Source organism: Leuciscus leuciscus (assembly GCF_965113295.1).
Source record: "Leuciscus leuciscus genome assembly, chromosome: 2".
NCBI classification, from domain to species: Eukaryota; Metazoa; Chordata; class Actinopteri; order Cypriniformes; family Leuciscidae; genus Leuciscus; species Leuciscus leuciscus.
This window is the reverse complement of record NC_138726.1, coordinates 32,472,115-32,600,679: the sequence shown is the minus strand read 5'-3', so window position 1 is coordinate 32,600,679 and position 128,565 is coordinate 32,472,115. Positions and strand designations below refer to the sequence as shown.

The window sequence follows — 128,565 nt, the reverse complement described above, 5'->3', positions numbered from 1 at the left end:
TTTAAAAAATATTTGGATTAACAATGTCTCTTTACAATTTCAGGGTGCATTTGTGAACAATGATATTAATAATATAAACGTCCAAGCAAACACCCAAAAAACATGCCTATAGTATGGAGTAGTGCCATAGCAAGCACCTCTCACATTTTCTTCAGAAAATGTACATGTCTAATGTCTTATTTCTATTGTTGTTGTTGTTAATGCCTAGGTCCCTAGAGGTTCAGTTTACACTTACGGCTATCCTTATGGAGGGCAGAATCTCTACACCTGTTTGCTGAAGTTGAGAAATCACTATGGTTTGGGTCTTCCGTCATCATCAGTAGTGGGTCGTAGTGATGTGTATCCATGGTAACTCCACTGCAGTCTATTCTGTGGCCTAGGCGAAGTTCTGTATTAAACAGAATATTTCTGCCAACAAAGAAAAAGAGAGCCAGAGACATAAAGGAATGGAGGTGAAGGACAGGGGAATCTGACAACGACTAGACCAAATATAAAGTGCACCATTTCATTTGATCCCTAGGTAGGAGAATTGACGTATGCCAATAATGACAAAAGAGTCAGGAATCTCATTTTATTGCCTCTGTTAATAGGATGGGAGTATTTTGTCCAAGAGTACCTAGATGAAACTGGTGTGAAAGGCAGTGCTGCATACAGTTGTTGAATAAACTGACAGAATATATTCCCCTGATACTTGTCAATACATTTCTGTGACTGTCAATACAGTTCTGTGACTTTAGGTCCATTTCATTTCTTCATTTGCATAGTTTTGGTGACATCAATAACATTAATGAATCTATTTTAGGTTATTAATTTCCTGGAGAAAATGGCGTAAGTAATTAGATTCAACGTCTGGAAAAACACACACTTTGAAAAATCCACAAGGCATTTTGAATTCTAGCTTATTTTAGTTTAGTTTATAACTAAGAATGTGAAGGTTATTCCAGGCTTAAATTCTCTAACGCTTTTGATTCACTTTATATATGACTACAATTCCTCAGCTTTGTACACTATAGGACATTTCTGCATAGTCCAAATTGAGCACATGCATTTTTTGCAAATTAGGTGTTCCAAATTAGGTGCAAAATAGACAGCCCATTCTTTCATCAAACAGTTTTAGTTCAAGCCTGCGATTTATGTTCTATATCTGGAGTAATTTTTTTCTACAACCCCAATTCCAGAAAAGTTGGGCCATTCCAAAATGCAATAAAATCAAGAATCTGTGATTTGTTCATTCTCTTTCAACTTTATTTAACTGACAAAAGATTTACAATGTTTTTACTGGAACAACTTAATTGTATTTTGTAAATATAAACAAATTTTGATTTTGATGGCTGCTACACACTCCAAAGTATGACACTTGTTGAAACTTTTCTGAAATTGGGGTTGTAAATCATTTTCAGACATCATCATCAGATGAAAATATGAAAACAACACATACGAGATTATTTCCTTATTGTATATCTTACAATGGATGGACCCGGTTGTGAAAACACATATAGCCAATACATAAAACACATACATAAAACAAATAGGTGATTAATACTAAGAGTGTGTGTGCATCCTTAAAGTTTAAACAACTTGTTTAATCTTGTCTGGGGGAGAAAAGATGATAAAACTCAGGACATGTCTATAGTCTGAAAAACATAGATGATCGAAGTGGGAGGAAGCAATCAAGCAATCATTATCACCAATACAGACATCAGCAAGTTGATTACATGGTATATCACCATTTGGCATAAATATTCTGAATAATTTTATTTTAATACTGTAATTGTATTTCTTCTGTTAGTCTGTTTCTCTTATTGCTTATCTTGCTTCTCGCATCCCTATTCAACTCTTTCCCCGCCAGAATAAAAAAGATATAAAAAAAATGCCTGCCACCACAAGCATTTTTAACCATTTTCACAAAATGTTCATGGCCCCCAGTATATTTTGTTGTATACATATCTGAACATGCAATTTATCATCATCATCAAAAAAAGCTGCTTCATGCAATCTTTTTTTTAATCAAAACTTGAATGTAGGTATAGTTTCATTAAAAAAGCAAAATTTTGAACAAAAAGCTGTTTTTTGCATGCGTTTTGATCCGGAGATGGTGAACTCTTTCAGAAATTGAGTAATAGCGCCCCCCTACCATATAACAGCGAAAACAAAAAGGGAAATGGTCTCATAAATGACGGAAAATTCCATTGATGGCGGGGCAAAGAGTTAAACACATTGCAACTCTTCCATCTCTGTCAGTGACATTAGTTTTCTCAGATTAAAGGGGTCATGAATTGAGAAATAAAATTGTCCTGATCTTTTGACATGTAAGAGGTCATTGTACTATAAAAAACGTTCTCTAAGCTTCGAAAAGCTCAGAAAACGACTTGTTTGGAATTTTGTCACATTATGACGTCATAGTGCGGCGAAAGAACGTCTCTGCAGGATCAGATCAACAACTACTTCTACATCATCACATATTTGGCCCCGCCTACTGGTGCGTTAATGAGATGAGAAGAGATACAGGATCACTGGGCTAAAAATGTTTGGAACATTTCACTGTGGATTCTTTGGTAAATCAGTCGCATTTCGGCGCATGCTTTGCAAACAGACTTTTACTGCAAGATATGGACCCGACAGTAATGTCACAAGTAACCGTGTTAATTATAATGCCCAATCTGTGATCAGTGATTTCTAATATGTAATGATTCATGTACAATCAGACGTTCTTCGTCTCAAAGTCATGTATTACTGTTTATGCGTCAGAAGCTGGGTTTCCATGAAAACATGAAGCAAATCTTTTCAAAGTAAAAAAAGAAAAGAAAAGAAAAAGTGAATTAGGTGCATTTCCATCAAGTTGTTCGAGTGGATAACAGTGGTATTGGTAACCTAGTAACCAACAGTAAATAAAACACCATCAGCGGAAACAGTATGTTGTTCGCAAATGAGTCGTTTCAATGAGCCGGTTCCGAGAGTCGGAGTGAGATGACATTACACCACTGCTATCGATTTGTCGATAGCACATACAGTAGGCCAGGCTACACATTAACATAGCATTCAGTCACTGCATGGAGTGCATGTGGTCGAGCAGTGTAGTGAAAAGATCATACTTAATATTGGGTCAGAAAACAAGATGAGTAAAAAGCGCAAACGAATAGTATTTGGATGCATTTTAATAACATAGACAACATAAAGGCAGAACGTCAAATTTGTAATGTAAAACTTTCATATCGAACAGGGACTAACAAACCTTTAACAATCTTATAAATGTGTTCTGTTTTAAGTGTGATTTGCTTGGAATGGTTTTATTTTGGATAGTTCAATATAAATAAAATGTTCAAAACACGTGTAATAGTATTTGATGGTTTTACATTAGCCTATATGTTTTTTTTTACCTCTTATTACTGAGCTGAGCGAAACGATCCGCTTCCCTAAAATGAGCCGGAATTCCCATCATGGGGAAACAGAAGATTAGTCACATGGGTTTAATGTTCGATACGTCAGAATTTATTCGGAAAATGTGTTTCCATCTCCCATTATTCGCATTAACTCTTTTTCACACAAGTCAAAAACCACCTCAGGCAAGCATAAAACTTTTTTCTCTTGAAATTTGCCGTTTCCATCACTCGTTTCTGATTGAACATTAGTCGGAATCTGCTCTATATTTTCTACTGCACAAGAGGCGTGATCAATGGGCATAGTTCAAATGACTCTGTATGCAATTGGATAGTCCTTCAACCAATCAGAGCAACGATCCAGGTGAACTTTGCAGCAAAAACTCCAGGCAGGAAACGTGTAAACAAACATGTTGGTTTGGAGCATTGATCAGCGGTTTGCAGAAGCAGGAATGACATTGAGCGATTTTTGCAGGTTGTGCAAAAAAAAAAAAACATGAAAGTGAGTGGTATTTACACCCACTCAAGCGATTTGTTTGCTAAACTAAAGAAGCCATTGAGAATCATCGAGGGGTTAAAAGGAATTGGATTGGATTAAACCCGCCAATAGCGCACCAGGTGGATAAGCCAGTTTGTGATTCGTCCCCGCAAATTTGTAACAGAAGCAGGATAGAAGATTGTACAGGACAGGTTTCCAGGCTGAGCTGCAGGGCGAAATCAAATCGCCGGCAGATCGGGCTGGACTTTGAGACGAAGAATGTCTGATTGTACATGAATCATTACATATCAGAAATCACTGATTGTCACGGGCTGGACAATTTTTTATGTAAAAATCATACTAACATTATAAGTGCACATCAGGAAAAAACTTTATTTTTATTTTTATGTAGGCTAGTTCATGACCCCTGTAATATGGCTGGATTAAGGTTAAAGAAAAAAGGTTTTTTCCATACCAGTAATTCAGTGACTGTGAGATTTTGAGTTGGTGTGCAGGTTTCCTAATCACCCAGTCTCCTGTGAACAAAGCATCAGTATGACAAATAGACTCCTAATACAATGTAAGCCATTAAATCAGTTGGCTAAGTGTGCATTATCTTCACAGTCTTGAACTGTAATGATTATCTATACTCTGATGAAAGCCATGCACCTTATATTGGAGTATTACTGGAATACTTGATAGAACATTACAGAGTGACAAGCTGTAATTGCTTTGGTAGATTGATTAATAACATTCAACTCCAGGTAAAGCATTTTGCCATGTGCAAGCATGAAATACAAAATAAGCAAGGCTGATGAAACGCAAAATGGATGTCAGAAAATTAAATCCCACCTGTGGTTTCTGTATGACTAAATTACAATATTATCTGACTGTACAAAAGATTTGTATTCTCTGAAATCATTTACAAGTTGCACATGCTCTGTCTATAGCCTATAAACATGCTTTAGACAGAGGAAAAACAACCTACAAAAGAACATTTGAACTAAACTAAAATACTGCTTAAAGAGGTCAAATAAGAAATTTCTACGAGAAAACTTGCACTGTATAAAAGTATGAAGCAGTATTGGACTATTACAGTCAACTAAATCTCGACATGTACATACAAGCAAATTTTAAAATGACCTGTTCTGAACTGAAACTTATTCTGAACCATTCTGAACGTAGTTTGTGGGAACCATTTACTTGTGCTGCTCTGACACAGGACAATGCCACACCCTAGTGGATAAAAAGTGCAATTGCAATTTATTTCTGTAATTTCAGTGACACATTTGAGAATATTGCCAAGATGTATCTGATTATCATCTGACACAGTCATAAATACAGTAATAATTAGTAATAATCTGGCGGTGTTTGGAAAAGTTTGGAAACATTAATAATTTTACTGTTTTTGAAAGCAGTCTCTTATGTTCATTAAGCCTGCCATTATTTGATAAACAAATACAGAAAAAAAAGGTTTTTTGTATCAGCTATGCATTCCGTTAATTTTGTGAAATTGTACGTTTCGTCAGGGTGTGAAGAAATATAGAGCTGCGTATCATGACAGCATTAATGCCATGCTTCCTAATGATATCTCCCAAGGGTAGCATATACAGAGTGAACAGCAACGGTCCTAGTACTGAGCCTTGTGGTACGCCATACTGAACTTTTGATAGATAAGACATATCTTCATTTACTGCTACAAACTGATAACGGTCAGATAAGTATGATTTAAACCATGCTAATGCAATTCCACTAATGCCGACATAATTTTTTTGTCCATTTAAAAGAATGTTGTGGTCAGTAGTGTCAAATGCAGCACTAAGATCGAGTAACACTAATAGAGAGATACAACCACGATCGGATGATAAGAGCAAATCATTTGTGACTCTAATGAGAGTCTAAACAGTTTAGCCACTGTTTCAAATAAATACTTAGGGTTTTGTTTATTTTCTTCTAGGGTTGAAAAATAAGCAGATCTAGCAGCTTTTAAGGCCTCTCTGTATGCAATCGAGCTCTCTTTCCATGAAATGCGAAATACCTCTAGTTTTCTTTTGTTTTTTTCCAGTTGCGCTCTATTTTTCTGGCTGCTCTCTTAAGGGCCTGAGTGTGCTCGTTGTACCACGGCGTTGGACTATTTTCTTTAATCTTCTTTAAGCGCAACAGAGCAACTGTGTCTAAAGTGCTGGAAAAGAGAGAGTTAAAAGTTTCTGTCGCAATATCGAGTTCTTCTAAGCTATCTGGGATGCTGAGATGATGAAACTGATGAGGAAGATTAGCAATGAGCAATCTTTAGTGGCAGAAGTGATAGATCTAACATATTTGTAACACGGAGTCGGCTTTGCAGCCTTTTGCAACCTTTGCATTCTTAGAATTAAGAATGTCTTTAAATGCCAAGCCTTGGCATTTGCAACCTTTGCATTTTTGCAACCTTTGCATTCTTTTGTGGCTTTTGCAACCTTTGCATTCTTAGAATTAAGAATGTCTTTAAATGCCAAGCCTTGGCTAAATTAAGTTTACAAAAGACTAGATAATGATCTGAGATGTTATCGCTCCGCTGCAGAATTTCAATGGCATCAACATTGATTCCATGTGATAATATTAGGCTAGATCTAGAGTATGATTACGACAATGAGTAGGTCCTGACATGTGTTGTCTAACTCCAATAGAATTAAGAATGTCTTTAAATGCCAATCCCAATGCATCTTTTTCGTTATCTATATGTATATTAAAATCACCAACAATTAGGACTTTATCTGCAGCCAGTACTAACTCTGATAGAAAGTCAGCAAATTCTTTGATAAAGTCTGTATGGTGCCATGGTGGCCTGTATACAGTAGCCAGGACAAATCTCAAACGTGATTTATCATTTACACTATATATTGTTACATTAAGCACCAACACTTCAAAATAATTATATTTGAAACTAGACCTTTCAGACGAGGTTCATGTTTATAACCGTAATCTTGTGGGGTGGACTCATTTAAAGTCATGTAATCGTTTGGTTTTAGCCAGGTTTCTGTCAAACACAGCATATCTAGGTTATAGTCTGTAATCATATCATTAACAATAAGTGCTTTTGAAGTAAGGGATTGAATATTCAGCAACCCAAGCTTTATCATTTGCTCATTTATATTATATCAGTTTTTTTATTTGTTAAACATCAATTACATTTTTACCCTTAGATGGGATTGGAAGTTTTTTGTATTTCCTAATTCGGGGGAACACAGACACAGTCTCTATTTGATGATATCCAGGTGAAAGAGGCTCTATGTGATGGGATTTATCTGACCTTGGTGACGTGAGATGGCTGGCAGACGGTCGGTTTAGCCAGTCTGTCTGCTTCCTGACCTGAGCCCCAGATTGTCATGTTTGAGCTCTAAGACTATGTGCCATATTACTAGAGAGAAGAGCAGCACCATCTCAGGAGGGATGAATACCATCTCTTTTCAACAGGTCAGGTCTGCCCCAAAAACTTTTCCAATTGTCTAAGAATTCTATATTATTTTGCGGACACCACTTAGACAGCCAGCTATTGAGTGAGGACAATCTACTAAGTATCTCATCACTCCGGCGAACAGGAAGGGGGCCAGAGCAAATTACCGTGCCTGACATTGTACTTGCGAGTTCGCACACCTCTTTGACGTTAATTTTGGTGATCTCCGACTGGCGGAGTCGAACATCATTAGTGCCGACGTGAATAATAATCTTAGAGAATTTACGATTAGCATTAGCCAGCACTTTTTAATTTGCTTTGAAGTCAGGCGCTCTGGCTCCCGGCAAACATGTGACTATGGTGGCTGGTGTCTCTATTTTCACGTTCCTTGTAATAGAATCGCCAATAACTAGGGCACATTCAACAGGATTCACAGTGGGTGTTTCACTGAGTGGGGAGAATCTATTTGTTATGGTAATCGGGACGGAAGAGCAGTGTTTTGTCCCAAGACTACAGCGTCTCACCGTCACCCAATTGCCCTGCTGCACGGGCTCTACTGCAGCCGGAACCCAACAATGTACAGAGTTCACTAAGCTAGTCGCATCCAAAGCAGTATCTAAAGCCCTTGCACTCTTACAATTAACCTTGATTAAAATTTGGATGCGTGTCTCTAGTTCTGAAATCTTCTCCGCCAGCCTGACTATCTCCCTGCATTTATCACATGTAAATCCTGTGATAATAAGAGGAGAAGATGACATGACTCACTGTGTTTGTTGACTGATCCTACTCACCTAAGGTTTGATGAACTCGTAAAAGACGCAAAAAAAAAAAAAAATAGCACACTATGGAGCACGCTAACAGGATAGCGAATTACTAGAGCGTTGTGCTAGCAATAACGATTTAGATTGAAGCTAGCAATGTCAGGTTAATGTGTGATGTTCAGTAAGCTATATTTAGCAGTATAAACAACAATGAATGATAGTAAATAATGATTCAAAACAGAAAGATATACAAAGCTTACAGACGCAAACCAACTAAGCAGCAGCGGCAAGGCAGACAGTGTAGGCTATATGTAGATTTAAAAATAAAATGCTTTTATTTAACTTGCTTTTTTTAATACATGTTTTTTTAACTTGTTATTCATCAAAGAATCCTGAAAAAAGTATCACAGGTTATGTAAAAACTTAAGCAGCACAACTGTTTCCAACACTTATAATAAATCAGCATGTTAGGCCCCGTCCACACTACTGAGTTTTCGTTTAAAAACGGAGACCTTTTGCTACGTTTGCACCTCCCGTCCACACTAAAAAGGCAAAAACGGAGACCCAAAACGGAGAAGTTTAGAAACGCTGCCGACCCGTTTTTCGTTTTGAATCTCCGGAGGGCGTTTTAGTGTGGACGGGTCAAAACGGAGGACTTTAGAAACGATGACGTAGTAGAGGCTCACGCTCGGCTCTATGATTGGGTGTCATCAGTCATGGCGTATATCTTTGCTAGCAGCTGTTGTGCCAAGTAAATTCTGCATTTTGCAATGCTATAACTGCCTACATGCGCCGGAGGCAAGCTATTATTCATGCGATCTGTGACAATTCCTGTGTGCAGCGGCGGTATCGACCGTACATGGAGCGTCGGTTTTGGGTTAACCCGGGAAGAACCAGCGCATGGTGGGATAATTTTATCAATGAAGTTGTGTTTACACCGGCACGTGCAAGCCCAGTGTTGGTGAATGGTCACGTGATCCGCGTTTTCAGTCGTTTTAATGTGGACGGAGATCAATTCTAATACGCAGCTAAAACGCTGGTGTGGACGGAGATCGTATTCGTTTTAATTCTCCGTTTCTAAACGAAAACGCAGTAGTGTGGACGGGGCCTTAGAGTGATTCCTGATTCCAGAAGGATCATGTGACAATGAAGACTGGAGTAATGGGTGATGAACATTTCTGTATTTTTGATCAAATAAATGCAGGCTTGATGATGCTCAAAGAAAAGAGACTTCTTTCAAAAACAAACTTTTGACCTGTAGGCTACTGTAAGCAAGACATTTTTGGGCCCGTCAGTTTTTTTCTTTTTTCGTTGGCCAAAATCTCATGTTATAAAAGATGAAGTGCTACGCACAATCTATTTAAGACAGAACTGGCTATGACTCGACGACAAATGCCAGACTAAGCAGAGCAGAGCTAGCGTTTTCAGTTCATATAAGTTTAGCTTCACGCTCACGCGCAAGCTTAAAGCTCAACTTCCATTGGAATTAGTTGAAAACACTCGCTCTGCTCCGTGCCAGTGGACATGCTAGTAGTGTAATATTATGGGCGTTGAAATGAAACGCGCGTGCTCACGCAATAGTGTGAATCTGGCTGTAGATAGCTCGTCCACAAAAATAAAAAATAAATAAATTTAGAACGTTCTGATGAAAGGGTATATGTAGGCCTAGGCTAGAAATACGTTTGAGATAATCGCTTGTTTTAATAGAGAGGGGGCGTGTTCCGGCGGGTAAGTGACTGACGTCAATCCATGACGAAATATGGAGATACAAGGTTTCTGTCCAATATTTTACATTTTGTTAATTTAGATTTGATAATTTACATTGTTTTACCATTAGAGTGAAATATTAATAATAATTTTAAAAGATATGTATTATTTCTCCTCATTGTTACTGGGCCCACCCTGGACATGCGAGAAATAGGCACGTGCATACAATAGCCACGTTTCCACTGTCGGGCCAGTGCGAGCCAGGGCTTTAAATGGGCCGTGCCGGGCTAATAGCACCGGGCCTGCGTTTCCACTGTCGGGCCAGAAGCTCCACAGCGCTTCACTAAAAAACACGCCCGTAACACGCCTCTCTGGAACAACGTCACACTAACCCATTCACCAACAAATGGAAGTTTTATCAGAAAACTAATCAGAAATCACTGGAAACAGCGTTGAAGACAAACATGATAAAAGCGGCCGTTTGCTGGCATTTTTGTTGTTTACTTGAATATTTAAAGGAGCTGTATGTAAGAAATGTATTTCAATTAATCATAAAATGGCCCTGATATATCACTAGACATTAAGAAATCATGTTCATTTCAAATACTTATATCACTGACAACAATAGTCCGGCCAGGATATTGTCATTTAAAAAGTGAAGTTGCAGCCCTCAACTGATGTTGACATCTTGTGTTTTGGCCTGAAGCTCCACCCTCCACCTATCTACCAATCACGAAGTCAGTAGTGTTTCGGCATCGGGGTTGCCAGCTCAGCTCTAGTTACCACAGCTGCAGCTACAAACATTCCTGCTGGATCCTGCAGCCTATCTGGCAACCTCGAGTCAGGGGGGAGGGGATACACCGCTCTACAGTCATCAGTGTTGCCAACTTAGCGCCTTTGTCGCTATTTTTAGCGACTTTTCAGACCCCTTTAGCGACATTTTTTCAAAAAAGCGACTAGCGACAAATCTAGCTACTTTTTGGACAAACCTCAGTAACCTCCAAATGTTGCCAGCACAGTCCTGCGAGCGCGAGGTTTGCGTTCTCTTTGCCACCACACACCTCTCTCTGCGTCTACCCTGTTCAGTGAATGGCTGAGAGAGGAGCAGCAGCACGGAACAGACGTGAATGAGCAGTGTTGTTTCCACGGACGGACTTATCACTTATCTTTTGTTTTATATTTAAAGAATTTAGTTTGACCATTTTATTTTATTACTTGTGCTTATCACTTGTAATACTCACTATCACAATGCTTTAGTTCACCCAGTTCCCAAACTCTCTCAATTCAGATTATTTTACACATATAAAAAAATAGTCATTCAACAGCTACGTTCTATTGTCTGACAAAAAAATATATAGTAAATGAGAACAGCTTTATTGGCAATTCGGCTCTATTATATTATGTTATATTATATTATAGTATGTTATATAAAAACACAGTATGTGAGCATGATTTTAACGAGAAAAAACATTAGGCAGGCAGAACGCAAAACGCCGCGATGACGTCATGAATATGCTAATTGACGTATGACGTCATCTAGCGACATTTAGCGACTTTTAGGGGAGGCGTTAGCTACTTTCCTTTGAAAATAGTTGGCAACACTGACAGTCATTTGAAAGTGATGGCAGTACCAGTTTTGGCCACAATCTTACATACGGCTCCTTTAAAACCCAAGCATCGATGTTTTACCACAGATTTACAATAAAAAGTGATACATTCATAATGAATTAATTTATGTCAAAATTGCACATTAGTCACTCAGAAATAAATTACTGTTAGGTCTATTTCACAAAAGAAAGAGGACACACTTACTTCTTTAGTCTCGTCTGTTACTGTTTATCTGGTAGTTACAGGACATATTTACATTTAGCACTCTCTCGACTCCCATACAGATATTTTCAGTCAGAGAAACAGAGGAAGCTCCCGAAAAAAAAGTTGCTTTATTTTATGATAGTCCGGTATAAAGAGACGAGACGTAGGCTACTGACAGATAAAATAAAAACATGACTGTGATAGCCTTTATGATTGGTCTGATTTCTTCAAGCGTTCACTATGTTTTTTTTACTATGCGTATCTTCAAGCGTTTACTATGTTTACTATGGTAATGGTTAGCGCGCATAGTCTTTTGCATCACAAACACAAGGCATTCAAACATGAACGCGAGTTAAATTATTTTAAAAGTCTTTAATGCTGACAGAATCATCCGGCGCTGCCGTCTCCCGACTCAGGTGAACTCCGCCTCTGTTCGTAACCACTCCTCTAGCCCGAGCTGGCCCGCTCTGGCCCAAGGTATTCGATTGGCCAGAAATCCTGGCCGTTGGCCCCGAGTAAATATTTATACTTCTGCGTCGAACTGCCGCCGTAGCTACGTCGTAGGTTGTGTGTAGCGCGCGTACCCTTCAGCCGCTTGTCCACCAGCGTCCGATCAATTTTTGTTCCGACGCGACGCCTGTGACGTTTTCGCTGCTTTTCGCGCCGGGAAAAATGTACTTTAAATATGAAACCATAGCAACGCCCATACACAAATTCTCGCCGCCGAGTTTCCATTGGCTGCTGCCCCGCGTTTTGACGCTCTCATTTGAATAAAGTATATCCTACTTTTTTGCAGGGCCGCTGTTGACCAAATCGACGCGACGCGACCCATCATGCTTTGCGGGGGCGTTTTTGCTGCCTGACGTAGTTCCATAGGAAATGAATGGGCTTTGGCGTCACGTCAGAAATCGAGACGCTGGTGGACAAGCGGCTTTCGGCGTACCCTGACGTGCAGCTCTCCAAAAATGTAACAACGCGTCAATTCTACGCGGACGCAAGCGCTGTGATTGGTCTGCCAGAACCCCTCCCTCGGGGTTTCACATGCTCCCTAGGTGCGCGTCAACGAGGGAGGGGTTCTGGCAGACCAATCACAGCGCTTGCGTCCGCGTAGAATTGACGCGTTGTTACATTTTTGGAGAGGTGCACGTCAGGGTACGCCGAAGGGTATGCGCAACACAGCCTACGACGTAGCTACGGCGGCAGTTCGACGCAGAAGTATAAATAGGCCTTTAAGCCCCCATCAAGCCCCGGAAGTGACAGTGGAAACGCGACTGGCCCTGGCACGCACTAGCACGTCCTGGCCCTGGCCCGACTAAAGGCCAATTTATACTTATGCCTATATGCATAATTACATTTAAGTCCGCACTCTCAGTGTGTTAAGTTGCTGATTAACAGTTAACATGGCTCACAATCTGAGTAACTTCAAAGAAACAGATATAGTTCAAATTCAATTTATCACTGAAAAGGTCTCATAGCGTTCAGCATTTGAGTGTGTTTGGTTTAAAATGAGGGTATCTGGCTCTTATTTTGTAAGTAATGGTGCTGCAGCAAAGATTCTCAGATGGGGTGGAGAGACACATGTTCAACTCAAGTGTGAAAATGTTTCACACAGTGGCTAATTCCCTGATCTATATAAAAAAGATAAGTATTCACTTTTCAGAGATCATAATGTACTAATGATCTCTTAATTTCATGTCTTAAAAACAATTTTAAGAACCAGATCTACAGTATAAATACTATTATTTCAAGGCCACCCTTTGTCCGATATTTGAAGGCTTTCTTATTTAAGCTAATGTAGCCTACCACTGGTATGTCAATAGAATGTAAATTTTTAATGTTTTTTAATAAAGTTTTAATTAAGATTATACAATTACAGTTTTTCACAATGAATTGCTAAGACACATTTCTTGAAACCTTCGCCCATTTCCTCAAAATTTTAAACACAAAACAAAATTTTCAAACTACTTCCCAACAATATAGTAGGCGAAAAACAGTATGTGACAAAGAAGTATGTCCGAATTCACAGTCCTCATAAAAGAGTACACAACAAGTACCCGGATAACCTACATCTTCCGCTGAGATTCTGAAGTGTGCATACGATGGACACTTTACTATCCCATGAGGCCACGGGAGAGGATTTATGAATGGCAGTGAAGCAACGTAACTGATGCTGTAAGTCATGTGATTAGGGCAACATGGCGAATAGTATGTCCAGATTACATTACACACATTCATACTATATAGAACATACTTTTTTAGAGGGCATGAAGTAATTAGCTACTTATTCAAAACAATGCGATTTCGGGCACAACCATACTCTTCCTCTCAGATTGTCACCATTCATTGTTTGTGTCAACATTCAATGCACCTGTGCACTCTGAACTGGCTAATATTTTGTACAGTTAGTTTGATCACATTATTAGAAACAATTTTGAGCCGTTGTGTGTGTAGCCTAAACGATGACAACTGTTTTGTAGTTGTGTTTAACTTCTGTCTGTTTACTGTTTTCCAACATGAAATGTGTTTTAGTGAATGAGAATGTTCAGAGTTTTGCGAAAAGAGTGATTGAGAATTGCAAATGGTGTCTAATTATCTAAACTTATTTAGGGTTTTATTTAGCCAATTTTGCCATTTATTTGCCATGTTTAGACCATTAAGCATTTGGTTCAGAGACTGGGGTTTAGTGTTTTAGCAATTGAGGAAAACTGTAATACAACACAATTTTAATTATTTTAATACTTATTAGGGCCCCGGCCACCAAGTTGAGAACTACTGTTGTAGATACTGAATTGGAGAACAAGTTACTTTTTTTTTACAGTAAAGAGTAACAATACATAATGGTGTACAATTATAGTGAACATGGCCAATAAAATAACTACAAAGCTGAAGCCACAAATCAACATTATAATTAAATGTTTTATAATAGAAACGAACAGGTGTACTTTAGCAAATGGGGAACTCTAGCAGCTTTGAAGCTTCATGGGTACTGAATTAAAAATAAATATCCGACATCAGCTCGATGGTTTCAAGTACGACCTGGGTCATGTGCCCGGTCTCAGACCTACATTCCTGTCTTACACTTCTATAAATGAAAGACTAAGGCTCCCATTATAAAACTGTAATTCATTGATTTAGCTTATTAAAGTGCCCCCTTTATCAAGTGTTTTTTTGCCTCAACATATGGATAATTTACATCAGAATCAGTTCCTTTCACAGGTGAAAGCATTTCCTATCATCAACTATGAAGAACATTTTTTTTTTTTACATATAGGCCTACATATATATATATATATATATATATATATATATAACCCAATAATGCAACAATAACACAATTGAGATTTCAAAATAAAAGCTTTTATTATAAAACTATAAGAATTAGGAAAGTTGCTACAGATTTCACCTTCTCATTTAGAAATGGCACATCTGAGAACTTCATGGTCTGGTTTGACCATGAACATCAGCATTGAAACAGAATATTAAACTTTTTCAATAGTCTTGTCCAAAGACCTCCGTTTCAACATGGTGTCATACAACATACTCGTATCAGGTTTGTAATGATGCATATTAACACACACAAATACACATTCAGCTTTAGACAAAAAAAAAAAAAAGATATTCATCTGACCAATGAAACCTTTTATGCCAAGTCACAACAGCCAAATTCATTTTTTATTTCATCAGAGAATTATTTGGTATGAACAGCACATCCACAACAGTCAGGTAATGACCTCAAAGAGCCACCATATAAAACCCCTGCAAAACAGAGACAGACAGATCCATGGGACTGATTTGCCTAGATCAGCAGCCAATAATAATTATGTAAAAAGATTTCACTGCTGGCAGAGACATGTCAGTGAGAGCACCAATTTGTAGTCACTGCATCAAAGTCTTGCAAGAGTTTCCCTTAATCGAAAGCAGCGCACGGAGAGGATGGAAAAATGTGAACACACACAGAACAGTTTCAGCTTGAACCAAAAAGCGCATTGGCAAAATCAACATGTGAAAAATAAGCACTAGTGATCATGCACTCATGTACCATACAAACGGAAAACAGCGAAGATGACAAAAAAAATTATAATATGAAATGTCTGGAGCTGAACAAAAATGAATAAAACAGCAATCACTTAAACAGCAACAGACAACTTATGGCTGGTTGACCTATGAAGATCATCTGCAGGTTCCATTTTTGCACCAACAGGATTTGGATGAAAAGAAAATCATAATACTGAGTTCCTTTTGAACGTTATTTCCTTATGATAACTGATTGACCTTTATGCTATAACCACACTCGAGCGAGGAGCATGGCTACTTAAAACAAACACACACACAAAAACATGCTAGTTCACCTGCATTTATGTTGGTTGGACATTCTCACATTCAAAGCGCGCACACACACCTGTAACAAGCATTACAATAAATCAACATTTTTTAAAACAGCTTTAAGCCTTCTCTAACAGCTGTGATCATACCTGGTGAGCTTTAAATTTCATCTCAAATGACATTTCAAGCTGCAATGGCCACATTTGAAATGGTAACAGCACCCTCTACAGTAACGAATGTTTGAGGTAATGTGAAATGATATGATATGCTCAGGTGTTTTCATGATATGTAGTGGTGATGGTGGGTAGGTACCAATGGCACTTAAAACACTCGATACCCAAAAAGTTTAAACCCAAAAACATACAGTTGACCAATGACAACAACGGACCACAAAATTTTCCCCATCTGAAAAGTAACATTTTGACCATTCAAATAATTTCTTTCCAGTAGATTTAAAGAAAAACACACATGATTAGCTTAATAAACCCAGCCAAAGAACTTCTTTTCCACTGCCAGAATGCTAAAAATGCCCCTCCTCACAAACACATACCAGCACTGCAGTGCCTCTCTTTAAGTTGAAATACTTTGAATATCTTCTGCTATACACCCAGTAAAAAACTCCAGTTGCTCCTGATACATTATTGATCAACAAGTCTGTCAAACCAGATTCACATAACCATTAAATCCCAGCTGAGGTAGGTGTCCAAAGTGTTCAGCTGCAAAATGTAAATTCTGAGATTTGAGAGATTTAAAATAAAACATAAGCAGCCAATAGTCGATGAGTCTGCGATGCCACTGAAGGAGGTGGAAATCACAGTCAATAAGTCCAACATGGAGAATCAGAGGCTATCTGAGCCCAGCCCTGGAGGTCATCCACTCTAAACCCTGACACAGCCTGAAACACACACACACACACAAAAGTGTTAAATAGGGATGCACTAAAAAGAAAATCCTGCCCAGTACAATAAAAAGATCAATATAAGACTAATATAAAAATGTTACACTATTGCCTATAAAATTCAAAACTAAAACAATTAACATAAAAATGAATAGTTAAAAATGTTACAAGTAGACATGTGCTGGTATACGGTAGTACAATATATCACGACAACGAACATACACAATACTGTTATCGTGGGGCCGTGGGCACTTCAAAATACACTGAATAATTATTTATTACGAATTATTCCGATTTTTAGAACGCATTTTGAGAATACTTTACCCATCAACTGTTTCAAATACACAACACGCTGTAAGCAGTGTCAAAGAGGCATGTATGAAGGTAATATGATGCCATAAAGAATCGCATGCGCAGGGTAAGATTTATGAAAGTGTACATAAGATTGCAAGCGTAAATTAAATTTGCATGCGCAAGAGAAGATTTGTAAAGGTGTAAATCGCCTTTCAAGTGTAAGAAAAAAATATTTGCAGCATTTAACTGTTATTCGTAAGTGTAATTCATGTATTGTGAAGCTGCAGCTTCATGCTAACGCAAAATGAATCGGTTTTTGCGCACAAATACGGCCAAAAGCATTGCAGGCCTGTGAACAGCAATTTGCAACCGAAAACAACAGAGTCAGGAACTGCAAAACAGATTCATTGCGTAAAATCTAACTTTGTAAAAAATATACTGTTGCAACTGTCTATATAACTTCTTGTGTACATGGGGCAAAAAAGTTCCCGAAATAACCCGATTTGTACAGTTGCATCTTTCTTTTACCTTCGCTTCCAGTTTTGGCACGGTTTGAGTTTTGCAAGGGTGAAGAGGAGGGCGGGTCCACCTTCTTCATGTAGCCAATCAAATCAAAAAGCTGACTCTAGGTTTACTCTTATCTGATTGATTCAATAAACACGCCAGTCACCAGAACACATCTTTATCTTCATTTGGCTCAGAAACATTCTCATTGCTGAAATGGTACTTTTAATGCACACATACATGTTAAATAAATAAACAAATAGATCATGATTGCTTAATAGCCTGTGCACCATTAGGCTGCCTATATGAGTCCATACTGAATTTCGAGCTGGTGTGTTAAAAAAGAAAATTTTGTATCTGAACTACTGCATGCATAATTTCACCTGTCTACTGACTGGGAGGATTCCAGAATTACTATTATTATTTTACTAAAATGAGTTACAATAATATTTTTTCCCTTTAACGTGTCTTTTAAGAGCATCTCTAAATTATGCACCATTTATCACCTGCAATGCCATCGTGTAACCACTAGATGGCTGTATAGCCCTATATATATATATATATATATATATATAAACATATCAAAAGATGCTGTATATTCCCTGGTTGCTGGGTTTTTATTCAGACATAATTAGTTACTTTTTGTCAAAGTTGAGTTTATGTTGATTTAGTATCAGTTTGTCATTACAGTCAAATCTGGACACAGAGAAAGCATTATGTTATTCATTCTAGCTACATAAAATAGCTTGATCAGTCACACAAAAGTAATCACTAATCAGAATCAATATTGACAGTGCGACCAAGACAATATTTCAAAATATATAATTGAGTGTTAAATACCATGAACAGAGACATGATGTGAAAAACAGAATGGTATTATTACATAAAGAATGGGTATTAAATGTTTTAATTGTAAAGTTTAACGTCTGCTCAGTGGTGTAACAGATTATATAATATATCAAATTTCAGTCCAATAACGTTAACACCAGCTTGAAATTCAGTATGAATGTTAGTCAGCCTTAATCAGCCTAATGGTGCACAGCTTATTAAGCAATCATGATTTATTTGTTTATTTATTTGTTTGTTTATCTATTTATTTAACATGTATGTGTGCATTAACATACATGTACACAAGTCATATAGACATTTGCAACAGTTAATTTTTTTTACATAAAGTTTGATTTTACGCAATGAATCTGTTTTGCTGTTCCTGACTCTGTTGCTTTCGGTTGCAAATTGCTGTTCACAGGCCTGCAATGCTTTTGGCCGTATTTGTGAACAAAAACCGTGCCAAAAGTGTAAGCTCGGAAAAATGGAAGTCAGAAGATTACAGATCCTATTTATTTTGCGTTAGCATTAAGCTGCAGTTTCACAATACATGAATTACACTTACGAATAACAGTTGAACACTTGAAAGGCGATTAACACCTTTACAAATATTCAATTGCGCATGCAAATTTAATTTACGCTTGCAATCTTACGTACACTTTCACAAATCTTACCTTGCGCATGCGATTCTTTATGGCATCATATTACCTTCATAGGCATACACGCACTCTGATGTAAACAAGCCCAACACGCATGAGCAGCGCATGGCGGAACCAGTAAAGGAGACCTGCTCCGTTTATATTCTGTCTATGGACGCGCTGAACGAAGATGCACATTCACTCTCTGACAGCAGGTGGCGCTGATGGAACAGCAGAAATGCTGCAGTTTTAAATGTTTCAAACAGCCATTCAGATTTTTGAATTCGCAATGGTGTTCATCGCAGAACCGATTACATAAAGACTTAAGGCTATTTATTTTCAAATAAAAAATTTGTTATATTTTAATCTGGACTACAACATGCCCTAGATATTGTTTGAAATAAATATGTTCTGATTCTTTATTGTTCAGTCACTTTATATTTATATTATATAATAATAATATCAACATTTAATAATACATTATTCAAATCAAAAGTTGTATTAAAAAAAGAAAAATTTAAAATGTATTATTTAACGGACCCGAGCTAACGAACAGTAGTATTTTTTAACTAACATTAACAAAGAATAAATACTTCTGTAACAAATCTAGCTATTGCTCATTGTTAATGTCAGTTAATGCATTAATGAGACCTGTGAGATTGTAAAATGATACCTATTGTTCTTTATAATTTTTTTGCACTTTATTCTGTTTGAAACATTTGTTGACTTTGAACATTTAAATACAATAAAGCAATACACAAAAATGTTTAGTTCTTTTTGTTACAAGGGAAAAAGTTATTAAATCTGTTATAGTGATAACTCTTTTTCTGCAGCTTATTTCAATATCGTGATAATACCGTATACCGTGATAAAAGCTTTGGAAATTATCGCAACATGAACATTTTTATACCGTCACATGCCTAGTTACAAGTGAACAAGCGTCACATAACTAGCGTATGAAAAATTTATATTTGCAATAGATTACATTTAACATAGTTGTTAAATTATGTTTAAAAGGATTAACGTTAAGCAATAATTAGATGATAGCAAAGCTAATCTAAATGAACAATGAAATATCGACCAATTTTGATTGAGACTGCAGATGTGAAACTGTGTATTATTAGTCAATAAAATGTAATACTGATACATCTGGAGAGAGATGATATTTTTGGAGAGAGTTAGGACATGATTCATTTAATCTGCTAGCAGAATTGTCTGGCAAAGCAAGGAACAAAGAGCGTCAATAAGCGCAAACCCTGCCTTGCAGCCAATCACAGGTAACTGCATGATTGAGTTGACCAATGAAATCAGCTGTGAGGCAGGCTTTGGAAAAAATCTACTTATTAGGCTGCTGATATGATCTCCATGAAGTGTGCATCCTTTTGAAGATTTTTCTCTATGGGTAAAACATTATTTAAATTTTAACTTGCTCTGTTTTATTGCATTATTACATTTTTACATCATTAATCAAGCAATAACTGCAGGCTAGAATAGTTAATGTTCAGAGGTAGTGCAGGTCTTACCCTTCTCCAGTAAGCGCACAGCAGGATTGGATGTGCCATGGATGATCCTTGATGGAGCTGAGGGTCAGGTATTTGGAAATCTCTGCAGCAGACATACAGCCCTTCATGTCTTGCTTATTAGCAAAGATCAACACCGCAGCTTTGCGGAGATCCTATGTGAATGATGAAGAAAAAACAACAACTGAAAAACAGAATCAACATTTTGCGAGAGTGAAGCTTTATATTCATCCTCCAGAGTTTTATCGTGTGGTGTAAATGTTAAAACATTACCTCGTGTGCTAGCATTCTGTAGAGCTCTTCTTTAGAAATGGCTAGTCTCTCTCTGTCAGTACTGTCCACTACCAGTATGATGAACTACCAAAGAAAACACACACACACACACAAAGCATTATCATCAGATGTCAGGCAGCATACTGTTGCACTTGCATTCAGAGGTGGTTTCTAAGTTTAGCAAGGCCACAGAGTAGTTTGTTGCTCAGAGTACACATGACCTTGGCAGAAATGGTGTATCTATGGTCTGTAAGAGCGAGTGCTCCTGAATAAAGCTTGACAGCAGGGCCCCACCACAAATCTCATACGCACACTTTCTGAATGAAAGGCAGGGGTCTCGCTATTCAAACCTCTTTGTGCAACCCTGAACTTTGAACTGTGAATCAGACACCAGCTGCTAAGATCTGGCGGAATTACCGCTGAGCACAACTGTTGTTCAAACTATTGTTCACAGCAGACTGGACCCACAGCTGTTCATCTCACCATATTATCTTTAAAGATGCTATTAGTTTGTGCATGTGCTGTTAGATACTGGTACTAAAAATACCCATTTGAAGATGTATCTGTATGAGCACATTCTAGTCAAAAGTTGTTTTTTGATATTTAAAATAAAAGTGGGAACACTTAGGGATAGTTCACCCAAAAATGAAAATTGTCACAATTTACTCACCCTCAAGTTGTGCCAAACCTGTGTGAATTTCTTTCTTCTGCTGAACACAAAAGAAGATATTTTGCTGAATGTCAGTAACCAAACATTTGATTGGCCCCAATGACTTCCACTGTATTTTTATTCCATACAATGGAAGTCTTTGATTAATGATTACCCATATCCTTCGAAATATCTTCTTTTGTGTTCAGCAGAAGAAAGAAATTCACACAGGTTTGGCACAACTTGAGGGTGAGTAAATTATGACAATTTTCATTTTTGGGTGAACTATCCTTAACTGAAAGGTTCTATATGTTAAGACTGCATGATATAATGGACAATACATTTAATGCATCTTTTAAACTTGAATTGTTACATATTACCAATACCTTTCTGACATTTCAGATTGTATAAATTAACATAAGCATATGTATTATGAAGAAACATGAATTAAAGTACATTTATAAATGAACATTTACCTAGATTAATAAATGTACAAATTATTGTTCATTGTTAGTTCATAAAATATTTCCGAAGTCTTTTCCAATAGAGTAAGTTTGTCCACTGAAATAGGGAGTTGCAGGACCTGATATTGTTAAAGCACATACATTCTTACAGATTTAAAAAATAAGAAATCATAATTTATTCTACTAGAACGCATTCAATTCAAAAGCCTGTATAGTATATGCATTTATAATGTTGCAAAATACTTCCATTTCAAGTCTTTTGAAACTTTCAATTCATCAAAGAATCCTGAAAAAAAAAAATCTGCATATTCAGCAAATATTCAGCAGCACAACACTGTTAATAATAAGAAATGTTTCTTGAGCAGCAAATCAGAATATTAGAATGATTTCTGAAGGATCATGTGACACTGAAGACTGGAGTGATGTTTTTCCATCACAGGAATAGATTACATTTAAAAAAATATAAACGGTATATATTACAACACTTTCACGATATTGTATTTAAACTTCAAATAAATGCAGCCCCCTTAGGCATAAGAGACTTCTTTAAGAAGAGATGCGGATTCAATTCACGCGTCATGTTGCCAAGCCATTACATCTTTCTCTGCCAATGATTCCTGTCTACTCTATGAGGTCTCTGTGAATACAAAAACAGGCCTAAAACAGGACTCAGGAAATTCCTCCTCGTCTGTTTATCCTACACATTTGTTTTCTCTCTTCCAACTCGTGAAGTCCCATTTACAATTCAACAACACGGAACTGACTTCAGCTGAACAACAGCCAAAATGTATTATTTTCCTGTTATCATCGTAAAGCTGCTTTGAAACAATCTGTATTATATAAAACGCTATATAAATAAAGGTGACTTGACAGCAGCACCAATCAGAAACAGCCAGTAAAATCTCTCATGGGACCTATATCCACTTCAATTTCATCTGCAAAGCATTTAAAAAAAAAAATCAATTATGTAATCCAATCCCCTCTTGTGTGAAGTTTTCAATTCTGTTAATACAATCATCACTTATCAAAGGGGTTCAGCCTCCAGCAGTGTAGTGTATAAGTGCATTACCTCAGTGTTGGAGTAGTATGTGTTCCAAGAGGAACGGAGACTCTCCTGACCACCGATATCCCACATCAGGAAGTGGGTTTTCTTCACCACTATTTCTTCCACATTGCTGCCAATCGTAGGAGACGTGTGCACCACCTCATTCATTAAACTGCAGAACAAAACAGGTTCAGATAAAACAAACCGCAGAGCAGTTTGTATACTTCACATTAATTACCACATTGGAAACTTTACCTATCTGTCCATACAGTATCTCAATCTATTGTTTTACTGTATACTGCACATTGTATGATGAATAAATTGCCATGTTTAGTGTGTATTGAATGTCCATTCTCACCGTAACAATTTTGGCTGGCCCAGGCGTGTGGCAATAAAGACTCTATTCTATTATTCAATGAATTAGAGACTACGGATATAAATAAAGAGCAATAAAGATTCTAATCAAGTAAATAAAATATTCATTACTCACAATTGATAAAGTATAGTGGTCTTTCCAGCATTGTCCAGCCCCACAATTATCACCTTGTGTTCTGCATAACAGAAGAAAATATATTACGGATTAAAAGAATGGTCAAATTAATATTACAAGAACTTTATTTAAAATTCAAATGCAACAAATTAATCTCAATAAATAAGGATAAGAAAATATGTGAAATGCCATAAAATTTAAAATACAATGCAATCCATAATTAAAGTGGGTTCATTGCGTTAACTGTGCTCTTTCCTTCAGAGCTAGTTTGTTTCTGTTGTTCTCTCTGTTCTAACTCCCAGATAATTGGTCCAGCAATCCCATACAAACACACAACTCAGCCACATGGGAAGCACAATTGCATAACAGAGGAAGACGTGATTAGATAAACCAGTGATCCAACCTTTATCAGAGCTCAATGTGTCGAAATTCTGACAGCCTCTGTGTGTGTGTGTGTGTGTGTGTGTGTGTGTGTGTGTGTGTGTGTGTGTATATCTGAGAGAGAGGGCACATTTTTATATTTTTCACCTTTAAACTCTGATGTGAACTACAGGAAGCAGGACTGGATAACTCATATCTTTGGCAGCTCCACAAAGACTATTTCACGCCTATTACTTCCTCCAGAAGCACCGACCCCTATTTTACTCCTGTATGCCTCCAGAAAAAATGTCACAGGGGCAAACTAAAGCCATGAAGAGAGACTGTTTATTAAGACTACAGTTACACTTCCCACAGGTTTTGGTGGAACTTTTCATAACAAACTCAAGGACAAATTTAGCCTGATTCTAATGTAAGACTACTAGTGCTACTGCTCTACACTTTAGCTAAAGGATAAAACCTTTGAACATTAAAGTGAGCGGTTAATGTTTTACAAGACCAATAGGTCCTAATTTATTTAAAGGGGTCCTATTATGCCCTTTCACTGAGTCTTGATTTTGTTTTTGGGGTGTATTAGAATATGCTTTCATGCTTGATTGTTCAAAAACACATTTTTCACATATTTTACATTATTACAGCTCCTCTCTCCCCAGTCTGTCCCGAACGCGTTGTTTAGTTCTGGTTTCGATGAAGACCCTCCTTCCGAAATACAAAATGTGCTGTGATTGGTTAGCTGGCCCAGTGTGTTGTGATCGGCAGCACTTAGCACGTGTTCGGGAAATGTCCCGCCCCTCCATAACCGCGAGTTCTTCTCTAGTGTTAATATAAAGGATGGCGTCAATTTCAAACCCGATTTAGACCCTGACAATGTTAACAAACAAGAGGATCATCCAGAATGGATTTCATGCACAGACTTTGCAAGCACAGATTTCACAGGACGTTTAAGAGTGGTACGTTTTTCTTGTATAATTATAGGTATGACGTTATCCACCATTTAATCATGATATTTGTCGGAAAACTACGGTAATCAATCACAAAAACATGGATAATTTTCCTAAGGGGCGGTGAACAGTCTTACAAAAGTGAGAGCGTACAAAAGATATAGTAAACACTAGGCTATATCAACACTAATGTTGGCTGGCAGGTGAGCATAGCAACAACATAAAACTTATAATTAAAACTGTTAATAGAAAACCCAACTATAAATAAGATGTGATTCTGAAAGCTGTTCTTCGTAAAATGTGTAGCGCACAGATAAACATCTTGATTATAATGTTCAGGATCAGTGTTTAAAATAAATTTTACCCATTCTAAGTTCTCAGCCTTAGGAAGGTCAAACAAATGAGTTGTGGTCTCTTTGACATAGCAGCTAGGCTAATCCAGGCCTCGTCCGCTTTTCTGCGTATTCCGTGGGCGGGGATTATTTAAATGAGGAACATTATGACTTCGTAAAGCCCGGAAAAATCGCGTCATCATCTAAAATCGCGTCCTTTTTCTGTTAAATAAAATATCTCCCTTTAGAGTCGACTTTGAGCTTTGTAACCTAGCAGATATTTTTATGCTCAAACAGCAACATTAATAATAATAAAAATACGATACTGTTATGATATAATATGACTGCAGGAACGTTTGTGTATTAGAGAGAGCAACGCTCAATGTAATGAATTGACTGGTCCTCTTCAGGACAGTAATCCAGGGAATTAGGAAAGAGAATGGGATTACAAATCCAACAGACAGAATTCCTTCTATGTCTACAGAAGTAGGCCAAAGAGCTATCCTACTTTCTCCTGGGACCTCAAATAGGACCTAGAGCAAGACTCAGCATTTAGCCCACAGGACTGTCTAGTTCATTTGTAAGGAACAAATCTAGCACACACAAGAAATCATGTGTTAACAATAATTAACAAGTAGAAACTTCTATGAATGCAAATAAATTGGTGTCAGAAATTATTGAAATGTGCACGCAATATCAACAACGTCCATCCCAGTGTTAAAGGAACATCTGTCCAACATTACAGCAATCTGGATGTGGTTAGGAATGTTTCTCAGGGGACAAAACTGCTAAAAAAATATACACTGGAAATACTATTTGGCTGGTAAAAATTCAGTTAGAAGTGTAATTTGGAAACAATCTAGTACAGAAGTTAAAATCTCTGCAGCTTCTGTGAATTTGTCCATCATTGTGTGTCATGAAGGCTGGATCTCTTTGGGCAGGCTCAACTGACTGCTGAAATAGGCGAACAATGGGAGAGGAAAACGGTTTCCTCACGCTGCTTTTGTTTGCCAGGTGCTTGTGGCGTCTGTTTCTCTACACAAAAGCATTTTCAATTCAAATCAGTTCCTTTTATTGTCATTCCACAAGTTGGAGCTGATATCTGACCCCTCTGTCCTCTGGACCTACATCATGAGACACATCTGTCACAACAGCAGTTAAGACATACAAACATATATCAGTCAAAAAAAGAAAAAGAAAAAAAAAGCATTAATATAGCCAAGAGCTGGAGAATAGCTGGAGTTTCATCACAGGCTAGTTGTAGGCAGCAAAATCCACTATGGCAAAACCATTGCTTTTTCATGCACTGATCAAATGAGGTTTTGGGCAACCAAGAAAACACACAAAATACACATTTAAGTGTTTAATTTATTGCTGTATCAATTTGTGTCTGTAGATTTCAGATATATTTTAAAGGCCACGTTTTTTCCTCATGCACTGCACCATCTTCACTTTAAGTAACTTTGTTACTTTCTCTAAGTTTTTATGGAGTGACAAAAAGAGTTATCCAAAATCCTATCTGTAGAAATCTTTAACTCTGTGTAAACAAAATTAAACAAATTTTAAATCTGGCTTTATCAAATGTTCAGATTTCTGTTCTGGAAATGTATCCAGTGTATATTTAATAAGATAATGCATTATTTGCATATTTACACATTTCACAAAATGTAATACAAACAATTGTACTGTACTGTGATTTAATCAACAGGGGGAATTTAATGTTTGTTTTTTAGCTATTCTTCTGTGGTGTCTTGCCTTATGGTAGCCAATTCGTTAGGTACCATGGTATTTATCAAAGTACCTGATCACTGAATCACGGTACAACAACAGTGCTAGTACTTTTTTGGGGAAAAAATTGGGTAAGGTTTAACTTAAGCTTGACATTATAGCTTGCGGTTTACGTGTCTTACAACAACATACAGTCTTCAGAAAGCACGTTATCGCATCAACAAGTGGATAATACTCACTCAGTTTATGTGCAGATCATTAAGATCTGACCCATCTGTTACCTTCACCACCAGATCATCTGAAGTGTTTGAGCTACTGGGAGAAGGTAACGGACCAGGTAATGTTAACTTAGCCGACTAACGAACCATTACATGCTGAAAACACGATCTGGTCGGTATTTAAAATATAGGATAAGCACACGTTAACGTGTCAGTGAGAGACAGTGGTTTCGATAGGTTAACATTGGCACAACGCAGCGGATTTAAAACGAGCACACTAGCATTACCATTAGCTCAGTTCCGCTGGATATCTGCCCGAGGCGGACAACAGTCAAAACAACTCGCTATAGTACAAACCAGTCAGAACAACACCTCTTACCTTGATTACAAAAGAAGCTCCATAGTTTGGCGAAAATTAGACCCATGTCTCCTGGTGTGTGAGAGAGAGCGTGTCCAGTGAGTGGGAGTTTAGCGAGAGGCCTAACGTTACAGCAGCTGTCCGTGAAGCCGTTATTTCTTCATAAACCCGCTCGCGCCATGCAGATACGATAATTCAGCAGCACATGCCTCCTTCTGTCCGTGTGTGTATGTCCACGGTGTGTTCACCCAGGCGAGCAGCTCCCGAGCACTTTCTTCTTTCTTTGTGATCAGATCAAGTGTGCGACAGATGCGAGCGCGGCGGATACATCACTGTCCAAACACAAGCCTCTTCACTTCCCAGGTCGCTCTGACCTCATCCACATTTTCCTCATGGACAAAAAAACCCGCACATCAGTTCCCTTTGTCAAGCTACACACGGGTAGGTGCACAGGAGGACCTTAAGGGAGTAAAACCACGCATAATGTGCTGCTGCTGGGTAAATAACAAGATCTCACTCTCTTTTGCTGTGCTGTACACACAAAACACACACCCTCCCCCATCAGTGTTACACGTGTGAGGATCATGACGTGCACACATCCAACTATTTTTTACAGTCTATGACATCCAACCCACAAGTGTTTTCTTCTTTGGTGAGCCCTCAAATGTCACATCTATACAATGTGTTTTATATTAAATTAAAAATCCCTGTTGAACATTGAATCTACTGTATACTAGAACACGGTTGCAAACACAATTTTAATTTTCTTTTTAAATTGACATGGACATATCCTATGCAGATAGATGGGCAGGCATGCAGGTACATAGACAGGCAGTTAGTATGCAGGTAGACATGCAGGCTGTCAGATAGATAGATTCATAGATGGTGGATTGCTTGATTTAATGTATTACTCACCTGAATCAAAACTGGGTATGACCAAAAACCACATCACTCTGCATTGATTTTGACCACTGAGAGGAAACTGGTTGGTTACTCATATGTCTTTTTTTGTTTTGCCTGAACCACAAGTTCCCTCCTGCGTGCAGCAGAGCTTATTTGCACTATAATGTGAAATCTCTAAGAAATGGAGCCTGTATGCAAGTATCGTGTCTGCTAAGAATCTACCGTAATAAGAAATTATTTGCCATTTTACTGAACACTGTTTAGCAAATGGTATATGTCATAATATGACCTAAACATTTAACAACTTCTTTATCATTCATCAGAAATCTGATTGGTGTCACACTTCAAGAAATACGACTTCAGTTCAAATCTAGTTGAACTTTGATTCATTTAAATGTGGTTATGTAGCATTAGTGTGTACAGACACTTGGTAAAGGTGTTTACAGTGTTGCACGAAGAAAACTAGCAGGTGCTCTGGATGGTTTGAAGACAGAAATGTGAGAACTTAGATTTTAAATAAAAAACAAATATTTTTTCATTTAAAGGCACACTATGTAATGTTTTGCCACTAGAGGTCGTTTATTCAAAACAAAGGCGTAGCTTGATGATGCCTTGCTTTCGCGGAGTCATGGGAGTTGTTGTCTTCACCTCTACAGCCGGTGGAGAATCTGACAAGACTTGGACAGAAATCATATGGATGACCAGAAATGTAAGATTTGTTAACATAACAAAAGCCATTGGAGCGGAACAAGGCCGCTGGAGCGATTGCTAATGAGAAACAAGCACGACACACAGCTCGAAGGCAGTGGAGCTTTTATTATGACGACACACGGACGTGGTCTGTGTCCTTGTTAAAACTGCTTATTTCTCTGGATTTAAACATTCTTAGAAACATTTGGGGTAATGTAAGAACACAAATCAACAAAATATTACATTGTTCTGGGTTTTGGATATTTGAATCCAAATATCTTACATATTGTGCCTTTAAGATGTGAAGTTGTCTAAATATTCCTTTTGTAGCAAGACAACATTTCTTGGTGTAATTTCTTTAAAGGGATACTTCACCTCTGGAAAGATGAATGTGCATTTAAAATAGGTCATTTATGTAGAAGAAACGTGAAATTATTTTTGAATTTGGAGCTTTCTAGACTGAGAAAAGCCAGAAAATTTATTTTTGGCTTATGTGGATGAAAGACAACAACTCCCAGAATGCACTTGCTTCGCTGCCCTAGGAGGCCACTCCCAAGCCACGCCTACCGGTAAGAAAGCGCAGTTGAAAACAAGGCTAGGCTACTAGTGAGTCTCCGTGACGAGTTTGCCCGGGATTTCGAGATCGGCCAAAATGTCCGGGATTCGGCTTTTGCGTTCTACAGTCGCCATTCATTACGTTTACTGTGCAGAGCAGGACCAGGCTGAGGGGCGCGGGAGAATGGCGCGAGGCCAGTGGCGTGATTACTGATGAGCGACACCGGTCTCGTAGGCTATCTCTCACGGAGGAGCAGGAATTTTCTTAGCAATGTTAAAACACACATCAACCGATCACTTGTTTAGCATTCATGTAAACACTACATTCAGATTCACCAATCGAAATGAATTCAGTTAGATTGAAACAAAAGGTGTGCATGTAAACAATGAATGGCAACTGCAGAAAGCAAAAGCCGAATCCCGGACATTTTGGACGATCTCGATGTCCGGGAAAAAGAGGATGGTAACCCCTACTACTCAGCTTTCTCCTACTACTCAGCTTTCTCCACAGAACAAGAGCATTCTAGCTTAGCTTCCAAAAAAAGACGGCTGACACTATGTGTACATTCAGTGAGTGAGATCCCACCTCCTATGGGCGGGTTGAGAACATGCGGGACAGCTCCTCCTACTGGGTGTAGTCTTTAGCCTCTGGCCAAAAAATCCTCCGATCGTAATTTTGCGTCATCGGAGGATTTTTTCCAGACAAAAAATACATAAATCTCTCGTCTCAGTGGGATATGAGGGTGGAAAGCACAGTAATTCGAAAATATTACAGGTTTTCTACTAATACAAAGCTTAATGCTAAATCCTGAAGTATCCCTTTAACATAAGAGTAGGTGCAGCCATTTGTAATTTGCAATTTGTAAAACTATGTTTGATGTGAGCAGGCCACTTGTTGAATCAAATATTCAGCATGCTGGGAACAATATACAGTTTAATTCATAGTATCCAGCATGTTCTTATGCAAAAGTTAAGCAGAGAAAAATGAAGAAGTGCTTGACTTTAGTTTAAACGCATCTGTAATCTTGCCAATAAATAAGAAAGAATCTGAAAAATATAAACATTTCAATTTTGCAAACCAGACATGGTGTAAATGAATAATGGACACATGAAACTTTTATGGCATGTACAAACTTTCTATAAGAATTTTAAAAGAAATGCATACAAGAAGCCAGAGCTTTCCCTATCCCGATGTTTTTTCCCCCTCGTTCTAGTGCCGAATTTCGACCCCCTGCCAAATTATTACCCTCCTCGTTTAAGTCAGTAACTGATTGCCTAATCCTAACCCCACCCCCAATCCTAACCCCTCCCCCACAACTAATCCTAAACCTACCAATGGTAGGGGGGTAATAATTTCGCGGGGGTCGAAATTCGGCACAACACCTCAAACACGGCGTCGTCTCAAGAAATATTTGCGCACACACGAAACCACTGCAACCGACTCAAAACGATGTAGTATACATGCCAGACCAGTATGTGGCGCTGTAATTCTGCCACAGAGACACACTAAAAACAGAGAAGAAGACTTGGCGCATGGGCATAAACCTATTTTTTTACAGTCTATGGCATAAACCCATATATATGATATCTATGCATAAACCTTTGCTGCGTCCCAATTCGCCTACTTATACTACGCCCTAAAAGTATGTACTCTTTTTGTGAAGATTTTAAGTCCAACGGTCTCCATTGACTTTGCATTGTGAGAGGCTGCCTCCTTGTCATTTCTTGCTTCTAAGAAAAGACAGAATAATGCCTAAAAGCTGCTGTGTGACAAAGTGTGCAGCAAACAAGCTAAGAAACCCAGAAATAAGTTTTCATAAGCTGTCGACCCCAAAAACTCGATCCTGACACTCAGTATGCACTAAAAGTACACTACGTGTGCAGTAAGTTAAACATTTGGTCACTGGTGAGTCAAATATCCGAATGTCAGTTTTATATATTATATTTCTGTAAGATAAACTATCCTGTGTTGCCGATTACGGTCTCCTCCAGCGGGTGTACGTTAGTTCTCAGAGTAATGAGACACGTGACGCTCTGTCTCAACTGCCTGTATCCACTTTTATGTCCTAAACACTCGTTTTTTGGGGTCGAGAGCTAATAAAACTTATTTCTGGGTTTTTTAGCTTGTTTGCTGTACACCTTGTCACACAGCAGCTTTTAGGCATTTTTCTGTCTTTTGTTAGAAGCAAGAAATGACAAGGAGGCAGCCTCTCGCAATGCAAAGTCAATGGGGACGGTTGGTTTGTTTTCCCCCCGGGTGTGGGCGTGGCCTAAATGCGCTCTGTCTCTATGGGTTGTGGGCAATATTAGCCGTTATAGTGCGCATCGATCTGCACTTCGGATTCTGACCGGAAATAGTAGACCATCCGGGTAGCCATATTTTTTTTCTCCAGGATGGTAGGGGAAGACTCATTAATATTCATTAGGGAAGTCATCCCTGATTGGTCTTAACCCCAGTGACGGGTAGGTTTAGGGGCGGGGTTAGGGGTAGGTCATCAGACCCCCAGTGATGGTTAGGTTTAGGGGTGGGGTTAGGGGTAGGTCATCAGACCAATCAGGGATGACTTCCCTAATGAATATTCATGAGTCTTCCCCTACCATCCTGGGGGGGGGGGGGAAATATCGCATCCGGGTATCTTTGGAACACTCATTTCAACATACTACGATTTGGGACGTACTAATTCTATTTTCGAATACTATTTAGGACGGATAGTATGCGAATTGGGACGCACCGCTAGCCTACTGTCTATGGCATAAACCTTGCGCACTATGGAACAAAGCTTGAGATTTACAAAATGTATTTATCCTGATTTATATTATTTATTTTAAAAACAGCAATTTATTTAAATTAAATATCAGACAAACTGTAGCAGAAATGTAACAGAGATACTAAGTGGTCAACATTTTTCTATATTAGTCCATTCAGTAACTCATTGATAAACTATTTCAAATTATTTTAGATGTTGCCTAATTAAACTTTATATAATGTCAGGAGGTTGCTCTCAGGTGAACATATGAAGTTCCAGAACTTCCAAGCCTTCTAGTGCACTGGGAAGGCTTTTATAAAGGTCAAAGCAACTGCTGGCTTGTGTGTATTTTCAGGTAATTTCCAAGGCTCTGTGAGCTGCAGGAATACAGGAGTGTCAACGGGCTGCTCTGACAATGATGTATCCATCCACATGATTTATCCAAGACTGACAAGGCTTCACAAGAAAGCAAAGCATAATACTTATTTAAATACTTGTTTAACAATGGTGACATTTTACTGATTTTCCAAAAAATTCTAATTCAAAATAGGCTATACTTAGTTTTCTGGACATGATTCATAATCCTCTCCATCTGTTAGTATTTAATATATGGATGACAGCAACATTTTGTAGAACACAGAGATATAGTGTGCATACCTCCTGCTTGTTTTATTTTATTTATTGTACAATACTGGTTTGATTTTGATGCTATTTCGCTGTCAGACGCTAGGTGGCGCAGAAGGCACCATTTCAGATCAGCAAGCTCGTGCTCTGTGTCGACTAGAGCTGGGTATATATATAAACAATAGCCTACTAGTAGTAAGCACAATTATGAAAGATACAATTCTTAATAATTAACTGTGTTTTGATTATAGGTAGTAAAGTAATGGTAAATTATGACATAATTGTTGCCTTTTATTTATCATTATTTTTTACTTGACTTTAGTTGTTGTTTTGAAAGCAACATGCAATGTATTAATTTAAACACAATCCAGCTGTTTAATTTGAACAACTTTGGACTTTCACCAATACCTTTTATAATTCAGGTATTTTTACAGTTGAAAATGTTGAGTCTCTCTATACAGCCACGAGATGGCAGTGATGAGAAAGACATGAAAGAAAGAAATACCAAATTAAAGGAATAGTTCACCCATAAATGAAAATTCTGTCATCATTTACTCACCTTCATGTCAGAGAGTGAACACAGCTCTATCTGACACCTCATGATCTATCATCATGTAAGGAATAATTGACGACAGGCCGTTGAATTATTAGAAAAATAATGCACACCCGAGGTGGTAATGCGGTCACGACGCGAAGCGGAGTGGCCGTTACACCTCAGGTGTGCATTATTTTTCTAATAATTCAACGGCCTGAAGTAAATTATTCCGCTTATACTACAGTTACCACACCTCGAAACATTTTTCAGATTATGTATTTCAAGACGTTTGTAAAGTTTTTGTCATTAAAATGCTCTTGTATGTAGGACTAATTTCTTACGCATCTAATCCTCGATCCGTTGCTAATTCCAAAACGTCATTTTAGAGTTAGTAACGGAGGTTTGAGCCACTGATAGCAGGACACACTAGTCGACTAGCTGACACATTCTCTGACTGTTTTCATCGACTGCAGCAGATTTTAAACACCGTCTTTGAACACAGACTGAACGCGCTGAACACGCGTTTGGACATGATCAGTCACAAGTATCAAATTACGATTCATTATGCAGTTATTAATGCAGTTATTAGAGAGAGATGTTGCAATGATGAGACAGAAAAGCATGTGCGTCAATATTATTATTTATTTATTAATTCAGTTCGTTTTAATTAATTCGTTCATTCTTTTTTTCATTATTGACAGATGACAGTAGACTATAGCCAAATAAATGAAACACAAAGCCCTTTTAACAAGTAGGTCTATCAATAATTATTTATTTGTTATATTATCTGCAATAAAAATCCGTGCTGCAGGACTATCCATTTATTTAGCCTATATTCAGTTGAATTTTCTGTTGATTATAGATAGGACTATACTTTATTTATTAAAATTAAACTGCATGTTTCTATTGATTGTGAAGCTAGACATTGAAAATTGCAGATCAAGCGCACGGGGCTAAATGTTTTTTGTTATGAATTGTATCCTATTTTCCGTTATTACAGTTGACTACGCGAACTCGCGAAGTGATATGGAACTGTAATGCGGTCAAGACCTGCCTGGAACTACTTTAGCCGTGCGTTTCCCTGAAAATAATGCACACCTTAGAACGTTCGTCAACCAATCAGATTCAAGCATTCAACGGCCCTGTAGTATAATTAAGTTATAATCAACTAAAGATGTTACGAATCTGCCAGGAAGAGAACGTGTGTCTATTTTGTCTTAATGGACGGTGAGGATGAAAGTTTGAGTGGCCAAAGACTCTTCAATAATCACAGATGGAGAATTGCAGAGATTAGTTGAGTCTTAGGGTCAGAAAGCCTATTTAAAAAAATCAAACAACCCCTACATCTCCACATGTTGTTTGGGAGGTGCTCCTCGCTCATCCAAAAACAAACTCCAGCATATTCAGTTGTCAGACACGACTGGAACTTCAAATGGCACAGGGTTCTGTGGTCAGATCAAACTATAAAAAGAGCTTTTTGGCAGCAAACACGCTAGACGGGATGGTGCACACAAGGATAAAAAGTACCCCATGTGTACAATTTAATATACCATTGGATCTTTAATGTTGTGGGAATGTTTTTCTGCTGGAGGTCCTGGACTTCTTATTCAGATACATGATAGATACAGATACATCAGATACATCGTGGATTCTATTAAATATCAACAAATAAAAAAACCTGACGCCTTCTGCAAGAAATCTTATAATGGGCCGTGGTTGGATCTTCCATCAGGACAACGATCCAAAACAAACATCAAAATAAACACAAAAATGGGTAACTGAGCACAAAATGAAGCTTCTGCCATGACCGTCTCAGTTCCCTGACCTGATGAGTGTGAACTGAAGAGAAGCAGCACCAACATGGATCTGGGAATCTGAAGGATCTGGAGAGATTCTGTATGGAGGAATGGTCTCTGATCTCTTGTCAGGTGTTCTCCAAACTCATCAGGCATTATAGGAGAAAACTCAGAGCTGTTATCTTGGAAAAAGGAGGTTGCAAAAAGGTATTTAATAAAAGGGTATCAATAATTGTGGCCAACGTGTTTTGGAGAAAAACATTTATTTCAAAATGTGATTTCCCCCCCACTTTCAATTCTTTTACTTAAATGGAAGGTTAGGATTTAGCCAATTTTTTGAATGAAAGATCAAAAGGATAAACGGATTTATTTTTTACAGCCATTTTTGATCATATTTACCAGGGGTATGATTAATTCTGAGCACGACTGTATATATATATATATATATACACATGTTAATATATTTATCTACAGTATAAATAAAAAACAAAAATGATGTGTAATTATATCCCAAATCCCCAAATAAATGCATATTAAGTGGGACAGTGCCTTTGAAACGGTGTATTGGCTAGCTAAAAATATGTATTTCGATATGTAGGCAATTTATTTTGGGAAGTTGCTTATATTTACACATAATTATTGTTGATATTGTATTGTGACTAGTAACTTAAGAAATGCAATGTGAGTGACTCATTTGTAGATCGTTACTGGAACTGGTACTTCACTAAAGGCTAGATTTTAATAAAATACACTATAGCTCGCCTAATTTACAATCACACTACATTCATTCATTACTGTCCAGCTCTGATATCAAATGTGTTGCGATATTAGTCAGTATTTAAGTATGCAGTAAATATAGAATGTGACCTAAAATTCTTGCAAAATGTGACTAGGTAAAGTTGGGTCAGAATGTCTTGATGGCTTTAACTGTCTAGAGAGTTTTTTTCTGAGACTCGTCATCCGTTATTCAGTAATGATTGACTCAAGATCACTTGTCTTGTCCCCTAATTAGGCCACAAATGCACCTGTTGCATGTCCTGGAGGATCATTCAAAGCATTTGAAGGGCACTAGAACACAAGCACACTTGCTTTCATGTTGACCTTATGCCTATTCATAAGCACACAACAGCAAAACTACTATATGGATGTGAACTTCAATCAAGGCTACTTTTACACGTGGCCAGCTATTTTCATAAACGGACATTTCACCCTCTCCGTTTTCAAAAATAACATTGTGCTCACCTGTCATATGCCGTCAAGAGCATGCCAAACCTGTAGGTGGCAGTGTACTGGCTCTTCGTGTTTGGAGGGAGGACTGAGGAGAAGTTGTTGCAAAATTGCTGACCTCTGAGTACTCATTCGTCTCTGTTCCTCGACAGCTGTATTTGCAAATGCAAACAGACAAAAAGGGTTTGCACCATCATAAATGCAACTGCTACTCTGAATGCATCCATGATCACCATAGCCAAATGAAAATGTAAACATAGGTAGCACTTTTGACACAGGTGCCAGTTCTGTCGCATACTGTGACGTCGGCTGCCAAAAACTCAGTTTTTCTCAGTTTACATGCAAACGTGCAAATGAAGATTTCCAAAATCTCCTCTCTGCCCGGAGTTTTTTATAGAAAGAATCGTTTTCAGAGGCGAATTCTCCGTTTGCGTGTAAACGAAGGGCACAAACGAAGGGAAATGTCTCTGTTTAAAAAAAACAACATGTATGTGTAAACGGGGCCCAAGCCTTTAATGGTCATATGAGGGTAAAGTGTGCACAAGGTGAGAATTAAACATAACAGAGAGCAAAACTTCTTAAGAGTAAAGAACCGTCTGCAAGAGAATGAAGTGAAGTATGAAGTAGAGTCGAGAACCTAGAAATGACTAACATTCAGTAGGTTCAGCCCGAGCCCTCTAGTGATTCACCACTCCATTTCTCTACAACCACTCGCCACCCCTGCATGTGCAATTACCCTGCATCGCCATCTCCCCAGAAGCATGGTTGCCTATAGCTACAGCCCCTAAATGGAAATCAGTCCTTCGGCCCACATCGCTGCCAATCTCCAACACCAGCAGCGCTGACATCTCCCAAGCCAGACTGAACAAACCGACCTGGTATAGAATGGTATAGAATAACTCTATAGGCTATCAATACACACTGAGGCTTTTTGAACAAGTTTTTCATTGTATGCGCACTAAAAAATATATATAAAAGTTATTAAAAAAGAGCCCAATGTACTGTGTTAATATGAAGTAATTCAAGATTTACACTTTTCAATTAATAGCAAAATTCCATCGAATTGAATTGAATAATCCTTACATATTATATTATGAATTAAGAATTCAGTAAAAAAAATTAGAGCTTAATAAAACATTTGGTATGAATCTTAAAGGTCCCATGACATGCTACTTTTTGTAGGCTTTAATATAGGCCTTAGTGGTCCCTAGTACTGTATCTGAAATCTCTTTCCAAAAATTCAGCCTCGGTGCAGAATTATAGCCACTACAAGCCAGTCCCAGAATGAGCTTCCTTCAGACAGGCCGTTTCGGTGTCTGTAGCTTTAAATACTAATGAGGAGGAGAAAGGCGGCGCGAGGTGGAGGGTGGGTGTGGCCTTGACCATCTTGCGCAACGGGACCGTGGCGTGCATGTTTACGTTGGATATAGCAATGGCAAGAAGACACGCAGTCTTTCAAGCATTTCAGTTTGACCCAGAATCTGATCCAGATGGAGAAGCAACGGATGAAGAAGTTGCAACTCAGCGGCTCCAGCAGGACGTTTCCGAATGGTCAGTTTAAAATATTATGTCTGGATACGGTACTTTATTCGGATGGTTTAGTTATTATCATGTAGCTAACGCGAACCTACTGTTGCCTTTTCATGAGAGATCTGTAACGTCTGTATTTATCTTATTACAATATCATCAAGCTCTGCGATCTTGAAATGCGGATATCGCGCGCGCCATATAACCAACAGGAAAACGGTTATCCAAATAACAAAGACGTGTACAACACTCACGTTACAGTGTGTGTATTCACACACATAAACTGCATAGCTGCATAGCTAATGTTACAGCCACATTCTACGTGTAAAATCTAGGTAACGTTAACCATAAACAGTAAAGCAACACACTTATATATCATTAGTTGACTTACTTGTCCGAGGTGTGTAGCTGAGCCAAAGAGAGTGATCCAGACTTTAGTTTCAGACGTTCAGCAAGCCCAGCTCTGTATTGACCCTTCGGTGTTCATTTGTACATCCAATTATTGAGCAATTGTTATGCTTCGCTCGCTCAAAAGCCATGATATCTCTCGTCTCGTGGACAAACTAAAATCGCGCGCGCGCGTTCCTACTTCCTAGCGCATTTTCTCATGGGCGGAAAATCTCTGGGCGGGCAAAGCAGAGACAGGGGAGGTAACATTTCCTCCTTATGACGTCATAAGGAGGAGATTCAAGATCAGCGCGTATGAACCTCCATTTTCTCAAAGGCAGAGAAAGATAGCAAAAGCTCGATTTACACCGATTGAAATTTTTAGAAACTTGGGGACCATATACAGGCTAGGGGAACTCATATTAATGTTAAAAAACCTCAGAAAGTGAAAATTTCATGTCATGGGACCTTTAAACTTAAATTTAAACATATGTAAACAAAATGTTTTATTAAGCACTAGTTTCTTTTACTCATTTAAAATTCTTAATTCATAATATGAATAATATGTAAGGATTATTCAATTCGAAGGAATTTTGCTATTAACTGAAAAGCGTAAATCTTGAAAAGAAGCTTAAAATGTTTTTGCGTGTCGAAAGGCGAAACATTAATTTTGACAGGTTCTATGCATTCTGAATGTAATATGCATTCAAAACGTTTTGTATTTTTGTCTGTGTAAGCATATATTTTCTATCTCTTTTTGTGTAGGTCTCTTCTATTTCACTTCCATCCCAGTTGAGCATCTGACAAATAAACTTTAAGTCTATATACTTTGTATAAACTCTAGAATGAGATATTTTTTGCAAATTACTATTGTTCCTCTTAATCTTCCTCTTCTTCTTCTTGTTGTATTTAAGCAAAACTTAAAGCACGAAACAAAACTGTGTGAAAAAGAAATTCCGATAAAATCAGTATGGGTTTTTCATTTATGACAGAGCCATCTTTCCCCCTTTTGTGGGAAAGACGCCTGCTTCCTATGAAGAATGTGAAAGCAAAGAGAAACTGCTGAACAGGAAGACCAAAAACTTCAGCCTATAATTATGTGCTGCTTCCAAAACCGTCATTCATGTGATATGGCCCCCACTTCTTGCAATTAACATAAATTAGTGAGTGTTTGTGAAAGAGGTGAGCAGAGAGATAGAGAAAGAGAGTCTATGATGATGATGGTAGTGGTGGAGAGAGAACACATCTGTTACTGTTTGGCATAACACAAGCACCATGATTATGATTATCTATTTTGGTGAATTCAAGTAGGTTTTGTATACCATCTTATTCCCTTCATATCCAGATGTTTCTCAAGTATTGTCCAATAGCTGACTGCAAAAAGTCTTAACAATGTTTTGTACATGTTAAGTTTTGCATCCGATACACTGCTGCCCAAATTGTTCATTTCATTTTAGTTCATATCAGTTTCTTTTGTGTGCCATCTCTCTACACAGAAAGGTGCTTTATGCATGAATCTCTCTCTCTCTCTCATTACTCTGTCTCTGAAAGTCCACAGGGTGTTCTACAGATATGCTTTTGTGCTGTCGAAAATGACTACAATAATGGAACTACAGATCCAAAAAGGAATCTGACCAGTCACAAAAAAATGACCCAACTCTACAAATAAGATGCTCAATCTCAAAAGATGAAATGCTCTCTATTTCAGTCCAGTGGTCAGCCGGTTCATTCATCACAGACCATAATTCCTCTGTCTCTGCCTGCTAATCTCTGGCCTGTAATATGACTTCAATGCCAGGACTCAGACTAAATGATTATGCTCCATTCAAACACACACTCTGAAAAAAATAATAAAAAAAAGTTGTATTACACATGAAATAATTGATGTAATGAATATTGCATTAAAAAAGCTCAGAACTAATTAATCACATAGACAACAGTACACAGTTTCTGCTGTGTTTTGTAAAAAAGAAAGCCCACGGTTGAGCCACGCAGGGCAGCTGCGTATTACATGTTGCTCATTAGTTCTGGTGTGGTTTTCATGTCTCTTTAGTATGCTCTCAAGAGATGTGACATTTAAGTCTCCATGAATTCATTTGACCTTCCTGGGTATTCATTTTTTCTTTGCAGTTCATTGCAGGCACAGTGTTTTTAATTATGACAAAACTCAAGCTGTCAAACATCATATTTTAGGTTAGTGGTTCAGGGAGACAATAAGAATGAAAGGTCACCCGCTATTTCAGACCAGTTTAGGCAAGGGTATGTCAAGGTAATCTCCCAAAGTAAATAATGATACTGGAAGGGAAAGTTGCTGTTTACTCTGCTATTGTATTTGAAATAAGATGGTACAATTTATTACCTCCCTTTGTGTTTTGAGGATCATCTCTATGCAGTGCCACATCCATAACATAAACAGGCTTATACTATAATGACCTGTTACAATCAGTGATAATAACATCTGGCATGCTGGTCCAATATACCGTATGTGGATTTAGAGAGGTTTTTTAGTGAGGTAGGCCAGCTAGACCAAGTTAAGAACAGCGTGGCCATGCAAGGAGACAAGTTAAACCATCTGACCAGCAGGCTAGGAGACCAGCTAAACCAGCTAAGGCCAACAATCCATCTTAGGTCGGTTTGTATTGATTGTAAAGTGAGTGATCTTTCGCGCTTTCGAGCTTATCCCAGGTGAAAAAGACGTAGCCTACTATTAAATGTATTAAAAATGTACTTTTATAACCTATGTTTTTAGTACAATACAAATACAAAATGCATTTTTAATACATTTAACAGTACGTCTTTTTCACCTGGGATAGCAATAATTGCTCAATGGTGTTTTTAGCCCCCAATGGCTCCTTAGAGGCAGCTAACCCTAACCTCAACCTTAAACCTACCCATCCCCTCGCTGCCTGCAAGGCGCCGTTGGGGGCTAAAAACACCAAACACCGCAATAATTCATGAAATAAACAGTTTTTTATGCTGCTAAGAGGACCGATGGCATATTACGCACTGCAAAGTTCTGGAAGTGACATCTAATAAAATGCAGATTCACTCTCGAAATTGCAATTGACGAAGTGATACTACGTAGGCCCTAATAAAAATAGGGCATGTCAAAATAGATACATGCAATGTGGGCTAAATAAATGCAGACCAATAGATTACTAGAAAAAATATTCATATCAATAGGCCTACAGTATATTTAAAATTCCATTCCAATTATTTGTAAAATTGCTATCCTTGTTATGAGCCGTTGCTACATCTGCACAGAGAACCCTCACTAATTTCACATACTCAGTGATTTGATTCTTAATTGTCCATCTCACAGTCAAATTAAAATGTAGATTTTTAATAAACTTAGCTAAAGTTCAGGTAAATATTTAATTGTGCATCTGATTAATAGAATAAAGTCTGCAAATCCATTAAAATAATTTACAACAACTGCAAACAACTAACTGTGATTTGTATCGCAACATGTTGTTTATGATGTTGCATAAATCTAAATTTTAACAATGAAAAGTAATATAGCCTATATGCAAACAGTGATGCATGCGTGCAACAACAATAATGTGCATAGTTCTGATCTACTGTCTTAACATTATATAACTTATTCTTAATCATAATATGTTTAGTTTCTATTAATATCGAAGGCTATAGCCTGTAGCTCTTTTTAACACATTTTGTATCAGGGGTTCCTGCTCCATGTCTCTATCGCCTAATGGGCCCTTTCCTTGCCCTGAAAACGCTGAAGAACCCTGCCAAGGCTGCCATAGACGCATAATTAAACTCTACTGTGTTTCACAGTCAACATATGGCTTTTTGCCCAGGGTAAGGGTGTTACACCTTACATCAAGGCGACATAATGGATGGCACTCCGTGGAGGTGGAAAAATAAGTAATTTATGACCCGCAGGAGTTTTTTGTATAAAGATTTGAATGCAAAAGAAAAGGCATGAGATTCGGCTGTTTTTGTCAATTGTAAGTTTTAATTAAAAATGTTTGTGATTTTAACATAAGAAAAGTATACGTTTAAATGTTTTGTCACTTGCTTGAGCAACTTAATCTATCTACATAGTAGCCTAAGGCATTGAACAATAGGCTACGTTATTTAGTGTGTTTAAACGTGAATAGGTCTCTATAAAAGATTGTATAACTAGTACAAAGAGAATCGCAATAGCCTGAGCAATCCTGACAAAACATTTTCAGTAACAACTTTTGGATTGGAAATAAAAAGAATGAAGACATGTTGTGTTGACAGCCGCGGTTCAGTTGCGCATTGCAAACGCGGAATATCATATAGCCTATGTGAAAGCACGATAAGCGCGTGCTGCTCCTGCATCGCATACGTAATCCAAGACGCACCGCATACGCACTGCAAACGGAGGCGGCTATGTGTGAACCTGGCGTTAAGTAATCCTGGATGAGGCATCGACATCAGACCGCGCAGCGTTAAATAAGCAGCCAATGAACGCACGGTGCCCTATCGGTATAAAACCCCGACCGCCCGTGCCTCTCGTCTCGCCGAAGTGTGAATGAGCAGCTCAGTCACTGTCGGGCGCGCGGATGGCGCGGCAGCTTTTACGCGCCGACTGTCATGCATAATCGCTTGTTGACGGAGGAAAACGGCGGCAACACCATGCAGTCTTTATTGTCCGTGGCTCACTCTCCCGGGATACCAACAGCCGTTTCATTTATGTGGAAATCAGGAAATCCACAGTCGTCCAACTGGTCGGGGCTGGAGAGGGAAAACGCGACTAGTCTCGGCGACTTGGACACATTTGATAACCGGCGCGCACAGTTTGGCCAGTTTACTCCATCCACCTCAATATTCCTGACAGTTCTCATGACACTGCTGGTGTTCGCCACGGTTCTCGGGAACGCGCTTGTCATTTTAGCTTTTGTGGTTGAGAAAAGTTTACGCACACAAGGCAACTTTTTCTTTTTAAATTTGGCCATAGCGGACTTTCTTGTCGGTGAGTGATATTGATGAAGGTTTGCATGTCAGTTTTCGTTTGAACTCTGCAGTGTGTTGAAATGTCGCTGTGTTTTAATGGATTTTCAGGCGGGTTTTGCATCCCCGTGTATATTCCCTATGTCCTGACGGGTGAGTGGAGGCTAGGCAGAGGTCTGTGTAAACTGTGGCTGGTAGTGGATTATATGTTGTGTACCGCCTCAGTCTTCAACATCGTGCTCATCAGTTTCGACAGGTTTCAGTCCGTCACTAAAGCGGTGAGTGTATCGCAAATACACACACACACACACACACACACACACACACTTGAAAACAAGTATAGTTCCATATGTCTTTCTATTGCAGAAAAGGTAATTTATGGTAGAAAAAGGTTCTTTAGATTATTAAAATGTTCTACACACACACACACACACACACAAGTTCTTTTAAAAACTGTTCACTAAAAGGTTCTTTGAAGAACTAAAATTTTTTATTTTATTTTATGGCCCAGATTTGGTTGGCTATAGGCTACTTTATTTATGAGTGCACGGACTGTGTAGCTACAATTAGACTGTGACATTTGAGCGCTCCTAATTAGTTGATATCTGTTTTGGAGAATGGTAATTCAAACTAACGAGTCTGAACCACTTTTTATTCCCCTCAGAATTGCGAGATACAAAAAATTACCGAAATTAGCTCACCGAAAAATGAAAATTCTGTCGTAATCTCCTCTCCCGCATGTCGTTCCAAACCGTGTATGACATATTCCTGTGGAAGAGTTAAATGCACTTTTATTGTGGAAAAACACTTTGTCTTTGAACATAGATAAATCAGCTTAACAAGTAAATTATAAATAGCTACACAGACCACAATATTACAAAATAATTGCTTAATGATACATGTTTTAATGCCTTGACAAAAAAACAAAACAAATGTAAAGTAAAAATGTAAACATGGTACTGCTGAAAATAAAGAATTTCAGATTATATGTGGTTTCCACATAAAACAAGCATCACTGTGAACATTTCTATATAGACAGTTCCATTCAGCTGTTCACATAAAGATGAATCAATCCAACACGAATACGTTTTTACATCACATACATACATAAATATTTGGACAGACACAGTGAGTGCTGATCTACAAATGCCATGCACACTTTTACACTTGTCAATCATCTGTCAACATTTATTTATATCCCAGCATGCAGCAGCACACAAAAGCATGAAACCAATTGCATCTGCTTTAGAGATGAATGCACTGAGACATCCGTTTAATCATAATATTTAATTATTTAATCTGGCAACCTATCTATCTGTCTGCCCATCCGCTGTTCTTTCGTTCGCTCTGTCTGTCTAGCCCAGGGGTCACCAATCTCGGTCCTGGAGGGCCGCTGTCCTGCAGAGTTTAGCTCCAACCCCAATTAAACACACCTGAACCAGCTAATCATGATCTCACTAGGCATACTGACTTTCAAACAGGTGTGTTGGAGCTGGTTGGAGCTAAACTCTGCAGGACAGCGGCCCTCCAGGACCGAGATTGGTGACCACTGGTCTAGCCCTATGTGTAATTCATATTAATTCAGTTATAAATCTGTATTTCAGGTGAGTTACCATTGCCAGAAGGGGATCACCAGAGAGGCTGTTTTGAAGATGCTCTGCGTGTGGCTGGCAGCGTTCCTTCTTTATGGTCCGGCTATTATCAGTTGGGAACACATCGCAGGAGGAAGCGTAGTGCCAGATGGAGAGTGCTATGCCGAATTTTACTTCAACTGGTATTTTCTGATGACTGCCTCAACTGTCGAGTTCTTTACCCCTTTCATAAGTGTCACTTATTTCAACCTCAGCATTTACATCAACATCCGCAACAGATGCGCAGTGAGAGAAGAACAGCCGACTCACATTCAGCTTAGGAGCCTCAAAATGAGGCCGCTCAGAGCCGGCGATGTACAGCGTGTGTTTTTTGTGAGGCCTGTAGAGGAAAGTGGGGCCGCAAATTTGTCCTCGAGGCCACAGTGCTGTCGGTTAGCTTCTACTGCAAAGGTGTCCGCCGCCGAGTTCGCCAATGGCAGACAGACTAAACGAAGAGACAGCACTATTGCAGACTTGTCTCCTCTGCAGGTCGGAGACCGGCTCCTGCCATCCAGTGAGGCACAGTTTCATTATGTGCATCATTCGTCTGGATCACAAAGACATCGCCCTGATATGGTTGCCAGTCTAGCCAGCCGCTTTCGCCTATCTAGAGATAAGAAGGTGGCAAAGTCTTTAGCTGTAATAGTTTGTGTTTTTGGACTCTGTTGGGCACCCTACACTTTGTTGATGATCATTCGGGCAGCATGTCACGGTCAGTGCGTCCAGCACTACCTTTATGAGATCTCGTTCTGGCTGCTGTGGATAAACTCATCCATCAATCCAATCCTGTATCCTCTGTGCCACAGCAGCTTTAAAAGAGCCTTCAGCAAATTACTATGTCCAAGCAAGATAAAAATACAACCTCAGAACATTGACCAGAAGTATTAAATTTATGAGGATGACTTTGTTTACAAATGGGGCTAGTCCCACCCTACCCTGCTTAATGTGCTTGTATCTAGCAGTAATGAATAGTAGCACATTTTCATGTACATTGTGAATAAAAAGACAAACACCTTTTATCTACTTATTTAAAAATCAAAATTGTTCTATGAAATTCAATAATGAATTATTGATTTATGTATAAATGTCTAAAAGTGTCCAGTGCAGTGCCATCTTTGCCTTTGTATGTAATAAATAAATAAATAATCCCATTTCAAAATAAACTACTGGTGATGTTACAAACATAATGGAGTGATATACCTCTTGAAACCACGGTCTGATATGGTCGGATCTAGACCAGCCCATCCATAATTGTATACAGATTGTACATGACAGATGTAAAGGGATTGCTGGCGAAGCCTGTAGTTCCCCTAGCAACTGCATGACCTATAATTCCTATAATCATATCTAAGTAACCAACTAATTATGGATTATTTCAGGGTTTATAGCAAAGTCTGAACACTTGAATCAATCTAGTAAGATGTACGATGCATTGAGATTCTCCCTTTAAACTGAGTGAGAAACCAATAGACAATACTATTAATACTTGCATTCACTGCAAAAACTGGCTCCAAGGTATGCTTATTAACAATAAAAGGAACAGCTGAAGAAAGCATGAAATTAAAATGTATCTATATTTTCTAAATGCATGTTATAGATCTCATTGTGAATATTTTAATCTATTATTGTATTATTTCATTTTAAAATGTTTTTTTTTTCTGACCGTCTTATGTTTAATCAAAATGTCATAACTGGATCTTCCAGTTAAATCGATAGACTTCTCTGGTGACGCATCCCGGACTTATCTAATCATTTAGACTGCTTGAACCCAGCCTTTCCACAATCGACTGGAAGCGTCATTCATTTTTGAGTGCAACATCCACACTTCAAAACCCAGCAACAGTTGGGTAGAATAAAGTCTCCATCCTACCAATCTGTTATACTCTGGTACATGTCAAAATACGAAAGAGAAAACATCTGCATCTACTTCCGTTGTTATAGTGACTTATGAAATAGTACTTCTACAGGCCTGTGGGGTTAATATTTTTTATTTGTGCAAATGCCATGAAATCAATGATATTTTGTTGTAACTGATTTACAATTAGATTATACATACAATATATGAAGGGAGGGGGAATCATAATTCAAAAAAGTAGACAAGATGCAAGAGAAGGCTTCTGACATTGTTTCGATTCACAGCCACAGCTACTCGTCTATACACGTTCACCCATTCCACGTATTAGTCAACACACTGTCCCACTCCACCAAAGAGTCTGCCGTAAAGTAAAAGGGCGAGAAACGAGACTATTCATTAGTTACACAAATGTCTTTAATTCAGCATGGCGTTTAAAATATTAATGCTGAAAAAACGAAGTAGAATCAAGTGTAGGTCCTCTAAACAAAGACTCTGGCTCAAAGCCCTGCCTTTTTTCCCGTTTGGCCGGCGGGGCAAGGAAGTGGTGTAGCAACACTAAATTATTTTTTTATTTTTTTCACTCTCTCTTAAATGTATAGTTTTTATTCTTGCTCATTTGTATGGCAACAATAGTATCGAGAGGGAATGGTAGTCTGAAGGAAGCGCAGAGTAGGAGTGCAATGCAAACACTGTTCTCTAAGGAATTCACAAGAAAACTCCTCACGAAAGAGGAAGGAGGGAGAGAGAGTAAGACAGACAGGCAGAAGACAAAAACAACATACAGAAAGTATGAGCAGTAAGAGGAATGGGTAGAGAGGCAGGTGGGTTTGGCTTTGTTTTTCCCCTGGCTGGAATACCCTGGTGTGCACATGTGGGCATATACATATATCTCTCTATGCATGTGTACACAAATATAAATGTAGATGTGTGAGGCTCCTACAGCACCAGCCCTTCATAAGCAGGTCCTTCGGACTCAGGCGACTCTCTCTGCAGACGCAGGTGCTCCAGTGTATTGTGGAAGTGTTTGTTAATCTGCTCCGTCTCCTCGCTGGCCTCCAGGTTTGGGAGATCCTCACGGATCTTCTGGATCAGCTGATTCAGGACTTGGACCGTCACCTGTACAACAAACAGGCACACAAACAAACAGAAAATGTAAATCCAGGCTGATCTGGATTTATGCAGACAAAATTCACAGAGACAGAAAGTAATGAAGACAGTATGGAGAGCTTTTCTTAGTAACAAAGTGTAAGATCTTAATATTCCTGTTATTAGACTATGGTTACTGATTATCATCACCAGTGGCGTAACTTTGTTTTAAAAAGTGGGTGGGACAGGTGGGGTGGTGGTTGCTAATAAAATGCTAAATCAGACATGTACAATAACATTACGATGTCCAGCAATCGATTTAAATAGTAGGCTACATGGGGTTTGATTTGTCGTTTAATGAGATGTAGCCTATGTTGTCAGTGCCGAGAATTTTCGTGTGAATAAATCTACAGTCTATGGAATAAATCCATAGATCTGCCTATCAAACTAACATATTCCTTAATGGTCCAGTGGTAGAACTTTCGCCAACCGTGTCAGAGGTTCTGGGTTCTAATCAGCACTCTTATAGTTTTTTTTTTTTTTATCTCGTATATATATATTTTTCTCATCAAAACACGTTTGTGTGCATTATGTTTGTGATTTCACAAGAACGAATAGAGAGTATCCGCAACGGACTGAAGCGCGCGTCCGAGTGAAGACAGTGCGGTGTGCGCGAGCCACACAAGAAAACACAGTATCCGCGCCACTGATCGCAGTGGCAACGAGCACTTTGATCACTTGATTTAAAAAACACATTTCAGCGCTAGATCGTCTCTTATTTAAAAAACGAACGAAATGAATGCTCTGCCAGTTAACTGGAGATGTTTTATTTATTTGTAGAATTGGTACATTCGTGCCGCGAGATGTTTTAAAAAGTGGTGGGGACAATATCGACCCTGGCAAAAAGTGGTGGGGACATGTCCCACCCGTCCCACCCCCAAATTACGCTAAAATATGTTAGTACCACATGGGTTGATGTGTACCATGAAACAATGACAAGAATTGTCTTTCTGTTGAGTTGTCCTCATGGGCTGCAAGAAAAACCAATATACAATGCAACCAGTGTAGTCCAATTCAACAAATGAACAAATTAGCCTTTTGAGTTGGTTCTATTTATATTGATTTAAAAACATGCAGCGAGACCAGTGCAGTCTGACGTCTAACGAATGACTCTTGGGAATCAGTTCTTTTAATGAAGGTTAAGAGGAGTTACTGGTTTGATTCAGTCTGACAAATCATACTGAACTGAATTCATCAAAGTGGTCACTGAATCAACACATGGCTCACTAAACTGCAAGTTATAATTATTTTCAGCGATGTCATTATCGAAATGAAGACAACAATGTGCTGTGAAAGATATTTGGGGTCAGTAAGATGCTGGCCGACTTGTGAGTCTCTAATTGATTCGATACCAGTAGCTACATCACAAACAGCTGTCTCTTCAAGCGATGTTCCATCTATTATTGCGAATCATATGCAAAGGATTAATCCTACATCATTAAATAAATCAATCCTCTGAAACATATATTGATTTGGCTTTCACTAATAGACCAGAAAGAATAAAGAAATATTACAATCTGGTAACAGGATTGTCTGACCACAATATGATTATGATTGTAAAAAAGCTTACTAAAAGGAGATTTAATTTAACAATTGACAAGAGGTAGAAAATGATAAAATACCTAAAAGTCAGTTAGATCATTTTGAAAACGCAATTAAAGAAATAGAGTGGAATGATTATTTAATATTTAAATAATATTATTTAAAGTATAGATGAAAACTGTAATTCTTTCATGACTGAAATTCAAACAATTATAGACAGTTATACAAGGAAAGTGAAATATAAACCAGGACAAAGAGAATATCTACCATGGTTAAATGAAAAAATCCATCACGAAACAAAGGGATCTTGCTCTTAAAGTTAGCTCTCAGGTCTAAGATGGAACATGGCAGGCGTTTATTTACCACATTAAGAAATAAGGTTGTAAAGGAGCTTAGAAAGGCAAAAGCTAAATTTTTTCATTAAGGCTATCAGTGAAGCTAGAGGAAATACCAAAGTAATATGGCAGAATTTAAATAAATTAACTGGAAAATTTAATAATTTATTATTATACCTCCTACTACTGGCTGTAGTCTCTAGCCTCTGGCCAAAAAAGCCTCCGATGACGCAAATTTTTTTTTGCGTCATTTGAGGTTTTTTTCCAGACAAACAATACAGAAATCTCTCGTCTCAGGAGGACATGAGGGAGGGAAGCACGGTCATTCGAAAATACTACCGGGTTTCTACTGATACAAAGCTTAATGCTAATCGGTGAAGTATCCCTTTAAATGTTAGTAAAACTGTATGTTCTTATCAAAGTCTGCAAATAGAGAACCAGATTCAGATGTCATAGTATCAGGAATAAAATTATTAAGGCATAATAATAGATTCACAACTTAAATAAAAAAAAACAAGTTAAAAAAAGTTGGGAATAAAATATAATTTAATTTTAGACACATTAGAAATAATTTAACCACTGAGGCTTCAAAGTTATATGTTAATGCCATGATCTTTTCACATATTAATTATTGCCTTACCAGTTGGACGCAGACGGGGGGACTACATTACAATGTGAACTACATTACAATTAATAGAAAGACTCTATAAGCAGGCTTTGGATAAATATATATAAATATTGGATAAAAGGTCTAATTTATATCATCATTGTAAAATTTGAACTAAATATGATTTTTTAAATTGGGAAAATATGATTTAATTTGCGGATATTTTACTTGTGTATAAAATTTTGCATGGTATGGCCCCACCTCCACTTAATGAGTTTATAAGACAAAATCATAGACCTAACTCATCTACTAGAGCCACTACTAGAGGGGATTGTATAATACCATATAGAAGGAGTGCTTTTGGACAGTCAGCTTTTTCTTATAGAGCTGCACATTCCTGGAATACTATACCTACAAAATTAAGAAATATGACATCTTTGACTTCTTTTTCTAAATCCATTAAACAGTGGTTATTGGATAATCAATCATGTTTTCATAATTTTGAGTAAAGTGGCTTGTTTTTGTCTCCTTATATTTAAAGTCATTCTGTTTTTGTATTAATATGCTTTGATTATGGTTATGTTTGTTGGAATGTGTTTTTTTAATGTTTTATGGACTTGTGGATTTTACCATCACCCTGCCAGGGACTACAGATGAAAAACAGCCTGTATGGCTAAATCTGGCACATTTACATGTTGGACTTGAGTGCTCATGTTAATTAATGTGCATTGTCCCTTTTAAAATAAATAAATTCAAAGTCAAATTCCCAACGCTGTTCTCCATTATACACATTAATGACAGAACAAACACTGACAGGTAAATGTGTCAATGAAATTCAGCGTGGGAATTGTTTTTGTTTCGACTCTCCCATTTATTTCCAAATTTAAAGAGGCCCTTGTCCTTGGATGAAGCTCAGATGTCAAGAGCGACATCTGTAATAAGTCTGCTGTCTGATAGGCACACCTTGACTTTAACTGCATGTGTGTTTGTTTGTGCTTCCTCTTAGCCCTTGCCGCCCTGTGCCCTCGATGTGCTCTGGCAAGTCCTGACTCAATCTCCCCAAATTGAACACTGATACAGATGATTCCTCTCAGATGAGTGAGAGTTAGGTATAATCTAGCACTGCTTGCTCCAGACAAAAATGTGGAGCACGGAGAGGGAAATTGCAAATGAGTGAGAGACGGAGAGACAGAGCAAAGGCAACAGGTTTAAAGAGAGCAAGTATTAAAAGGTAAAAGAAAGCGAATAAGAAAAACGAGGGGGTGAATGATCAAATATGAAAAGGCATCTCTGGTCATACCGCATCATTCTCTCGCTCATAGAAGCAGATGTATCTGTTGAGGATCTCGATGAAGAGCTGAACTTGCAAGGACGGGTCCATACACTGGTTAGCGATTTTCAGAGCCTTCTTTAAGCATTCCATCACCCTCCGCCCATCACGGATCTGACAACAGAAGAAAAAAAAAATTTCAGTTCAGCCTCAAATTACTCCATTTTGTCTTGGCAAAGGCACCATGCTTCAGCGTATGGGGTTACAAATTGGATTGGGAAGCTCTGTTGTTAGGGGTAACACATACCTCCCAACAACATGCTGTGGAGCCGAGAGAAGAAAAACAGCATGATCCTATCTCTCCACATGCATGTATGAGTCACAAAAACATTCTCTATTGATCTATACTAGAAGAAAATAAGCACTGTCTGCTACATCAGGTTCCCTGCATTAAGTGTCATTTCAAGGGGGCTGATGTATTACTATTATTGAGTGCTGCAAGAATGTCAGTTATACAATTCATTTAACTCTGAAATTATACACTTGACAACCTGCTTATGTCATACAGTCATAATATACACCAGAGTGAGTCAAGGGGAGGTGAAAGGTCATACAAATGATGCTTTAATTTTTAACACTGGATGTGCAAAGAACATCACAAAAAACACACGAAAAGTCAGATTCAGTCTTAACTTTGTTACCTCTCTACAAAGTAAAATATACTTTATGCTGCATTTCCTTACACTCATTAGTTAAAGAAAGAACCGATTCTGAAATGCCTAAAACATGTTGTCAGTAATTCCAGTCTTACTTGCTGCACAAACCTACGTAAGTTTGTAACAGATCTGCATAATACCAGCCTATGATCTTCATTGGCTGCCCACAAACAACGTCTACTTTGACCAGCTCTCAAACACTGTAGTTGTAGCTGAGACTTAAACCAATCACAACAAACAGGGCCATCTGACCAATCAGAGCAGAGTAGGTTCTCTGAAAGGAGGGGTTTAGAGAGACATAAGGCTTGTTCGACGTGAACCGACGCAGCACAGACCGATCGGTGAATGACATCAAAGTACCGCGAGAGCGAATAGAAAGTAGACAGCTCCTTATACTTTTGAATTGCTCTCAAGTCGAACAAGCTTTGAATCTTTGAACGAACCGTGTCTGACACTGAGAAAAGAGGTGATGCTGCAATGTATATTATGAGAAAATGAAGAGACCTCCAGAACAAAATTAGGAACCTTTAAATAGCATAATAGATACTTTAAATGGAGAATAAATACTGCAAAGTATGAAGTTGAACGATCACATCATAGCCACCACACTGCACAGCAAAATGGCACACTGGTGCAATGCAGGAGCTAGTCACGTATAAACATGAATCACCAACCCCCCCCCTATTTTGGCCAACTGGTCTTAATTCGTATTTTCTGAACATTTTCTCATGAAACCAGGTTGGATAAATACGGTGAACATTCAAACACACACAGTTTGGGTATTAACAAGAATGACAATCTTCTATAACTGAACAGACAACCTTAAATTTCAAGGAGCTACAACTGAATTTTGAGAGTGAGCTGTGTGAACTGCGCGGATGGAGCCAGAGAGAAATGCAGAAAAATTCACACTTGTATATGAGGGATGCACAGGCAGATAGAACGTCACATTCTGAACCAACTGTGAACAGCCTACACAAAATGCTGCTTCTAAAATGAATCACTGAGTTTCACTGAAATCCCTGGCAGATTCATTTACAGTTGTGAGCAATTTACCCTTAATTATCATCTCAATACAAATGACTCAGAAGAACATCTTCCACCTACAGAGTCTTGAAAATGAAAAAACCTTCTAGAAAAGCTTTAAGCTTCAGAAATGACAGCAAATACCCAAATATCCAATCCTACTCACACTCTCATTTTCATACCTAAAATAACACGGTTCATTGTCAAAACGCCCACAATAACTTACTGAGATCACACAGATGACACCCATTGAGAAGCATCAAGACATGATCATTCTGACAGACTCAAATCTAACAGGTTATGTAAGAATAACCTCTTTCATCATGATCAGACATTGACTACTGCCACGATTATGGCACAATTGGAAAATAAACTTAAACAAGCACATGAACATAATGTGCCAATTTGCGGTGAGGTCATAACTGTTCAAGACTATTCAATGAGACTTACATAACCTGCAATCCAATTACCAACTTAAGGGCAGTTAAATTCACAGTCACAAAAGAATTACTAATATTCGAAATTACATTTTCTGAACACCAGATTTCATTGGCCCAATAAACTGTGGAAGACATGGACCAACCTCTTCTCCACCTTTGTCAGTGTTGCGTCCTGACCAGAAAAGGTGGGCACAAATGCTGACTGCACGGCACTGGTCGGGTTTCTTCAGCAGTTTGGAGGCAGCCAGAGCGCACTGGGTACGCAGGGGCTCGTGGTTCTCTTCGCTGAAGCACCGCGAGCGCTCAAACGTGCCAATGATCAGGGTGATGGCGGCCAGCTGAGCCTTTGAGTCACTGATCTCGTCTTCATACAGAGAGAACGCCTTGGGACACACGCACGCAAAAATTAAGTCACTTTTCTAGAATTAATGTTTTGAGGTGTGAGAATCAGTCAGTGAAAAACAATTATTATTTTTTTAATCTAGTCTTGCTCTCAGGGTATTACCGTATCATTGTGAATAGTAATGAACATGAGAGGGAAGGATAAAGAATCTATGCATGTTAACCATCTTGATAGTGACCTATTAGGCATTTAATCAAAATGCTTCTCTACCTGAGACATGAACTCATAGGCAACGGTTTCGTGGTTCTCGAAGCCGATCTCTCCAGCCGCCAGAGCCCCCTGGAGGAAGAGCCTCAGGGGTAACTCTGCCAGCTCTGCTTTGATCAGAGCGCTGATGGTCTGATGGGCGAATGAGAAAATCTTCTGACATTTCTTTTCCCATTTATCATCCTGTGGAAGAGAAAGATTGACATGTATATAAAAAAAATCTCTTCTATTATGAACTGTGATTCAAATGCGAGTGCATTTCATTAAGTGTGAAAATATGACAGATGAGGCTTGTGTAACCATACTTCCATGAGAAAGGAAAGGTGCGCTTTCATTTTCACACTATGGATGCCAAATGCAGTGCTTTAAAGGCTTTCATGTTAAGGCAATTAAACTGTATTGTCTTAAGTTTTTTGGATGGAAAAAGAAAACATTTTTCATGTTTCTTAAATTACTTTTTTTATGATTTCTCTCCTTGTCAGTCTCCATAAATTAGTCAATTAATTTACAGTTAAAGCTGCAGTCCGTAGTTTTTCCTCTTTTTGTCTCTGTTTGAAATCTGCAATTGCAGTTATTCGCAGAATTATCAACTTTACGTGGGTTGTGCCTCGGCTCGGCACAGCGAGGAGGAATCCAATGTTTTGAGGAGAATGTGCGGCTGTCAGTCGCCGCGCCGGTGTGGATACTGGCATTCGCAATCACAGATTCTACTTTTTGGAAGTATGACCAACATAAGATGTCATCTGAACAAGTAAGTAACATCCACTTTTGTTCTGACCAACTAAGGGGAAAAAAGCATTGCAGTAAATCGCGCTGATTAAATCTAACAATCGCTTATCATATCACGTCAAACCGTGCAAATTATACTTTGTTCTCAAGTTGTTAATGTTAACAACATCAGCATTGCGTGACTACATTTAATGCCCTTCCGATATTAATCCTTGTTTTCGCATGGGCCCGGTTGCAGTCTCTTTTTCGAAACAGCTTGCAAAAGCAAACTTTCTGGAAAAGTTTCTCAGGAATTGGTCCGTGGCGATTACGTAATAGGTAGGTGTGCTCTGAGGCTCCGCCTTCTTTGACATGGAAATCTTCTCTGGCTAATTTCTTCTTTTCAGTCCCTCAAGGTCGGACGTCCGCAAGTAAAAACATGAACATACTAGAGAGCCGCTGTATAGTAGAAAATTAAATTGTAATTCTTAATTTCTTAATTGTTGAAAAAGTGAAAGAGAGATTGACACTGTTTTTCATGTTTAATACGGTAAGTAAAGCTGCTCGCTTTAAAACAATCTATTGTATAAAGCAGTATATCAATAAACGTGACATAACTTTACTGGAGTGCCGAGTAGCAGAGTTTGTGCAAACATATTCTTGTTGCTATGATCAAATGCTTTCTTCACTATTTCATCATTGCGGTCATTTTTGTCACGCGTTTATCTTAATAAAAGAAAAGCGAGCAGCACATAATATTTACATATTCATCTAAACACCGCTCTCAGTAGACTTACTGTAGACAGTAAACTTCTTGTGTTCTTATCACGGTTAATATTGTTATACACAGTGTAAATGTGTCTTGATTCAAGAGAATATATAGCTGCCATTATATTTTATTAAGGGGGTCATCATGGGGGTCCTGAGCATCTAAAAGTTTGAAAACCCCTGCTCTACTGCAGCACTATTGTCACATGTGTATATGACCGCCAACAGAGTTGCTGCCAATTAGGAGTTTCTTAAATCATGCTTTTATGAAGTTCCTATTCAGTTAGGACACTGCCTCTTAAGGTTGCCATGTAGACAAAAGCAAGCACTTTGCTTTAGGTAATGTCATGGCAGAGTGGGATGTTCCGTGGTTGAATGTGGGACATACCGAGGAGGAGTTTTCTTTGTAACGGAAGGCCAGATGATAAGCAGCGAACACCAGTGGGGGAAGAGTGTGTCGAATTCTCTGGTTCCCCCCAGCGCCAAAGTGTTTCCTGGCAGTGTTTAAAATCTGTGGGAGGCACGAAAGAGAGTAGATGAATCGATTTGAATTATTCATTAAGCAGCAAGATGACCTCATCAACTGATTGAATGCAGAATGAAACCACTTTCACTGGGAGCTAATTAGACTAGTTCTGGCTGATGTCAAACAATCATGACATTGTCATTAATTTGCTTATGATGTTCCATCAAGGGGATTATATCTCGTTAGAATCCAGCACTGGTGAAATGATCAAAGAAACATGCAGTACTTTTTCCACAAATAAGGAGTACTTGACAGCAGTGCATTTTTATAGACTTCTTTGAATAGAGTCTAACAATGGCCTTCTCTGTCATATGATGAAAGGAGTGAGTAAAAGAGGAAAGACCGCGTACCAGATACTGCTGGTCAGGGTCGTCTGAATGCAGCAGATGAATGAAGCGGCCCACTAAACTCTGTTCCTCTGCAAAGTCCTCTGGGTCAGGATCCTCAGCAGGCTGATCTGGCTGGTCCTGGATCAGCGTAGACACCAGGCTCAGGATTGCATCAACCTGCAAGGAAAGAGCCATGAGATTATGCCTGAAAAAAACAAAGGGTGGCTCTAAAATACACAAAAAGTGACTTGGGAATTTGGAGAGAGATCTGAATTGAGGTTATACAATTTAAGCAAGTCTTTGGAGAGTTTGTTTTTCGATTTTTAAAATACTTTCTTCTCTCCATCTTAAATGCGCAAAGATAAGTAAGCTACTGACCCTGTAAAGCGCAAACACTTAGTGCACTTTAAGTTTGATTTAAGTCAGGCTAAATGAATAATTAGTCTTTTTTTTAAATGTCATGTAAATGCTATAGTCTGACTGAAGTCATACCACTCTCAATTCTGAACAGACCTGGCTAAATCAATCATAGCTTGGCTTCATCCAGTCATTTTGTTTTGTATTTTTTGCAATTTTGAGTTCTAAATCTGTTTCTAAAAACTGACTACATAATCATTTGAAGCCATTTGAATCCATGCTCTCTTTTCAACTGCTCAGCAAACAAGTGGGTGAAAATATGGTGCTTTTTTGGCACAGACCTCAGAAAACGCCAGAGCAGCTCCAACATTCTCCAACACAGGAATATCAATATATTACTACATTGGTACTATGGTCAGACCTGTCTGAGTCATAGCTGACCTTTCCCTCAGGAGTCACAGATTATAGGGAGAATAAACAAAGCACCTTTGAAAAGGTAGAGAAAGGCAGGCAGAGAAAACCCCTGGGCTAGAATGAAACGGCATTTAAAGCCAAAAGCAATCAAAAACCTCTCCAGTGCTCTAAACCCACGGTGCACAGCGTAATAACAAATGAGGAAACCGAGAATAAACCACCTGAACCTGTCAGTCACTTACTATTAGAGGAGCAAATGACTCAAATATCGGTTACATATTCTCAAAAAGAACATACAAACATTTCCTGAATAAGAATTTCCTGTTTATCTGCATAAATTTGACCAACATTAAAACTTTCTATCAGAAGATCCTTTCCACTTATTTATTGCCTAAAAAGACCCAAGAGTAAATATCTTTGTTGGAGAAGTATATAATAAAGTATCATCTGTTAATTTAAAGGTGCAGTACGTAAGATTGACAGCTAGCGGATTGGAGAGGGTAGTTTCCCCTGCCCCCTCCTGCTCAGACTCGACGTCCAGATTGAGGACAAGCAACAGGAGCGAGCGCAATTGACAACTGAAGTCGAGGAGACGCAAGTTGATGAGTTGATTTATCCGTGTTTTAATATGCTCCGGTTCATAGAGATTTTTAGAAGAGTGCCGAGGCTTTTTAGGTCGGGTAGAATCTGCGATCTCTGACCTAGTTTGTTTGCTGGCTTCCATGGCTGCAATACGCTGTGTCTTCCGGCAACTGGCAAACCAGGGTGTCGAAATATTATTGGATAAATTGTCAGTGGGCGGGATCATACAGACCAAAAACAAAAACAGACATTCTGACACAGAACGCACATTTCAAAGTAAAATAACTGACTGCAGCATTGTTTTTCAGAGAAACAAATATAGGAACTTAGCATGTTTCCTAAATCTGATAAAATCAGATGTGAGCTTAGCAGCCCTGCCCTATTGAAAGAACATAAACCTTGATCTTCTCTATCAAACTCTGGTCCGCACCATACAGTCGTGAGGTCAGCCATGGCTTGGTCATTTGTATTTCTGATCTTATTAATGCTTACCAAGCTGGAAAAGTTTTATAGTTGCGAAGAAACAGAAGTAGCGACAGGTCTTTTCTTCCCTATTGTGACATGCATCTGAGTGTAACAGAGTATCGAAAAGAAAAAAATGTAGGGAGGGGACCTGGTTCTATGCATCGGTTGTTGATTGGATTTTGTGCCGGAGTTTAAGCGGACTAAATGATTGGAGGAGTCCTGCATATGTCACCAGAGAGAAGCATGTCGTTTTCACCACCAGGTCGTTATGATATTTTGATTAAACAATACAAGGTCGAAATATTTTAAAAAAATGAAACATTCACAGATTATAGTTCACAATAAGATCTAAAACATGCATTTAGGAAATAGACAGGATGAGTTTTCATTTCATACCTACGTTAAAAGCTATTTGTAGAAAAGTTTGGGTGCACTATAAGTGTAAATGGATGAAAATTCAAGTAACTGTAACCACTGTAACATAACTGTAACAAAAATCTAAATCAAGACACATAATACTCAAGGAGGTCAATATTATCTATTCATCTTGGTATCATCTGAGGATCTACAGGCCACTCTCGCTTGGTAAGGTTAGTGTTCATGAGTCCAACATCAGACAAACACTGAACAAGAACAGGATGCACTGCAGTGCATGGAAGGAAGCCACTGCTATCCAAGAGGAACACTGCTGCCTGCCTGATTGGAAAATTGTTTTATGGACAAATGAGTCCAAAATACTTATTTTTGGTTTAAATGAGAAGAGTTAAATTTGGCAAAAACTAAACACAACATTAACCCAATAGAAATGTTCACTACAATTCAAAACTTTGGGGTCAGTAAGTTTTTTCCCCCAAGAAATTATTATTTGTATTCATCAAGAATGCATTAAATTTACCAAAAGTGACAGTAAAGACATTTACAATGTTACAAACTATATCTATTTTCAAATAAGCTGCTGTTTAAAAAATAAATAAATTCTATTCATCAATGTATCCTGAAAACCATGTATCATGGTTTCCACTAAAATAATGAGCAGCACAACTACTGCAGTTTTCAACATTGATAAAAATACAAAATGTTTCTTGAGCAGCAAATCAGCATAACGATTTCTGAAGGATCATTGCCCTGAAGACTGGAGTAATGGCTGCTAAAAATTCAGCTTTGTATCACAGAAATATATTACATTAAAAAAAGATATTAAAATAAAATATAAACAGGGTTTTTGCAGGTTTCAGTAATTCACATTTAAGACCTTTGTAAGACATTTTAAGACCATAAAGATTGAAATTTTAGACCTATACAACACATTATCCAAGTTAGATAGATAGTTACCTCGGGATCATTAGAGTATCTATCTATCTATCTAGGATTATCTGATGTGTGTGTGTGAGAGAGAGGGAGAGGTAGATCTTTTTTTATAGAAAATTGCACTTTTGTATATTATACTGTATAAACACAATTATTGTTGATTTTAGTTGATCATAGTTGATCATAACTAGAGAGGAAATGATGAGATGATTAAAGTGACCAAAATTATCACGGTTATCACAGAATCCTGTTCAAAAAGTACTAATACTACAGAATGAAGTCAATTCAACAAGTTTTATGTCGAAAAACAGCAAATAACAAATTGATTAGCATCAATATGCACTTTTTGTTTACGTAAACATTAAAATACCATTAAAAATGATGGCCAGATTTTAAAAGAGTGTCTTACAACATGTTATCTACTAACATGTACAAGTTCAAATAAAGTTTTGACAAAAAAGGTTTTATACAAAGATAAACCTCATATTTCAGCCTTTAAATATTTTTTTATAAAAAGAATGAGTCAAAAAAGATAAATTACTGACATTTACACATTAGCTTATATTTATTAGTAGTGTTTGGGTGCACCCCCATTCTTCATGTTGACTGAGCTTTCAATGTTGTTATGGAAAGGGGTGATTGGTTGGTTCCTGTCACATGACCTGCGGTGCATTTGCGGCATTCTGAAAAGTTAAGATTTTTTTCATCTCGTTGCGCCTGGTAAAAAAATGTGCGCGTCGCTTCAATTATGAGCGCGCTTGCCGCGCGCCTACATTTGAACAAACTTGAGCGCGCAAAAGACGCGATATGTGAACGGCCTCTGGCGAGCTAGCTCATATCAAGCCACGAGCTATTGGTAGCACGCGAGCGACGTGTTGGAGACCCCTGCTCTAGGGCTCCGCTTTGTAGGCTACTACAACTCGATACTTTTTTGCTACTTTGTAATAACTTTCTGCGGCCAGCATTTCTGGAAATGAACGAGGGTAAACACTTTTTTAGACCCGACTAATTATAAGACCTAGGATGAAAATCTGGCCGTTTTTAAGACTTTTTAAGGCCTTAAATTTAAAGTTCAGAATTTTAGACTTTTTAAGGAAACCGCGGAAACCCTGATAAAAATAAAATTGTAATAAAATTTCACAATATTACTGTTTTTACTGTGTTTTTGATCCAGTAAATGCAGTCTTGGTGAGCATGAGACTTCTTTTAAAAATCTTACAGACCCCAAACGTCTGTACGGCAGTGCAAGTCTATGTAATTTACTGTGGGTAAAGATAAAAAACATTCTTAGCAGGGCTCACAAACTTTATATTACCACTGTACAGGGATTTTGTTTAAAACATGCAAAAACATCAGCTTGACAGCCAACAACCACAACTGCCAAAAGTATTCAATGTGATATAAACCTGATCTTGGGCCACTATGGTGGTGTTGTAGTCCAGAATGTTGCTCAGCACGTAGCAGCTCATGCTTTTGCGTGACTCATAATCGAAGTACTCGAAGAGTGGTGGGAAGTGCTTGAGCTGGAGTACAGTGAGGATGTTGTTGTACGTGTCCACGGGGATCTTTAGGAGCCTGGTCAGCTCTTTAGACACCGCGCTGCTTGTGGCAATGCTGCACAGAAAGACATGAAATACATCAAACATTAACTCACAGAAGCAGGTACAATGATGTAGTAACGATTGACCTTACTACTGTGGTCATCTGTATTTTGAAAGGCAAGTGGTTTGTTAAAACAAAAACAAAAAAACAACATAGCTAGGCCTTTGTATAACCAAGGCAACATAGTATAGCTACCGGTATGTGCCAAAATGACACCAAGATGTTGAAGAGGGCGAAACAATTCATCCTTATAAATAAACCCAGCATTTACAAAACTTAAGTAAGATTTCAGGTATGACATTACAAACGTTGAACATTATTACCACAACTTATCAAAGATATCAGCTGAAGTGGCAGCTAGTCACAAATACCACCCTTTAGCATGATTGACCTGTGCTGGGATTGCAAACAGTGAGTCATCATGTCTATGTGGCTTCCCATCCACCCTCAAAATTGCTGGGTGTCTGATAAGATTTTGGACATCAGAAAAAAAAAAAAAAAAAAAAAGGGCATTTGCCCAAGTTATTTTTAACATATTAGAAAAAAAAGAAAATGCAAACAAAGACAGCAAAGAACATTTTTATAGCAACATTTAAATGTAATATCTGCATGTTCTTTGATCAAGGTGTTTTAACTGCTGTCCGTGATATTTTAGGAAAAAACCCTGAAGTGCTCACTATAATACTGTGTTATTGTATTATTAAAATTCTTCAAAAACCCTAATATTAAACATCTGCAATTATTTCTGGTTCAGGTTTTTGATTATTTTTTTTAACTCTTTCCCCGCCATTGACGGAAATTTCCGGCTTTCCGTGTTTTCACTGTTAGCCTATATGATAGGGGGCACTATTACACATCTCGTGAACGACTACTGAATGTCCTGATTAAAACACATCCGAAGAAGATGCAAAAAAAAAAACATATGCATATGTAAAATAACGCGATCATCAACAATAAACAGCATATAAATCAAAACTGCCTTATGTTACTGAATAAAATCTCGACCCAGGACAAGCTATAGGACTGTAAAGCATTAGGGGTGTTGATAAACTATCTTCTCATCTTTCTTGCGATCATTCGAAGATTCTTTCTGAATCTGATCTGGATGTAGTCTTTTTGTGACAAAAACAAGATTTTTTTCAGGTTTTTGCTCAAAATGTTGCTTTATTTATGAAACTTACATTGATAAAGTGTTGATAAAAAAAAAATGCATGAATCTAGAATAAAAGTTTTTTTTCATTTAAAATCAGAGGGTCTGTTCTTTCTTTTTTATGTTCAGTATGTTCAGATATTCATTCAAAAAAAATTCTGGGGGCCATGAAAATTGTGAAAATGGTGAAAAACGCTGGCAGAGGCAGGCAACTTGAAAAAAAAAAAAACGTTGGCGGGGAAAGAATGAATCTGTTATAAGTCTAAAAATGCGGTTGCTAACAAGTGGCTAAACGGGACTACTAAGGCTGTTGGCGACATTAAATGCCATCACGCCGAACAGGTGAACTCAGTCCGCTTTTACAGCATTGTTATGCTTATAACGTGCTCTTATAAACTATTCTAACTCAAACTTTCTGGGAAAATGTTTTTTAGATAAAAACTGAGAGAGTTGTTGGAAGCTTAGTGTAGGTGACGCTGAAGTTGTGGGACCGTGTTGCATTTCGTTTATAGCCTTCCTTTAGTTTTTTACTTCTGGCGACTGCATTTAGGCTTCAAAATGCATAAAAGTTGTGTTCATCTGTGATAATAATCTTGATGGACAAAATGTGTAATCTTAATTTTTGTTGATCACAGAGCTTGTTTTTTGCGATAATCCAAAAACCTATGGGGAAATCCTATTGGGTGTTTGTTGAGGGAATCTGTGTGATGCTAACTGCTGCTAGTTGCACTTAACAGTAGCATTAAGAAATTAAATAAATGTTTAAAAAAAGCACTGCATTGTCTTCACTCTATAAATTAATTTACACAGATTCTTAATAAATAGATTAAAAGTTATTCAGTAAAGCATTGGGTGACTTAATCTTTTCTTTTGTTGCTTGAGTTACATTAATCACACAGACAGCAACAGGTTTATTTGGCTGCTGTCACTTTAAGAGCTGACACACGGATCAAATACATTGGAACATACCTGATTTCTTTCTTAACTGTTTACGTTCACTTAAGACATACTCGACTGTTTTTTGCGCTGATACTCGCCAGGACGTGCATTTTAATATATTTTTCACCAGTCAAGCACAATAATCCGTGAAAGAGAACTGAATTTGTGATATCATACTGTCTGAAAGACAGCTTTCTGTGCGCACGCTTCAGGTCTGAGCCTGAGCTCTTTTTCGAGGCTTATTGATAACTCAAACACATCCCACGCTTTATATTCTCATGCGCTGCACATGTACAGTATATTATACTCCCTGCAGGGAATGGAAGCAGAGCTCTGCACACACGTGCCACACATTGACACAAATTATGAATTACGGCTCTTATTAAGAATGCTGTCAAGTACCGGTACTGATAAAATGTGAAACCGTACAATTTTTAATAGCAGGGTATCGCAATACCATTCTAGTGCCGGTATATCGTGCAACACTAACACAGACTGTTCTTTCACTAATGCAAGAGAAAATGGGTGAATAATTATTTATTTATCCTATGGAAATCCACTGGAATACAATGGATTTATTTTATGATTGATATTATTATTATTATATTGATGTTAGTATTGATAGAATCAAGAGATGGCTTTGATTTAATGGTCAAAATGTAATCTAGATAAAAACAGTAACCAAAAATGACATTGCAATATTTTCAATCTTCCTTGCATATATTTATTCATTTATTTATTACCACCAACACAGTGACTATGTGCAGGGAAGCAACAAATGAAATATAAATAAAGGATCAGCATAATTAGGTCTTATAGGCATGTCCCCAAGTAAGTTCCTTAGTTGCAAAATGGGACTAAATACAGAAACCGAGCACTACAATCATCCAGCAACACACTAGCTGTGGTAAAGAGAGTGGGTGTTACTTGGACCATGTGCTGATCTGCCAAATGGTGTGAGAAAAACAGTGTAACTAATACTCACTGTTCCAGGTTGAGTTTGTTGAAAATCTCCACAGTACTTTCCAACACTTTATCCACATAGTCCACACGCTCAGGATAGCACTTCATGGCCAGATTGATGAGAGACACTTGGAGTGAAACAACATCTTCAGATGGCATGTCCTGACGAGACTGATGGGGAAAAAATTAAAGATGGCAACATTAAACATTTATATTTGAGCTAGTGATTTTAATAAATTACTCAATATTTTAATAAAGCCAAAGCATACCTGTATGACAGTTGCCACTTGCTGTGAGAAGATATCAAACAGCTTTATTTCAGCAGGGATTCCAGGCCCATCTTCTCTGTGAGCAAACAAGGCCAACCTGTGGGATGAGGCAACAGTAAAATAAGACACTATATATGGAGGGCTCAAATAGTTTTTGTAAAGTTTAGCCATGCTAAAATGTATGAATTTCTTTGCATTGTATAACAAACCAAGTGGCATTTACTTGAAAGAACAGAGCATGTATGTCAATAATAGGCATCTGTCAGAGCTTAACAGTGAATGAGTGGAACAATACCTGTCAATAAGAGCAATGATGATGTTCTTGACGTTCACGTTTTGGTGCAGCTCGGCACAGGAGCGAAGGAAAGGGTTCAATGTCTGCAGGTGGAACTCATCTGGAAAAACCTGCAGAAAAATAAAGTGCAGACAAAATTGTGAGTGCATTAAATTTGACATGCCTGCACCTACTACTTGAAAACGAGGAGAGCATGTTCAAAGACAGACTCCCTCAGTCAAGTACAACATGATGATGAGTGATTGTGTGATATTTCTGTACCTGTATGATGCACTCCATGAGGTATTCCTGTGCTAGAGGGTCTCTACAGTTCACCACCTGCTCCAAGATCCCAGACAGCACGATCTGTGTGGAGGCGACACATATTTACTGTATGCCAAGTTAGTGCTGCCGAACTCTTTTGCAAACAAGATAACTACAAATTTCTGCCTACAGTATACAGCATTATAAAAATTTTTAATTTTAAGCTTTAATTTCACCAAGCTGATTGCTCACTAAAAATCCCTACAGTCATCATGTTTTCAGTCCATTTCAAGATTAATTTAGATGTGACAAAGTGGTGATATCAAAATGGTTGAGTTGTTTACGTTTTAATTAGTCTTCCCATTAAACGCCATCATTTTGTTCATTCGAGAGGCGGGATTTATCGCACAAACTAATCATATCCAATCATAGAGCGATGGAGGCATTGCCTCTTCTCACGTGACTTTCCCTCACTCGTCCTCAGTTACCCCCCACCAAACCCACCACGTGCTTCAGAGGGTCTTATAAATATCAAAGGGCTCAAGGGAGGCAAGAGATACACTTTAACTTTACATGCTGGTGCCGCTGTTGGACAGTGATACTTTAGAAAAACTAGTGAATTATACACTTTGTAATGTCACATTTGGTAATATTTACATTGTTTTATTTTTCTAAAATGGATTATTTTCTCATCCAATTTTTTGAGGAGGCACTGCCTCCCTTGCCTCCTTGGAGGAAACAGCCCTGCCATGCACTACTATTCAAAGTTTGGGTTTGCTATTGATTGGTCTTGTGCACAGCACTGCATACACAAATTGGTCGAGCCACATGATTTTTGTCAAAGAGCCACATGTGGCTTGCAAGCCATAGATTCCCAACCATCCATTTAAGAGAAATATGAACCAGCTACATGAGTCTGTGAGCCATTAGCAATAAGTATGAAGGTGAAATACAGAATTTTAATTTAGCCAAATCAAGCAAAAAAATTTTCATTTACCTCTGATTAAATAGCTTTAAGTACATCTAACAAACTGCTTTGCACACACAGTGATGCATATGCATGGGTGCTTGAATTTAAAATCAAATGAGACCAAATTGAGTCCATCACGTTGTTAATTCATGAACGTGAATATCAATGTGCTTTAACAAACAGCTTTCAAAAGATGCTGTAACCTCTTACGCAGTTGTCATGCCATCAATGGCTCTTTTCCCCAGTGATTATGCTAAGTGCTAGCTTGAGGTTCCCAGTGTTTGCCACAAATAAACAGGTAATCAAGATTAAATCTAATTTCGATGCACCCTTTTAAACCTTTAAAAGAGCCCTATGGGTTTTTTGTAGAAAGATCATTAATCTGCACTGGAGGACTGAAAATGAAACACACCTGTTTGTACTTTTCCACATTGACGCCTTCCAGCTGGCTCAGTCGGACCAGATTAGTCCCTACAAGGATACGCAGCTCTTGCCTCTCCTTCTCTCTCTTTTCTCGGTCCCTACTGTGTCCCTGATGCTGCATCCGCACCCACAGTTTATTCATCTCGGCAAAATTCAGCAGGACAAAGTCAATGGAGTCATTAATGTCTCCGGTCATCTCTTCCCTAAATCAAACAGGAAACCACATTGGTTAGTCATTTAAATCCTTAGCAGATAATGAGATTTTCTAATGATTCATTTTGTCAAAAGTGAATGTGGGAAAATAAGCCTTTTCTAGAAATGGATTAAATTGTAACATAGCACGTGGGATTATACTACGGTATCATTTAAATTGCTCAGTGGGAGTCACAACACTCAGGGGTACTCGAGGTGCAATCACAGCCATTAGATACGGAGTGTCGTACTCAGCCTGCTCTCCATCATCAGGCAGGATGTTGCGCGTGCACTGCAACAGGTAGTTCCTGAGGAACAAGCCCCGGAGTGGATGCTGCACTCCACGACACATTTCCACCAGATCCTTCAGTATGTCTTTACGGGATTGTGGGAAAGAACGAACGTACACCACTCCAACAGTTATCAACAGGTACCTGGGAAGAAAGACAGAGGGATTGGACAATAAGTTAATGGGCAATATGAATCACTAACTACAAAAAGTAGATAAAAAAAAAACCAAAACCCCCCCAAAAAACAGATAACAACGGTACTATATGCAGCATTTATCAGAACAGTCTTTTGCAACACAAGCGATGTAAAATTAAATAAGACATCTGCCAAGCTCCACAGTAACAAGCACACAAACACCTGTTTTTGAGGGTCTGACTGAATTCAGATGATTTAAGCATGATTTAATCAGATGATTTATTTAGCTATACTTTGGTCTTTGAATTCTGTCTGTGCAGAGTAATTACCATTTGGATGTAGTACGTTTGTAATAGTACCAGCATGTTTAGAGGAATAAATTTGTATTAAATTAATTTGTAAGTTAATACCACATCATTACATTCAGATGAACTGAATTAATGGTGATTAGGGCAGGGAAAGGTTTTCTTTTTAAATCCTGATACATTTTTAGGATTTCCTTTTGATGGCTTTCAATAGTCTCAGAAGGCTGATTTTAGCCATTAACAAACCGCAGCTGTTGCAAGGTCCGTTAAAAATGTTCAATGCAGGATATAAAATACAAAAAAAAATAGATAAAACAGATAAAATGATAATAAATTATGCTTCTTACATAGAGTTTTTTGTTAAATTCCTTCACAGAAGAATAATATATAATTAACATGTAACAATACAAATTAACAAAAAAAGCTATATTTAATGAATCGCTTTTTTAATCTGTTCATTTATATGAGCAAACCTATTAAATAAGCCTATTAATCAGGCTTTCCAATGCTACATTTCAGAGGGTGAGCTATTTAGGCTGAACTGATTTGCTGGAATGAACGTGATTTTCAGACCTTATTCATGGGTTTCATCAGGTCCCTTTCCACGGGTGTATAAAATCAAGCACCTAGATTATGAATGCATTGTGCTTGATTAATACACCTGTGGAAAGGGACCTGATGAAATCCATGAATAGAATTAACTGATTCCACCAGAATGAATGTCAGATTAGAAGAGAATGTTTGATTATCCCCATCAGCTCACACAGCTGTAAAACTGTGCACACAAAAATTAAAAACACCCACTGAACCATTTGGATGGGCTACACTGTAAGTTGGACCCCCAATCCTGGTCTATAGCAACAGCAAAACAGAATCTGAATCAGAGCATTTACCGTGAAATGGCACACGCTGAAAAGTTGATTATTGATTCTCATGCCCACTTGACAAAAACAAGCTCTGAATGACAATGACAAAGTGCCACTGATGGCATGATGTAATTTACATACATTTAGTTCTGCCCATTTACCTCAGGGCCTAATTAACCTGGCAGAGGGCATCTGTCTTTACAGAAGTCTCTTCTGTCCTTCATCAATGAATTCAAGACCCTATAAACATTTTAGACCATTTCTGTTACCTATGTTTTTACAGCTTGACTTTTTTGAAAAGATCCAGCAGGTTAAGAGACTTTAATTTAAGAGAGACCACCTCAATAGTGCAGTCCATACAGAAAGATAGCAAAGTGAAATAAGAGGAGGCAGAGAAGCACTGGGTGCTGCTTAATAATAAATTATCAACTAGATCACAATTCCTTTAATGAGTGGAGTGGGCAGAACTGATAGCGGGCACAATGCCATGAAAAGGCCGCAGTTGAGTGAGAACTTTTCACTGTACGTGAGTGTGAGCGTCCAATGCTGCCTGAAATTATGCTGCCTATACCAATGATGGCCAACTCCTGATGACAGTTATTAAAAGACACACTCAGTGGAGCAACCCAGCAATCACTTTCCCTTATTTAAAAAAAAATCTAGTAAACTGTATAAACTCGGAGTTGTTATTTGGTTGAAACTGTTGGTGGCTGTACTTATGCTCTTGCTTTCAGTGTTAAGTTTGGTGATGTATAATATGTCAGTTTTAGTCAATACATTTTTTTTCACAAAAACAAGACGATAACTAAATAAAAAACTAGTTTTTGATGAAAAAACTATAACAAAATCTATTGACTTTTTCATCAACAAATAAGAATGAGACAAAAATGTTAGGGAGGGAAGAATCAGAATGAATCTTTGTGTATTCGAGAGCAGGGCTCTACCGTGCAACTGAAAATTACTGCGTGCGACTGAAAATAAATATTAAGGAGCAACAGATTTCTTGAACGCAATGGCCAATCAGAGGTGTTTATATTAGTTAGAATCCACTCATTGCTCAATATGCAGGAGTTTTTGTCCAGTGCTGAGTTCTGCACGATAGCGAATCCTCTCAATAAAACAAACAAAGTGTAGACATGATGTAAATCCATTGTGTAGTGTAGACAACTTCATTGATTATAACTAGTGCTGTCCAATCGATTAATCGCATCTAACATAAAAGTCTTTGTTAATATGTGTGTGTAACGTATACACTGCCGTTAACAATTTTGGGATCGGTAAGATTTTTAATGTCTTCAAAATAAATCTCTTCTGCTCAACAAGGATGTATTTATTTAATTAAAAATAGAAGAAAAAAAACAGCAATATTGTGAAATATTATTACAATTTAAAATAATTGTTTTCGGTTTGAATATATTTTAAAATATGATTTATTCATGTAATATAATTAAATAATAATAAAAAACTTATTTTAAATGAAGGTGCTCCTAAATGTTTGACCCTGTAGGGAGGTTAGGTGTGCATATATGAATGCAACATACTGATCTACCCGGTGGGTTAATAGCATACACTTGCTGCATGTCTTATAAAAAAAAAAAAATTTAAAAGAGAAAAACAGACATATGGATAAATTTCACATTTGATTTAAAGGAAAACAACACCATTTGTAAACTGTGTGGAACGACAATCTAATACAGGGCTTGACAATTAGGACTGCACAATGGCCCAGGACAGTTGAAGGAATTGACAAAAAGTTGATCATGCATTTGCACGTGTTTTACCAATTTACACAACAAATACATTTCTGTAGGTAGTATTTCTTACCTAAATACTACTGTTAGACCTACATGACAAGCTTAAAGCAGGTAGTTCTGTTCTATAGTGTTTATTTGTTTTGTTTCTTATTTACTGACTGATATTAGTCGACCAAATCTAATCTAGATTTAATCTAATAAAATCGTAAGATATCAAGTCGACTAAAACTAGACTAAAACTAAAACAATTCAGATGCCAAAACTAAATCAAAATTTACTGTCAAAATGAACACTGGTTGCTTTTGCTTAAGCATTTTTTGTCTATGCGGTTTAAAATTGGCCTTTCTCTAAAGGTTTCTGTTTTTTCTTCAAACAGATGCACTCCACCAATCTGTTTCAGCACATACTTCCTCATTAAAGATAAACAGTCAATGAAGGAGCTTTCCATCTGTGCTCTCAGTCGCATCCTCATCTTATTTTTCACTCTCCCATCCACATGCTCACATGCAAACAAAGCTAAATGTACTGCTCCAGTGCAGCTGTATAACAATATTAATCCATTTTTGTCTTAGAAATAATAATTATAATAACATTAGTAATTTATTATTATTATTATTATTATATAATCCACCTCAGAGCCTGAGGAATCAAAGACAACAGAGATTCAATTGATTAAAAAAATATTCATAAGAAAAGACTGATCAAAAGTCAATTACGTTATCTTTCTAAAACAGTATCAAATATCTATATTTTTCAAGGTATTGAATCAAAGTTAGACATTTCTGTACCATCATCAACACTGAATCCTATTTTTTAAAACTAGATTAAATCTAAGACTGATTGAGCTGAGCGCATCATTAATGGGTTTCCCCAATTACAAGATGTCTTACAAGACAAGAGGCAGGTGCAATGTAAGCAATCCCACGTGGAGTCTTTAAACTACAGGACCACACGGCAAGATCATGTAATACAATATTTACACATTTATTACATAATTAACTGCACTTGTCATTACCAAAAATATCAAAGGTTTAGAACACACCATTAATTTACAGTCGGTCCTCAGTTTAAACTTTTCAGTAAAAATGAGTAGCTTTTTGAAATATGTTATAATACTATAACATTATGAGTAATTGTCCCTTCCTTTACACTGAATGAATCAGAATCCCATTCAAATCTAATCTTTAAGCTTTCTGTGCTATTAAGACAGAACACAAATGTTGCCCAGGGCACGTTCGCTGTTAATGAAAATTGACGCTGCATAATAGAACGAATGAAGGGAGTAAAGATGTTAGATTAAGTATTGACTTGCTACTAACTCAACCAGTGAAGGCACTGATAAACAGCTGGTGGTACAATTGGGCCAGCTAAAAAGGAGCGAGTGTGGGAAAGAGAGAACACGGGGGAATATGCGGGAGAAAATAGAATGAGCGGCAAATATTGAATAGCCGGTGCCTCATGACAAAGTGTACTAATTCAATTCTTAAAGGGGGGGTGAAATGCTATTTCATGCATACTGAGTTTTTTACACTGTTAAAGAGTTGGATTCCCATGCTAAACATGGACAAAGTTTCAAAAATTAAATTGTATGTTTGATGGAGTATTTCTGTGCCAAAAATACTCACTCCGGTTTGTCACAAGTTTCGGAAAGTTTTTTTCGAGTATGGGCGTGTGTGACGTCAGATGGGACGGAATTTCCTTATACGGGTCCGACAGGCACTTCTCCCGGAAGGGCGCGCGCGCACCCGTAGACCAGAGCAAGAGAGCGAAAGCAGTACGCCCATCAAAGCGCTGTGCTCGGCTTTAGGGAAGTCATCAATGGAGTTGTGCAAGTGTTCTTGGTTGTTCCCTGCATTTCGACGATGATTGTTTTATAAACAAGGACCAGTTCGACGCCGGATTTGCAGATCGTCTAATGCTTAAGGATGGAGCAGTCCCGACGATAAAGGTTCACGGTCGTGCGTTGGAACCGCAGGCGGTGAGTAAAACTGCTTCAAATGTCTGTGTGTTGTTAGCTATCGGCGCGTAAGCACAGCAAGTAAACAACATGATCACGTATAGTAAATGTATCTATGGAGCATGCAATGTATGGTGTGTGTGTGTGATTCGTGCTCGTGATTCTTTAGCTCCGCCCACACGGCACGCCTCCAGCCGCTCGTTTTTTTTCCGGAAAGACTCGGTACAGCCTATTTTTCTTTTATAAATATAATAAAACTAAAGACTTTTTGGAGATATGAAGGATGCAATACTACTCTATAGGTACTCAAGATTAACATGAGATTGACTGAAACTGAGTGTTTCACCCCCCCTTTAATAATTTCTTGATCTCATTAAAATCACCAAATGGATTCAGATTGCTCTATTGGCAATTTTATTTTAGTTACATTGTTACAATGTGACTAAAATGGCAAAATCTTGAAAATGCTCTACAGTTACACTAACTGGGGAGATTTACTAATATACTCACAGTCTAGGGATGATGTTCCCTGCATATTGAACAAGCTCATAGAGGTCAGCCACCTTGCGGCCTTTGGCGAACTCATCTGTCAAATAGACCTCCAGGTAATGCAGCTCATCTGAGATGGCCATGTCTACAAGCACAATAATCAAATGAAACCTTGATAGATAACATATAGTGTATAGCAGCTGTTAAAAAGAAATTACAAAACAGAACACCGTTCTTTAACACTCAAGAAAATTCTCACTCTTAAACTCAAGGGTGCAAATGTGTTCTGTTCGAATTAAGAACATAATGCAATGAAAAAACATACAGAGTTCGTAGTAGCTCTTGGGAGAAAGCATAGAAGTCCTCAACTCCCCCAACATATTTGAGGCATGTTTCAGTGCATCCATCAGCTTGTTCTTGTCCTGGATGAAGGAATATTAATGCTCATAAACAGAGATTAAGGGCGAAGCTTTCAAACTGCCATGAGAAACACCTTAAGGTGCCTATAAATAAAATCATGTTTTATTTTCCAATTTGTTCAAATCAAGAGACATCACACTGCTATGGCCTTGGGAAGCAGGTTAGCAGCGTGTTGTAATCTTGCATGTACTTAACTCACCAGACAGCGCTTCATTTGAAATGACTGAACCTTGACTGCCTGCACAGCTTCATCCAACAGCTTCTCCTGCTCATCCTGGGGCGACTGCTGTGTGGTCGGCTGGAATAAACAGGTGCAGTCAAACAATCAAACTAGGATGTGATGTCTCCTACCTTTAAATTATTAAAAATAGGTTTCGGCGATTTTTTTTCCAACATCAACATTTTAGCACCATTTGTATGTCTCTCCAGTCAAAAGCTTGGATACAAAATTACTACCACTGTCTACATCTCAGAATATCTCATTATTAACTTTAATAGGTGCACCCAGTATTTTTTTTTTTTTTTTAAAAAGCAGTAGTCGTCCAGATCATCTATTTAAGAAAAAATGTTGCTTTCAAAACTACTTTCAAGCACTGGAACGTTTAGATCAAAAGTGTTTTAAGATCATGAAAAACAAATTCAGTTAAGTGCGTCTAAACTTTAGATGGTAGGTATACTATATTTACATAACCATTACATTTACATTTATGTTCAGAAGGTGAACGTATTGGGAAATATTATTACAATTTAAAATAACTATTTTCTATTTTAAAATGCAATTCATTTCTGTGATGGCAGAGCTGAATTTTCAGTGTCACATGATCCTTCAGAAATCATTCCATTATGCTGATTTGGTACTCAATGATCATGTCGGTCACACTTTATATTAGGTGTCTTTAACTTTTATGTACTTGCATTTAAAAATAAATTGGTACAGTGTACTTATTGTGTTCATGTTGTATTCCAGAACCTGTTTGCTGCGGGATACGGGTAAGGTTTAAGGGTTGGTTAACAGTGTAATTACAGATGTAACTAATTACAGAAATTTTTACAGCTATAATTACATGTAGGTATATTTTTTTATTTAAGTACGATGTCAAAACATGTACACAATAAGATCATTGTATCAAATTATTAATATAAGTGTTACATTTCAGTTCAAGACACTTAATATAAAGTGTGACCAACATTTCTTATTATTGTCAATGTTGAAAACGGTTGTGCTGCTTAATATTTTAGTGGAAACCGTGATGCATTTTTTTCAAGATTCTTCGAAAGATAGAAAGTTCAAAACAGCATTTCATTGAAATAATCTGTAACATTATGCATGTCTTTCTTCAATGTCACTTTTGATCAATTTAATGTGTCTTTATTGAATTCTGAAACAAATCTTACTCTCCTGTCCCACAACTTTCGAACAGTAGTGCAATTATATATGTATAAAGGACACTTTCACTTAAACATATACACTATTGTTCTAAAGTTTAATTTCAAGTGCAGTAGCAGGTCATTTTAGGTGATTTTTAATCACATTCTAGCCTTGTATTTTTCAATTCATTTGTCCTGAAAATACAAATGTATTTTTCACGGTACAAATAGCCATTTCTAGAAATAGTCACAAAACCAGTCACAAAAAAGTGCATAAGTGTAAATTAATTGAAATCAAAAATAATGTTTAAAAATGTAGTATGTGAATTATAACAATATAATCATATGCAGAACATTGCTGTTACTGTTTTAATTGGCATGCCTAATACAGCTCAATTGTCATATGGCACATTTTTGCTAATAAAAGTTCAGAAAGTAAATGTATAACTTCAAGAATTGAAACAGTGACGATATATTAATCTGTTGATGTGTCTAATAAATGTCTGAAAATGAGATTGCCAGTGCATAAATAACCACATAATTGAAGTGTCAGTGGCCTAAGGGCTGGGAATCAACAATCTACGGTCATCTCTCCATTTCCTTTTAAACTCAAACGACCCATCGTTTGTGACAGTAACAAACAGTTACACTTGACATAAAGAGCAGTTATGATTAACAGTAAGCATAAGATATTATGATCCGGTTCGAACTGAATGAATGAACCCGTGACCAAATAGCATAAACTGAAGCTCATGTTTGTTATGCACACTAAAATCACTGCTATTATTCAAACATATGTAATGCGCATGCAAGAAAAAAAAAGCTGTATATAAACGTATCTTAGATATCTGATAACAAAAAAAAAATTAAAATGCCTATATAAACATAACTGTACTGAAGTAACAAGGCTAATGCTAGTGGATTAGCAGTTCAAATTAGCCTATTTTGTTGAAAACCTGTGGATTGTAATGACAGCAAAACATGATGGCTGCAAGTTCACTACACCTGCAGGGCGAATGTTAAACCGCTGGTGGAATAAAACAAGACAAGAAATAAACGAGAATAATTAGGTGTATGTAGGCCTCCGCATCTCAAACGCTAATGCTAACGGCTATCTTCACAGACGCAAAACAGCCAGTCAAGAGATCTCAGTGCCTCTCTGACTCTACGACAGCTATAAACAACATAACGGAGCATACAAAGAATCTAGCAGACAGTCTATGCATACGATGATCCTAATATCTTACCATGATTATCAGATATGTTAGAGGAAACACTGGATGACCCCCCTGTGAGTGTGTCGTGTCATGTGACTGCTGTTCCTGCTGTTCCGCCCCATGATGACGAGCACTGCCCGCACACAACACAACAAGCCCTGAGAGAGCTGTATTATTCATCTCTAAAGCTCAGCAGAAACAACATTAAGAATTAAAATACTTTTATTTACCATAAAATCAATAGCTGGGTCGTGTCATTACACAACTTAAGGAAATGTGTTAAGAAAAAGTTTTTTGTAAGAGATTTGCATTTAATATAAAAAATATATATTTTATACTTCTTTTAGACATAATATGGTATCATTTGTCGAATAATTAAAACTAGTTAAAATGTATCAATGTTTTACCCGAACGACGCTTTCCACGCCCATTTTCTTGATCCACCAATGGCCGGTCAGAACGTTTGTTTCTTGTGTGACACGTGTTTGTTTTCCCGCGAAATCAGCCTGTCTCTTTGCGAAGTCTGGTGAAGGATTCTGCTGTGTCGCGGTGGTGAGAGGATCGAACAACTTTACAAATGGATAAAGAGTTGTTTAGTAAGCTTGCTTCGAAGATCGGTATAACTGCTGTTAAAGTATTGAGGTAAGTGTTGCAATATATTAGCTACTCGCTTGTTTTGGGAAGACATTGGTTCAGTCTGAAGTATAACAACAGAACTAATTCGGATTCATTTTCAGCCAAGCAGAAGAGTACATGCGATTATCCCAAGTGAAATGTGTTGGACTGGGTTCTGTGACAGCCACCAGTAAGGCCCTTATTTGCCTTGAGTTGGCAGCGACTTCAATGAAATTTCCTGTAGACAAGGCAAGATCCTTTTCCCTTTATGTGTGTTGTGATGTGTAACACAAGCATACACATGATGTACAGATATGCCCACTTAAGTATGTTGTTATCTAATATGCATATGCGTGAGTATTAAGTACAGTAGACTTTTTTTTTTCGCATTCTCACACATTTATTTGTCTTTTCACTTGAATGTCTACTAACAATGTCCAACAGTGACCATGTATGCATCATAGGAAAATTGTCTTTTTTTTTATATCTCTTTCCCCCTGAAAGTCATGAAAATTACCACCAGTGTCATTCCATCTCAAATCATGTGTAATAAAGTAGCTTTCTGCATGAAAATTATAATTATGATTAATGATAATTATTATCGGAACTCATTTAGAAATATTCTGTGTTCTTCATGCGTCATGGCTCATGTAATATTAAGAATTGCTCATCCTCTGTATAACTTAAAAAAAAAAAAAATTAGAGGCAAAATAGGTGTAGTTGTAATAAAAAAAAATCAATAGTAATTTTGCACAATAAACTTTGAATGGTTTACACAATATGCTGTATATATCTAACATGTATTATATACGTTAAAAAAATTCTTGCAATAAATGTACAAAAATAATATTCTTTCAATATTCTGCTGGATAGGAGTATGCCATCAAACTATCTGGCCTGACTCCTAAGGTTTACTCCAGCAATTTGAAGTCTATGGAGTGCATGCTGGGCCTGCAGTCAAGCCTGGGTCTCAGAGATCTTGCAGTGCAGTATGGGTGTTTAGAAGCAGTTAAAGTGGCCTCTCAGATCCTTAAACGGTGAGACTTCACATTGCATCAGTGCAATCAGCTTGACTTGATTCTGAATGACTTGATTTAAACTGCATGTATTTGTTTAAGGTATGAGACCAGTTTACCCGCAGCCCAGCAACAAGACCTTGACCTGTCTAAGTCTCTCTTTACCACAGCAGCTCTATATGCAGCATGCAAGTGAGTATTTTGAAGCCCTGAAATCTGCTGTAATTACACATCATCACTGAGTCAAATATTGGATGGTTCAAAAATACTTGTTGATGGATGATTAGGTGTTTGACACTCACATTAGATATAAATATTGATGTGAGCTCCACTGTCTCTTGAAAACCTGATTAAGCTCTTCACAGTGTGGTCAAAGTAGAGGTCTTCTCGGGTCCTAAAAACTGTACTCGACCCGAATCACTACTTACCCGAACCCGACGTGCATAAATTAATTTTTTTTAAAGAAAAACCCAACCCGAGACAGACCCGATAAAATTAGACCCGAGTCCGACCCGACCTGAGCCATTTCCTTTAGAACCCGACTGGACCCGAACGTAAACGGCATTTACATTGTGCACAGCCTGCAGCCCTGCGTTTCTTACTGAAGTGCTGAAATGTCAATCACACATCACGGTAACCCATTACATCCTATAAAATTTGGCATAATGTTATTTACCGGACCATACGATGATTAACATTAGAACCACCACAGGGTAAAATTTACCGATGGCTGTTTTTCAAATGTAGCCTATAACAGATTTTCAATAAAATATCCAAAGTCTCCCAGTCATTGACTTTTACTAAAATTGTGTTATTTAGCCTACAATCCCGTTGTTAAAAAGTTGTTTAGATAAAACCAGATTAAAAACAAGGCATTAGAACCGCCATAGCAGGTCAAATTTACCATGTAGGCATATGTCTTTATTTTTGCTACTTTTCTTTATTTGAGCAACGTGTCTGCTTACTGTAAACAGTCACACAACGCACGTTCAAAATAAGATGTTTTAGCCTACTCATAAATGTTCAAACTTTGGATTAATTATTAAACATTTTTTGCAATTTTAAACGTTTATTGTTTGCTGCTATTTATTCAAGTCTGCCCGTTTCCTGAAGAAAATTCCGATCTATGATGTAGCCTAATGAATACATTTTTTTTTCTGATTACCCCAAGTTTATTGGGGTTGTTCTCTTATTCAAATTATAAATTATATAACTAAGCAAATTAATAACTGAGTAAATAAATGCGGAGGCAACCGTGCTTATAGCCCATTGCACGAAGAAGCGCGGATTCGCTCTCTCACTTAGAAAAAGTGTTGACTCACATAGAGTTGTTTTAAATAATGCAATTTTGTTAAATGCCCAACATAGTTTGGGTCTTCTCGGGTCCATTTGGAAAAAGCATATTTATTTTAAATTACCCGAGACCCGAGGCCACTAATACCGAACCCGACCCGTGTCCGAGACATTCGTCTGAGTTTTGGACCCGAAACCGCTCGGGTCTCGGGTCGGACCTCGGGTTTTTGGATCCAAGTGGACCCGTGAAGACCTCTAGGTCAAAGTACAGTGAGGCCATAAGTACTTTAAAATGAGGGCACAGGCGTAACTATCGGTAAGCAGGGTACACGGTTGCTTATGGGCCCGCGTGACTGGAAGATATTGATTGACAGCCGGGGCCCCCTATCGCATTTTACAATTTTTAGTCTGATCGCATTTTATTTTACTTGCGAATTTATTTGAATAAATAATGGCAACAACATATTTTACTGATCATTAAATACATGTTTGAAATGAACAATGATGGATTTTGGTGTAATTTGTTTCAAATTGGGACTGGGGAATCCCCGGGTCACAATTCGAATCCCGGATATGGTAAGTGAACATGCGTATTGCGTGCGAAACAGTAAAAACATTGAACTTGAGACAGACGATATCGAGATGGAGTCGTCAACAAATTACAAACACAAAAGTGTAGTCATAGCAGTGAGTAACAATGTGTTATGGTGCGCCGTCACCAGTTTTTTTTTTTTTTTTGTGGTGCGCGTAGGCTACTCCTGATTTTGTCAGTCATCTCATCTCTTAAGCCCCGTTCACACTGCCAGCGATTTTGTCGCTGTATGTCGCTAGTCTCTGTACTGTGAAGTCGCTTGTGGGCGTTCATAGTGCTGTCGCTCTAATGTGACTGGTAGACTGCACGTCTGGCCATATCTATACAAAATACCATCACAAGTGATATATATAACTATATCATTTTAATTTGACTAGGATTTAGGCTCAAAAGAAACAGTATGCTGTTGGGAGAGTGTTTTTATATTACCACAGCAGTGTTCAGTGGATTAAATCATTTAGCCTACTGGATTAACGATCGATCAATCAACAGATTAACTCATACTGTCATAAATTACTAAAACGTCATTCGAATTTGACAAATAATCAATTTTCTTGTCCCTAATAGTCAACATAAAGCAGGGGAAACTGTAAAATGATCTGCAGCAGTGCTAAACTTGCATCATATTTACAACACTCGAACTAAATGTGTGAATTAAACTCACTGAGACTGTCAACAGTTTCTTTTCCATGCATCATTTTATTATATCCATGTATGTGGTTACAGTCAAATCATATAAAACAGTGAAATCGCCCTCGAACTCTTCTGTCTTGCCTGCACTCGAGACGGTGACGTGAGCTGAGCTCCTCTGAAAGTCTTCTTTCCTATTGGTTGTCGCTCGCGAAAATCGCTTCTCATTTGCATAAAGTTGAAATTTCTGAACTTTTGTCGCGCGTCTCGTGTCGCTTGACACGCCCACATTCTGTCGCCAACGGTCACTGTCGCTCGTGTCGCTGGAAGTCGCCAGCGCTCCATTGAAATGAATGGGATCATGTCGCTTTGTCGCTGCGTGTCGCTGGCAGTGTGAACGGGGCTTTAGGCTGCGTTTACACTTGGCATTAACATGCGATCACCGTGATCTGATCAAGCAGATCGGATCATAATCCAATCAGTACATGGTGCGTTTACACCTGTCTACATTAAGTGGCTTCTGTATCTGGATAACAGATCAGATCTCGCATTCCCGCGGAAAAAAAAAGAAAAAGGATGGTGCAAAGTCGACCTGAAGTAATCCTGCATAAGGGCCCGGTGTTGGCTCGTTACACCACTGAATGAGGGAATGAAAGGTGAATTACATACAGATTAATTTGGAGCTGAATTTACATTGGGAAAGGTCAAATCTTGGATTGGCCATCACATGTTTGTTCCTTGTCCTTAGAGCTAGGTTATCTGCATATAGACTCTATGAGGAATCCAGCCATACTGAGACTGTGTGACTGTTGGGTTATTGCTATCCAACCAAAATCTGTTTCTGTACAATAATAAACTCAAGCTCCCAGATGGTTTAAAAGGATTTTATGCATGTCAACATGTCACAGAAATCTCTAAATCTAAACTGCAACTGATTTACATTTAATTATTGAAAATGGAAAAATAAATTGGTTCTGTCCTTCCTGTTTGAAGGTGCATGAAAATCAAAACTGACAGGAAATTAGCCTCTTCATCTGGAGCAAAGAAGGGCATCTTTGATCGGCTGTGCACACAGTTCCAGAAATGTGGACAGGAGATCTGCAGTAAGTGTGACTCCTCCTAAAAAAAAACTGTTTAGAAAATGACACATTGCCTAATTAAAGCGAATAGATGCTCAAAGACATTGATTGAAGATGCTTTTAATCTTGTTTTTAATTATAAAAGAAAAATATTACTTCAAAGAGATTTGTCATGAAGAAACAGACATTTCATTAGTTACCATGGCTACAGGCATTGAACAAAGATCAGCATGTTTTTTATTCTCAAGTACATATTGTGAAATTAAGCAGACTGACTCACTCTTTATATCTCTCTGTACTCTTAGAAGAGGCTTCATCTGTGGAGAAACCAGTCAAAACTGCTCAAAAGAGGCAGAAGTCGCTCACTGAAATGCTAGAAACGGCAGAAGATGGTAAGAAATCCACCCGCTTGTCACAATAACTAATAATGGCAAATTATTTCTACCCATCAGCTGCCATTATGTGCTGTGAATGATTATCAATGTAACCTTTTCTGTTCTTAAGCATGTCTTCAACCTGTGGAAATAAAATCATTTTTTTAGAGCAATAAGACTAATAATGAATACTTCTAGATGTAATATCTAATAAAAGACAGAACTTATCTTTCATGTTTGATGATAAATGTAATTGTCTTTCTGTTTTGTGTGTGTTTTTTTCAGATGGGAAGATTGCAACATCTCCTAAGCAAGAGCGAGTTGAAAAGACAGAGGAGGAAGAGACACAAATTTATGAGGAGTGGAAAAGAAAAATCCTTGAAAATGCATTAAAAGCAAAGGCTGTAGATTCTTGAAGGTTTTAAGTTTCCCATTTATTTAATTATGGCTCTGCATAATGTCAACAGGACCTTTTAAGTTGGATTTAATACTCTACCAAGAGAAGTTGCCTGCCCCCCTCTGGCTTCTTGTGTGAAACTGTTTCATCCACATACAGATATTTCCAGAGGAATTGAGGCTCTTTTTATCTCTGTTTTATTTTATTGCCATTTGCCAGGTCAAAGATAGTTACTACTTTAGATATTTTGCAAAGACTTTCAAATTGTTGAATTTGTGTTTAGTCTGACATGGTTTGGATGATTATGTCTGGTGACAATATTACTTAAGTTCTCAGTGTTCTGTGGTATTGGTTTGAATCACCTTAAAATCTCATTGGAGGTGTACAATGCATTCAATATCATCTAGATGTGATTTATCAATTTGTTTCAATACATGGCACATCTGCTTTGTTTGATTTTGATGTGAATAAAATGTGTATTGAAGACAGTTTAATTTTCTTGGTTTCTCATGTTTATTAATGTTTTTCTACAGAGGCTATTTGTCACAATATTGTTAAAAAATACCCAATACAATGATTTCTATACAAGCACACTCTATATGAACTATGATAGAGAAAACAGATCTGCCCTATAATTCTGTGCTAACTTCAGTGCACTTGTTAGTCGCTATGACAAGAGCAAAACCATGTGCATGTATTTGTGGTTATGCTATTACCATAGAAATGTGTACAAATGCAATAAATTCACAGAAAGCAGTTTCAAGTCGCAATATTAACATTCAAATGTCAACCAGTGAAAATAAAATGAGAATTCTGAAAAATAAAAACAGACCATGCCAGTTTAGTCTCTTTTTCAGATTTTGTTTCCGGATCTAATCAATGTGCTAAACAAAACATTTAACCACAGTGTTTCTACATCAAATCTTCATGCTAAATCTTTTTTTTTTTTTTACTTATATAAAATATTGAAACCATGAGTTGAGAACCAAAAACACTTTCTTTCAAATACTAGGATAAGGCAGTAGTGCCCAAGAAAAACACCTTCACAGAAGGGACAACAGCTTTTTCATGTGGTTCAAAAGCACACCCTGCCATCCATGCCGTACACTCCTGGTGTGAAAGCACGATGAAGTGGAAATTAAATGCAACAGTGTTTCAAACAAGGTACATAAAAATACACTTTTTAACAAGATACTATTACACTGGCTATAAACAAGGCAAGAGCATATTAAACACTTTCTACAAAGCCATTTCAAATCATTCAACAAATTGAGACTGGAGTTCATTTTCCCAGTGTGTGACACTGTGATGTCCTCTCCAGGTTAATAACTAATTTGGCACACTAACTGATCTGCTCTGCTGAAACCTCTTCAACCTGTTTGCTGCAGCGACCGCATAGAAATGTTTCTGTAAAAACAAAAAGAGTTAACATAAGAGCAGGATCATGTGTTATGCTGGTATGCGAACACCATATAAATCCATTTAAGGCGAGACACTACAGGTGAATAGGGTAAAATTGTTAACTAGCAGATATCACCATGAAACTTTCCCAGTTGATTACCTACATTAAGATGAGAAAAAAATGTATTACAAGTTTTCTATAATTTAATGTTTAAATATGCAAATTAGGCAATATCTAATTAAATATGTGCTATTTTGCATATATTTAAAAAAACGAAATCTGAGTATTGGATAAAGCCAGGTTAAAAATTATTTTTTCATTGTGTTCCCATATTAGATGGAAAAAAAATTACAGAGGGATTTATGGATATCTACTTTTGTTATCCTGTAAATCAGAATATACTGTCAATAGCCTTAAAAAAAGATTTTCGCCATGTTTTTTGGAATAAAATGTTATATAAATCAGGCTAGGAATAATATATTTACAAATCCCTCTGTAAATGTCTTCATAATATAACTAGGTACAAGACTGGAAAGTTTGGTGTATATCGGTGCTACTGAAGTGGAGATTTCGTACTTGGAGTATGAGAGAAAGGTCATTTTGAGAAAACGGGCTTTAAAGATTTATCATCAGCCAATGAGATTGCGCATTCAGCCCTTTTACTTTCACGATTGGTTGCTGATAAAAAGGAAATGACCATATTTGGATCCGACAGCGTTGTAAAGGAGAGAGAGAGCTATCCCAGCCGTGCGTGTGATGACAGGAAGAAGACAGAGATCGCGGAGCAGCGGGAGGATTAAGAACGCCAACTTTTGTTGAATTTATGAGAAATCTACTGACGCGAACAGACAAAGTGTAGTAAAATAAAGACCTTAATGTGTATTTCGGACTTTTTTTCACCACAAGTCTGAAAGAAGACATGTTATTGAAGACAAATATCCAAAAATCTCAAAATTGACCAGTAAAAAAAAAAACGATGTTTTTGCCTGCCGTGTCTCGCCTTAAAAATCGAAAATGTGCTGACTAATGATTCCATACCTTCCACTGATGGTGAGCAGCAAGGTAACGCTGAAGCCTCAGTTGTGACTTGAGCCGAACTTTGTACATCTTGGCTTTGTCCTCCAGGTTATTTAGCCAGCTATGCTTCATGCATCCTGATGCGCTCAGACGGCTGCTGACATAGAAACCACGCAAACACAGAAACATTAAGGTCTTAAAAACATCTGGCACACAAAGAAAAAACTGTTCCATAAGACGCAGAATACAATTGTTTTGTATATTGTTTGTACATTTTCAATATATTGTTTTCAAGCCTTAGACAGATTTGTTTTGATCATTGATTGAGCACTTACAATTTATAAGAGATGTCAACAAACATTAGTAGGCCTACGGTCACTTTATTACACATTTATATGTAATATATATTTAAAAGTTTATATTAAACTATCTATAAACTTAAATATAGATTAAGTTTGACTAACTGTACTAACAACTGCTGGCCTTTCCCATCCCAATACTCACACTTGACCACTTATTTATCTGCATTATTCTAAGTTTTCAAGTCGGCGTAAAGACTGCAAGTGTGTGTAGAACTTTTGATTACTTGATGAAACACACTTAAAAAAAAGCATGTTTTAAAAATTTTTTTTATTTTTTTTACAGAGCATTATTTACAAACTTTTATTTTCAATACTTTGCACTTTAAAATAAACAGTTTTAATGATAGGGCACTGAGTTTTGGCATTTTTTCAGACCTGGGGCAGTCTTGCGTACTCTTGCGCAAGTGGGGGTATTGGAACGGAACCTGTGGTAAGGTTTGGCTAACTGTGCAAATGTTTGGCTAAACATGCTAACATCTGGCTAACGGAGACAAAAGGCAGACAATTTTGAGTGAGAGTAATAGATGGCACCCTGAAAATTACTGAAAGGAATGTTCTTAATTAAATAAGTCGACCTCCCCGAAAGACAGTGTAAGATATGAGAATTGTGCGCAAGTGCATTTTTACCTGTAAGAAAGACATAATCCAGCTGATTATACACTACATTGTCATCATGCAATTAATCCACTAGTTTTCATCGTCTGAAAGCATGAATGTTCAAGGGTGATATGAATCACATGGCATGTGTGTGGGGGGGGCTGTGATGAGGTTATTAGACAACATTGTCACCACAGATAAAGAGAAGGGAGGAAGGCCAGGGTGGGTGTCATGCTGTGTCTAAATGCACCTTGTCAAAGTGCACTGAATCATCTCTTTAACTGCGTAGACTGTGGTAAGATGGTGGGAAAAAGACAATGCGCCCTCTCATGGCAACCTGCTGTGCCAGCCTGCTATTATCTCATGCCATGCCAGCTGAGCATTACAGCCCTTGTGTGGGAGAGGTTAGCTAAGACAGAGCAATGTGAGGGTGAGCTTCAAATGCTCTAAACTGCTCCAGGCCATGTTACATCACTGGCCAATTATATGTTATTTGTGCCCATTTTTGGTGTACAGCACTGCATTTTCAGAGGTTTCAGTTTTGATGTCAGGATGCATTAAGGGAACCTGCAGGTTAAAGTACGGGACAATGACTGAGAGATGGAAAAGAAGAGTGAGGCTCTTAAATCCACAAGAAAATAGACCAGAAAGGAGGAGAAATAATAGAAGAGAGGCTATATCAAATTATGTGGGATAGAAAACTTGACTTGCGGTATATTCGAAGTAGCCTGACGTCGTCATACTCAGAGTCATATACTGCTCCATTGGGCTGTGATTAAGGAGCGTGTTTCAACTGAACCAGGAAAGAAAATGCCTCTGCACTCAATTAGATAGACCTACAACCAACGGAGTAAGTGACGTGTGTTCTTCATTCATCTTTCCGATCGACAAATGCCTTGATCGCGGCTATCTGTTCCTCTTTTAAAATTAATGCGCTGTCGATATCTTCTATATCAAACGCTATGGCGGAATCTACACATCTCAATTCTCCAGTGACAGCCTTCCTTGTTGTAAACGAATTCAACCCAAGCGCTCTTTGGTGACGTGGATGATTACGTTACCGTTGATCATCTGTCCATCATCGTATAAAGCCCGCCCTGACAATTTGATTGGTCCGAACAGCTCTGGTTCGAGCATAGTTGCTCCACAACGTATCAAGTCCAGACCCTATGGTCCAGACCTAACTTCCCGACCTCAAATGTTGTGGACGGGGCTAAGTTCGGCTGGCATCCAGGCTATATTCTATGGTTTTCCATTAACGGAATAATGATAGATAGATGAATACCATTTAGCGGGCACAAGGAGGCTGGAAATGAAGTCTTTAGCTTCTTCTGACACATTCTCAAATGCCTCTGCGTCAAATTCCCATTTGGCGTGCAGAATGTTGTTCATTGTTTCTGTGTCATTGTCACCCATGAATGGAGAAAGGCCACTCAAACTGAAAAAAAAAGAAATCACAAGGAGTGTGAATAACCCAGAAAATCTGTTAACCCTTAGTTTTGACCTAAATAATTAGGAACTAAAAAGGTGCATTTATACCTCTACCATTCTGTTCTACTTTTAAAATGTTCATATTGGAGCACTGAAAATATTGTTGTCTTCTCACGATTAATCAATTGTATTTGTATTTTTGCTCATTAGTATGCTTTGGTTAAAATCTTCCATTTAATGAATAAATAGTGAATGGTGAAGTGAATGTCATTTCTATTCTAATACATTTTCAACATTTCAAGTTGTATAAATTAGTTAATTTATAACGAATTAACAAGTTAACAGTTAACAATTGATACTTAATGCATGAATTAATGTTCATACTAAACCTTGTTGTAAAGTGTTAGTGAACAAATATGAAAATAAAAAGATTTTTTTTTTAAATTTAAATTACAAAATATATAAATCTACATATAAATGAATATACAACCTTAATGCCAAAACGGTATCTAAACACTTTAAAACGAGGACAAAAACAGTAATGACAGCTGTTAAATAAAAAGCCAAGTTTAAGGAATAGTTCACTTCAAAATGACATTTCTGTCATCATTTACTCACCCTCAAGTTGTTTCAAATCTGTAATTCTTTCTTCTGCTAAACACATAGGAAGATATTTTGAAGAATGTCGGTAACCAGACAGTTGATGTACCCTATTGACTTCCATAGTAGGAAAAAAAAATACTATGGAAGTCAATGGGGTCTATCAACTGTTTGGTTACCGACATTCTTCAAAATATCTTCCTATGTGTTTAGCAGAAGAAAGAATTACAGATTTGAAACAACTTGAGGGTGAGTAAATGATGACAGAATTTTCATTGTGAAATTAACTATTCCTTTAATACAATGAATGCTGGAGACTTCTGGATGTTCAGTTCTCAGAGAAGTGTGAAGTAGGTTAAACAAATATTCTCTGGATGGGCAAGCCCTAAATCTCCACCAACAGCTGTCAAGTAATTGATTCATTCCTTGAGGATTGACCACTATTGGCCAGAGCAGTGGGTCATCTATGGCCAGTACAGCAGCACTGCTCATGGAGAACAGAGTGATGAGTGCATGGGACATTGTGTTTGTTTGTGTGTACAGGATTTTGTTTGTTTGTTTGTTTTTTGACAGCATCAGAGCAGCAGGATTAGTAACATGCTTTCTGAGCTGTATGGCACTGATGCCCTTTTATCAGGGCTCTATTGAATGATGAGGGCTCTTAGAAGAGCCCTCTAAAGCTTTCATATGCGTTCCATTTGCATTTGGCTTTTGATCTCTCTGATATTTCACTCAAGAGTCTACGCCACTGTGCAATTCAGAGTATGAAGAAAGTGAAACTTTTATAATGCATAAATCATCAAATAATAATTCATACTTTATGAATGGCAATTCTGACTCTTTAATGGCAATTTTACAGATTCTGTTAAAATTTGGAAGTTCTATTAAAATGTGTAGTTCTGCCTTACTGCCTAGTTGCGTACTCACAGCATGTATGTGATGACACCAACACTCCACATGTCTGTAGGAAATGACACAAAGTCATAGTTGACAACTTCTGGTGCCAGGAACTCTGGGGTTCCAAAGTTGACCTTCAGCTTTTCTCTGGGTCTATACCTGGTGGGAGGGACAAACACATTTTTGTTTTTGGATCCTGTATCATTCCCATATGAAAAACCAAACCCAAACTCACTAACTCACAACCAAAACTGATTCAACAAAACCTTGTCAATGAAACACCAGGGGCCTCATGTATCAATCTTGCGTACGCACAAAAACGTTGCGTACGCCAGCTTTCACGCTTACGGTCGTATGTACTAACAGTGAAATTAACGCGAGAATGTGCGTTCCTCCACGCCAATTTCATGTCTGGCGTACGTACATTTCTCATTGTTTTTGTCCGTTGGCGACTCTTACAGGCAATGAAGTGAAGTTGCAAACATTACACAACGAATTGTTCTACAAGTCTACCGCACCACCACCTGTGGGAAGCATTGCTATTAATTTGCAATTTATAAAATAATTGACATATATTGTCGAGCCTTATGGGAATATTCTATCAATTTTGCAATTAAGTAAGAACATATAAAAGCATGATGCAAATTGATACAACCCTTAGTCTATGGCAATGGCAGCTTTGGTGTAATGTCCACCTTTATATCAGACCATTTCTTTTTAAGGTCATTTAGGGTAGACTGTGTACAGTTGAGACATGTGTACAGTTGAGACACCTTAAATAACTTGCGTTCGCAGCAAGCACAAGTTGTGATTTTTGCTGTGCACGTGCGTATTTGTGTCCTCTTTGATCGTGGGAAATTTGAACAACGGACGCATCTCCGATCCGAAGATATCGGGGAACGTTTGTTTTTTTTCTCTAAGATATGACGTTCACTTCACCATGCACTCTCCACAATGAATATAGCTTATTATCCTTATGTGACTGTTAAACGTAACTGGTATCTCCACAAACGTTATTCTGTATTTCATGGTATTGTGTCATGCAAGGTAATTGCAAAATCTAGAGAAATGTGCGAGGTGTCCAGCGGGGGATAGTTGAGACACATATCTACTGTACCCCCCGATAGAGTTCTATTAGGAAACACATTGTTTAGTTGTTCAGTGTTATGATAACAGTTTAAACGCCGTAATTAAATTCCGGAGGACAAAATTCCAAATAAATTTTTTTTTTCGTTTCTACCTCCGATAGTAGCACCTCCAATTCACTCTCTGTAAAGTTTCGTTTCTTGCCCCCATTTTCTTACTGCTTTATTTAGCCAAAGTGGACTCATTACCATATTTAAATTAATGTAATTAAGGGAGGAGACTGGGTGGGGCGTTGTGCTCGTGCATGTGCGCTCAATTTTACGTTAACTGGGATGTACAAAGAGAATATGCGTGGGATCCTTCGTACGCAGAGATTCATACATCTGGGTTTTTTTGTGCGTACGCACATTTACAGCTTTGTCCGTACGCAATGTTTTAGTATGAATTCAACGCAAGTCTTTGTACATGAGGCCCCAGGTCAGCTAAGAACCTAGAAGTACTTTTTGACTTAAATTAGCTGAGCATCAAAGACCACAAAACAAAGACCGTTCAGTTATGCATTTTTGCACTCTGTTGATCCCAATGATCCCAGTTGCAGGCCACATGAATTCCTCAACTCAACGTATCAAAATAGTCACTGGATCTGTACCTCTACCTCCACACACATCTGCAAATTTGTGAGGTGCATATAAGAGTTTTAAAATCACTTTCCCAAACATTTCCATTCAATGTACCTCAGTGGTATAACAATTTTCCCAACTAAACCAAAATGAATCCCTCTCCACTTTCAGAAAACACACAACTCCCCTGTGAGGACCTGACTCTGTACTTTTCTCACTCTGTTCTTTTCTTTTGTAATTCTTTGAGCAATTCTGGTACTTTGTATTGTGCCACTTCTCAGTTGTATGCATTGCTTTTGTTGTAGTTTTCCTCTTTGGATAAATGCAAAAAATTTAAACCACAAATCCCACACCAGTGCTTGCACACAAAAATTCTTACCTTAAAAGCTATGCCAGTTATTAACAGTTACAAGGCACAGTACATTTTGATGACTTTGTAAGGACTTTTAATGGAGCTTTAAAGCTCAAAGTAAACAAAGCTCTCAAAAATGATCACACATGAAGGAATGTGACTGTAGTCATGGTGACAGCACAGTGGTGTGAATCAGGAGACATGATGCCAGCTATAAACACATACTTTGTTTTATGTGTGAAAGTAGGGACATAATTACCCAAGACTGAGAAAAGTGCTTATTTTGTAGACTTAAAAAATATGAGATGTCAATAAGTCTACTATTTAATAACAAGATAATTTAATGAGGTCTGCTTACTTACTTTCTGGCGAGTCCAAAGTCAATGATCTTGATCTGATTGCCTGTGGTGTTCACACATAAGATATTTTCTGGCTATATTGCAAAAAATAAAAATGTATATTAGAAAGAAATAAGAGAGATTTAAAATACATTTAAACTGATTATTAATTCTAAGACAGTAACAACATTAAAAAAAGTATTTAAAACTAAATACAGGATTCAAATGTATTGTTATGTCCGGGGTATAGGGGTACAACATCCTATAACATCGTATGCATTCCATATTCCTATACACAACATGCTAACAACAACACAAGGCACAAGCCCACTGGCAGTGTGCTAATTCAAATGTGCGACATTCAGACGGCTGATGTTGACATACGTGGGTGATTCATTGGTGGATTTTTCCATAGAGATACCTGACACTATATGCACTGCTAATCCCTTTAGTATCACATTATAACATTCAGTGCGGTGTGTGGAGTTTACCTTAAGATCTAAATGGAGAATGTACTGTTGGTGAAGGTACTGAACCCCCTCACAAATCTGCCTGGTAAACACAATGGCATCCATCTCCGTCAGCTGGTAATTCTCATCAATGATTCGGTCAAACAATTCACCACCTTCCACACTGAAATAACAAACCATCACAAATTAACTCCTCTCTTTTAGTTCAGTCTATTTGGACATGCATATTGAAATTAAGTGGCTTAAGCCATGTGGGTGCCAGTAGTTTTAAATGCTAAAACAAAACTGAATTTTGATACTCGTTCCTTGTTGTGGTACCTTCATATAACAATATCCATCTTCCAAAAATCTTCATCATTTATAGTTATGTCTTGTATTACAAATGTGAATATTCGCCGCTATATCATACAATTAAAAGCTTTTTTGTAAATTCAATACCATAAAAAAAAGTTAATTTAATTTGTGGACAAGACATGAAGATGACACACACACCAAAGTGGCATGTGTGGGAGCTCTATGTTCTTGTGACAGAATGTGAGGACCAGGCCAGGAGAGAAAATTTGCTTTGCAAATGAGGCCTGATGAATACTGTCCAAAGCCACTAATCAGCCTAAATTAACAGTTAAAATGATAATTTAGAACAATAGCTATTAAATATATTCTTGTTTATTTTTAGAATTAGAGCTATTTAATCTAACCTTTCTAGAACTTGGAAACAATCATTCTGATTTGAACTAAGATCTCTCTGGGGTTTACTTACTATTCCATAATGAGTGTGAGGTTAGTCCGAGACTCGAAAGCATCATACAGCTGAATCAGATTCACATGGTTTAACTGGTTCATAACTCCAATCTCATTTTTCACTTCATCCTGGAATGAAAGCACAAATAAATAAATAATTCCCAAGCAAATGCATTTTAATCTGCAACAGCTTTCTAAAGCCTATATTTTAAGGTTTTGAAATTGTGTTGTTATTACACTCCAAAGGATAATAGCAGCAGTGTTAAAAATTAGGTCATTAGTAAGAGAGAAGCTTTTTCAGAAATTAAATTGCACAGTTAAATAGCTTGAAGTGAATTTGCAATGATTGAATTGGGTATAGCAAAAACAAGCATTTCGGAATGAGGGCTTGACAGCCTTTTCCAACCCTGTAATTGTCTGCCCTAGTTACTCTCTTCCTGTCCTCCATTCTCTGACCCACAAAAAGCATTCAATTATCCCATATGAAGCTTCTCTGTCTCTCTCTGGCATACATTGGAGCAGACGGCACATGCAGCAGGAATGGCACATCATGTTGCCACTAAGAAGGAGCATTTCGAAATGCAAATGAAGCTTAGAGAGATTAAGTGTATGTACACTGTATGTGATTGTGTGTTGAATTCTTTTACTCCTTTGACATTTGTGTCAAGTGGCAGAAATTAAAACATGAGAGAGTGAAAATTATCTGCATTTGTCCATTCCTGTCTGATTACTCTCTAATGGTGGCAACAGACAGATCATAGGGCAGAGAATGGCATTGCATTGGGGGCAAGTGCTGCTTATGACAGAAGTGCCATCATTATATGTAATTATCAGCACTTGTTGAAGCATGGAGGATGAAGGGAACAGATAAAAGTAGTACATGTTATTCTGTGCAAAGAAAAGATTTATATTTCACATTACACTGTATATATATATATATATATATGAAGAGTTCAGATGCAAAAGCCTCTAAATGCTCTAGAATGATCATTTTTATCAAGCTCGTATATTTAAGTTCAGTAATTTCACTTAAATGGCAATGAAGATTACCTATTAATTGTCATTTAAGTGAAATTACTGAACTTAAATATACGAGCTTGATAAAAATGATCATTCTAGAAGAAAATTTCAGATGGCATTTAGAGGCTTTTGCATCTGAACTCTTCATATACAGTGTAATGTTAAATATAAATCTTTCGTTGCCGAATAAGACATGTTCCTGGATCAACATATTTTACTGATCCTGGAACAACATTCTTGTCCTAATCCTAAACCTACCCATAAGTTATCCTTAAAATCAGAGGGAAGTGATAGGTAAATAACACTAATGTAAAAGCACCTGACCCTGGTTGTAAGCCTAAACTTGACATAAACTTTAAACTTGTCCCTCAAATCTGACTGATTGATTGGAATGTTGTTTCAGGATCAACACAGATGCTGAAGGAACATGTTGCACTTGGTGAAATGATGTTCACCATATAAATATTATGTTCTTTTCTACTTGAAAGTATGCTTTGTTTTTAATGCAGATACTAGAAACAACATGCGCTTCCACATCCTTGAGGGACTATGGGTGTTATTACGGTATGTTATTTGCGAGAGGGCAAGTGTCTGTGTGTGAATGTGTGCGTATTTGTTCATATGCTCTTGTGCAGAACTGTCAGCAGTTGTCAAGGAAATGTTCTCATAAAATATCCTAACAGGAACAGAGTGATGGACAGATTGGAGTGGGAGGGGAGAGAAAGAGAGAGCAAGGGGGGGTAAACATGTTTGAAATGCTAATGCTTATGCATGTTTTGTACTCACCCTCTCCTTCATTCCCCGGACCTTTATAATTTTAGCAGCAAGCATAAGACCAGACGACAACTCTGCACACTTGTGTACCTGTCCAAAACGGCCTCTGCAATAACACACGTAAACACAGATTTCATTTAATGGATTATGGACATCACTTCAACCTTTGTGAAAGTTATGTCACTATCTGCTGCTGTTCTTCTCACTCTGCACTTACTGGGCTGCCTATTTACTTGTAACTGTGTTTCCATGGGGTGAGATTGCGTGTTTATGTCAAGATGGCTGCTGCTGTGGCTGAAAATAATACCAATGCAAACAGACCAGCTCAACACCTGCCCAAAATAAACTCTGCCGATGATGAGTCAAAAACAAGCCAGTGCTTACTTATTTGTGGCGTATGTGGAACAAGAGTGGAGAGGGGGTGCAAATGAGCCCTTGTCTGCGTGTACCAGTCATTCAACTCATGCTATATGTTCCATCTGGCGGTCCTGGAGAAAGAGTCCCCAGCCCCCCAGCTACTCCCCACAACCTAATCTGCTGCACTAATGTCAGCATGTCAGATATAACTGGGAAGAAACAATATACAGATAGTGGCAAGAATATATGTTAGCCAATAGCAGATATAAGTATTATCAAAATATTTTAGTTTTCACTGTTATGATGATACTCAGTTCTATATTTCTTTGCGGCCTGACAAAATATACCAATTCACAAAACAAACTGAATGCATACAAAAAATTGGATGACTAGTAATTTCCTACAACTAAATTCAAAAAAAAAAAAAAAAACTGAGATTGGACTAAAAAAGTCTGCACATAATAACCTGGAATACTCTCTAACACTTGATGGCTGCTTTATTTAGTATTCGTCATCAGTTGGGAACCTGGGTGTGCTCTTTGATAGCAGTATTTCATTTCAAAGCCACATTTCTACTTTCTAGCATTTACAAAACCTTATTTTTCCATCTTAAAAATATCTCTACATTATGACATACTGTATGCTCTTAATGACAAATGCTGAAAAGTTAGTTAATGCTGTCATGACCTCAAGGCTAGATTATTGTAATGCTCAACTGGGTGGTTGCACTGCACGCTTAATAAAACAAACTCCAGCTGGTCCAAAAGGCAGCAGCTGGTTCTTACAAGAAGTATGACCATATTAGCCTGTTTCTATCAACACTGCATTGGCTCCCTATTAAACATCTCATACATTTTAAAATCTTGTTGATTACTTATAATTAACTGTAAAGTAAACTTATGATGACCCTGAATTGTTTAACTCCTCAGTACTTGAGAGAGCTCTAACACATTATAGTCCTTCACGTCTATTGCAATCTCAAAATTCTGGCCAGTCGATAATACCTAGAATATCAAAATCAACTGCAGGCGGTAGATCCTTTTCCTATTTAGCACCCAAACTTTGGAATGGTTTTCCTAGCATTGTTTGAGAAGCAGACACACTTAAATCTAGTTTGAATCTAGACTAAAAACACATCTCTTTAACCTGGTATACACATAGAACATTATACATTTCTATGATTTAAATCCCTTAAAGGATTGGTAGGCTGCATTAATTAGGTCAACTGGAACCGGGAACACTTCCCACAACATCCGATGTACTTATTACATTGTAAGAGGAATGGTATCTATGCTAACATTAGTCTGTCTGTCTCATTCTTATCCAGAGGTTACCATAGTCAGCCATATCTGTTGCGTATCCGTATCTAATATTAACTGAACTGAGCTGGATAATGACATAATTAATGAAATTTACACAGTTATTAAACCAAACTGAATCAACACTGTTTTCAAATGAAGAATGGCAGTCTTTTTAGAACTTCTTAACAGCAGAATTGAATTCAGTTTGCATCGAATCATTATTTTCTTGTTGATCACTGTAAAGCTACTATGAAACTATCTGTATTGTATAAAGCGTTATAAAAATAAAGGTGACTTGACATAACTTGACTTGATTACACTTTTCATTTACTCACCCTCATGTCGATCCAAACCTGTATAATATTTTGTCTTTTGTGGAGCGTTAAAGTTTGGTTCTAACATTCTTCAAAATATCTTCTTTTATGTTCCACAGAAAAAAGCAAGTCATACAGGTTTGAAACAACACAAGTAGCCTAAATGATGACAGAATAAAAATTTTGAGGTAAACTAATGAGATTATCCATTAGCACATGGACTCACCCGCCCAGCACATCATTGGGGTTGACTGCGTAATATGAGTTCATGGGAACCTGCTTGGCACTGACGATGCGATGCTCAAATGGAGCTGGAAGAGATGGACTGTCATCTAGAAAACAAATATCAGTATGCCGGTTTTATTGAACACTACAAGCTGTATAGTTCTAATTACAAATTATGGATTTGATTTTAAGTTTAAGTTTAAAGCCTAACTGATCATTTTTGTCAAATGATGTTTACTGGTTTCCAGTGTCATTGTTCATTACATGCTGTCCACTGTTTGCTCATCTTCTAAAACAAATTTGCTCAGATAACATGCATGACTGCTCATGATATGCATACATTGCTGTCAATGCCTTTTCCATTGTAGGGTTGGGAACCAAATATCGGTTCTTATTTCTTAGCCAGTTTTACAGCATATTATAGCCAGTTGTTTTTAGTGAATCAAAAAAAGTGCAACCAGCACATACAGCTCAACAACCAGTGTAGTCCAACTTCCAAACTAATTACTCTTATGAGACGGTTATTTTTAGTGAATCAAAACCACACTGCAGTGTAATCTGACTCCCAAATGAATGACTCACGAGATGATTATTTTAGTAAATCATTCATAGTAGGGGTGTGCAGTGGAGACAATATCTGTATCTGTAACAATCGCAAAATTATTCGTATCTGTATTCGGATAAAACCGGAAGTGGGTGGAGCTTTACCCGGAAGTTTGTGCAATTACTTGAGAAGACCGTTATTTCTCTTCTTATTTTTTTCTTCGTAGTTATCACTGAACATGTATGCCTTGTATAACTGATTACATATTTTTTTATTACGATTATAACATTTATTTAAATATCTTCTAACTGTCGGAGCTGGTAGCAGAGCAATGCAAGTGATTGAGGTGTAATTCGGTTGTGCTTCAGGCGACACGAGATTCGAGTCCAGGCTCGAGGAACTTTCTAATCCGATAATTAAATATTTAATTAACTTCTAATTAAAACAATAATACTAAATGATAAATAAAATAAAAAATTAAAAGCTGAACAAATTATAAAGAATATACTTCCCACCTAGCAAAATGTTGTCTATAAGACGCTGAATAGACGTCTAATTACGACTTTTCAACGTCTTGATGGAATATGTAATAACTCTTTAAATTTATTTGAGATAATAATGAACATGGTTTGATAGTTTGTTTTTCTCCCGTTATTTTAGCATGTGACTTATCCTGCCTTAGATTATAAATTGAAAACATGTGGTATCTTAGATGATCAGTTGAAAACACGTAGTCAAACAGTCCGGCTGAAACTACTTCGTTGAAATCACGTCATAAACCAGTCCAAGGCAGACCGACTTATTTTCAACCATATTTCAACGTAAACGGTAATTGTCTACTAGGTAGCCTGAATGCCGTCTCCAGGAAAGAATGAGACAAAGAAATATCATGTAGCCGAGCTTATCATATCATATAGGCTACAAAGTAGCCTAGTAGAAAATGTATGCATCTTAAGCCTCATCCACACTACTGCGTTTTAGTTTAGAAACGGAGAATTAAAATAAATACGATCTACGTCCTGGGCATGCGCGTGCTGGTGTAAACCTAGAGACTTTCAAACATAGACTGTAAAAAAATGCTTTCAAACATCAAAATGTCATTTATTAATGTATTTGTGTCAAAATGACATATAAACATATTTTCCAATTCTATTTTGCCTGGAAACACTTCCAACACGCTTGCGTGTCGCATGAAAAATAGGCGTCGGTTCTATTTCTAGCATGCACGCGTTTACCGCGTTTACCGTGCCGCGCCTGAGACGCGTCAGTTTCTTACTGTAAGAAACTGTTCCAGCGTGTGGAGTTTACTGGTACTGAATATTACCTGTGTATACTCCATGACTGAGCCTCTTGCGTCATCGTTTCAGAAGTCCTCCGTTTTGACCCGTCTTCACTAAAACGCCCTCCGGAGATTCAAAACGCAAAACGGGGTCGGCAGCGTTTCTAAACTTCTTCGTTTTTGCCGTTTTAGTCTGGACGGGAGGTGCAAACGTAGCAAAAGGTCTCCGTTTCTAAACGAAAACGCAGTAGTGTGGATGGGGCCTTAGTTGATTATGGGCTACAAATTTGGTTTCTGGGAGATGGAGACGCGCAGAGACGGCAATGCACTGTTTGATTTGGAATCGTGCGTGTGTGCTCATTACATTCATTCGTTCATTCGTGTATCATTTAAATTGTCATATCAAGTAGTAGAACATGTGTACGATTCAGTAGGCTATCTTACAGATAGGCTATCGCTCTTGATAGAGAGCTGGTTTGTTTTCTGAGAGACGGAGACGCGCAGAGACTGCAACACACTGTTTGATTTGTGACTGTGTTGTTAGCCTATTTCCTTCATTCGTGTATTATATTGTACAAAGCTTAAATCATTTAAATATAGCCTACATATCAAATATGTGTATGATGTAGTATTTTAGTTACTCTTGCCAAGCTCTGATTTCGGAGAGATGCACGCACGCGTAGACGCGGCTTTGATTTGCGCTCCTTTCATTCATAAAGTTTGTTCTCCGTCATTCACACACTCAGTATTGCATTGAGATTTTAGATGTTTATGTAGGCCTAGTCTATAACATGGTGCAACTGCTATCTCCTGGCTCACCTGTGATCCAGTAAACACGAGGAGTGACTGTGTCAGCCTCAGACGAATATTATTTGGCAGAATTATTCGTTACCCTATTTGTTTTGAAGCCATTATCCGTGCCTTTCCGAATAATGTATTCGACTTCGGGCACTCCCCTAATACAAATACACATTTCACTTATTTTCAAAGGAATAAGTACGTTTACATGCGCAGTTATAATCAGTTTTAATCAGGTTTTTGTGTAGGCTGTAGTCGAGCTACATGAGTGACAGGTTGTGACAACCTCACGGCAGTGGAAACGTCATCATAGAAGAGAAGTTGCTGATTAAACATTACGAGGGCATGTGAATAAAATAAAAAAATTGATGTGCATGGAAATTATTTATAATAAAAAAATACTGCGAAATTCCATAAAAAACAAGAATCAGTTTTGATTTCATGGTGACTTTAAGGTTCCGGAATCATAAATATTTATTTCAGGATTTCCATCCTTAGCTATTAGTGAGTGCATATCAACACAGTTTCACTTCAAGGAATGAATCACTCACCGATGATCAGTAGCTGTGTCTCTGCTTTTCTCAGAGGTGCTGATTTTTCTTTTTCTTCATCAACAAGTGTGTTTTGTGGACTAGGAGCTGCACAGTTCTTTATTGGGTCAGACTCCAAAATCTTCTCAGCAGTTTTATTTTCATTTTTCTTGATAGCTGGTTCAGATCCTGTCTTTCTCTCATCATGTTTTGGCACATGTGCTACCATCTCTACTGTGTCTTTATGTTGTGACTTAACCTCTGCATCCTTGTTGACAGGCTCTTTGGTGCAGAGTGGAGGTTTGCGAGGAACATCCACCTTCTTCTCCAGCTGTTGTTTCAAAAGGGCCTTGTCACCAACCTGTGAAACCTCTGTCTGTTTATGAGGAACCTCAGCCTTCGGCTCCACTTGTTGTCCAAACAGTGTGGGAGTTCCTATCGACTCGAGTGAAGCCTCATCACCATCCTGTGAAACATCTGCCTGTTCATGAGCCCTGTGAATAATCAAAAGAAAAACCATTTGTTCATTTTTCAAAGGTATAACCATGTATGTGACACCTTGATATATGTAATCAGTTAAAAATATGTAATGGGAATCAGCAAATGCAGCATAGTAGGCATGTTGGTGTCAATAAGTGTGTTGTTGTCTATGAAATATTATGTGGCTGCATGTGAGAGGCTACTACGAACAACAGCCCAACAAACCCAATAACACAACAAGGTCCTTAACTGGAATGTTTTGTATAAAAATAAATGGCCTAAAACTCATAATGCCTGGCAGGCTGGCAGCATGCATTCAGTCACCACTGCGATTGTGTAATCTCAAGACCTTGGCCATTAGTCTAATGAATTATACTTTCCAGCATGCACAACAGCCTATTATTTCAGGCAGAGGGTCTTTTGTGCCTCAGTACAAAACATACAACTAACACATTAAAAATACAGAGCACTTGCAGGTGCATTATCAGCACTCTGCCTTGTAAAACTCTTACGACAGAGGAGAAAGGCATGGCTGGATTGTGCCTTATTGGATTTAGGAAGGAGCTGTTCTAGATGTGATATTTATTTTCTGGTCTGTTCAGAGATGTTATTTAGTAATATTCACTGAAAATGCTCAAATGTTATATTTTTCACAAGTATTATTTTATATTGCAACCTCTTTGACTATTGTTCTGGCCACATTAGCAGGGTTAATTACAATACTCTGTATATGTGAGGTGTCTAATCTCTAATCTTCTATATAGTTCTTATCTGTTGGAGAAAAGTATAATAGTCTATTAGAGTATTAGTGGCGTCCTCACTGGCATCAGTTGCTATGTAATTATCTCCAAAGGTGGCCAATGACAATGTTAGGTCTTCCGTTATAACTCGTTTCCCTTTCAGCCTATAGTCATTTTTGACACTTTTCTGCTACAGTCTTAGAAAAACCAACATATCATTGACAACATCCCTTTTACAATTCAATGCAGAAGGAAAATGTGCAAATTTTTTGAGCATTTTTCATTGAACGATTCCATTCAGCTTAAATGGCAACAATTTGTAATTTGTCACCTCTCGTGCTGAAGAGACAAATCTTTTTCCACTTTAGTTGTTGTCACAGTGACACATTCAGCATTAGCTTGTGTGGCGGTTGAGCTATCTGTCTCTTGCTTGGGTACACAATATACGTCAATATCCTCAGCCTCCAGCTGGACTTCAGGACCAAATGTCTGGACCTGCGCAGGCGCTCTGCTCTTCACGGTGACTTCCTTGGCCTTTCGTAAGTCTTTGGAGCTTTCTCCTGTACTAACAGGTATCAGAGGTTCACTTGCTCCTCTAAGGGCTTCAGGAGAAGGTAGGCTGCTGGGATCAGTGGGAACAGTCACCTCTGGCTTCTGCAGCTCAGGCTCAGCTGTGGATAATCACAGAGTCAGGCTAAAACATGGTTTGAAGAACCGTACATTGAAATGCATGCAGGAAAAGGCTCTGACATATAACTTCTCACAAGCTGTCTCTTAATAATACACATTTCTAGTCCATAATCTGCTGAAAATATATTTTATTCATACCTGTAATCACTTCTTTAAACTCCTCTGAAGTCTGTGTGCTCTGGTGGCAGTAACTGTCATTTGGTTTAAAGCTGTTGCCATCTGGTTTGTTTTTCTGTGAAAAAAAGATATACTTTTGTTGTTTTTTTATGCAGTATTGATTGATTTGAACTTTTATTTCACTTTGTCAGCTTTCTTCTAAGTCCTGAAACAGAAGTGTACGTTTTGTAATAACATATTAACAGAACAGAACTTAGAGAGCCAATTAAATATTCCCTCAAACATTGCATTGGATGTTTTTATGGATTTAATTAGGTTAAATTTAAGATACTTCAATGAGTAATTACATCATTAGATCTTTAAACATTATGTGGGTGTTTGAATTATAAGAAAACATGATGATGCTGATTATGGTGGAGCAGTATTATAATAGTCAACCTGTTAACAGAATGGCACTTCTGCAGCTTCATGTTCACCGCACGACTCAGAGGGCATTTGTCAAAAAACATTCCATTTAGTGCTTTTTGGCATTTGCTGCATGAAGTGCTTGGTATAATTATACTGTTTGATAACAGACCTGCTTGTTATACACAGTGTGGAAGGGTTCCATTTTCTAGCCTAAGCCAACTATTGTAATTTTAATTGGATACAAAAGCACTTTCACTCATTTTTAAAAGAGATGCAGTCCTTAATTAACAATATAGGCATATGTACAACCACTCCAGTTAAAAAGAAATGGAATATGTCATCTGACAAGCTGTTCCGAGAGAAATTCACATTTACACTTTACTTAAAGTAGCCTACGTATGATAAAGGTTTGGTTTTAAACTGTGGTTTTGCTATTGCAAAACTGGGTTATACTCAGTCACCATCAGCTCAGTCACACATCCAGTCTAGGAATTTGAAACACGAGGCCCGTTCAGCCTCATCATAGATAAAATAGCTAACTTAACATGCTTGCTAACAAGAATAGATCAGCCAACAGAGTAAATGGTGGATAAAATTGCAGGGACATTTCCCTTTTTTCTTTCTATCAAAGACAAGGGGATTTTAGCTTTGTCTAGTTTGACCATTGTAAATGCATTACTGTGAACTATGGGGTATTTCTATCTTTGTCATGCAACTCTAAATTATATTTAGTCATCTTTTGAGCTGTAAAGACCACCTGACACACTGTAAAAATTATATGATTCATAAGTTATGACAACTTATATTGCTTTAACTCAATGTAACACTGCTTTTTAAAAATAAGTTATACAATATTCAACTAATTTTGTAATGTTTTTCAGTTTAATGTAATTTAAGTTAAAATAGCTTAAACATATTATTACAAATAAGGCAGCAACTTTTTTTTTACAGTGCAGCTACACACTGAAACGCTGTGTAATGCAACTAAATGAAATGATAACATGCATAATGTACATAATTAATAAGGATCTAATGCAATAAAATAAATAAAAATAAAAGTTCTTAGAACAAATTGAGGTCTATACAGCATGTTCAGTCTTTACTATGCTCTTTTCATCAATCCAAACAATCAATATCTTGCACATTAGATATTATTTTACATTTCAGGCTGTTTTGAATTTGTCCTAATTTTCAGCGACAGCTCCATCTGTTGTAAACAGTTTGGAAAATAAACAGCTCAGATTAAACCTCATTCTAGAGTATCTCCTGTTATACTGGATATCAGATAACCTCTGTATTTTTCTGTTTATCTTTTTGCTGCAGAGATCTTGGATGACCAGGATCTTACTGACCTCTTCCTCTACAGTGTCCAGAAGGCCTTGTCTTCTCCATGGCACCACTCCATTGAGGATGAACTCCACTATTTTTGAGTTACGGAAAGCATCTCCCACATACCCTATTACTTTCTCCAGAGTGGACAAAGAACTTTCCATACATTCAATCTTTTTTCTCTGCTGCTGACTCTCCTGCTTGAGATTATGAAGCAGATCCACAGTTTCCCCACAAAGTGATCTGACCTCAGTCAGCAAAGGGAGCTTGTTGCTCTCACGCTGGCCATTTTTGATCCCGTTTGATTCTTGAGCACCCTGCTTGTGCTGCAAAAGGCTCCTTTCTAGTGCTTCCATCCCTTGACACAATAAGCTCAGCTTGTGAAGCACCTCTGTCTGGGTAAGTTCAATCTGTTCCACCTTCCCCTCCAGGTTGTTTAACTTGACCTCCACATTGCTCAGACTACCTATCAGAGTTGGACTCGGCTTCTTGACTGTCCCAGATGGAGTTCCAGAGTTCTCCAGCCTGCTGCCTTCATACATCTTGGCAATACAAGTGGCCAAAGTCTGTTTACTCATGGCTGCCCAAGTCACACTCAGTGCAATGAGAAAATGTAGAAATAGAAGAAGCCCCACTGATCAGTTCCCCCGTTGGTCTCTACTCTTGTCTAAGGTATTGTGTGCCTCTCACAAAACAGACAGCTCAGACAACCCTGTTGTTGGTACGTGCCAGAGACATGACACCACTTAAATAAACACCTCCATTGGGTATCTTATCTCTCCACTTCTATTTTGCGTCCCCTTCTCTCTCTCTCTCTCTCCACAGGCCTTTTATATGACCTATAGTGGGCCTTGGTGATTGCCAAAGTTCCAGCGCTCTCTTGACGTCACCAAAACATTTAAATTCTCCTCAGCAGATGCTGCTGACAGGTGGGCACGCAAGGAATGACCTCTGTAAATGGCCAGTCATTAGGTAGAGAAAAGAAAGATGAAATCTCCCTCTTTCATTTTCTTATCACGTTTTCTTTTTTAATTCATTGCTACTCAGTAGCATCCATTTTGCTTTGAGATTCAACCATTGGATCCACCCTATCACAACTATATATCACCTATAACACCCTCGTCATTGGAACGTGACGTGACATTGGTTGACATTTTAAGTAAAAATAAACCTCTGTGGACATGGGTATGAGGATTAATGATATGCTACAACTGCCTCTCTCTCACCTCATCTGGAATGAAACCATGGTTAATACTGAATCATTAGGCTACAACAAACGATAAACATAACAAAACAAACATAATCATGAACACAAATAAAATAATTTAAAGACAAAGTTCATCAATCAGTGCGTGCATGCAATTTTTTTTAAATATAATTTATTTACAATTAGTTAACAGTCATAAACTAACAATCAAAATTTTTATTTTATTTTTTGTTAATCTGTTAACATTAATTTATATTTATACATTACACTAAAAGTTGTATAAATCAACACTAGCTAATGAATTGTGAATTATTAGCAATAAGCTAGATTCATAAGTTATATTAATTAATTAATTAGCCTAGACTAGTAAAAAACTGAATGCTGTTGTAAAGTTTCACCCTATTTTCTATTACTTAAAATCTATTCAGAGGTTTTAAAGAACGTATTAATTGAAAGGAACATAAAAATAAATAAAAAAAATTGTTTATATACATAACTTGCCAAAAGCTCAGCATTCCTGTAGCTCAAATAGCAGCATGGGATCAACGGCAAGGTCATAGATTTTACTCCCAATGTGTGAACTGATCAAATTAATAACTTGAGTCGCTTGTCTACCAAATGTATAAGATTAAAGGGACTTTTGGGAGGGAACCTTGAACTCTCTGGATGTGCTGTTTCTAATGCCAATTCTAAATGTGTAAGCCAAGGACTTTTTGTCTGAATCCTTCTGTAAGAACATGGCTTTCTGCTGTGTTCGACTGCCAAAACACAATACTCACAATATAGTATAACCTTATTATGTAATAGAGCTGGAGGCCAGGGTCAGGACAGCCATAGGAATGTGGCTCCATGCTGACTAGTGGTGGCGGGAGGATGAAGGGGGGTATCTGTTATTACAAGCTGGCACAACATAAGCAACTCAATTTCCAGTCCACAACATAACTCGGGCCAGTAAGATAGCGAACATCACTAGGAAAGAATATCTGTTTGACAGAGATAAACATAACTTTAACACTGCTTAATATATTAAAACCTCTTTGATCTCTGATATTCATTTAAAATGTCACACAAACAAGTTGCGTACACAGTGTGCATTAAGAGGAGAAATGCAAGTCTGCTGCTAAACTGCTGTACTTGTGGTATATCATGAGCCTGATAGAAATGATGTGGCTTTGGATGCTGTTGTACAGTGGAGTATATCCTTGCCCTCTCTGAAGGGAATGTTTGGACTGTAGTCTCATTTTACAGTCCCTTCTGTGCCCTCACATAAATGTTTGACATGGCAGGGACCCTTAATGTTAAAGATTGAAAGAGCAGATGGGTCTGTATCCCACTTCTGTCTTTGACAAGAGCACTCAAGGGGACGGTGTGTAAATTTGATGTAAATCCCATTACGGTTCAAACCTTTCAATAAAAATTCACGTTGAGTGCTATGAAGTGTTGGGATTAATTCAAATTGAATCAGTTGTTTTAATAGGCTAAACTAAATATGCTTTCTCAAAATAAATTATTTCTCTTCTTCACTCTCTCACGTAAGCTAATTGCCTTTTCTTGTTTCGTCTTTGCTCTGACAAAAGAGATGAGATTGTGCTGATGTACAAGATCTTTAAAATGTTACAGACAATGATCAATTTGTCAAAAGTCCAAAGGGCACTGTTGTCAAAAACATGTTCAGCAATTTGCAACAATGCTGAGATGATTTGCCACAAAAAAGAAAAGTAAAAAAATGTCAGAGCACACAACTATAACAACAGCTCAAGAAAGAAGCTTTTAAACAAAGTAAGCAAATAAAGTAATCACACATTTGAGTGGTAATAGCAACCCTGAACTTGTTTAACAGTTCTATCTCCTCCTCAGAATTACAAACCATATTTAAATTAAAAGGGGTATGCATCTGCAAACAAAATTATTATTTATTTTTTTTGTCATGAGAGAGTCTTAAATTAACAGTCACTTAGATAAGGGCAGCTTTAAAAGACCGATTTAGCTCCTAAAAAGAGCAGTTTATTAGTAAATGACAATGTCCTAATAACCTATAAGTGCAAAATCTCTCAAAAGCAACTGCATATTAAAAATAGGTTTATATATATACATAATTACATTTTCAACTAAAACATTTTCAAATATATTTTTAAAGATATATTCTATACAAACTGATTTTTCTGCTTTCCTTTGCTTGAATTCAGGATCTTACCGTGAATTTGCGTATATAGTTCGACACACTGAAGCCGCCTGTACTGAGAAGCGTTGATCTGTACAGAGAGGTCCCCATCATGCATTGCCCTCTTGTCGTGGGTTAGTAGGACTCAGTGTAGTACATTGCCAAAGTGGGCCGCCATAAGCAATGAATATTCCGCAGAACTGGACTCTCAGGGTTCTGTAACATTCTGGAAAATAGACAGATCACCCCTCAAACACTAACTATCTTATCACTTTCAGCCCGTTTACTGGGTACACGCCCCTGTCAGCACGGCAGTGGGCCCAGAAAGCACTTCCTGCTTAGAGATAACAGCTGCCTGAGATTAGTGTGAGTATGCTGGAAATGTGAGTGTTCTGTTTTATTAATAGGTTTCAGATTTGTCTTTTTTTGGGGGGGGATGATCCCCACGGGACGTCTTCCTCCCAACACAGCCAGGATAGATGGGTGGTTGGGAGGATGGTGATATAACGAGGATGCTTGGGGTCAGACCAAATTTCAGTTTCCTGTTATGCTGTCCAATGTGCTGACTTGTGAGGGATCTGATCTCTTGGACTGACCCAATTTGGGACAAATGCGTCAGTCGCACCAAGACGTGTAGGAATTGAGTAGCTAGGCTAAGTCCTTCCGAATAAGGAATCTTGAAGAGTCGGAGCAAGAGGAGAGAGCTCGTACATCTGGGTTTGAAACAGCCCAGAGCTATACACTACAAGTGGGCAAACCATAAGACCACCATTAAAGCTGTTTTGTCGGCTCTGGTTTTAGATGCATATGTAAAGCCCCAGGAGGCTGATGGAAGAAAATCCATCTCTGATTGGTGGCATTGTGCCTGGTCGGAAAACATTTCTCTTCATGACTGGCTACTATTGCCTCTAATACCAGGAAGACTGAGCATGTCGGTGCATGTCAGTGTTTATATGTCACACAATTACAGTGGTTGATATGATGCTAATACACTTTTAAAGTTATTTTAAGGTTCTAAAACATTTGTAAATAAAAAGCTATCCTGGCAAGAAGTTCAGCGGTTTAATTCACTCACTGTTGCAGTGATGGGTGTTTTGAAAATCTCCAAATGTAACTTGTTATTAGAAGCAATATCTTCATCCTATGATTTGTTAATTTATGTGGGTGGTGGTCCAGATGGCACTGACAACTCTTTAATGTTAAAACAATAATGTGATTCTGTGACGGGGCTGTTGTTCCTGTTAGTAATGGGACAGGTGGCATCAAGCATGGCGTCTAACATGACTCACACGCACTTTTGTCATCATATGACATGGATTTTAATGACTCAATATATGCACCACTTGTTCTGACTCTGGTGTCAGTGCCCAGGGGCACCAAATAGTCTTAATCCGCCACTGGTTTTGTGTATGGTTTTGCTCAGGTAACTTACAGCGAGGGAGATAAGAGCTGTGCGTCATATTAAGGTTCTAGATCCAGTTACTTTTCTCCACCTGACCGGCTCCCGTCTGTGTTCTCTGTCACACACACAGGCCGTGTCATGCGCGAGACCAACGATTAAAGGGTCCGGTTAGCGCGTGTTTACATTGAAGTTTCTGTCGGTTAATGAAGATTTGACGGATAAACTCGCGGCTCAATTGCACTCTTGTCGTGTGAGATGTGATAATTTATCTTTATGGACATCGCCATCTTTGATATAACGTTACTTGGTCACTGTCGCTATGGTTAGTCAACTGGAACGGCACTCTCGTTGCACGGACAGTATTCGAGATGCTGCTGTAAGTTGCTGTGTGAACGGGACATTTCGAGACTCACACACCTGTAAGTAAATGCGGTTCCCTTTCGAACGGTCACTTCGTATTGCGTAGCTATACGCAGTGGGGAAACTCCTTTTCCTAGATTAACTGAAGCCAGCTGCACAGCTAGCACAGTGAGTGTCTGGCTCACTCATTGGCTGTGCTGCGGCAACTGCACATCCAATGGCGTGGGCGCCTCTGACATGTGCGCCAATGAGCTAGCATCACGCCATTACACGTCAGAGCCCGCCAAGGGGACGCAGCCTTAGCCTATATTAGTCCCCGAAAAACGCCATTTTAGCTTCACGTCTCTGAATCCTCTGAAAGCCTTCGCTGTTGAAACAAACCCTTATCAGCCTGAGCGAGCAGCATACAGCAGACTACGCCTTCAACACAGAAGTCGTTTTTTCTCCTTTCGCCGTTCTCCTGTGGTCATCCGGCATCGACGCATATCCTTTCAATTATTATTGTGATTTATAAAGAGCGCAAGCGTTGTTACAAATGCCTCGCTCCTCTTGTGCCACGTGCAGATGCATCTGCATGAGGCCTACGGGCACACAAAGTGCGTCACATGCCTGGGAACCCCCCATGCTGAAATTGCACTCTATGCCTGAGGCTGCTTTCTCTGCAAGAGTTGATATTTCCTGTCAGATGTCAAATAGACGTTTAGAAGATGTCTTTAAGATGTAATGATTTAGAATGTATGTTAAACTGACATCTTAAAGATGTCTATCACATGTTAGTAAACAGCAGATGCTTTCCAGATGAAGTGATCTTTAACAGACATCTTCCAGACGTACGTGTGCTATCTGGTGTCTCACTCGGTGGATTGGCTTATTACATCATGCGCTCGCGGCTAGCTCTCCTTTGGGACGGCAAAACGCCTCTCGCGCTCCCCCCGTTTCTTCCCTCGTCGAGCCTCGATGGAAGAAGCGCGCGGGTAGATGTTCGTGCGGCTAGCTCTCTTTATGACACAAGAGAGCTACCCCGCCCTCTGTTTTGCACGTCACACAGAAGTGCGTTTTCTCTGAAAATGTTCTCTCATGCGCTTGCCCGCTCCCTTCCCTCATTGAGCAGCGACGGAAGAAGCACGCAGTCAGATGTGCACGCAGCTATCTCTCTTTACGACACAAGAGAGCTACCGCTCCCTTACATTCTGTTCATCACGCAGAACCTTCTCCGTGATTCAGACACAACAGCGCAGTTTTCATGCCTGGAATCAACCACACTGAAACTGTTCTCTCTCACTGCAAGACCAAGCCGCCGTTCTAAGTACTATAAGAGCTCTTCTCTGTCAATCCCCCGCTGTGGCACAGTGGTGGATTCTGAGACTCTCGCGCCAGAGACCCGAGTTCTAATTTCTGCTGCACTTTTCACCAAAGCGAACTAGCTCACGCCGGCCCCGCCCACGCGTGACTCACCCTCTTTGGCAACGTCTGAAAAAGGGGTTGGTCGGGCTCAACGTTTGACCCCGCCCCCCATCTAAACCCAGCACGAGTGCAATTGGAAGAAGCATGGCCAGCTAGTCGGGTTAAATCACGATTCTAACAGAGCTATAGCTGCAGTCTAGGGGCCCGCTGTAAACAATGCACCGCTGCAAACTATCGCTGTTCTCACAGCAGCTCAAACAGAGTGAGAAATAAATGTTCCCCCACAGCCCCCACTCATAGGTGGCTGGGAACGTTCTCAAATCAGTCATTAGGCCCGTTACAAGCGCGCCCGTTACGTCGCACACTATCACTGCAGTCAGTGCGCCCGCTACGAAGCGTGCGCCACCACAGGTAGTCACTGCTCAAAATCCCATGACACTTCTCACAGTTCCCTGGTAACTCAGGCGGCTGGAGATTTTATTATTGTCAACAGGCACTGTTGCACTGCACCGCTGCACTGCGCGCGCCTCTACAAACAAACGGCGTTCTCACGGCGACCCACGTAAAGCACAAAAAGAGTATGTTTCACAATCACAACACATGGGTTCACGGTCCCCCTTCACTAGGCGGCCCCCTCCCAGTTGTTATACTGACTTTCCCCCATGCAAAAACCTGTACAGTCAGTCCAACACTCAGTGCACAAATCACAATGTAAGGGTATCAGGTCCCCCTGTGTTAGGCGGCCCATCCCAAACTGTGTGTCAAACCCTAGCCACACGGGCGCTGGCCTGACAAGCCATCCCCGATGTGTCGAGTTGGATCATAAACACAATAAAGCGAGGCTACTTGCTCCAATTCGCTCGCAGACCCCAAAGTTTCAGGCGGTTGTCGAGACTTCGGTGAGAAGCAACGTGGGTCACGTGCTTCGCGCCGAAATACAGAATCTGTTAGCAAAAAGGGCGATAGAGCTAGTCCCCGGGGGGCGCTAAAACACTCGGGTTTCTACAGCCGCTATTTTCTAGTCCCGAAAAAAGACGGCGGTCTCAGACCCATACTAGATTTGAGACATTTGAACAAGGCTCTCATGAGACGGTCTTTCAAAATGTTAACTACCAAACATATCCTCGCGCAAGTTCGCCCGGGGGATTGTTTTTTTACGGTGGATCTGAAAGATGCATACTTTCACATTAAGATAAACCCTCGTCACAGGCCATCCTTGAGATTCGCCTTCGAGGGTCAGGCTTATCAATACACCACGCTGCCGTTCGGTCTATCCCTAGCACCCCGTACATTCACGAAGTGCATGGATGCAGTGCTCTCTCCCCGAGACATCAGGGAGTGCGCATGCTAAATTATCTCGACGACTGGCTGGTGCTGGCACAGTCGAGAACCGAGCTACTGTCACACAGGGATTTGATTCTCGGCCATTTGAAATGTCTGGGTCTCAAAATCAATGTAACCAAGAGCAAACTGACCCCCAGCCAGAGTGTGCTCTTTCTGGGCACAGTTATCGACTCTATAACGATGACAGCGCGGCTTACACGAAAGCGCTTGCTCTCTGTGCGAATGCTAGCAGCCTCATTCAAGGCGGGTGAGCACATACCTCTAAAGAAATTTCAGAAACTTCTCGGTCTCATGGCAGCAGCATCGTCAGTGCTCCGTATGGGATTACTGCGCATGTGCAGTCTTTTTGGGCACAGTTATCGACTCTATAACGATGACAGCGCGGCTTACACGAAAGCGCGTGCTCTCTGTGCGAACGCTAGCAGCCTCATTCAAGGCGGGTGAGCGCACACCTCTAAAGAAATTTCAGAAACTTCTCGGTCTCATGGCAGCAGCATCGTCAGTACTCCGTATGGGATTACTGCGCATGTGCCCGCTGCAGCACTGGCTCAAACACCGAGTGCCAACCCATGCATGGCAGTCAGGCAGCCTGCGCATCATGGTGAATCACGTTTGTTTACGGACCCTGATTCCCTGGCGGGCTCAGGACTGGTACCACGAGGGTGTGACCATGGGAGTAGTTTCCAGGAGGAAAGTGTTTTTTACAGACGCATCCAACCTAGGTTGGGGAGCTCTGCACGAGGGCAAGCCTGCCTTCGGCCTCTGGTCGAGCACGGAGCAGAGGTTACATATCAACTGTCTGGAAATGAAAGCAGTTTGTTTGGCCCTCAAAGCATTTCTGTCAAACCTCAAAGGTCACCACGTCTTAGTCCGCACGGACAACACGTCAGTGGTGGCCTACATAAATCGCCAGGGCGGCATCAGGCCGGGCAACCTGTATGCCATAGCGAGAGACCTCCTCTTGTGGGCACAGACCAATCTGAGTTCTCTGAGGGCAGCGCATATCCCTGGCATTCAGAATCTGGGTGCGGAAATGCTCTCACGGGGCAACACTCCCCTAGACGAGTGGTCCCTGAACTCACAGACGGTCAGTCTGATATGGAGTGTGTTTGGCGAGGCCGAAGTCGACCTTTTCGCCTCGAGAACCAACACCCACTGCGCAGTGTTGGCACCCACAGGGACGCGCTGGCCTATCTCTGGCCCAGCCACCTCCTTTATGCGTTTCCCCCCGTTTCAATGATCCCCCAGGTCATCAAACAGTCCCCAGGCCTGTTCCGCTGAGGAAAGACCTCCTCACACAGTCCAATGGGACGATATGGCATCCGCGACCCGACTTATGGGCCCTCAATGTCTGGCCCCTAAACGGGTACCCAGGGACCTTCCTGAGAAGGTCTTAAACAATATCACTGAGGCTAGGGCCCCGTCTACCAGGCGCCTTTATGCTCTGTAGTGGTCAGGGTTTTCCAGCTGGTGCTCGAAAAAACTCTTTGATCCAGGGTCATGTGAGGTATCTGTGATACTCTCCTTCCTAAAGGAGCTGTTGGACGCGGGCCGTTCCCCGTCCACGCTCAAAGTGTATGTGGCAGCCATTGCAGCTCATCATGCTCCGGTGGCTGGCCAATCACTAGGAAGAAACGACCTGGTGGTACGGTTTCTAAAAGGAGCTAGGAGGATGAACCCCTCCAGACCTCCATCTGTGCCGTCTTGGGACCTCTCTCAAGGGTCATCCTCAAACCCAGACATGGCTATGTACCCAAAGTGCTCTCAACGCCGTTTAGAGCACAGGTTATCACATTATTAGCTCTTCCCCCTTCTGCTGAGTATGGGGAGGCTAATCTACTCTGCCCTGTCAGAGCACTGAGAATCTATCTGGAGCGTTCTGCATCTTTTAGACAATCAGAACAGCTCTTTGTCTGCTTTGGTGGCCGATCTAAGGGTTATCCAGTCACTAAGCAAAGACTGTCTAGATGGATAGTGGATGCCATATCTATGGCATATACCTCAGTGGGTCAGGTGTGCCCTATAGGTATCAAGGCTCATTCGACTAGAGGCATGGCCTCGTCTTGGGCTTGGTCCTCTGGTTTTCCCATTCAGGATATTTGTGATGCGGCCTGCTGGTCCTCGCCTTCCACATTTATTTCCCTGCAGGCGAAGGTATTTTCGGTATGATTAAGGCCCGATGGTGTCTGGTCTTGTCTACAAATTATGTCACTGTGCACAATCACATATACATTTTATTATAAAACCCGCCTTTGGCCGGTTATATTTTCCCTATACTGATAGACCCGACAGTATCCGGTCCTATTAGTACATTATGTTGGTTAAGTTACTGACATATATATATATATATATATATATTCCTAGACCCGACGGTGTCCGGTCTGTTCATTATATATACTTGGGTTCTGGCTTGTTTCTGTGAGCTCAGGGGTCCTGAGCTGCAGTAGGCAACCAGTTACTTATAGTGCGCCGTTTTGCATGGCGTCCCCACTGCGTATTGCTACACAATACGAAGTGACCGTTCGAAAGGGAACTACTCGATTACTATCGTAACCTCAGTTCCCTGAGAGTAGGGAACGAGTATTACGTAGCCGGCCGCACTGTAGTAACCTGGCAAGTTGTCGCTTCAGTCGTTTAAACCTGCTAAAATGGCGTTTTTCGGGGACTAATATAGGCTAAGGCTGCGCCCCCTTGGCGGGCTCTGACGTGTAATGGCGTGATGCTAGCTCATTGGCGCACATGTCAGAGGCGCCCACACCATTGGATGTGCAGTTGCCGCAGCACAGCCAATGAATGAGCCAGACACTCACTGTGCTAGCTGTGCAGCTGCAAAATGCGTTTTACATTATAGGCTTCAGTAAATCGAGGAAAAGGAGTTTCCCCACTGCGTATAGCTACGCAATACTCGTTCCCTACTCTCAGGGAACTGAGGTTACGATAGTAACCGAGTAGTTGTCAATCCCAAAAATTGACAAGTGTTAATAACTAGCCTAACCGGAAAACAGACTGTGCATCAGAAAAACTGGGTGTGCCACATTTATTGTCAGATTAATGTGCAAAAAAACCGTTACAGAATAGACTGGGCTGATGTGTAAAACTATACCCAGGCTCACCACATAACCATAAAACGATATAAAATAACTACACACAAGATCGCCAACAACCAGAGATGGGCATAAATACATGGAAATATTTCAAATAAAAATACTAAATACTGTGAATTTTTTATTTAAATACAAATACAAAATACTGTGTGAATTTTTTTATTTAAATACATTATTTTGTATTTTGAAAATACCTGTGAAATCGGCCATCCAGTGCAGGTATAGGTCACAGTGAATGAAGAAACTACATAGGACTACTGACTTTTCATTCCTAACCTCATCTCTGCCCTCTCTGTCATTATTTCTTTCTTTCTGGCAATTACAAATAAACTTATGCAAAATAGCAGCCATTTATATACTTATTTCTGTGTAAAACTGTGGGAACCTTTTCTGCTATCTAGCAAAGAATATGAATGGGCACAATATGACCAAAATCTAAATTTTGATACTACAGCATAAACGGAATTTCAAACTCTTTTGAGGTTTTTTGTTGTTGTTGCAGGCATATTCCAATGCTTTCTAAGTAATTTTATATTTATTTTATGTAAAGTTTATTTGTTTCTATAAGTTTATTAAAACGAGAAAGTTTATCTAATTCATTTGACACTATTTACCCCTTTTTTATTATTATTTTTTAATGTACAATAAAACTAAAAGCAGAAGATTTTTGTGGTGTATCATTCATCAGTGTTTCATTTTCCACTCCAACGTTCCAATAATCCCTGCCCACTAAAAGCTGCACGGATAAATTTGCTTACCTCACAAATAGGCCCATCTATGTAAACGATTTAGAAAAAGTTCCATCGATTCACACTTTATATCATCGCTATGATATGTAGTGTCATATCACCCAGCCCTAACATACAGTAAAACATTTACAACCGGTCAGCAACCGGTCCAGACTGATTGGCTAACGCTATTTTCCCACTTGTCTGTGCTCTTTTATTCTTTCATGTTAACTGAAGGCAAATCTGAATAATGCACTATTTTAACTTTAATCAGCAAGTAGAATTGATCATGACATCCTCACCTTATTCCAAAAAAATGAGCTGATCCAATGCTGTGTTAGTGAATGTCTGAACTAGTTGATACACAAAATCAGTACCCTGATAAAGAGGTTGACTGGCAAAAAGTATTTTATGTATTTTGAAAATACAAAAATACTCATCTTAAATGTATTTAAATACAAATTACATTAGATTTTTTCTAAAATCTTTATTTTAAGATTAAGTATTTTTTCTATACTTTAAAATAGTATTTTGTATTTCAAATACGTATTTTAAATACATGTATCTGATATACTGCCCATCCCTGCCAACAACATAGTCACAACACAGTACCTTTAATAGTGCCTGTTCGCTGTTAAGCTGTTAAAGTGCGAGACAGAGTGGCCTGGCCTTGAATGCATCAATTATGTCTTCTGGGTTCAGTGTCTCTGTGAGTTCTCATTCAAATATCAGTAACGAGAGGCTATTTAGTCTTTCTGTGAGCATGGTTGTTCTATTGCTGGATTTGATTCGGTTCACTGCTGAAAACAAGCTCTCCACAGAACAGCTTGTAACAGGCAATGTGATCAAAACACGCAGTAAACTGTTCATGTTGGGGGAAAGGTCTATCACATGAGTCTAAGACTTATTTTAAAGGGATAGTTCACCCCAAAATTTTAATTCTGCCAGTAATCACTCCCCCTCATGTTGTTCCAACCCCGTAAGGCTTTCGTTCATCTTCGGAACACAAATTAAGATATTTTTGATTAAATCTGAGAGCTGGCTCACTCCTCCATAGGCTTCTATGGGATCAAAACTTGCCGGCCCAGAAAAGTTATTAAAGACATTGTTAAAATAGTCCAAGTGACTACAGTGGCTCAACCATAAGTTTATCAAGCGACGAGAATACTTTTTGCGCGTAAAAAACAACAAAAATAACGACTTTATTCAACTATTCCTTTTCGTCTGTGTGGGCCTGAATGAATGTGATCCAGCTCTCAGATTTCATCAAAAATATCTTAATTTGTGTTCTGAAGATGAACGAAGGTCTTACGGGGTTGGAACAACATGAGGGGGAGTAATTACTGACAGAATTTTCATTTTTGGGTGAACTAACCCTTTAAGGATGGGCACAGGTGACCCCCATCCACTTTTCGTTTGAGCAGTTGAACAAATACTGTAAGTTCAGGACTTCCACTCCAAGTCCATAGTGCTTGTACCTGCACCTGTTTTTACCTGTAATATTTTTTTAACTCTTCCCTCAGTTAGAGTTGTGCCAAAACCTTGCCGCGTGATAGCCATCGAACGGCGTATGTTAACGCGCTTTGATGTTCCGCTCCCATTAAATCGAAAATATACAGCTCTTCAGTGGACGTGCCTTGATGAAATTAATTATATCTACTGCTCTGTCTAGTACACCAGAAAGTTCCCTCGGGAACGTTTTTGCGTGCCTCCTTATGTAAAAGCAGTGAGTGGTTTTCACATGTGGGTTTTGCGCTGGCTCTGCTAATAAAGCCCTTCCCCGTCATGGCAGCGGCCCCATCAGTAGTCTACACAGGCAACTGAGACAGTCCTTCCAATTCAACCCCCCTTTTCAAGATACTCTGTTGTCACACAATATATTTCTTCTCCCATCGTTTTGTCAGGCATTGATTTACTAAATAAATAAGTTTCTCTGATGCTATCGCCATCTACGAATCGAACATTTGCCAAGAGCTGATCATGACTGTCAGTCGATTCATCCAGCTGCAAGGACAATTTCCAGCTGGATTGGATTTTTTCCAAAACCACACTTTCAATGTCTGAAGACACGTCATCTATTCGCCTGCTGCTAATTGTATTGTTTGACAGGGGAACCTTTGATATTTGTCTCGCTGCTTGTGGGCCTAGCATTGTGTTAACGATGGCTTTGCATGCTGGTATAAGATTACAGTCTCAGCGATAGTGTGTTTTTTTAATATGTTTTACTTGGCTACAATTTCAGCCACAAGATAGCTAGCCTTCAATGCTTTTTAGGACACTTTTGCAGTCTTTATCACAACTTCCTCTTGTTTTTCATGTTGCCTTTTTAATCGAATAAAATAGGCATATTCTGCATCCTTAGGCCTACTAGTGATTTGTGATTTTTTGTCAGATGACGTTTCAGTTTGCTAGGAACCATTGCTTCATCCGACAATTTGTCCCCACATACCAGACACAGAGGAAGAGGACACGATGGATCTCCGATAAAGGTGAAGCCATATGCCAAGTATGTCATGCGGCACCACAACTTCCAATAGGAAAATTCAACTGCAGTAGCCACCGTTCAACCTGAAGAGGGCAGCACTTTTAGAATTAAAACACTTTATACCCAAAAGTAAAAAAATTGCTCGAATCAGGGGGGCAGGGTTTCATATTATTTTGAAGTTTCCCCGGGCACCGCCATTGGCTAGCGGACCATCACCTGCTGTTAGCATCCCATTGACTCCCATTCATTTTGGCGTCACTTTGACAGCGAATAACTTTACATCTGAGGCGTTTAAAGACTCCATTTGTCCATTATTTATTTCTAAAGAAACACGAAAATGTATAAAAGGCTCCATTACCTTGTATCTTACCTTATGGCCCCGTAGAAGCAGTTTTTGTAAAAATAGGCTAACGATTGCGTCATAACCACTCGACTCTCTGTCGCACAGTAGAGAGATTACCGTATGGACAGGAGGAGAAGCTCGCGGGCAATCGGGGGGACGTGGAGGCAAAATGACAAGGTAATTAATCAGAATACTTAGCAAAAGTTTCTTCTTCTCCTAGCTCATGGACACCTCCTACTCACACTCTCCGTCTCTGCAAGTTTCGGAAGGGAATGATTCAGATTTCTCTTGGTACAGCTGTCAGCTACTAGTAAATAGACGGATTGCTCACGTCACATCTACGTTGTCAAGCTCAAGCTCAGTTTGAGTCTGCGCAGTACGCTCGACCATCAGGAAGTGAGTGCTTCTAATTGACTTCACTTGTCTCCGTTGAATCCAATGGGGTCGCTGTGTCCAGTTTATATACTGTCTATGGCTCGAATCAATGAACAGCACTAATAAAGCCCCGGTCTTACAAATCATTAACTAAAAAAAAAAAGTTGTTTTAGGGTTTAGTTACCCTTTTAACAATGTCTTTACTAACTTTTCTGGGCTGGCAGATGAAATGACCTAGTAGCCTAGTGAGCCTGCTCTCAGATTTCATCAAAAATATGTCAATTTGTGTTACGAAGGTGAACGAAAGTCTTACGGGGTTGGAACAACATGAGGGTGAGTAATTACTGACAGAATTTTCATTTTTGGGTGAACTAACCCTTTAAGTAGCCTAAATTAATTAAAAGTTCATCCCATCCAGGTAACAGCTGCAGAATTGTCAAAAAAGTGATTACTGGGTCAGAAGTAGCCTACTGCTTAAAGCACCAATGTATAGGCTACTAGAGTTCTTTAGAAATAAATAAAACAAATGTAACATTTTATAAAATGTGTTCTGTTGAAAGTTCACATAGCCTACTTGATCTCATGTTTTCTCATGGTTTATTGTAGAGCTGTCAAGTTGTCATTTGTTGAAATAATTAGATCCTGACATTCTTTATTTGTGTCCTTGAAGCAATTACCTTTTTCTTTTTGTTTTTGGGCGGCCGTGAAGTGTTTTTTCGCTCACACACTTATCTTCTCACTTCAGCTGACAATGATCCATCAACTGTGGCCCTTTTGTGGGTTTTAAAGCATTAACTTGGGCTGTCATACACATGCATTATATGAACTCACAGAGATGGATTATTTTTCTAGAAAGTTTGTGTTCATCTAAAGAAAGAAATTCAAATACACCTGAGACGGCATGAGGGTGAGCATGTGCCATGTGATGAGAGAATTTACATTTTTGGGTGGAGGATCCATTTAAGTCATGATGGTTTTAGAGCAGTAAAATTATACTACTGAATTTTGGCTGATTTTCTTCCTAAATCTGATTGAGATCTGAAGCAACGGGTTCTGTAAATGTTGAATGAAAACTAATTGCTAGTGGAGGATTATGGTTTGGCTGCCATCTAGTGGTTCATAAAGAGACAGCTAACTGAAAAAAGACTAAATCTAAATGCCAGAAAAACAGACGTTGAGCTATCTGATATATATGATATTAAGGCTGGGGTCTGTTTTATTCCACACCCTCGGGCAAGTTTCCATCAACAACCCAAATGGTTTTTCAAGGCTCATCTGAACAAAGTGATTCCAGAAAGAGGGCATTATGCAAATAGTATCTTAAATAATACATGTAGCCTACTAACAAACAGCAGACGACTTCAGTTCATTCCTTGATGTCTTTTGTATGAAGTTAATCAAAAAGCCTTGCTTTCCCACATTGAATGAACATTATTACCCTTTCAACAGGCTTGAAAAGGTTTTATGTGTGAAGCAAATTGGCTTTTGCCTTGACAGTCTCATGTACAAATATAGCAGCTTTTGTCACGGTCTGGTTCTCCTTTCATCAAGCTTTGTGTGTTATGATCTAAGGCTTGGGCTATGCTTGATTAAACAGTTGTTTAAAGTCACCATGAAAATCAAAATGGACAATTCTTATTTTTATGGAATTTTGCAGTAGGCTATATATTATATGTGATTTATCTGTGCACATCATTATTATTACTTTAAAATATATATATATATATATATATATATATATATATATATATATATATATATATATATATATATGCAAACTACTCAAGACAAGCACATCAAAATCAAAGACTAAATCTAAAGTAATTAGGAAATATTACATCAGTAACTTTCCAAGCTTTCCATGGGATACAATTATTCAACTTCTCCATTTCCTGTAACCTAAGAAATAAAAGCAGGAATCTGTTTTATTCCTAACCTCCAGGAAAAGTGCCAGATACTGTGATTCACGCTGAGCCTGTCCAGAGGGAGCTTCAGCAAGTGCCAAACAATATCAGACCCTAAGGCCTTTGACCTTAAAACCATTCAGACCAAAAACACCACCTGTCACATCATGATGTCACTGAAACCCACAAAAGCACAGATATGATAAGAGTTTTATGCAGGAAAACATTGCCACAAGGAAAAGTCCCCACTAGAGTTCTCCACAACCTTGTTAAATGAAGTGAATGAATTATGTTGGTTTTTGTATAGGTGATGGCTCAAGAACAAAAGCTTTAACAGCTGTCACACTAATCTTGACTGAAGGTGGCAGCCAAATGCAAATGAAGCTACACATAAAGTGGAAACCCCTGGTGCAACTCTTGTGTCATGTATATTAAGATAAAGGCAATGTTTATCTCGACACTTCTTACTTTATTGGCCACACAGTTGTAGAGTTTCTGCTCAGTATTTGCATTTTTATTGTTACACCTCACTGTATAATCAGTGATAAGCCAATTTTATTGTACATATAATTTTACATGGCAAATAGGATCCATTTTCAGGCAATTTTTTAACTCTTTTATGATCTGCTTTTTCATGGTTTCTCAAACAACTTTGAGCCCTTCTTTTTATGGAGAGAGCTACTACGGCACATCAGTAACAAATCTGCAACCCTGTTTTTCTTGTTCAACAGGCGAAGCTAAAACCCCATTATTCACAGTTTGAGAGCCAACATTAATTAATGTAAACATGAAAATACACAAACGCCTTGTAACTCATTGTGAAATTAATTCTGGAACATTTGGATATGTTTTCCATTTACTAAGAATGCCTCACACCTTGCAAGCTTTTAACGCAAGGGAAAAGTAATATGTTGACTAAAAAAAAATACTGCTTGTGAAGAGTTGAAGCAGTATAAAATATTTTACTGCACACAAACAGCTGAAGGAAGGTAGAATATATTGACTATAGAGGTATAATACTGTACTGTTAAGAAGGCATGTTTTAGATTGTGAATTATTCATTAATATGGCCTTTGAGAATCACAAAGGTTACTGTGGGCAAGTCAGTGACGGATGTAAAAGGGAAGCTAGAGCTGGTGATCCATCATTTCTGTGGAAACCACAGCACACTGGATTCTCCGAGGTGAGCTTGTTGCTTGGTGATGAAGCCATGGCAGCTGCTCTCCTAGGGAAGCTAACACAATCCAAACTGACTGTGGAACGAGATAAATACAATATATTCTCCAAGTAAATCATAATGTTAGATAAATACCAATTATAACATTATCATTTGAAACATGGGCATCCATGGACAATCCTCATGCATTGTATTCAACACATTTGAGTCTGGTTCTTTGTTCATGGTTAAATATTGCCTGTAAAAAACTGAAACAAAAAGGTTCAGTTTTGAGTAGAGCTTTAGCTGAACAGCTGAAATATGAGCTCTCTTTGAGAGTTGCCATAGGCATTTTTCTTGCTCCAAATCCATCTTAAAGAGGGGAACATGACGTATGAGAAGGAATGGTTGCAATTAACTTCCCCTGAAAATAAAACAAAGTGTAAATGCAAATAATTTTTATATATTCATATACAGGGTGAATATTACACATGAATTTTGTTACCATTTATCAAACAATAACAAGAGAAAATAAAATACACACTTAAATTAAGGTGGTTGAGGCATAATAAATAACCATTAATCCGTCATTTCCTTGGGTTCAGCTCCCACTAGGTTACTTGTGAAATAATATTGCTCACTGGCACCTAAATAAACAAATAATGGAATTGATCAGCTTACAAGTCTAAATAATGGTGCCAGACATAATTTGCACACAAATTGTTCTTTTGGTGAACCCCCCGTCCCCCAAAAAACTGCTTAAAAATGTAAGAAACGACTGGTAGGAACATTGAATACATTCCATAAAATTGTCATTAAAATGGATAGAATCCTACACCGCTAATGAGTACTACAGTTCTCACTCATGTCGAGGATAACAGTCATTTTCCCCTCATATGCAGAGAGCAGGTGTCTGAAATCCACCAATACACGGCAGCACCACTGAGCTTCGGCCACACAGGCAGGGGTTTAAGCTTCTTCGGGTCAGAGTTTCCCCAACCGCTTTTACATAGACATATGGGACATCTGCACACCCACGTAGTAAGAGTCCTGAGTTTCAGCTGCAATTGTTTCCAATGCTTGTTACAGGATGAGTCTTTGGCCCAGAATTTTGCGGTTAATCTCAGCCAAGGCCACCGAGAACACAAAAGCCTTCTCATCAGAGAGGTTGGCATAAATGTCAACCTCCTTTTCCTGTTTTTCTGTGAAAGGAAAAAAAAAAAAAAGAAAAAAAAATTATTATCAACAGGGAATTGTTCCAATTTAGTATAGGATACAAAGCAAGGATAGAACTTCATACAAATGTAATTTATTTCATAACCAAATGAAAAACAGCAGATTTGCAGGGAAGTGAAAAATCATAAGATTCTCCATGGAAGAGCTGACAACGCATAGACGCTTCCAAGTCGGCAATGATTTATTCAGCACAGAGTAAAGAAAGAACCATGTGTGTAAATCATTAATCCACAATATGAAAGCCGTACACTTGGAAACCACATGCCACCCTGATGGCTCCTGAATCCTCAATATTTCTTTTGACCTAGTGTCCATGGAGATATGGTCTACTGTTGTCATTTTAATAAACAAGCTTTATCTAAAACATACTTGGGTTGCTCAACAGAGGGGTTTATTTAATAGGAGACACTATTTGGTTTACAGCTAGGTGTGGCAGGGAGTGAAGACAGATCAGTGGTGACACGCCAATGAGAGGCTTTTATTCTAAATGCAAATGAAAATAAACAGAAATCTCTAGGGGGAGCGTGAAATCAGAGAAGGATATGATGGGACTGAAGGTCAGTTTGGGGAGAGGGGTGGTAGGTAGGTCTGTATCTGGACCTTGAGGACACAAATAGCATCATCACACACTGCCAGTATTGTTGTATACCTCCTGTTGGCCAGTCACTCCAGATGTGAGAATATAAGTAAAAATCTTTTATTTCTTAGGATATCTGTAATGCTCCTAAAACGTTCCACTTTAAGGTTTTGCTCATTTACTGTTTGACCCAACAGGCCAAGGTTATTAGTATTCTTTACAGGTTTTTGCATTGCGCTATTTTTCAGTTTTTCTATGTAAACATGCATTTGACGGACGTGTTCGGCTGTGTTCGTCTCATGCATGAAATGGCATTCTAAAAATGCAGCGCTCAAGTTATAGGAAGTTTAACTTGTCTCATAACTTTGCATCTCATAACTTTGCATTATTACCCATTCCATTGCCCACGTCTTGTTTTTAAAAGCAAAAGCATTTGGTCTGAATAGCCGCTTAGGACTTAATCGCCCAGCCCTGCTGCCTCAGCTCACGTGCATGAAGCGCCATCTACTGGTGTTTTCCTAAACAGTCACACGTCAGATTTGACCACAGGATGAGAGCTTATCAATTACAAACATGATTATTTATTTTTGCTAATTATTATTTTATTTCAGATAGTTTTTCATTAACTTGTTAGTTTTGGCATTTCATTTATTTAATCATTTCTATTTCAGTTTTACGAAAATGTTTTTTGACCAACAGTTTAGTCTTTGTTTATGAAAATAATCTTGCAACAGGCAAGAAGCATTTAAATTACGAGATGGAGAAAAAAAGAGAGAGCAGAACCCATTTTTTGGATTATGAAATAATGCAGACTCAAAACGGCAACAGTGATGATGGCAACAGGGACAGGAATTGAAAATAAATGTCACATCGATAGTGAAAAATGTGTTCACTAAAGCAGGAGAGAAAACTGTATTCAAACATTTTTCACAAGAACCCTTCAGAGCACCTTCACTGTGAATGCTTTCATCTGGATAACTCAAAAAACTTTGACAAAAGCATTTTTTAAAGCATGTTTTTTGGTCAACGAAGTACTTCACATAAGAGCATAAGCATATATTCCAAAAATATATTTCAGCAAATATTCAAAGAAAAGTCTATGAGAAAAATGTATCTGACATCACTGTAAAAGACTAAAGGGCAAAATAACACTCATAAAATATCAAATAAATCACCCTGGATGTCTACATTTCTTAGAGTCCATGTTTATAGTTATTATAAATCTACAATTCTTACTTTCCCCTAGACACGTGGGAGCACATTACCTTTTTCTTCCTCCTGCTTCTTCAGCCCAACAGTTTTCGGTCTGCCTCGTCCTCTGCGGATTGGATCTGACTGACTGTTGGAGCGGGATCGCCTCCTATTTTCCATATCACTGGTAGATGATAAATTTATCTTCTCTTTTCTGATTCTTTCTGTTCGTCTTCTTTTGGCATCCAATTGGTCTGAAACACAATCGAAAGGATAAATGATAAAACAGTGGGGGTTGATACATTCACAAACTAGCTAAACCATATAAACTGTTTTTACACAAACAGCAGCTCTTTTTCTCACATGATCTTTAAACCCATCCCCCAACCATTATTGACAGACTTAAAAGCCAAAAAGGGGGTCTGTCACTTCACATGCAAATCAGCAAATGTAGAAAACCACAACCATATGCAGAGCTATAATCAGAGAATTAAGAGCTTGTTACTAAAGAAAGTAGGCCTGTGTCTCTCTGAGGTAGTTTATTTATAGGGCTCTTTAGTCTTCGAGTAAACATCATTAGTAACAGACTAGCAACCGTGTGAAGAGAGCTGACAATTTTCAAAATGACTACGCCAGAATAATAGTAATAAATTAAGAGCAGTGACACAGATATACAGAATTTGGCCAGATATATTTAATCTTAATATTTAATTTTTTGAAAGATCTCAAAGAATTTTTTTTTGAAGTTTTTTGAAAAAGAGTTAATGCAAATAATGGGAGAAGGAAATGCATTTGCCGAATAAATTCTGATGTAGTGAACATTAAACCCATGTGACTAATCGGCCTGTTTCCACTGATGGTGTTTTCTTTACTGTTGGTTACTAGGTTACCAATACCACTGCCATCCACTCAAACTACTTGATGGAAACGCACCTAATTCGCATTTGTTTTTTGCAAACTTTAAAAAGATTGAATGGAAACCCAGCTACTGATAGCTGTTTTTTTTTTGTTTTTTTTTAACCAACATATTATTTTGGTCTAGATGTATATGAATAATGTGCAATTGAATTGTATATATTAGGTGCTGTGACTTTTCTGTCAGCATTTCCTTGATATTATTTTCATCACCTTTTTTTATGTTCACTTGTTTATTTTGGTGTGACAAATTCATTTGACTACATATACTCCATGTAGTTTCTCAATAAATATGAGTTAATGAAAACTGAATGTATAATATAATAAGAGAATTATTAGCAAAATGCAGTTTAAATATTGTTGGACAAAGTCACACCAAAGTACATTTCAGCTTTCCAAAACTATTTTGTCACATGTATTTACAATAATTAACTCAATTATGTGTATCTCTTATGACAACACAATCTGTCACATTTAAAATATTTATATAATCAAGTATTTCCATGGCAGCCATTTGATTCTAAATGCAGCGATAAGATCCGTTCCTGCTCCCTCCCTTTCCAGGCCTGCTGTATGACATTAACTCAGGAATCCAGGCACTGTCAATAACCTGCACTAACAAGAAGAGCTCTGTCTGTTCTACAGCTAATTAACACTGCGTAACTTTTCCAGAAGTCGGGGTTGCATGATCGCATGGGAATAATATAATCAAATATCTGGAAAGATTGGCTGTAAATGTGATCAAATATTCTTATTTTATACTCTAGTCTATAGTATTGTCTCATAGATAGTAGTCTTTCATTTAATATTTCATCTGAATTACAATTCCCCTTACAAAAGGAGCAAACAAAGAAAGGACAGGCAGAGCAATCTAAATAAAGTCTGTCCTATTTCAAATTGAGCACATTATTCTCAGCAGAGCGATGGGTAAGCCCTGAATAAATACTGCTGCTAAAATGGAAACCTAATGTTACAAGAGAAAATACATTTCTCTTAGAAGAAACTATGACTACACTCTTCATTTAACATAATATAAGTAGGATCTCAGACTCTTCACATATTAACAAATTAATTCCTTATGCGACTCTACTTTTGTACAGAAAAAATACATCACACCGCTGTAAAAAATGCAAACAAAGAACATTTGTGCAGATCATTCCAGTCATAACTCAATGTAACAATCACAGACTGAGTCTGCAACGCCAAAAAACGCAATGCACAAGCCAGCTGGGCTTTGAACAATACAAATCATAAAACTTCAGCACGCTTGAGACTATCTGCCGATTTGACGTGCACAATGAGAGGTAGGTTTCTAGCTTATACAATAAAAATACTCATGACTGGCCTAAAACCTGATTTTACTGTTTGAATACTACATCCAAAAAAAGAGAACATCAAATGAATGAAAAAAAACCAAAAAAACATTTTAAACCACAAGATTAAGTTTACCAAAAAACAACAACAAAAAAAGCAGCATTAAAATACCACACGTGTGATCACATGCACAAGCTGATCTCTTATCCCTTATATTGCAAACTTTAACAAAGTGCCATCTTTGTGATTTCACAGCAAAAAACCCTCCTATTAAAATACCAACAAATCTCCAGTTTAACTTTAAGCCATTTTGTATAATAATCTTTGGGAGAATTTTTTTTAATGACCGTTGGTGTATCATAAAAATTAGTCAACTGAAATATTGTGACTAGTTTCTAGATAACACAGTGGCGGGAGGGGGTGGAGAGAGAGAGAGAGAGAGAGAGAGAGAGGCAGCAGGAACAAGCTTTTCAGACAGGAATTAGTTTGCCCTTCCCCCATCCCTCTTAGCACTACTCACTCAAGCAAACAGCCACACTGCACCAATCATTTCAGTATTCTCAACGCATCCTGCTGACTGGAAACTTGCCTGTTATTTAATTCCATTCACTAGCCCAGAGTTCAACACATACCAATAGTAATTTTTTTTTTTTTTTTTTTTAAATGAGCCTGACTCATGAGTATAGCCAGAAAACATGGGCCAACTATGGCAGACACATATGCACAGATATTAAAGAGATTAAATAAATGAGTGTTGATGTTCAGTGAGAAAGAAAAGTTTGCTGATCAATATATGGAATTCCATTCCATTGTCCCTCCCATAGCAGTCACTTTTCATATCAATATTTACTTTACATCACATCTGGTTAAAGGCCACTTGATAAATAATTTAACTGTACATACTTTAGAATAACATGATATAGTAGTGGATATATGGGGTTTTCATATGTATAAAACCCATTAAAGATGCACAATTTACCCATCACTGGAGATCTCTCATTTAATTTGGCATTGAGCAGCTTTCGGCTGATGAAGACGTAGCCACAAGGACAGGATTTACAAGCCACAGGAATCTGAGAGAAACAGAAAGAGCTCAGTGTACGCAAGAACAGACTACATTTTAGGTACAATGACTGTCTAAATATTTCACAACACTGGAGGAAGAGCACTTCAATATTAAGCATTCACAAAGGGATAAATATGGTGTGCCTTAATAAAGGCAACATTGTGTCCTTTGACTGAGGAAAACTGAAACTGACTAAGCTAAATTGATGTGCCAAAACACAATGGCACAAAATACAGTCTAATGAATTTATCTCTGCAACAACGCGAGTTCTGTTTGTTCAAGGGCAAAATAAACATTGGTAATTTATCGTTTATAATGTCAATATATCCTCTCATCATAATTACAAATGGTTGAAGTCTTCATATCATAGCATGCACATTTCTAAACGCTAAATCTAAGAGATTAGCGTTCTTCGTGATATTAGACGAGGCGAACACAGACTGCATGAAACCTATGACATTTCATTGTTTCAATCCAGTAAGCAGGAAATTGTTGTACAGCCTTACACGTTTTCATCGCCAAAGTTAAATGAAAACAAAATTCAGTGGCTAATTATGTGATCATATACATAATATCAATAATATCACTTCAATACAACCGTCAAAAATGAGAAAACCATATTTTACATCACGTAGCAACGTTGTTTGTAACTCACACACATCTAATGAATAACTTTGCCTCATTAAAGCACACACCATACTAAACAAAACAATTAGGCGAATGAGAACTTAAACAAAAACACAACAATTTATTATTCTTTTTCAGACAACACCTCACCTGTTGGTCACACTCCGGGCATGATTTGGTGGCCATCTTCACTTTCTTCACTTTGTTTGTAGACATATTTATGACGAAGAGCTTCAATAAGATCCCTTGACCGAACAGCAAAACTTCCAGCTGCACTAACGCACACAGAGAAGTGCAGCTGATCGGGATCCCGGGAGCTCAGACACACACTAGCCGTGCGATGAACCATCAACCGCACTATACACACTGCGCATGCGCCCTGTAGAGATTCGAAGATCGGTCCATGGCTGGCGGCTCACGTGACCCACAGCTAGCAATGGACAGATTAGGCACTTTTTTTGACAACACACTCAAAAATGTAGTATTGTTCGTCACAAAAGCAACTTTTGGAGAGCGAATGGCAATATTAAATATTCAAGGTATTTCCAGATATGTCCAGCTAGTAGCCTGCAGTTACGTGCGGTACCATCGGAGGCTTCGGAGCATGCGCACTACAGCACGACAGTCATGTGGATCAAGAACAATACGTGCTGATGTAGGTGAAATAGATATGCTGGTTGAGCCGCTGCCATCACTTTTTAATATAATGACTTGATGAAAACAACTGTTTAATTACGATTTATATCCGATTATAACTATCAATATTAATATAATAGTTTATAATACACTCACATAAAACATTTTAATGAATGGCACCACGTGACGAATGTGTAGCCTTTTGCAACTGTCAATGTTTGTGTAGAAGGGTGTGAGAGCATTAGATCTGTATTACTTTCCCCTATTTCAAAAACACTAGCCTAAAATTGTTTAACCTATTGTTCCCTTACATTGATTTGCAAGTTTGTTTGAGACACCAACCTTAAT

General features: G+C 38.3%; 6 protein-coding genes and 1 long non-coding RNA gene across 9 annotated transcripts; 2 read left to right on the top strand and 5 right to left on the bottom strand.

The window, feature by feature from the left end:
• Positions 1-14,842: 14,842 nt before the first annotated feature.
• On the bottom strand, positions 14,843-27,997 carry arl8 (ADP-ribosylation factor-like 8). The gene is made up of 6 exons (XM_082160394.1): positions 27,471-27,997; positions 23,495-23,555; positions 23,029-23,176; positions 20,847-20,930; positions 20,577-20,728; positions 14,843-16,786 (listed from the first exon to the last, which is right to left on the bottom strand). Exons 1-6 carry the CDS (start codon positions 27,514-27,516, stop codon positions 16,738-16,740), a joined length of 540 nt encoding a protein of 179 aa, XP_082016520.1. The 5' UTR covers positions 27,517-27,997; the 3' UTR covers positions 14,843-16,737.
• Positions 27,998-42,690: 14,693 nt separating this feature from the next.
• hrh3 (histamine receptor H3) lies at positions 42,691-47,619 on the top strand. Its single transcript, XM_082162185.1, has 3 exons — positions 42,691-43,406; positions 43,496-43,662; positions 44,989-47,619. Exons 1-3 carry the CDS (start codon positions 43,028-43,030, stop codon positions 45,901-45,903), a joined length of 1,461 nt encoding a protein of 486 aa, XP_082018311.1. The 5' UTR covers positions 42,691-43,027; the 3' UTR covers positions 45,904-47,619.
• Positions 44,270-45,051, bottom strand: LOC309493130. Its single transcript, XR_014203810.1, has 2 exons — positions 44,935-45,051; positions 44,270-44,739 (listed from the first exon to the last, which is right to left on the bottom strand). It is a non-coding gene; the product is annotated as an uncharacterized lncRNA (long non-coding RNA).
• Positions 46,988-76,001, bottom strand: vps35 (VPS35 retromer complex component). Its single transcript, XM_082162160.1, has 17 exons — positions 75,898-76,001; positions 73,482-73,580; positions 73,188-73,284; positions 72,884-73,007; positions 67,317-67,499; positions 66,863-67,076; positions 65,499-65,582; positions 65,238-65,347; positions 64,943-65,039; positions 64,696-64,844; positions 61,426-61,633; positions 56,915-57,070; positions 56,427-56,549; positions 54,566-54,745; positions 54,096-54,335; positions 51,801-51,944; positions 46,988-47,986 (listed from the first exon to the last, which is right to left on the bottom strand). The coding sequence occupies exons 1-17, from the start codon at positions 75,898-75,900 to the stop codon at positions 47,807-47,809; spliced, it is 2,391 nt and encodes a 796-aa protein (XP_082018286.1). The 5' UTR covers positions 75,901-76,001; the 3' UTR covers positions 46,988-47,806.
• A 350-nt stretch (positions 76,002-76,351) lies between these two features.
• Positions 76,352-82,357, top strand: orc6 (origin recognition complex, subunit 6). Its single transcript, XM_082162208.1, has 7 exons — positions 76,352-76,509; positions 76,605-76,731; positions 77,356-77,519; positions 77,601-77,690; positions 81,007-81,116; positions 81,398-81,484; positions 81,752-82,357. Exons 1-7 carry the CDS (start codon positions 76,445-76,447, stop codon positions 81,880-81,882), a joined length of 774 nt encoding a protein of 257 aa, XP_082018334.1. The 5' UTR covers positions 76,352-76,444; the 3' UTR covers positions 81,883-82,357.
• Positions 82,358-82,479: 122 nt separating this feature from the next.
• Positions 82,480-106,282, bottom strand: mylk3 (myosin light chain kinase 3). Of its 3 annotated transcripts, none has more exons than XM_082162149.1 (13): positions 106,084-106,282; positions 100,967-101,060; positions 100,470-100,809; positions 98,940-99,412; positions 95,769-95,874; positions 93,583-93,676; positions 91,796-91,905; positions 91,057-91,198; positions 90,590-90,660; positions 88,200-88,328; positions 86,527-86,679; positions 84,304-84,439; positions 82,480-83,270 (listed from the first exon to the last, which is right to left on the bottom strand). In XM_082162149.1, exons 1-13 carry the CDS (start codon positions 106,162-106,164, stop codon positions 83,193-83,195), a joined length of 2,007 nt encoding a protein of 668 aa, XP_082018275.1. In that variant the 5' UTR covers positions 106,165-106,282; the 3' UTR covers positions 82,480-83,192. The 3 variants fall into 3 exon arrangements, with proteins under 3 accessions (XP_082018275.1, XP_082018274.1, XP_082018273.1); XM_082162148.1 differs by lacking the exon at positions 106,084-106,282 and adding an exon at positions 102,706-103,432 and having other exon boundaries at positions 84,304-84,436; XM_082162147.1 differs by lacking the exon at positions 106,084-106,282 and adding an exon at positions 102,706-103,423.
• A 14,816-nt stretch (positions 106,283-121,098) lies between these two features.
• Positions 121,099-128,134, bottom strand: cUnh16orf87 (chromosome Un C16orf87 homolog). The gene is made up of 4 exons (XM_082162217.1): positions 127,732-128,134; positions 126,868-126,961; positions 123,734-123,913; positions 121,099-121,857 (listed from the first exon to the last, which is right to left on the bottom strand). The coding sequence occupies exons 1-4, from the start codon at positions 127,795-127,797 to the stop codon at positions 121,739-121,741; spliced, it is 459 nt and encodes a 152-aa protein (XP_082018343.1). The 5' UTR covers positions 127,798-128,134; the 3' UTR covers positions 121,099-121,738.
• Positions 128,135-128,565: the final 431 nt, after the last annotated feature.

Bases quoted from the DNA above. Each gene is read 5' to 3' on its own strand.
- cUnh16orf87 (XM_082162217.1), bottom strand. From the start codon at position 127,797: ATGTCTACAAACAAAGTGAAGAAAGTGAAGATGGCCACCAAATCATGC. The intron at 123,914-126,867 runs GTAAATTGTGCA...ATTGTGTTTCAG, and splicing joins TGAGAGATCTCCAGTGATGG to ACCAATTGGATGCCAAAAGA. The intron at 121,858-123,733 runs GTAATGTGCTCC...TTCCTTTCACAG, and splicing joins GAAGCAGGAGGAAGAAAAAG to AAAAACAGGAAAAGGAGGTT.
- hrh3 (XM_082162185.1), top strand. From the start codon at position 43,028: ATGCATAATCGCTTGTTGACGGAGGAAAACGGCGGCAACACCATGCAG. The intron at 43,407-43,495 runs GTGAGTGATATT...ATGGATTTTCAG, and splicing joins CATAGCGGACTTTCTTGTCG to GCGGGTTTTGCATCCCCGTG. The intron at 43,663-44,988 runs GTGAGTGTATCG...TCTGTATTTCAG, and splicing joins TTCAGTCCGTCACTAAAGCG to GTGAGTTACCATTGCCAGAA.
- mylk3 (XM_082162147.1), bottom strand. From the start codon at position 103,260: ATGAGTAAACAGACTTTGGCCACTTGTATTGCCAAGATGTATGAAGGC. The intron at 100,810-100,966 runs GTATGAATAAAA...GATTATCCACAG, and splicing joins GTTTAAAGAAGTGATTACAG to CTGAGCCTGAGCTGCAGAAG. The intron at 86,680-88,199 runs GTGAGTACGCAA...TTTTTTTTTCAG, and splicing joins GGTGTCATCACATACATGCT to TTTGAGTGGCCTTTCTCCAT.
- vps35 (XM_082162160.1), bottom strand. The intron at 73,285-73,481 runs GTGAGTTAAGTA...TCCTTCATCCAG, and splicing joins TTCAAATGAAGCGCTGTCTG to GACAAGAACAAGCTGATGGA. The intron at 56,550-56,914 runs GTACGCGGTCTT...TGCCTCCCACAG, and splicing joins ACCCTGACCAGCAGTATCTG to ATTTTAAACACTGCCAGGAA.
- orc6 (XM_082162208.1), top strand. From the start codon at position 76,445: ATGGATAAAGAGTTGTTTAGTAAGCTTGCTTCGAAGATCGGTATAACT. The intron at 76,510-76,604 runs GTAAGTGTTGCA...ATTCATTTTCAG, and splicing joins ACTGCTGTTAAAGTATTGAG to CCAAGCAGAAGAGTACATGC. The intron at 81,117-81,397 runs GTAAGTGTGACT...CTGTACTCTTAG, and splicing joins ATGTGGACAGGAGATCTGCA to AAGAGGCTTCATCTGTGGAG.
- arl8 (XM_082160394.1), bottom strand. From the start codon at position 27,516: ATGGGTCTAATTTTCGCCAAACTATGGAGCTTCTTTTGTAATCAAG. The intron at 20,729-20,846 runs GTAATGTTTTAA...TCATTCACATAG, and splicing joins ACAGAATGCTAGCACACGAG to GATCTCCGCAAAGCTGCGGT. The intron at 16,787-20,576 runs GTAAGACCTGCA...TGTGTGTTTCAG, and splicing joins TGTGCGCTTACTGGAGAAGG to GCTGTGTCAGGGTTTAGAGT.